General features: G+C 40.8%; 1 protein-coding gene and 1 pseudogene across 2 annotated transcripts; one reads left to right on the plus strand and one right to left on the minus strand.

Moving 5' to 3' along the window:
• The first annotated feature begins 32,650 nt into the window (after positions 1–32,650).
• On the plus strand, positions 32,651–90,799 carry DAW1 (dynein assembly factor with WD repeats 1). 2 transcript variants are annotated; one of them, XR_008624603.2, is made up of 13 exons: positions 32,651–36,548; positions 51,965–52,037; positions 56,459–56,603; positions 57,857–57,915; positions 60,391–60,513; positions 64,776–64,875; positions 69,591–69,698; positions 71,479–71,585; positions 72,786–72,888; positions 73,688–73,802; positions 78,794–79,009; positions 85,251–85,327; positions 87,861–87,904. XR_008624603.2 is itself a non-coding variant. In XM_003821837.7 (13 exons), exons 1-13 carry the CDS (start codon positions 36,509–36,511, stop codon positions 90,429–90,431), a joined length of 1,248 nt encoding a protein of 415 aa, XP_003821885.1. In that variant the 5' UTR covers positions 32,681–36,508; the 3' UTR covers positions 90,432–90,799. The 2 variants fall into 2 exon arrangements, 1 of the variants encoding a protein (XP_003821885.1); XM_003821837.7 differs by lacking the exon at positions 78,794–79,009 and adding an exon at positions 90,397–90,799 and having other exon boundaries at positions 32,681–36,548; positions 87,861–88,023.
• Positions 34,898–35,925, minus strand: LOC100993265 (protein Cripto-like; annotated as a pseudogene).
• Positions 90,800–105,774: the final 14,975 nt, after the last annotated feature.

Below are 105,774 nucleotides of genomic sequence, written 5' to 3' on the forward strand. Positions count from 1 at the left end.
TGACATTTTGACATCATGCCAATATCCTGTTCCCCATTATGATTTTGAATAGTAATATTTTTAAATCCATGGATGATCCTTGCCTGAATCAATTACTTTTTTGATGGTTTTAAAAAATCTCTTATTATTCCTTCTGCATTGATCAGCTATAATTCCTCTGTAAAAATGAGCTTTTCCTAAGTCCCTGAGGATAGAGTTAGAAAAATGTAACAATTTTTCAGAGTAAGGATTTGATGTGACAGGCAACTGTCAGTGACAGCAAATGTATGTTTCCCTTCCTCTTTCTATATGGTATGGATTTTTATTTATTCAAGGTTTTGCAATCACTTACTGTTGTGGAGCCCATGTTAACCCATGTTACCTCCCCCTTCCTTACATCTTAAAGAAAAATTAACTCAAGATGGATTAAAGACTCAGACGTAAGTTAGGGTTAGCACTAAGGTTAGAGTTAGGGTTAGGGTTAGGGTTTGTGGAGCCCATGTTAACCCAGATGTAGCTCCTGTGCCCTTTTGACATGTGCCCACTAGTCTTTGAGCATTTCTGGCTTTCTGTAACAAGATGTCTCAGGCTTGCCTTTGGCCTTCTCTACCTCAGACCTGGAATCAGCTATTTCTCCAAGAAGCCATGGTTATGTTGTGGATGGCAGGTGACAGCACATAGAAACCAAAATCTGAATTCTAAGGTACTCTTTGCAAACAGGTGTTATAGCTCCTAATATTATCCGTAAGGGAAGAACTAGGAAATATATTGTGAAAATGTGTGAGTTTATATTGATATTTCCAATAACATTTAATTTTACAGAGTTTTTACTTAATTTCTTGCATTTTTGTTTTAGATTTACTGATTTTCATACGTTGAACCAGCCTTGCATCCCAGAGATGAAGCAGACTTGACCATGGTGGATAAGATTTTTGATGTGCTGCTGGATTCGGTTTGCCAGTATTTTACTGAGGGTTTTCACACTGATGTTTGTCATGGATATTGGCTTGAAATTTTCTTTTTTTTTTTTATCTCTGCCAGGTTTTGGTATCAGGATGATGCTGGCCTCATAAAATGAGTTAGGGAGGAGTCCCTCTTTTTCTATTGTTTGGAATAGTTTCAGAAGGAATGGTACCAGCTCCTCTTGTACCTCTGATAGAATTCGGCTGTGAATCCATCTGGTCCTGGGCATTTTTTGGTTGGTATACTATTAATTACTGCCTCAATTTCAGAACTTGTTATTGGTCTAATCAGGGATTTGACTTCTTCCTGGTTTAGTCTTGGGACAGTGTATGTATCCATTTCTTCTAGATTTTCTAGTTTATTTGTGTAGAAGTGTTTATAGTATTCTCTGATGGTAGTTTGTATTTGTGTGGGATCAGTGGTGATATCCCCTTTATCGTTTTTTATTGTGTCTATTTCATTCTTCTCTCTTTTCTTCTTTATTAGTCTGGCCAGTAGTGGTCTATCTATTTTGTTAATCTTTTCAAAAAAATCAACTCCTGAATTCATCAATTTTTTCAGAGGGTTTTCTGTGTTTCTATCTCCTTCAGTCCTGCTCTGATCTTAGTTATTTCTTGTCTTCTGCTAGCTTTTGAATTTGTTTGCTCTTGCTTCTCTAGTTCTTTTAATTGTGATGTTAAGGTGTTGATTTTAGATCTTTCACGCTTTATCCTGTGGGCATTTAGTGCTACAAATTTCCCTCAAAACACTGCTTTAGCTGTGTCCCAGATATTGTGTCTTTGTTCTAATTGGTTTCAAAGAACTTATTATTTCTGCCTTAATTTTGTTATTTATCTGGTAGTTATTCAGGAGCAGGTTGTTCAGTCTCCATGTAGTTGTGTGGTTTTGAGTGAGTTTCTTAATCCTGAGTTCTAATTTGATTGCACTGTGGTATGAGAGACTGTTTGTTATGATTTCCATTATTTTGCATTTGCTGAGGAGTGTTTTACTTCCAATTATGTGGTCAATTTTAGAATAAGTGTGATGTGTTGCCAAGAAGAATGTATATTCTGTTGATTTGGGGTGTAGAGTTCTGTAGATGTCTATTAGGTCTGCTTGGTCCAGAGCTGAGTTCAAGTCCTGAATATCCTTGTTAATTTTCTGTCTCATTGATCTGTCTAATATTGACAGTGGGGTGTTAAAGTCTCCCACTATTACTGTGTGGGAGTCTAAGTCTCTTTGTAGGCCTCTAAGAACTTGCTTTATGAATCTTGGTGCTCCTGTATTGGGTGCATATATATTTAGGATAGTTAGCTCTACCTGTTGAATTGATCCCTTTACCATTATGTAATGCCCTTCTTGGTCTGTTTTGATCTATGTTGGTTTAAAGTCTGTTTTATCAGAGATTAGGATTGCAATCCCTGCTCTTTTTTTGCTTTCCATTTGCTTGGTAAATATTTCTCCATCCCTTTATTTTGAGCCTATGTATGTCTCTGCATGTGAGATGGGTCTCCTGAATACAGCACACCGATGGGTCTTGACTCTTTATCCAGTTTGCCAGTGTGTGTCTTTTAATTGGGGCATTTAGCCTGTTTACATTTAAGGTTAACATTGTTATGTGGGAATTTGATCCTGTCATTTTGGTTCTAGCTGATTATTTTGCCTGTTAGTTGATGCAGTTTCTTCATAGTCACGATGGTCTTTACAATTTGTTATGTTTTTGCAGTGGCTGGCGCAGGTTTTTCCTTTCTATGTTTAGTGCTTCCTTCAGGAGCTCTTGTAAGGCAGGCCTGGTGGTGACAAAATCTCTCAGCATTTGCTTGTCTGTAAATGATTTTATTTCTCCTTTGCTTATGAAGCTTAGTTTGGCAGGATATGAAATTCTGGGTTGGAAATTCTTTTCTTTAACAATGTTGAAAATTGGCCCCCACTCTCTTCTGGCTTGTAGGGTTTCTGCAGACAGATCCACTGTTAGTCTGATGGGCTTCCCTTTGTGGGTAACCTGACCTTTCTCTTTGGCTGCCCTTAACATTTTTTCCTTCATTTCAACCTTGGTGTATCTGACAATTATGTGTCTTGGGGTTGCTCTTCTCAAGGAGTATCTCTGTGGTGTTCTCTGTATTTCCTGAATTTGAATGTTGGCTTGTTTTGCTAGGCTGAGGAAATGCTCATGGATGATATCCTGAAGAGTGTTTTCCAACTGGGTTTCATTCTCCCCCCCACTGTCAGGTACACCAATCAAACGTAGGTTTGGTGTTTTCACATAGTCCCATATTTCTTGGAGGCTTTGTTCGTTCCTTTTCATTCTTTTTTCTCTAATCTTGTCTTTATGCTTCATTTTATTAAGTTGATCTTCAATCTCTGATATCCTTTATTTTGCTTCATTGATTCAGCTATTGATACTTGTATGTGCTTCATGAAGTTCTCATGCTGTGTTTTTCAGCTCCATCAGGTCATTTATGTTCTTCTCTAATCTGGTTATTCTAGTTAGCAATTCCTCTTACCTTTTTTCAAGGTTCTTAACTTCCTTGCATTGGGACAGAACATGCTCCTTTAGCTCGGTGGAGTTTGTTATTACCCACCTTCTGAAGCCTACTTCTGTCAATTTGTCAGTCTCATTCTCTGTCCAGTTTTGTTCCCTTGCTGGTGAGGAGTTGTGATCCTTTGGAGAAGAAGAGATGTTCTGGTTTTTGGAATTTTCAGCCTTTTTGCGCTGGTTTTTCCTCATCTTTGTGGATTTATCTACCTTTGGTCTTTGATGTTGGTGACTTTTGGATGGGGATTTTGAGTGGACGTCCTTTTTGTTGATGTTGATGCTATTCCTTTCTGTCTGTTAGTTTTCCTTCTAACAGTCAGGCCCCTCTGCTGCAGGTCTGCTGGAGTTTGCTGGAGGTCCACTCCAGACCCTGTTGGCCAAGGTATCACCAGCAGAGGCTGCAGAACAGCAAAGATTGCTGTCTGTTCCTTCCTCTGGAAACTTCTTCCCAGAATGGCACCCACCAGATGCCAGCCAGAGCTCTTCTATATGAGTTGTCTGTCGACCCCTGCTGGGAGATGTCTCCTAGTTAGGAGGCATGGGGGTCAGGGACCCACTTGAGGAGACAGTCTATCCCTTTTCAGAGCTCAAGCGCTGTGCCGGCAGATCCACTGCTCTCTTCAGAGCCAGCAGGCGGGAACATTTAAGTCTGCTGAAGCTGTGCCCACAGGTGCCCCTTCTCCCAGGTGCTCTGTCCCAGGGAGATAGGAGTTTTATCTATAAGCCCCTGACTGGGGCTGCTGCCTTTCTTTCAGAGATGCCCTTCTCAGAGAGGAGGAATCTAGAGAGGCACTCTGGCTAGATAGGCTTTGCGGAGCTGTGGTGGGCTCCACCCAGTTTGAACTTCCCAGAAGCTTTGTTTTCACTGTGAGGGGAAAACTGCCTACTCAAGCCTCAGTAATGGTGGACACCCCTCCCCCCACCAAGCTCGAGTGTGTCCCAGGTTGACTTCAGACTGCTGTGCTGGCAGCAAGAATTTCAAGCCAGTGGATCTTAGCTTGCTGGGCTCTGTGGTGCTGGGATCCACTGAGCAAGACCACTTGGGTCCCTGGCTTCAGCCCCCTCTCCAGGGGAGTAAATTGTTCTGTCTCGCTGGCATTCCAGGCACAGCTGGGGTACAAAAACAAACCCCTGCAGCTAGCTTGGTGTCTGCCCAAAGGGCCGCCCAATTTTGTGCTTGAAACCCAGGGCCCTGGTGGTGTAGGCATCCAAGGGAATCTCCTGGTCTGCAGGTTGCGAAGACTGTGGGAAAAGCATAGTATCTGGGCCGGAATGTACCATTTCTCACGGCATAGTCCTCAGGGCTTCTCTTGGCAAGGAGAGGGAGTTCCCTGACCCCTTGCACTTCCTGGGTGAGGCAATGCCCCACCCTGCTTTGGCTTGCCCTCTGTGGGCTACACCCACTGTCTAACCAGTCCCAATGAGATGAGCTGGGTACCTCAGTTGGAAATGCAGAAATCACCCACCTTCTGTGTTGATCTCACTGGGAGCTGCAGACCAGAGCTGTTGCTATTTGGCCATCTTGCTGTCCACCCTATCCCACTAAGTTATTACAAAGCGTGTTAAAAAAATGACTTTAAATAACTTTTTTTCTCTATGGTATAGTATCATCTTGACAAACAATCAGGTTCATTTCTTTCCTTTTCACTTTAATTTTTGATTTGTTTTCCTAACATTTTATTGTACATATTTATATAAAAATATTGAAACAGCTGTATAGTGAACCCACCTCCCCACTAACAAGACACTGTGATTAATATATGTAATTCCAATTTGCTTCATCTCCTAATTCTATCCACCATCAACCCAACATATTTTTTGAAAAAGTTCAAAATAAGTTGCAGACATAGTGTTCTCTACCTCTCCCTATTTCAAACTACCTATCGTTAACTATGGTTCAATATTTGTTTATCATGCTTAACGTAATCAACATAAAATGTAATGCATAAATCTTAAGCGTACCATTCCATAAATTTTGACAAATGCATGCACTTGTCAAAGTGCAAATCCAAACCCCAAAGATATATAGTGTTATCGTCACCCTAGAAAGTTCTCTCACACCTTTTTTCATCAATAATTAACATCAACCCCAAAGACGAACATTGTTATTAATTTTCCCACATAGATTAGTTCTAAAACTTGATATAAATGGAATCATACAGTGATATGGTTTAGATCTGTGTCCCCACCAAATCTCATGTCAAATTGTAATCCCCAATGTTGGAGGTGGGGCCTCGTGGGAGGTGGTTGAATTATGGGGGTGGATTTCTCATGAGTGGCTTAGCACAATCTTCTAGGTGTCGTTCTCATAATAGTGAGTGAATTCTCATGAGATCTGGTTGTTAAAACATGTGCAGCACCTCCCGCCTTGCTCTCTGGTTCCTGCTCCTGCCACGTAAGACATGCCTTTTCCCCCTTCGCCTTCTGCCATGACTGTAAGCTTCCTGAAGCCTCCTCAGAAGCTGAGCAGATGTCAGCATCATGGTTCCTATATAGCCTGTGGAAATATAAGCCAAGTAAGCCTCTTTTATTTATAAATTACCTAGTCTCAAGTATGTCTTTATAGCAATGCAAGAACCAATTGAAACATACAGTATGTGATTTCTTTCACTTGGCATGATTTTTAGATTCATCTATGTTGTAATATGTATGTAGCCCATTTTGTTTATTTCTTTTCTTAGCAATGCTACTAACTGAATAGTGTATTTCCTGTTTTATTGTTGAATAGTGGTTCATTGTATAGATATACCACAGTTTGTTCATTCATTCACCTCTTGATGGACATCCCCGCTATTTTCAGTTTTGGATTATTATGAATAAAGCTGTTGTTGACCAACAAAAAGCTGAACTTTGTAAAATATTTGAAGAAGTTTATTCTGAGCCAAATATATAGGACCATGGCTCAGAAGACAGCCTCAAGAAGTCCTGAGAACATGAGCTCAAGGTGTTGGGTTACCGCTTGGTTTTATATCTTCCAGGGAGACAGAAGTTACAGGCAAAGATGTAAATCAATACATGTAAGATATACATTGATGTGGCCCAGAAAGGTAGGATATCTTGAAGAGGGTAGCTATGGGTCATAGGCAGAGTCAATGATTTTCTGAGTGACAATTGGTTGAAAAGGTTAAGCTTTGCCTGAAGAGTTGAAGTTAGCAGAAAGAAATGCTTGAGTGAAGATAAGGGGGAAGCCAAGGTTCTTATTATGTAGATGAAGCCTCCAGGTAGCAGGGTTCAGAGAGAATAGATGATAACAGTCTCTTATTAGACCTTAAAAGATGCCAGTCTCTTAGTTAAGTCTCTCCTGAATAAGGAGAAGACCTGGAAAGGGAAGGGAATTCCCTACAAAATGCAAATTTTCCCCATAAAAGATGGCTTTGCAGGGCCATTTCAATACATGTCAAAGAAATATATTTTGGGATAAAATACTTTGATTTCCTTCAGGGCCTGCTATACTTCGTGTGATGCTATATCAGGGGTAGGTTGGGGTACAGTATCTCATTGCTACAAATAGTCTGTTTTGTCAGTCTTAGGATCTCTGTTTTAATATTAATGCTGGTCAATTTTGCTTAAACTTCAACAACATGGGGTATAATGAGGCACATTGGACCTCCCTTCCCCTCATAGCCTGAAATAGCTTTTAGGTTTTCCTTAGGATCCCCTTGGCCAATCAGGAGAGAGGGTCCGTTAAGTCAGATGGGAGGCTTAGAATTTCATTTTTGTTTTACACTGTTGTGAACACACTTGTACAAATCTTTTTGTAGACATATATTTTTATTTCTCTTTGGTACATTAGAAGCGGAATTGCTGGGTCAGGGATAAATGTATGTTTAGTTTTATAAGAAAGCAATGGACCTTTTTCCTAAATGGTTATAACATTTCAAACTCCCACCAACCATACATAGGTGTTCCAGTTACTCCACATACTTGCCAACATTTAGTGCTGTTGTTTTTAAATTTTTTAAAGCCATTTTGGTAAATGCGTAGTGGGTTTTTTGTTTAATTTCTTGAATATGTAATACATTATTGAAACCATCTTTGTAAAAATTATGACAATGAGAAAAATATGACATAGAACAATTATGACAGTGAAAGAGGTCTGACCTAACTGACCCCATCTTACCTTTAACCTCTAAGCTGCCCTTGTTCATTCCTGGGCATAGGCTGAGCTAACTATAAGAGGAATTTAACTTATAGTTTAACTTTAAAACAAAGATGATAATAGTCCTACCCCAAAACAAAGCCCTTTCTTGCTTGGAGACAAGACTGCCCTTGTAAAACTAATAAATTAGCCACAAGTTTAGAAATTATGGCCCAGGAGTCATGCAGTCAGAGGCCACCAGATTCCTAACCTTCTCAATTGCTCTTATAGATAACATTACTATTGTAAGACCTAAGACGATTGGTGTTCAAAGAATTTTTATGACTGCATTCTGATGAACCAGCTGTTGCCACCCAGAATGGTAAACTGGCTCATCTGGTCTTGTGCCCCCAACCCAGGAACTGACTTAAAGCAAGAGGATGGCTTTCTATGATTTCATCCCCGGCCCAACCAATCAGCATTCTGCATTCACTAGCCTCTGTTTGCCAAACTATCTTTAAAAAAAATCCTAGCCTCTGGTCCATGTGTGGTGGAGCATGCCTGTAGTCCTAACACTTTGGGAGGCCAAAGAGGGGTGGATCACTTGAGCTCAGGAGTTTGAGACAAGCCTGGGCAACATGGTGAAACCCCATGTCTACAAAAAATACAAAAATTAGCCAGGCATGGTGGCATGCATCTGTAGTCCCAGCTACTTGGGAGGCTGGAGTGGGAGGATTGCTTGAGCCCAGGAGGTTGAGGTTGCAGTGAGCCGTGATCATGCCACTGGACTCCAGTCTGGGAGACAGAGCAAGATCCTGTCTAAAAACAAAAAACAAAAACAAAAAAATACAAAAACAAAAACAAGAAAAACCTGGCCTCTGAATTTTCAGGGAGGCTGAACTTAGTAATAATAAAACTCTGGTCTCCTGTTTAGCCGGCTCTGTGTGTATTAAACTCTCTATTGAAATTCTCCTGTCTTGATAAATTGATTCTATCTGGGCAAGAAGAACCCATAGGGCAGTTACATTGTGATCTTTCTCTGATTAAAATAAAAGTTTTACTTTCTCATTACTTCCGGACCTTAGTATCAATCACTCAATCACATAAACTAAAGCCTGCATGTGATCTTGGATATTATCTAATTTATCTAATTTTACAAGTGAAGAAATTGATGTTCAGGGAGCTTGTTCAAGTATACACCAAGAAGGCTATAGCACGGGAAACCTCCTAGCCCCAGCTCATTGCTCTTTCTACTCAACAAAGTCCCTGTCATTTAATGATGTGTTTTCCCCCTTTGCTGATGACAACGTCTTCTTGCAAAACATCCTTTATTTCTGACTTCAAAAAAACAACATGGCTGACCAAGAGGGCAAATTATATATATATATATATATATATATATATATATATATATATATATATATTTTTTTTTTATCAGGGTCTTGCGCTGTCACCCAGGCTGGTGTGTGGTGGTGTGATCATGGCTCATTGCAGCCTTGACCACCTGGGCTCAAGCAATCCTCCTACTTCAGTCTCCTGAATAGCTGGGAACACAACCACACACCACCACACCTGGTGGCTAACTTTTCTATTTTTTGTAGATACAGTATCTCTCTATGTTGTCCAGGCTGCTCTTGAACTCCTGGCCTCAAGCAATCCTCTTCCCTCAGCCTCCCAAAATGCTAGGATTACAGGTGTGAGCCACTATGCTTAACCAAACGAGATTTTTTTTTTTTTTTTGAGATGGAGTCTTGCTCTGTCACCCAGGCTGGAGTGCAGTGGCATGATCTCAACTCACCTGGGAGGCAACCTCTGCCTCCCAGGTTCAAGCAATTCTCCTGCCTCAGCCTCTTGAGTAGCTGGGACTATAGGTGCACACCACCATGCCCATGCCCAACTAATTTTAGAGACAAGGTTTCACCATGTTGGCCAGGCTGGTTTGCAGTGGCGTGATCTCAACTGAACCTGGGAGGCAACCTCCGCCTCCCAGGTTCAAGCAATTCTCCTGCCTCAGCCTCCTGAGTAGCTGGGACTATAGGCGCACACCATGCCCATGCCCAACTAATTTTAGAGACAAGGTTTCACCATGTTGGCCAGGCTGGTTTTGAACTCCTGACCTCAAGTGATCTACCTGCCTCAGCCTCCCAAAGTGCTGAGATTACAGGTGTGAGCCACTGTGCTTGGCCCTAAAATGCAATCATTTAGAATAAAGTTTTAATCTTTTTTTGTTCTATTGATTGATGACCATAACTCTCTAACAAGGATTTATCCATCATTTAGGAAATGACTTCATGAAGTCGGTAGGGATTGATAACTGGGTGAGATGAAGCCCCGGGGGGTTTTTTCCTTTCTGTTTGTCAAACATTGTTTTTTGAAGTGTAACAACAATTTACACAAATTTTCAATGACTAATATTCTCTTTTCTTGTAAACTTGTTAAAAATTCTTTATAAAGGGAAATAATTTTCTAATAGACCTGTGTTCTATCTGAAGAATGCTTTCAAATGTACATTGTTTAAGGGAAAAAGTTTTAAAGGTTGAAGAGATTTAAAGATGAGAATTTTAAGCCACCTTATCACAGAGACCCTAACCAAATGGCATTAAAAAAAAAAAAAGTAGAGCATTACCTCATACACTCAATTAACATCTGAATTAAGGGAAACATTCACTTGTAGGTGGGGAAATTTTTATTAGCAAAACTTCACTGACATTAAAAAAAAAAATCCTGGAACATGTGTTTATAAGTTTCAGCTTTCTGTGCATGAAGCCCTTCACTTCATCTCATTCCTAGTAAATGATCTCCAGAAAAGTATGAAGACACAGTGCTAGGTGTGTCCAAATGTGTCTTCTTTGACATCTTTTAATAAAAATCCATACATAATGACTTGTAATTTTACAAAATTTACTAAGCATCTATTTATGTATTAGAGGTGAGGGTTTAAGGATATGTTCCGTAAGAAACAGCAATATAGGCCAGGCATAGTGACTGACACCTGTAATCCCAGCACTTCGGGAGGCTGAGGTGGGTGGATCACCTGAGGTCAGGAGTTCAAGACCAGCCTGGCCAATATGGTGAAATCCCGTTTCTACTAAAAATACAAAAAATTAGCTGGGCGTGGTGGCAAGTGCCTGGAATCCCAGGTACTCTGGGCGCTGAGGCAGGAGAATTGCTTGAACCCGGGAGGTAGAGGTTGCGGTGAGCTGAGATTGCGCCGTTGCACTTGAGCCTGGGCAACAGGAGTGAAACTCCATCTCAAAAAAAAAAAAAAAAAATTTCCAGAGTTGGTGTTGTTCACATGCACTTGACCATAAATCCCCCTAAGATGGATCCTTGGAAAATTTTAGACTTGGACTAAGTCTATAATGATTCATAAACATAAGGGAATTTTATAAAATAACGAATGAGAGCATCTTCTACATGCCAGTCAATCCTGTAGCTCCAGGTATATAGAGACGGAAAATACCATCTCTGCCCATTGGTTAAGCAAGGGTTTTGGCAAGGCTATGGAGCAAAAGGAATTCCCATACATTGCTGGTGAGAAAGAAAACTGTGGTAACCCCATTGAAAAACAGTTTGTCTTAAAAAATTTTTTTGAAGACAGAGTCTTGCTCTGTTCCCAGGCTGGAGTCCAGCAGTGTGATCATAGCTCACTGAAGGCTCAAACTCTTGGGCTCAAATGATCCTCCTACCTTAGACTCCCAAGCAGCTGGGACTATAGGCACATGCCACCACGCCTGATTAATTTTTTTATTTTTATTATTTTTAGAGACAGGATCTCACTATGTTGGCCAGGCTGGTCTTGAACTCCTGGGCTGAAGCAGTCCTCTCATTTCGGCCTCCCAAAGTGCTGGGATTACAGGTGTGAGCCACTGTGCCTGGCCCAGTGTGGCGTTTTCTACTAAAGCTGAACACATGTATACTCTGTGAGTCAGCAATTCTTTCTCATACGTGTCCCTGAGTAATGCATGCATACATGTGCCAGGATTCTTGTAAACAAATGTTTTCAGAAGCATTGTTTATTGTAGCTCCAAACTGGGCCATCAACTTTGGAAAGAATAAATAAATTGTGGGGTATCACACACAATGGAAATCTAGACAGAAGAGAAAATAAACTACAGCTGAATGCAGTAACATCCTAGAATCTTAAACATGGCATTGATTGAAAGGAAGACGACAAGAGAGAACACCCACAAGATGACCCTATTTCTGTAAAATTCAACACCAGGAAAAAATAAACTTTATTTTTAAGCATGCATACAAAGGTAGTGAAACTATAAAGAAAAGTGAAGAAGTGATTACCAGAAGGGAAAGGACAGTGGCTGTTTCCAGGAGCATGTGAGCAGGGTATGGCTGAAACAAGACACATGAGGTTTCAGGGAGTGCTGATTTGTATGCAGGTTCACAGATTTTCAAAAAGTAATGATTCAATCTTCTGTATATTTATTTTATGCATTCTTCCATATGTTGCTGTAACTGAAAAAATTTTTTAAAGATCAAATTTACAATCCCACCTTGAATTTAGAGTGATAATGAAGTTAAATGAGATCTGGCCAACAGGGCTAGGAAGGTGAGAATAAGTCCTCACTCCATGGATAAGTCTTAGAGGGAAAATAGGAAATTAGCAGAGAAGGAAAGAGCTGCCTAGGCAGAGGCAAGACTCACGCTAAAGTCTTCTTTGCCTATTTCACTCCTTTGGCACTGCAATTCTTCCCTCTACTCCGGCCCTCTAGGTGAGTGTGAGGGTTTAAGAAATGGGGCTCCCAAAGCAGGTCAGAGGCCAGAATATGTTCTGTTCATGTTTAGATTTACTGGAGACTTTTTGGAAGCAAGAACATTTTTGTTATGAAGTAATAAGGAATATCTAAGATATCCCTCCGGCCCGGCGTGGTGGCTCACGCCTGTAATCCCAGCACTTTGGGAGGCCGAGGCGGGCGGATCACGAGGTCAGGAGATCGAGACCATCCTGGCTAACATAGTGAAACCCCGTCTCTACTAAAAATACAAAAAATTAGCCGGGCGTGGTGGCAGGCGCCTGTAGTCCCAGCTACTCGGGAGGCTGAGGCAGGAGAATGGCATGAACCCGGGAGGCAGAGCTTGTAGTGAGCCGCGATCTCGCCACTGCACTGCAGTCTGGGCGACAGAGCCAGACTCCGTCTCAAAAAAAAAAAAAAAAAAAAAAAGATATCCCTCCTTCTCCCTTAGAACAAGGAAATACAAACTAACGGAAAAACCAAGGAAGATGTAAAGAAAAGAGAAAACTAAGGAAAACTTGAGAAAATTGAGGCACAGATACAAAGGGGAAGAGAGAGAAGGGAATGAGTCAGGAGGGAAACAGAGAAAAGAGATTAAAGACATAAAAAGATAAAAGTATAGGGAAGCATTGCAGTGTGAAAGGGAAGAAATAAGCAAAGAAGACTTTGGAAGCTGCGTTCTTAAGATCTCTCTTAGATGAAAAAGGGGAGAGATAAATGAGAGAAAAGTAAAAAAGTTTTAGCAGAAAAAGAAATGATCAGAAATATTTAATAGAAACGTGAAAATTAGAAGTTCATGGGGCAAAAATAAAATGTGGCTTATTTTTATTTCTCTTTCTTAAAAGAGCAAACATTTGCAGGAAATCAAAAGGGCTCAAATTTCAAAGATCAACAAAACCAAGTGATGGGAAAAAACCTTTATAAGAGAAACAAGAATGGCATAAGAGGAATCTTAATAGTTTGATCATTTAAACAGGCTAAGGTAAATACTCACGCGAAAGAACCAAAAACGTTGTAAGAGTTATGATGCCAGAGAAAATAAGGAAGAAGAAAAAAATAAACACTGTTAGGTTTTCTAACTTGCAAGTCTCTTTCCCTCTTACTCTGCTAAGAATAAAAGAAAAGGCGGAAGGAAGAGATGAAAAACACCACAAAGCCACCCCTTTTGGGTCATTCCAACTCATTAAAACAGGGAAAAACCAACTATTGCAGAAAGGAATGGTGAGCCTGGTAAAAGTTGGGAGGAGGATGGGAAATTGCAAGGAGAGGGTTGTTAAAGTTATGAGTTCATTTTCCCTCGCCCCCTCATGGTACCATACTCACTCGACTGGAAAGGCAAGTTTCACTCCAGCAAATGAAGCAGCAAGGAAGTGACTTCACAAAAATCTTCCTCTGCTCTAGGGTAATTTGGGCCTTTCATGATTTAACTCAGTCTACCACATCTTGACCTAGTTGAAAACTGGGTCAGACTATTTTTCTTGAACGGAAGCCTAAAAACCACCCTCCCTTAAATGAATTTATATTTTTGCAGTATTTTCTATACTCAGTTTCTCTTTTACCTTTTTGGAGATGCTAACAAAAATTACTCAAGCCAGTTAAAGACCCTGGACCCAGAATCCATCGACAGAGGAAAAGGAATCAGGGATTTCATAGGAAAGCTGGAAGATTTGCTTTCGGACCTTCTCCTGGTGGGGCCCTGGGTGTTAATTTAAGTGACAATCAGCCCATTTCAGTCATGACTTTCCTCCCTCTCTGAGCAATTACTGAGGCACAGAAGAACTCCATTTTGGCTCAAAGAGTTTGTAAACCAAAAATAAAATTACGAGGCCCTGCCAACCATCTGAATGGACCCCTCTTCTCGGACAAGGGCATTCCAAAGTTGGTTCAAGCCATAATGTGAAGGGAGGGTTGGACATGCCACATTACACCCTCCTTCCTTTTGGAATTCAGGAAAAGCCAACCAGCATTAATATCGACACAGACCTTGAAGTCTGGTAAGAAATATTTACAATCTATTCTCTTGGAAGCCTGCTACTTAGAGGCTTCATCTGATTGATAAAACTTTGGTCTTCACGACCCCTTATCGTCCTAAACCAGACACTCGTTTCTATTGATTCCCGGTCTTTAGATAATAACTCTTTCAACCAATTGTCAATCAGAAAAATTTTAAATCTACCTATAACCTGGAAGCTCCACTGCTTCGAGTTATCCTGGCTTTCCGGACTGAATCAATGTACATCTTACATGTATTTGATTAATGTCTCCTGTCTCCCTTGAATTTATAAAACTAGGCTGTGCCTCGACCACCTTGGGCACAAGTTCTTGAGATCTCCTGAGGGCTGTGTCACAGACCATTGGTCCCTCGTATTTGGCTCAGAGTAAATCTCTTCAGATATTTTAGAGTTTGACTCTTTTCCTCAGCAATTTCTATGAGGCATGGAAGAAAGGCGTCAGGAGTTGGGGAAGAGAGGAGTGAGGAATAAATGAGGCTGCCCAGTTAGGTTAGGGGCAGGGACTCCCAGGACACATTGAGGAGTTTGGGAGGATGATAAAAAGAGTGGCAATATGATTAAAGCAGATTAAAAGAAACAGGCGTGGCTGGTGGAGGGATGTGAGAGAAAACTGGCCAGAGTGGGAAGCAAATTGATTCTTGATGAGTAAATGCATCCTGGCCAGGACCATAAATACTCCCTAGAGTATGATTACTCATGATCTTTTCCCCATCTGGCTGGTTGGAATAGGTATAATCCCTAAGGAAGCTTGCCACATAAAATAAAATAGAGGATACCTCATTAACTTCAAATTTCAGATGAACAACATATTTTTTTAGTGCTATTATGTCCCAGGCAATATTTGGAGCCCACTTAAAAACAAACAAACAAAAAAACCCCATGTGCTGTCTAGCTGAAATTCAAAGCTGCTGGAGTGTCCTGTATTTGATTTGCTAAATCTGGCAACTGTATCCCCAGGGCAATCTTGGGAATCATGAGAAAGTAGAGCCCAAAGATGTTGCTGGGTCTCAGAGCTGCAAGAGAAGTGCACAGGAAGGCTACCTAGATGTTAGGACTTCTGACTTCCAAAACTATAAAAGTATAAATTTGTATTTTAAGCCACTAAAATGTGGTAATGTGTTACAGAGACAATAGGAAACGAATACATAATCTAACACATTTTTTCCTCTTTCTCTTTCTTTGTCTACCCCATAGATATAGACAGTGCTACACTTGGAAAGCAGAACCTTTTTGTTCATTTTCAGAAAAGAAAACTGAGGACATAATCACTATTTCCATTTGTAGAGTAACTCTCGGCATTCTTTCCTTGACACTATCTACACACTTTCTTATCTTTCTCTTCCTCTTCATCTAATTCTCTCCCTCTTCCCAATTCTTTCTATTCCTGTTTCCATTGCTTTTCTTTTCTCTATCAATTACCCAACCATCATCATCATCCATTCATCCATCCATCCATCCATCCATCCATCCATCCACCATCCTCTTCCCTGCTTTATTTTCATTACTCTAAAAGAGTACTTTTCAAGTTCACTCATCCCCACTTCCCCAAAATACTTGACACATTTTATCCTTCATCCTTCCTTTCATTATGTTGTGTCACTAGTTATAGATCCATTTGAGTAAAGAAACTTTCCTTTTAAAAACACAATACCAGCCAGGTGCAGTGGCTCACGCCTGTAATCCCAGCACTTTGGGAGGCCAAGGCGAGAGGAACACAAGGTCAAGAGATCAAGACCAACCTGGCCATCATGGTGAAACCTTGTCTCTACTAAAAATACAAAAATTAGCTGGGCGTGGTGGTGCGCACCTATAGTCCCAGCTACTTGGGAGGCTGAGGCAGGAGAATCACTTGAACCCAGGAGGTGGAGGTTGCAGTGATCCCAGATTGTGCCACTGCACTCCAGCCTGGCAACAGAGTAAGACTCCGTCTCAAACAAGCAAACAAACAAACAACAACGAAAATGCAATACCTCTAGTTTGGGTGTCAAATTTCAGCATGCGTCTGGGGCACTTGTTTAAAAGCCAGTATTTGGGAGATACTCATTTTGTAGGTCTGCGTGGGGTTCAGGTGTTTATACATCGGTTAAGCACTTTGAAAAGTGATATGCAGAGACCACCTGTTTGCAAGACTCTGGGATTTCACAGATTGCTTTTTAAAAAGTTGTGGGGGATGCACAGCAGATGGGGGTTGACTAACATACAGTTTCCAGTTCTTTATCAGAGCAAAGTCATTACAAACCAATGAAAAAGCAAATGTGCCATCATTTCATTAAAGAAAGGACATTTTAACACCATAAATATGGGAAGAACAATTTTGTTATAATGAAAAACTCATCTTAAGAAAGCCGAGGAGGTAAAATTATGTTGATATATAAATTTTTAAAGAGACTATATTAAGGAATTCAGATATCTTACCTTACTTGGGCTTATTTTTTGTTTCTTTATACAAGCTTGTCAATTTGCACATATATATTTGGTGCAGTGTGAAATGAAGTGACAATATCCTACTTCTTCCTGGATTTCATTTTTATCAGTTATTGTTAAAAATCTGTTCCCACATGCATATGTTGACAGAAATAGAAACAACTTTCTTAAAGCTATTTCACTCAATCTAAAATATTCTGAATAAAGATGAAGAAGGAACCCCATGGTTTCAGCCATTTCTCCTGCTTTTCCTCATTCTCAGTAAAGATGAAAGCTGATCTGGTAGGTGATTTGCCTGATTAGCAAGGAAAAGAGCCAGGGCTGGCCCCCAGGGAGCTTAGGGCTGAACATCTGAGGCTGGAGAAGAGAAGCCTGGCAGGAGAAACCTCACCCTAGATAGATACCACACCATTGACTTTTGTTAGGGAGCCACTTTTTTTAATTATGTTTGGAAAATGTGAGGAAAATTTGCCAGCCAGTGGTTCTCTGGAGCACATCAGAATTGAAGCAGGGTTTTTCTCAACCCCTTCACTGGACTTGCAAGAGGGATGACCCGTTTACTTGGCCTGCCATGCTCAACCTCTTGCAGGAGGAAGCACATGAATGAGTGAGTGTAGGATCCAGCTGGCCACTTTGGGCACTGGGAGGAGCAGACTCCATGTGGGCTCTGCAGTGGCACCCAGGTGGGTGTTCCTGCAACCCTAAAGTCCCAGAGGGCATGTTACAGTGCCCTCATCGCTCCACCAGTGAGAGCAAAGGGCCAGTGTGATGGCCTTTTTTGGGTACCTGCACTAGGTGGGTTCCAAGATCTTATCTGGCATCTAAGGAGAATGAGGTAGCATGGACACCTGAAGGATGGTGAAGGCAGAGAATTTTATTTAGCGACGGAAATGGGTCTCAGCAGAGAGGGAAGCTGGAGATGGGGCAGGACAGACAATAATCTCCCGAAGTCCAAAGTTAAGCCATTTCTCCTCTGAAGTCCAGGTGTCCCTCTGAAGTCAAGTCACCTTTCTCCAGTCAAGCCACTTCTCTCTCTCTACTGACTGAGTCTGGGGTCTTTACAGGCACAGGATCGGGGGTGGGGCAGGCTGTAGGTAGTTTTGGAAAAGGCAACGTTTGATTGGTAAAAAGACATTATTCAGAAAGAACCAATTGGGAGAGAGCAGGCAAACAGGGATAGAAGTTCTCACTTTGGGTCATGGGTTTCAGGCTTTTCAGCTCAAAGGTGGAGTTTCAGTGGGGTCCTACCCCTGTCTACCTAGAATTTATCTGCCTCCTGCCTCTAGCCAAATCGCCTGTATTGCTTTTAAAACAGTTACTTGATCCTAACTCAGACCTAAAGGGTCTGAGTTTCTGGGAGGTTTGGCATGGGTATTTTATTTTTCCTAAACCATGCAAATGACCTCACCTTTGTTAAGAATCTTGCCATGCATCAATGGTTCTCACCCCTGGCTGCCTGTTACGTTTACTGGGAGAAGTGCCAGGACCTTACTTAGGAATGCTTTGCATGGGAATATCTGGCTGGGGATGATGGGGCTGGACATCAGTGGTTTCTAAAAGCTCTCCAGATGACTCTACTTTGCACCTGGGGTAAAGAATTTCAGGGGAAATATGCTTGTATTCACATAATTGTGCACAGTTTCAGGAGCTCAGTGTAAGGAATCCTGCACGTGACAGTTTGAAGCCAGTAGTCAGCCAGTCTTTAGTGTGACTGAATAAATCACGGGGCTTCCTCAGGTGGCAGACCCAGGGCAAGCATTGTGATACTAACTAATGCTTCTTGAGGACTTTCTGGGTCCCCAGCCCCACTTGAGGGGTTTCCACTTATTGCTATGTCTCTCAGGGACTTAAGAAGGTCAGCATTTTTATTATCCTCATTTTACAGGAGAGGGAATGAAGGTCAAATCGATTGTCTGGATTCATGCCCTGAGTAATGACGTAACCTGGCTCAGCACTTATCCCCTTAACCAGAACGCTGGGCAGGAGGAAGAGCTTGGCTGGGAAAGGGTTTGGAGGGGATTGTTGAGAAGGGAAGTTAATGGAGAAGCTCCCAGCATGTTGGCAAGTAAGGGTGAGTCAGCTTTGCTAAGTGCAGAAGCTGGTGGAAAGGCACTTCGGAACATCCCTGGGTGGGAAGGAGAATTGGTGCATGAACTTTGTTTGGTCAAAGACAAACTTCCTTGTCCTATTTCAAAAATTCCCCAGAGCTTTGTACCCAAAGGAGAGGATGAAGACTGTTTTTCGGTGTGAGGCATGAGGCATGTAAGCTGTAAAGTGCTCTTCAGTGGTGAGCTCTTCTGATTACCATGTGGCCACTCAAAGAAAAGTCATTTGAATCGAAGGTATAGTATTACAGGTTCAGTCTCTGGAATGAGGGCAGTCATGGCCCTTTCCTTTGTGTTGTTCCGACCACACCAAGAGAAGAAGCCATGCTTTGAAAGGAAAAAAGAAGATCAGGAAAATGCTCTTACAGGATGGAGTCATAAAGATGAAGGCACTGGAAACTGTGGTGTGAGGAACCAGTGGGGTTTTGAGGTGATCTTAAAGGCCGTGTAAAGCTGGCTTCCGCTGGGCTGTCCTGTAGAAGAGAAGTTAGATATGCCAGGTACAGTTCCAAGGGCTAACCTGGTAGGTAGAGGCAGGAGGTTTTATCCTATTAGAAGAAAGCTATCTATCTCCAACTGTCTTGAGAAGTGGATTGTTTGTTACCAGAAAGAACCAAGATAGGGTGAACATTGGCTTCAAAGAGAGTGTACCTTTCAAGGTCTTTGTAACTAACATTCAGTAGTTCTATGATGATTCCTCAGCCTCACTCAGTTATGGAACAAGACTTTATTGGTTTATTGGCGTTGTGCTGAGCTTGAGTGATGCAGTGGTGAATTCGTTGACTTGGCAGGTAAAGGAGACAGAGAAATAAACAACCCCATTCCTATACTTACTCCAAAACCCAGGTAGTGAGTTCAGATTCTTTAGCACTGTGTTTCCTATTTATATTTTATTTTATTTTTTGAGACAGGATCTGGCTCTGTCACTCAGGCTGGAGTGCAATGGCTCCATCTTGGCTCACTGAAACCCTGCCTCCTGGGCTCAAACGATTCTCCCACCTCAGCCTCCCAAGTAGCTGGGACCACAGATGTGCACCACCGCACTGAATTAATTTTTATATTTTTTGTAGATATGTGGTTTTTCCATGTTCCCCAGGCTGGTCTCAAGCACCTGGGCTCAAGCAATCCTCCCTCCTCGGCCTCCCAAAGTGCTGGAATTATAGTCGTGAGCCACTGTGCCCAGCCTTCTATTTATATTTTAGAGTTCTCTCTCTCTCTGTTTTATTTTTATGTCCCTCTTTCTTTACATTTAGTATCTTCTTTTCCTCTTCTGAAGCCATCTGTCTCAGTTATTTTTTCTTGTATCTCCTATTCTTTCACTTATTCCATTCCTATTACCATTAATGTATGGGTGTACTCTACTTATATAGGTATATATCTAAATATCTGCTCATTGTCTCTATATTCCTGGTTACAATAGAAAAATCAAATTAGTATAGTCTGCAGATATTTAAGCATCACACATAACTTTCATCAAACCCATGACATATTTCAATAAAAGAGAAAATAATCCCTTCTCTCCTCCAAACCAGTTATCTGAAAGGAGAACTTCCCTCCTCCACCTTAGTCATGGGAAGTACTGAGAAGTTTATACCAGAAAATACATCTAACATTGTATATTTTGTTACTGGATAATGAATAGCTTTCTTGTTCTGCCTAGGGTTATCAGGTGCCAAACATTTCTAGAACAGTAGCCTCAGTAGGACAGCCAACCCTGACAATTCATTGTTTAGAAGTGGGGGTTTCCACTGTGAAAAAACGATTTGAATTTTTTTCTTTTCATGTCTATAGGTTAAAATCATGCGTGAATTTTGATAATAAGCATTTCAACATAGTTCTGCTTTAGCATGAAAGTGGAGAGCATGTAACAACATATTTTAGGAACATTAACTTGAATACAAAAAAATAAAAAATCCCTGTAGGCAATAGCACTTCCTGCTTCAAGAAAGAAATAAATCAAGGTAGTAGTGGAAGCAGGAGGCTGCATATGAACACAGTTCTGTTACCTGTAAACTATGTTCAGGTACATTTAACCATACGTTTAAACAGTGATATAGTCCAGAAGTTTTAATATGATATTGGCCCTGTATTCTAAAGGAGGTTTTACCCCGATAACTTTCTACCTGCAAAAACAAATCAGACCCCAGTTAGGATAAGATTTTCCCTGGCTTTATGCCCTGCTAGACAATAGAAATTCTTTTCTTATCATTCCTGTAATGTTGCACACTTTTTACTCATTGTATCCCTGAAAAAGATATGGCCAGTTGTCTGACTGCCACAGAGATCATCAATTGTTAAGGGATAGGGAAATGACGTTTCATGATTTGTGCCAGGTACTTTACAAGTTGGTTTACACCTATTTCTTGGGATAATTCTTCTAGGTACAGATAAACATTTTACACATGGAGTACTGAGGCTTGGCTCTGAGAAGGTCAGTAGATTGTCCACATTCTCATAGGGATTAGGTAGCAGAGTAGGAATTCGAACTCCCACCATTCTGATCCTAACACTTCTTTTTTTTTTGTTTTGTATTTTTAGTAGAGATGGGCTTTTACCATGTTGGTCAGGCTGGTCTCAAACTCCTGACCTCAGGTGATCTGCTCGCCTCGGCCTCCCAGAGTGCTGGGATTACACGCGTGAGCCACCACTCACGGCCTCCTAACACTCTTGAACTTTTCATCACAGCTAAGAACATAGCTCAGATTTGGGTTTAAACACCCTGCTCCCATTCTTTCTCACAGCTCAGAGAGGGCTTGGGTGGGAAGGTCACATAAAAAACTTGAGCTGGAAGGATGCCTCAGAAATGTAGTCTTTGGTTACTCAGCCTCCAGCTTGCAGTGGAGCCAAGTCCATGGGGGTTGGGATGGAGCTGATGGAGCCAAAGTCCAATTCTTGCCATAGACCAAAGCTTTGACCACTTGACACCCGTGCGTCCCCATCTTCCCACACTTAAACTTTCAAACCACAATAGCAACAAAAAATGCTCTCTTGATGGCAATAAAACCATCCCTCATGCAAATGAGAATACTTTTTTCCCAAAGCAGGGATTGCAAATGTCATCAGTTGCAGTGTTCATCTCTGGGGGTTAGTCCTTCTTTCTTTAGTTTAACCACAGTCCTGTATGGTTTTACTATAACCTATGGACAAAATTATGAAGTTAACACCCACCAAAAAGCCTCATGTAAAATCGTGTTGCAGGACTTTTCTTTAATTCAGCTGAAGATGGGGTTCTTTGTCCCACAGCCATGAAAACTTAGGCTCGCCGACAATTTGAATGGTAAGACAGGGTTTTATGGCCGGGCGCGGTGGCTCACGCCTGTAATCCCAGCACTTTGGGAGGCTGAGGTGGGCAGATAATCTGAGGACAGGAGTTCAAGACCAGCCTGGCCAATAGACTGTCTGTATCTCTACTAAAAATACAAAAATTAGCTGGGCATGAGGATGGGTGCCCGCAATCCCAGCTACTTGGGAGGCTGAGGCAGGATAATCACTTGAACTTGGGAGGTGGAGGTTGCAGTGAGCCAAGATTGCACCATTACACTCCAGCCTGGGTGACAGAGCGAGACTCCGTCTCAAAAAAAAAAAAAAAAAAAAAAAAACAACCCAGGGTTTTAGTGGGTAAAAAAGTTAGAAAAGATGGAAACAGGAACTCTCAGCTAGGCCAGGGTCCCCGTTAGAGGACTTCCTGCTCAGCCATTTGAATCCCAGTTTCCACACAGGAAGAGGACAGGCCAGGCTCCTCCCTGTTGCAAATACCATGAACTTGTGTGGCTCCTCCCAGTGTGCAGGCCGGTTGGAGAGGCTGGAGATTCTCTGGGGACCCTCTCCCACCTGGCTGTCTCAATAGTAGAAAAATGGGAGAGAGAAAAAAATAAGACACAGCGTGGAAAGAAGAAATAAGTTTGCTATAACGATGAACAGTGTTCATTTCCGCAACTGATCATGAGGTTTATTTGGTATTTATTGTGTCTATTCCCTCCTCCGCTGCCAATTCTGTGATCTCTTTGCCTTCAGCAGGCTAGGATGTTTATTTAGGGGGGGTCATCCAAACCTTCCTTTGTGAATGGCATGAACCCTAGGAAGGTCCTTGTCATGTTGGTTCCCATGGTCTTCCACTGACTTTTACCACCTGACATGACAAGATTTCTGGGTTTGAGGAATATTCTCCCATCAACTGTATGATTTAACAGGAACTCCATTTCCCCTTGATAATCAGTCTACTCTTCCCAGTCAATGTGGTAAATCCCTCCCCTGCTTTTTTTTTGGCTTGTTTATTCAGGGACGAAAGGAACCTGAAATGGCCAAAGGGTAGTTTTTAGTTACGGGAACACAGGTGTGTCTAATGATGGAATAATTTTGTTCTTACGATCTCAGACGTCTAAACAAGCAGAATCACAGTCGAATAGATCATGATCAGACTTTTTTGAGTAAATTACTGGGTGGAATGTGAAGAGATGCCACTCACATTCCCACCATTGGCATCCAGAACAACGTGTTCTGACCATAGGAGAGACAGCACCCAAGATGGTCGGGTGCTGGTTCACAGCAAAAAAGCCACATCAAGAACAACACACCCCAACCTAACAAATATTGCTTTTCTTTTTTTTTGAGATGGAGTCTCAGCTCTGTCACCCAGGCTGGAGTGCATTGGCGCGGCCTCAGCTCACTGCACCCTCTGCCTCCTGGGTTCATGCAATTCTCCTTCCTCAGCCTCCAGAGTAGCTGGGATGACAGATGTGCACCTCTATGCCCAGCTAATTTTTGTGTTTTTGTAGAGATGGGGTTTCGCGATGTTGATCAGGCTGGTCTCGAACTCCTGACCTTAAGTGATCCACCCGCCTCAGCCTTCCAAAGTGCTGGGATTACAGGCGTGAGCCACCGCACCCGACCAAGTGTTGCTTTTCCACTCGGCCCTGGAGCTGAGTGTTCTATAGGCCAGTTGCTCAGGCAAGGTATGTGGTAAGAGAAGAGAACCATTTGACTGCCTTGATTCTTGTGAGAAACAGTATTGTTTGGATACCAGGATGATGGACAAGGCAGATTGTGTTGCAGGAGGGAGCACAGCAGGCAGATAAGGAAAATTCTTTTATTTGAGACGGAGTCTCGCTCTGTTGCCCAGGCTGGAGTGCAGTGGCACGATCTCGGCTCACTGCAAGCTCCGCCTCCCGGGTTCACACCATTCTCCTGCCTCAGCCTCCCAAGTAGCTGGGACTACAGGCGCCCGCCACCATGCCTGGCTAATTTTTTGTATTTTTAGTAGAGACGGGGTTTCACCATGTTAGCCAGGATGGTCTCAATCTCCTGACCTCGTTATCTGCCCGCCTCGGCTTCCCAAAGTGCTGGGATTACAGGCGTGAACCACTGTGCCCGGCCAGATATGGAAAATTCTTATCTAGCGTAAGTCTTTTTCACTGTGGGCAATTTTCTGTCCCCTTTGTGATGAGCAGTTCCAACATAATCAACCTTCTGGTGGGTGGCAGGCTGGCTCTCCAGGGATGGTAAAAGAATGGGCTGCAAGGTTGATTGCTGCCACAGGCAATTTGGATGCGTAGCAGTGCAACTGGCAAGCCAGCCCAGTGGCAATAGATAGGCCAGCCTTGGTGACAAGGAATCCTCTATGGGCCATGCCTTACCTTTATTCCAGACTCTTACACCACTTTATTAATAAGCCCATTGAGCATAAACTGGGGTTGGTGGGGAGGAGGCTGACTGACAGCCAGTGTGGATTTATTTATTTATTTATTTATTTTTTTGAGACAGGGTCTCATTCTCTCATTCTGTAACTCAGGCTGGATTGCAGTGGCATGATCTCGGCTCACTGCAGCCGCCGCCTCCTGGGTTCAAGTGATTCTCCTGCTTCAGCCTTCTGAGTAGCTTGGATTACAGGCACATGCCACCACACCTGGCTAATTTTTGCATTTTTAGTAGTGACAGGGTTTCGGCCTGTTGGTCAGGCTGGTCTTGAACTCCTGACCTCAGGTGATCCACCTGCCTTGGCCTCCTAAAGTGCTGGGATTACAGAGGTGACCCACTAAGCCCAGTCTCTAATCACTTCTTTTACTAATTAATGATTGGGTAGGACTCAGTGGTAGTTTTAACTAAAGTGATCGAAACAGGAAGTACATTTTCCAAATCATTAGTGGGCGAGAACAGATTCTGAGCAGAATTTTCAGGTGGGTCTGCCAAAACAACACTGCAGAACTGTTCACTAGGCCTGTGGCCGACTCTGCTATGATCAGGGAATAGGGAACTGGGACACCAGCACACAGCTGATGGCTGTGGGCCACAATCTCGCTGGCATTCTGAATGGCCTGCACTCGGCTTGTCACCATCCATGATGCTAGAGCCCAGCTGTGGAAAGCTCTGTTAGAGCTGCTGCAGAAGGAAACAGACTACCCCCATGATGACCGGGCTGAGCTTGCCTGCGGCAGCCCCAACTCTACCTGCCAATGCTGCTTCTGCTTCCCAGATGGCACGGGCATCACCTGGGTGTTGCCTGCTTGATGAGAATCAGGCCACACGTGGAACCTGGGCCCTGAAGCTGTCTGCGGTCTCCAGCAGGCACTAGGCCCACTGGCAGGGGAATGAAACAGAACTGAATGAGCCAACCCACTAAAGCTGCCAATGTGGCCATGTCAGAGTTTTGGAAATAAAAGGACTTAACTGATAAAATATGAGGAAAAGGGGAAAGGGATTGTTCAGGAGGGCTTTGAAGAAGAAAGAGGTTGTTTAGGAAAAGGAGCTGCTACAAAGGCGGAGTTGGAGACAGAAACATGGAACTAAAACATAAGAGAGAAAGAAAGAAAGAAAGAAAAAAGACATAAAGGCAGGAAAAAGCGAAAGGAGCTTCAAGACAAAAGGGAGTGCCAACAGAGTCTGAGAAAGAAAGAGGAGGTGGAGAGGATCTGGAATTCCCCTTTGGGAGAGTAGCCAAGGTTTGCTCAGCTACACCTTCCCCCCATTACCTACTACTGTTGCTCTTTTGAGATGCTGGGCAGTCTGTGAGATTTATGTCCTGGGAACAAAGTTAACAGAGGCAGTAACAAGCATAAAACCATAGGCTTTAAAAGTTTTTATCATTTTAAGTATTTCCTGTATATATTTCCATTGAAAACAAGAAATAAGAACAAGCTGATCTTTCCCTTTCTGCTTTAAAATGTCACTTTTCAGCAAGCACATATTCAGTTCAGTTGACACACACAAAGCCAAAATCCTGGCTGAGACACATTCAAGCTATTATCATCTTGGAATTTGTTACGGTAAGTCCTGCAGGGACCGTGTGGTGTTGAGTCGGCACAGACGCACCTCAGAGAAGCAGTAGTATAAACAGTTCTGTATTTGCAAAAGGAAATAAGAAAATAATTTAAAAAGTAAGAAATTTAGACCAAGGCAAGTAAAATTGGCTAAATAAAGAACTATTTCAAAATGGCCTTAAACAGAGAGGGCATATCAAGCTGTGCTCTTCTCTCAAAGCCTCAATTTGTCATCTGTAAAATGGGAACAATGGTCCTTACTGCATAGTTTTTGTGAAGATTGAAGCAGATGATTTGGGTGATACAATTAACCCAGAGCCTGGTACAAAGTATGCATTCAATAAATGTTAATTATTATCATTGTTACCATTGCTAGCATGTTTGGTGTCATGGCAAGGAGTTCTCTCTCTCTCTCTCTCTTTCTCGGAGTCTCACTCTGTCACTCAGGCTGGAGTACAGTGGCGTGCAATCTTGGCTCACTGCTACCTCTTGCCTCCCAGGTTCAAGCGATGTTCCTGCCTCAGTCTCCCAAGTAGCTGGGATTATAGGCGCCCACCACCACACCCAGCTAATTTTTGTATTTTTAGTAGACACGGGGTTTCACCATGTTGCTCAGGCTGGTCTCAAACTCCTGACCTCAAGTGATCTGCCCGCCTCTGCCTCCCAAAATGCTGGGGTTACAGGCGTGAGCCACCGCGCCCGGCCAAGTTATTTCAAAGATAAGTTTTAGGTAGCTAAAAGGAAAGAGTTTGCTCAATACTTAGGCTCTTTTGTCTGGCCTAGGCTCTGGGCTCCCTTCCTCCTTCCCTCCCTTCCTTCCTTCATTTCTTCCTTCCTTCCTTCCTTTTCTGAATATTTTGTTGTATTTATTGTTTATTTTATTATAAAAAGTTTTATTTTTATTATTTGTAAAAATTTTTGTGGGTACATAGTAGGTATATATATTGATAGGGTACATGAGATATTTTGACACAGCATGCAATGTGAAATAAGCACATTTCAGATGTCTCTGAGGATTGGAAAAAAAAAAAAGCACATCATGGAGAATGGGTTATCCATCCCCTGAAGCATTTATCTTTTGAGTTACAAAAAACCCAATTACATTTTTTAAGTTATTTTAAAATATACAATTAAGTTATTATTGACCCACGGAAAGAATGTAAATGCTCTTATAAAACAGGTGTACACTGCTGCCCCCTACTGGCAGTGAGCTATTTAGCAGATAAATAACCTTGACCTAATTGCAACAATCCCTCGATGTGGTATTTTATTTGGAATAGATGGTTAGACATATTTTGCATATCAACACGTATTCCAGAGTTAAACAATTTAGTTATAGAGGTGGTTAATTCCGTTACGATAATGTTCAACGAAAAAAGATTTTAGGTGCCTAGAAATTGGGTATACAGCCCACTGTATATATTTACATCATTTGTTTTATACAATAGCCCCATGAGGCAGATAGTATTATTATCCCCGTTTTGATTTGAGCAAATCGAGGTTCTAAAAGGGATCTGCTAGTAAGTGGCAGAACTGGCATTCAAACGTCAAGCTCCTCTGACTCACATTTGTGTCCTTTCCAGGCCATCAGGCCTCCCTAAAGAGGACGAACTCATCAGCAACATCAAAAGTCTGACTCTTGGCAGGTCTGATGTAATTACACATTGCACCATCTTTCCCTCACTTCATTTTCATTGAAAAGCAACTTGCAACCAAGTACACTAGAGGACAGTATAAGCTCATGAGGGAGTGTGGAGAGGTGAAGGCTTTTTGTGAGCAGGGCTAGTCTAGGGGGAGCCTACAATGATCAGCTGCCCCCTGGGCACGTGTCCAGGGCTGGGTGGCCCACTGAGCAGTCTGGATAGCTCCCAAAGCCCTGCCAGTGAGTGGGGCAAAGGCTGGCCCTTGCTCAGCTTGGGTTTCCTGGCTGCGGGAATGCCCCCATTAGGCCTGGAGGTCCTGGCAGTGTGAAGGAACACCCTCTAACCCAGAGCTGATGCCTTTCCCTAATCTGCCCAAAGTCATGGCTTGTGCTAGCGGTGGCACCATATAAAGCATGGCAGGATGTCTTTACCTGTTTGCATGAAATTCACAAGCCTAGCCAGGGCCTTTTTCTCAGGCAAGGCAGAGGGCACCAGTGATCTGATTCCAGTCAATCCCCAGCGCCACTACCATCAGCATATTTAGAGAATGACTCATTTAACTGGGTAGAAGGGAGAAAGAGGGAGACAATTAGTCACAGTTGGAGGTAGGAGGGCAGGAGAGAACTTCTTTGGAATTTTGGGATCCAAGAAGAGAGATAAATGACGCCGAGCTTCTTTGAGGTGATCCTGGAAATCCAGCAAGCCTCACAAAGCAGCTTTCATGCGTTGCAGAAAGGAGTGGGCATTGAGTGGAAATGGCAGCCTGATGCAGGCTGGAGAGAGACGACTAATTTATCTGTCAAACTGGCAAGTTTAGGTATTTAGAAGTTCACTGGACCCCAGAGTGGGGCATGGAAGTCACCAAGAACTACAGGTTCTTTAAGGGACCCAGGGCCAAGAGGAGAGACTCCAGAAGTGGCACACGGCAGACTGTCCTCTGGGGGCTGAAACGGTGCAGTGACATTTCAGCAAGTTGCTGCAGTGAAGGTGGTAGGAGGCACCCTGACAAGCTGAGGAGGGCATTATAATGCAAGTGGGAGCATAGAACCAATGACAACCAAGGCTAATAATTTCAGACCTTTTCTCCATTAATCCGCAAAGGGCTATTGTATCAGATCCTTCAGGAGTTTAGAGTAAACCCTGTAAGAAGAAGAAAAATCAGACAAGTAACACCGAATAGAATGGAGTTTTCAACATGAATGAATGAACCATCACTAGGGTCCCGCGAGTTTACTTGAAAGTGGCCAGATGCAGTTGTTGGCATAGGGATTGGAGGCAGGCATTGTATGGTAGGGACATTTTGGAGTGTGTGATGTGAACTCCACATCCAGCACATACTGTTGCAGAAAATCAAATTGAGCATGAGGACAAGGTGTTCTTCGCTGGGTGAGGCTTTAGAACAGCTGACGTGGGAGGCTTACTGGGTGGCAGGAATGACAAGAATCAAAGCTAGAACAGGAATAAGTGAGTCGTGGTGCGTGAGTGCTGAATGGAATGAGCGAAAATCATTTGCAGTTGAGTAACTGAGGATTAGAAGGGCAAACGATTTGCTTAAAGGTCATCAATGAAAGGGCAGGATTGGAACTTCTGTCTTCCAACGAGCAACCCACTGTTTCATACCTTTCCACATTTATCTTTTTGTGAAAACACACAGACACACAGCGAGCACAAGATCATGGAACCATAGAAATGAAAGGAAAATTTTATCTAGTCCTGTCTCTCAGCCGACTTAGTATCATGTTTTACAATCATCTTGGCAACCGGTCAAACTGCCTCAGCTAGAACATTTCCAGTGCTGGGAAATTCTCATACTTTTGGACACAGCTTAGTCTATTCATCCATTACTGGACAAACTGGCATGGAGTTCTTTATAGGGAGCCAACATCTGCCTCCATGAATCCAACTCTCTTAGCCCTGCCCTCTAGTTCCGCACATAATCAATGACTTCCTCTTCAAAATCATAATGAAAATCACTCACTAATCAAGGACCTACGGTATGCCAGTCACAAAGGGTGGCATTATGCCCACCCCAGGGTCTCTGGTTCATGTTCCAGATATCCCTGGTCTTTCTGCACCTGTATTGTTCTTCTCTGGACTGTCTCTAGCTTGGTAAGGTATAGAATCCATTCTTCCCTTCCAGATCCTCGAGGCCATTTATTTAAGAAAGTAAATCTATTTGGGTCCACAGAGAAAGTAGTTATGTTTTTAAAAATGTAGACTAATTTTAATGTTTAAGCCAACTGTACTAACACTAATTGATATAATTAGCAACGTATACTTGTCAAGGATCACACAGAAGATTCCAAATTGCAGTTGGAGCAATTGTTGACCTAGATCATCAATTGAAATGGAAATGATATGTACATGCCCTTTCCTCAGTTTCAAACAAATTTAGCATAATAATGCTTATTATTATCATCACAGTCCCTAATTCTTACAGAATGTTTCAAGTGAATCAGGCTCATAGTGACAACTCTATGAATTGGATACGATGATCATTTCTAGCTTTTTGAGGAGGAAACTAAAGCCCAGAGAGGTGATGGACCTTGCCCAAGATCGCATGTCTAGAAAACGGTAGGCTTCAAGTCAGGCATTCTGCTCTAATGCCTCAGTGGCAAAGCTGTTTGTCAGCTGTGCCAGCTGTTTATCAGCCTGCCATGTACTGGCATTGACCCATCAGTGAATGTAAATTTGGTCACACCTAGAGATCTCTCTCCCACTGACTTACAATCATTTCTTCCTTTCTTCTTTTTTGTTTTGTTTTTTTAGATGGAGTTTCGCTCTTGTCACCCATGCTGGAGTACAATGGCATGATCTCAGCTTACTGCAACCTCCGCCACCTGGGTTCAAGCGATTCTCCTGCCTCAGCCTCCCAAGTAGCTGGGATTACAGGCAGGTGCCACCATGCCTGGCTAATTTTGTATTTTTAGTAGAGACAGGGTTCCACCATGTTGGTCAGGCTGGTCTCAAACTCCTGACCTCAGGTGGTCCACCGCCTTGGCCTCCCAAAGTGATGGGATTACAGGCGTGAGCCAACTCACCTGGCAACCTACAATCATTTCAAACTCACCCGAAGTCTGATTCTTTCTGTGAATAACTCCCTTGCAATATTTTTCAGAATTAGATCTATAACAGCAGCATGCCTGGTACTAGCAGGTCCTTTATACACATTTATTGAATGATACAATTAGTGGCCCTGGCCCTGTTAGTTTTCAAGTCCCAGGTAAGATCAGATGCTTTTGAGTCCTGCTGTGGGGATGGAGGCAGGCAGAGGAAGAGGGTAAATGGTGATGTCTGGTCCATATGCCCCCACCCTGATGCCGTTCCTCTGCTCTGGGGCCTGCTGTGATGAGGCCACCTTTAAACCCTGTGCACAGCAGACTGCTCCTGCCTGGCTCTGAGCATCTGTGCCTTCTCTTTCTAGGAGAGGATTGCATCTCTCTTTTTATCTGCTGCTCTCAGTGAGGCTCCAACACCAGTGACGCAGTCATCTCACTGAAGTTGGTTTTCTCCAGGAGAAGCTGAGCCAAATGGAATCCACCAAGCCCAGCCGCAGCCGGAAGCCCTACTCCTCCCCTACCTTGCCCAGCCTCAAAAATACAGAATCTGGATCCCCCGGGCTGACTCCTTCTTCCTTCTCCTCCTCCTCCTCTCTCTCTCTCTATAAATATAAATATATGTATGTATAGATATACTACATCCATATATATATATATATATTTTGAGACAGGTTCTGGCTCTGTCACCCAGGCTGGAGTGCAGTGGTGTGATCTCAGCTCACTGAACCACCGCCTCCTAGGCTCAAGCCATCCTCCCACCTCAGCCTCCTGAGTAGCTTGGACTACAGGTGAGTGCCACCACACTGGGCTAATTTTTGTACGTTTTGTAGAGATGGGGTTTTTCCCTGTTGCCCAGGCTGGTCTCAAACTCCTGAGCTCAGGCAGTCTTCCTGCCTTGGCCTCCCAAAGCACTGTGATTACAGGCGTGAGCCACCAGACCACCATACATATTTTGATTTTAGAGACTACCTCCCTCCCCAACTCCCATCCTCCCAGGTACCTTCTGATTCCTCCCTCAGCCTGATGTCCACTGTCCTCTCTCAGTGCATTGGAGCATCTGAAACCCAATTATGTAGAAAATTCCAGCTTCTTCCCGTGTTGTTTCTGGGTCTCATTTACATTCGAGGATGTGGTTGAACAATCAATTTACTGTTCCTGACAATCAGGGAAGACTGCCTGGAATACACAGAAAGACCTGATCATTGGAGATGAAGCCCAATTTCACTCACTTCGTTCTGTCCAAGCCAGTGTAACCTATTAAGCTAGCACAGTGGCTCTCAAGCTTCATCATTCACTAGAATCACCAGGAAAGCACATTTAAACATGGGTTGTTGGACCTCACCATCAGTGTTTCTGATTCAGTAGGTCGGGACTCGGGGGAGGCGAAAATGTACATTGCTGATGAATTCCTAAGTGATACTGACCCTGCTGGTCCGGGAACCATGCTTGGAGAACTGAAGCCTAGAGTGACTTCACTGTATTAGCCTGGATTGGTTTAGGAGATTAAAATTACTGCTACTCATTATTTAGTTTCTGGTTGTTCAAGGCAGGTCCTGGTGGGAATGTCTTAGTTCAGGCTTCCATAACAAGTACCGTTGACTGGGTGGCTCACAAACAATAGAAACTTCTTCCTCACGGTTCTGGAGGCTGGAAGTCTGAGATCAGGGCGCCAGCATGCCCTTTTATTTTGAAATAAATCAGTATACTTTTCCTAAGAACAAGGACATTCTCTTACATAACCAGTACAATGATCAAAGTCAAGAAACTTAACACTGATAAAATACTATTATCTAAACCACAATCCCTATATACAGAGTTCATCCATTGTCTCAACGATGCCCTTTGTAAGTAATTATTATTCTGGTTCAGGATCTATCATCACTCAGTACATTTAGTTGTCCTTTTTAGATTTATTTAATCTCAAGTATTTCTTTAGAGTTTTCTTTCCTTGACTGTCAACAGTTATTTTATACAATTTCCTCAGTTTGGTTTGCTCCGATGTTTCCTTATGATTTGAGTCAAGTAATTCATTTTGGGCAGGAATTCCAGAGAATTGCTGTTTTTTTTTTGTTTTTTGTTTTTTGTTTTTTGTTTTTAACAGAGTCTTGCTCTGTCGCCAGGCTGCAGTGCAGTGGCACAATCTCGGCCCACTGCAACCTCCGACTCCCTGGTACAAGCAATTCTCCTGCCTCAGCCTCCAGAGTAGCTGAGATTACAGGCACGTTCCACCAGGCCCAGCTAATTTTTGTATTTTTAGTAGAGATGTGGTTTCACCATGTTGGCCAGGATAGTCTCGATCTCCTGACCTTATGATCTGCCCACCTTGGCCTCCCAAAGTGCTGGGATTACAGGCGTGAGCCACTGCACCCGGCTTTGCTGTGTTCTCTTCAGTGCATCGTAATACCAGGTAATATATGTCAGTTTGTCCCACTATTGGTGATGTCCTCCTTGACTCAAGTGATCCTTTCACCTCAGCCTCCTGAGTAGCTGGGACAGTAGGGGCGTGTACCACACCCAGCTAATTAATTTTTTTGTAGAGACTGGATCTTGCCTTGTTGCCTAGGCTGGTCTTGAACTCCTGGGTTCAAGCAATCCTCCTAACTTGGCCTCCCAAAGTGTTGGGATTATAGGTAAGAGCCACCGTGCCCCACCCAAAGATCACGTTTTAAATGGCATGAGCACAAGCAATAACATAGGTGACCAAAGTCTACCAAAGACTTTCTCATTTCTATAGAACAAACTCTTTGCCCCTCCCTCCGTAAGTCCTTCCAGAGTGTCTTAATGGCTAGGAGAAAGTTTGAGCTGGGCGAGAGCTTGGATTTCATATGGTTCCCTGTTTTCCAAGTATGGGATGCTTACTACTGGTGAGAAAAAGATGATTTTTTTTGCACGTTTATATTGGGTTAAATTGTGTCACTTAGTAGCAAAGGCTTTGCCATCTCAACGATCTTTTCAATCTTCTGAACACATCAAGTAGGAAGGCTCAGTTGAGTGCTATTCCGTCTTGTAGCCTGTCTTAACAATCTCAAACAGTTGCTAATTTCCTTCCTTCCCTTCCTCCCTCCCTCCCTCCCTCTTTCTTTCCTTTCTTCCTTCCTTTGTTTACAAAGAAAGGGATGGTTTTGGGTTCAGAGTCTTTGGCAGTATATAGTAATTAGTATATAGTAACATAGTAATATATAGTAGTATATAGTAATTCAATGCCTTTAGGTCAATATATTTTCCATTTTTACTGTGCATACGCATATATACAATGTATTTTAAAAGTTGGCTTTACAATATGTAGTTTTATCATTTGGTTTACAACTAAATATATTGTGAACATTTTCTCTTCTACAACAGTTAAAAGAATTGCATAGCTTGGAGGAAACATAATTTATTAAGCAATCTTGTTGGGGACATTGAGGTATAATTTTTTTTTATAAGGAGACTTCATTCTTTTTACAACACCTTTGGGAAAAAAAATCAGAGTCCTAGTCTTACATAGCTTTCTATAGATGATGGAAACTTGCCCTTCCATTTAGCCTTTTAACTTTCTTCTCTACACCCACCTAATCACCATCAAGTAACCCATTTTATGTTTTCCAACCTCTCTCTCCCATTTGTTTCCTCTTTCCTACCCAGTCTCCCTGCATACATGCAGATGAACTTCCATTCCTTCAGCCCTCTGTTTCCTCTCCTTAAACAGGCTTTCTTTCCTTTTTAAGAGACTATTTTAATTGATTTTTATCAACTCTACTCAAAACTGTATCCTAAGGTCCACATTAGGATTGGTCTTTAATAATCTGAAGATAATATTCAATTGTTTAAAAGAACATTTTAAGAAGACCTTGGTAGAATTACATGTATCAAGAAACATGACTTAGGCACAATGGAGATATGGCTGACTTTCTTTTGAAAAAAGAAGTAGTTTTTGTGGGGAGGGCAGGGCAAAGAGGTAAGAAGTATTTGGTACTACAAGGAAATGTTAGAGACCATTTTGGAAATGTATTCATTATTTTAAGGCAACTAACAAATGATCATCTTTCAGTTAGGACATTATAGCAGCAGCCTTTACTGGTCATGAAATTTGAATGATATCTAAAATCATATTTCTGGAAATAGGTCAATGTCAATTAATAGTAACTTTGTATAGAAAGGCAGATGCCAGCTAGCATATAAAAGTGGTGCATGCAGACGGTGGTAGTTCTGGAGTCCTGGGAGCCATGAGGTGCTCATCCGTCACAAGGCCATCACAGCCAGGTAGAAATGCCTGAGGAAAGCAGCGGAGCTGGCCGTGCCAGCATTTACACATGGAACACTTCTTGGGCAGCCGGGTGTCATGGGGCACAGACCCACAATTCTCTTTGCGTACGTCGTGCTCACAGTTCCATCCATAGAAGGAGGGGAGGCAGGCACAGAAGGACCCCAGCATGCAGGTTCCCCCATTCAGGCAGCAGGTTCTGTTTGGCTCCTTACTGTCCTGTATCCCCATGGGGGGCACAAGCTGGGAAGACCGAGGACGAATTGCAGGCTCCTCCTGGGGCTGAATGCTGTCATCTCTGAAGGCCAGGTCTCCCTGAGATGGATGCACAAGTTCCCGATGGCCCAGCCTTTAACAAGCAATTCAACGCCTTTAAAAAATTGCCTTTACTTTTACAGTTACTGGCTGTTTACTGAAAATTTCATATAATTTTAAATTTAGAAATAAAAACTTCACAGATGGAATTAAATTTCATATAATTTTCAGTAAACAGCCAGTAACTGTAAAAGTAAAGGTAATTTTTAAAATTACATTTTACAAAGTGAAGTAAAATAAGTGAGTCAATCTAGAGACATTTTAAGAACTTAAAACTTAGGTATGGATCTCTGGAAGAGGTAAGGAGAGATATGGCTCATAGTTGCGCAGATAACACAGGAATGACTCAAGTTTGAGAAATTCCAATTGAGGCCAAATTCCTTAAAGGAAATTGACAAGCTGGCTGGCTGACTCTGTCTCTCCGCAGGCTTTCTCATGGAAACGTGGCAGGCAAACAACGATGCTGGCAAGAAATTGGACAAGCCGCATGAAGGCCTGGAGAGTTTTAAGCCCAGGTTGAGAGTACAGGTGTAGGCTTTCTGGTGTAGGTTCCGACGCACCTGCCTTCCATTCCCGCCTATCCATTTAGGCTGCGACCTCTGGTAGTTCTCCACTTTCTCTAATTCTCAGTTACTTCATCCTTAAGAAGTGGTGCATAACTCACACCTTGTTAGGATTGTATGAGTATGTGTGCATACACCGTTTAAAGCAATGTAGGGCACAGAGTCAGGAAATGCAAAATATTAAGTTGAGGTCATTTTTCTTTTGGGAGGACAAGGACAGGGCACGGGCTGGGGCCCCAGAGTAGTAATTAGCGATGGGCTTTTCCTCCCAGCCTTCCTTTTGGGAAACGCAGTGTGCTAAAAAAGTGCATGCAGCCCAGGCTGTGGCCTAGGCCGTCGGTTCCCGGCCATGCCTAGCTCCTCTGAGGTCGCCCTTAGTGAGGACACGAGGTGCCCTCACCTCTTTCACTCTAGACACCTCCAGAACACTCGCCCCCCGCGCGCCGGAGCCCCGGGTCACCACCAACCGCCCGCGGAGCCAGACCTCCCAGCTCTGCGCCCCAGGACCGCTCGGTGCAACCTGCGCATGCGCACCCGCGTCCCGCTGCTGTTTAGCCGTTTCCAAGGCTACGAAGCCCGTCGGCCGGGGATAAGACAGCAAGAAAATGAAGCTTAAGAGCCTCCTGCTCCGGTATTACCCGCCAGGTACGCACCAGCCCGGCCCCGTCATCCCCACGTGGGACCCTGGGCTCCCAGACTGGGAGGGTTTGGGGCGGAGGAGGGCGCGGCCACTGAAAGGCGGCGGGGGTCCCCAGGTGGGACAGGAAGTCGGGCACTTCCCAACCTGTGCCCCTCATTCCTTCAGATGCTGGACTCTTCCTCAAAACATTAACAATTACTCTTTTAGGAATTTAAAGAGTTTAGCTTGACTTGCATATCAGTCCGTCTGCATTTATTGAGTGCCTACTGCGTACACGCTTTGTGCTCTGTGCTATGGACCTTTAAAGAAGTTCATAGTGCTTGATTTCAATGAGTGAAGTAATTATGAAATAAATTACTTAACTATTACTTAGTAACATAAGCAATACATTAATTGCCTAATCCTTGCCTAACTCTAATTTTAGGTGAGGACATGGTCACCTTTAAAGAATAAGTGACACCCATTGATCACCCAGCTTCTTAGGGACAGAAATAGGAGTGCAATTCTTGGGTTCTAATTCAGAACTCGTCTTCTGAATTAGAAACATCTGCAAAAAAAGAAAAAAAAAAAGAAAAAAATCTGCAAAACATGCCACAAGGCAGAAGATAACCAAATACACTTGCCCAATGAAGTTTGGATAGGAAGTGTCATAAAGATTTCAAAGGAGGGTAAGATACTTTGGACCGGTTTTGTTAAGAATAGCTTTATGAGGGGTGGGACTTGAATTTAAGGTTGAATATCTCACTTTTCCCCGCAACACATCCAACTGCTTGGTCAACATCTCCGATGAGGTATTGCACAGAGATCTCATGATTTCTTTTTTTCCAGTCCCATCCCAATCCTGCTGCTTCCTCAAACTGTGCCCTGCCAGTAGAAGGCATCATCACCCAGCCTGTTTTTTGCCAGAAACCTAGGTGGTCACTTTTTGTTTCTCTCCTGTGATCATTCACTGCCTCCCCCACCCCCCCAACCCCTGGCATTCCTTTATCATTCTGCCAGCTCTAAGTCCAAAATATTCTGTGAATCCATCAGATTATCCCTCTTTCCATAGCACAGATTTCTTGGTCTAACATCCCTTCCAGCTGCCAACCTAGTCCAACCCTCCATTCCAGCCACCATTCCCTTTGGCTGAGCCACTCCAGTGGCTTTTCAACTGGATTCCTGGTTTTCACCCTCATCTCCTACAATCCGTCTGCCACTAGGAGCCAGTGGGATCTGAATTCAAGATCTCCAATAGCTTCCTATCATGCTTAGAATACGATCTGCAACCTGTGGGATTTGGCTCATCCTGTGCTGCTGACTTCTAAAACTTCACTTGTCTACCCTCACTATACTTCTGACTTCTTTAGCTTGTTCTTCTATGACTTAAGAGAGGGCCTTTCACTCATTCGTTTTTTGGACCCAGCTTTCCCTAGAGCTAGGAAAAGCTGCTTCCTTTTCTTCATTCAGTTTCAATCAATGTCAACCACCTGAAGAGACTTTCCTACCTATTCAAAGTAGCCTGCGCTGATTTTACTCTATGCCATAAAGTGCTTAAAAATTATATTTGTCATCATCCAAAACTCTACTTGTTTTGTTTCAAATGTCTGCCCCTTTCCCATTTAATGTAAACTTCGTGAGAGCTAAGATCTTAGTGTGGTTTGATCATTGTAGCACCCTCAGCTTCTAGAAGAGATTTGGTGACATAGAAGATCAGGAATGTTTGTTGAATGAATGTATGGATAAATGGATGTGTTTGATGAGAGGTCAGGTATGGAAATTACTGAAAATAAACACTGAAAATCTTAAGGGATGCTGCTTCTGCCTCCCTGGAAGACCGATCCTGGACAGCTACTTTCTCCAATGGGAAGTTGACATTTGTAGAAAAGACATGCATTTTCTCCTTCATAGAATTCCAGTTAAAATAATATGAGAAAGCTATATATATGACAGTATCTAGATAAATTTATTTTATGTAATTAATTAATTAATTTAATTTTTGAGACAGAGTCTTGCTCTGTCACCCAGGTTGGAGTGCAGTGGTGCAATCCAACTCCACCTCTTGGATTCAAATGATTCTCATCCCTTAGCCTCCCAGGTAGCTGGAATCACAGGTGTGCACTACCAAGCCCAGCTAATTTTTGTATTTTTAGCAGAGACGGAGTTTCACCATGTTGGCCAGGCCGGTCTTGAATTCCTGACCTCAAGTGATCCACCTGTCTTGGCCTCCCAAAGTGCTGGGATCACAGGTGTGAGCCACTGCATCAGGCTGAGAGTATCTACGAAATTTAAATTAGGCATAGGTATATAGTATATAGAAAATTTAAAATTAAGACTAATAGTCTGTTTCCTTTAAGTATTCCATAATTTTCTTTTGGCTCTTTTTGCCCATAGGCCTGTGCTGGTTCCCATAGATGTACCAATAAATGAAGCTCTTGCTTTCATCCCTTTGTTGTGGAGTGTAGGTTAAGAATATGAGCTCTGGGTTCAGAATAACGGCTTCTCACCATATACAATAATAAAAAAACTTGGGCAATTTGTTTTATTCTATCAAAGCATGGGTACATGGTGACAACAGCACCACCTCACAGGTCTACTAGACCCTTCCAGCTTCTTATCTTATTTGATTCTTTCTCTTCAGAGTAGAGAAAACTTTTTGGAAGAATACTCTCCCCAAGTGCTGTCCTCCCATCCTATCATGTTTTCACGCTGATTGCCCCACTGAAACTGCCCACTTTAAGATCTCCAATGACATTCACATTACTAATCCACTAGCCAAGCCACAGTCCTTGCCTGCCTTGACCTGGCAGCAGCATTCAACCACTCTGCTTTTCTTTGGCTTCCAGGACACATATTCTATTTTCCTTCCTGTCTCACGTCACTTCTTCTGTGTCTATCTTGTTGGTTCCTCTTCTTCTTTTTGATGTTGGAGTGCCCCAGAGCCCCAACCTTGGATTTCTCCTTTCTATCTACACTCATACACTACGCAATCTCATCCATTTTCAAGGCTTAAAAACTATCCTGACCTGAGGTCAGGAGTTCGAGACCAGCCTGCCCAACATGGTGAAACCCCATCTCTACTAAAAATACAAAACAATTAGCCAGGTGTGGTGGTGCGGGTCTGTAATCCCAGCTACTCAGGAGGCTGAGGCAGGAGAATCGCTTGAATCTGGGAGGTGGAGGTTGCAGTGAGCCAAGATCACGCCAATGCACTCCAGCCTGGGTGCCAGAGCGAGACTCTGTCTCAAAACAAACAAACAAACAAACAAACAAACAAACAACAAACCATCCCACATAGTCCTGAGTACCTGAGTGCCCACCCGACACATTCATTTGAATGTCCACGGTACATCTCATATGGGGGTCTCCCATGGTCTTCCCCATGTCAGCAAATTGCAGCTCCATTTCTCCACTTACTCATGCCAAACATTTTGCACTCTTCCTTGTCTCCTCTCTCTCATCTCCACATCCACTAACAAATCCTGCTAGTCCTGCCTCCAAAATATATGCAGAATCCAACAATTTCTACTACCTGACCACTACCATTCTTTTTAGCTTGAAAGCTTCCTTCCACCCTTGCCCCTCTTCAGTCTATATGGCAATGGGATGGCTCTGTTAGAACATAAATATGACCATGTCACTCTTCTGCTCCAGCCCTCCAATGACTTCTCAGCTCGTTTAAAGTAAAAGGGCCATGATCCCCAAGGCCCTGCAAAATCTCACCCCCTGTTGCTTCCCTGACCTCACCACTTTCGACTTTTCCCTCCAGCAACACTCCTCTCCTTGGTGTTCCTTGGATGGGGCAGAGGTGTCCCCACCCAGGGTCTGCAGTTGGTGTTCTTTCTGCCTCAAATAATCTACCCATGGACATTTGTATCACTAGTGCCCCATATTTTTAAAGTCTTTCCTCAAAATTGTGTAAAGTGAAGACTTAGATGTCTCCTTTCTGAGCATTTCTATCTTCTTCCCATGATATTTCACAGCCCCTTTCCCTGGTTTGTCTTTTCTCCTTGGGGCTATCTTAATCCAACTCATCATTGTTTCACTCTTTTATTTTGCTTATTCTTCCCCACGAGAATAAAAGATTGATGAACGTAGGAACTTTGTCTATTTTGTTTGCTTCTTATCTCTAGCACCCAGAGGAGAGCCTGGTGCATAAAATGGCATTAATGTTTTTGTTGAATAAGTGAGTTTAATGAGATGATGTGTGTTAAGCAGAATGCCTCAAACTCTTCCTGAAGTGTGAAAGGCCCAGATAAGTGATCTTTGATCTACTTCAGCTCTAAATGCCTAGGATTTTCTTTTTTTTTTTTGAGATGGAGTCTAGCTCTGTCACCCAGGCTGTAGTGCAGTGGCATGATCTTGGCTCACTGCAAGCTCCGCCTCCTGGGTTCATGCCATTCTCCTGCCTCAGCCTCCTGAGTAGCTGGGACTACAGGCGCCCGCCAGTACGCCAGGCTAATTTATTTTTTTGTATTTTTAGTAGAGATGGGGTTTCACCGTGTTAGCCAGGATGGTCTTGATCTCCTGACCTCGTGATCCGCCCGCCTTGGCCTCCCAAAGTGCTGGGATGACAGGCGTGAGCCACTGTGCCCAGCCAAGCCTAGGATTCTTAGGCTCACGTAATTCTCTTGACTCATGTTTGCAACTATTGCCTTAATGCTTATCTTATAATGAGGTCATATTACTTAGCATGCTTGACATTTAATTTCTGAATTCCAATCTTTGGTGAGCCAAATCATATGCAAGTTTCCAAGATACTACTGAATAGCAGGTGGGTGTTTCAATAATAGCATTATCAGATAGGAAAAAATTATTCCACTGAATCATTCCCGTGCTACCTTTATCCCTTCTGCATATAGAGCAGTTTTGTTTTGCCTCCTAATCCTCTAATTTTCGCCCTCCCACTTTCTTTTGAATAACGTATCGGTCAGGGGCATTGTCTTGCTGCTATCTACTGAATTATCCCTCTCCCTACCTACATTCCCAAAGGCTAAATGTACATGCCAGTGACATGGCTAACCAAACATGGGACATTCCTTTTCCTCTTGGTCACATTTATTAATTCATAAGCTCTTTGCTTTGGGAAGAGTGGGTGTTGACTATGTGCTTTTCAGCTAACTCAGTTATGACAATTTTTGTATTTCATTTATTGTGTGAAGTCCGTAGTTCTCAGACCAGGAGAAGGAATTAAGTCAACATTAACTAAACTAGTTAACATTCTGAGCATTTTAAAGGTTTCTGTTGATTGAATATATAATCTAAGTAAAGAATACTAATATCATTTGAAGCATGCCCTTTTAATATACTGAAAAATTTGAGGAATAGAGGCTTCTTACCTAAGTGTTTTGGGAATTATATTTATTGAATAATGCACAATCAAGGGAAAATCAAGATTATTAAGATACTGTGGGAAACAGTCACTGAAGAAAAGCATGTATTTCTGGCAGCATCTTTGTTTATTTATTTTTATTTTTGAGACATAGTTTTGCTCTGTCAGCCAGGCTGGAGTACAGTGGCACAATCTTGGCTTACTGCAACCTCTGCCTCTGTCTCCCGAGTAGCTGAGATTACAGGCATGTGCCATCACACCCAACTAATTTTAGTATTTTTAGTAGATATGTGGTTTTACCATGTTGGCCAGGCTGGTCTCAAACTTCTGAACTCAAGTGATGCACTTGCCTTGGCCTCCAAAAGTGCTGGGATTATAGGCGTGAGCCACTGCTCCCGGACTCTTTGTTTTCTGCTTTTATTCTTCATGGCACATATCACAGCCTTTTGCTCATATTGGAGCTCAGTAATCATGAGAGGGATGAACATATTGCCTAGATCAATGTTACACAACCTTTTTGGCACCAGGGACTGGTTTCATGGAAGACAATTTTTCCACAGACCAGGGGGATGGTTTTGGGATGAAACTGTTCCACCTGAGATCATCAGGCATTAGTTAGATTTGCATAAAGAGTGTGCAGCCTAGATCCCTTGTATGCACAGTTCACCATAGGGTTCCTGCTGCTATGGAAATCTAATGCTGCTGCTGCTGATCTGACAGGAGGCTGAATGAGCTCAGGCAGTAATGCTCACTCGCCCGCCGCTCACCTCCTGCTGTGTGGCCTGGGCCCTAACGGCCACAGACTGGTACTGGTCCAGGGCCCAGTGGGGTCGGGGGACCCCTGGCCTAGAGGTTTTGTCACAGCGAAGCAGTCAAATGTACATGTTTCAATTTTGTAGTGTGTTCTCCAGATCCATTTGTACAGCATCCCCACCAATTTTCAGTAGTCAGCTTGAAGACTTTGAACCTTTTTACTTTATTACAAACAAGTAGTGAATAAAGAAAGCAGACTTTTGTTAACTTATTTGCTAAAATGTTAAAAATGCATTTCCTTAGGGTATTAGATCATACTCTGTGGACTGCCAAGTGCTAATTCTTTCCAACCTTTCTCTGAGTTACAGATTATTATTTTATTGCTTATTCATTGTGTACATCATTTATTTACTCAAGCATTTATTTCCTCAATAATAAATAGCACATAGTAAATACCCTCATATATAATGCAAAAAATCTAAAATTATAGTACAGAAAGAAACACTCCCTTGATGATAGTGACACCTTGCATTGATACAGAACTTGTATGTTTAAAGTATGTATCTTTCTTGAATTTTCAAATAGCTTTTTAGGGATCTTGATCTTCAAGGGTTTATATTCTGATAATGTTGATCAACTGGGCATGGTGGTGCCTGCCTTTAATCCCAGCACTTTGAGAGGCTGAGGCAGGAGGATGGCTTGAGCCCAGGAGTTGAAGACCAGCCTGAGAAACATAGTGAAATCTTGTTTCTACAAAAAATTAAAAAATTAGCTGGGCATAGCGGCATGGGCCTATAGTCCTAGCTACTCAAGAAAATGAGGCAGAAGAATGGCATGGGTCCCTAGGAGTTCGAGACTACAGTGAGTGATGATTGTACAACTGCACTGCAGCCTGGGTAACAGAGCAAGACTCTGTCTCTAACAAAATGAAGAAGAAAATATGTCGATCCCTATCATTTTTTCTATTTTCTTGTTTTTCTCTTACTTTTTAAATTTAAATTTAATTTTTTTTTTTTTTTTTTTTTTTTTTTTTTTGCCCAGTGTGGAGTGCAATGGCACAATCTCAACTCATTGCAATGTCTGCCTCCTGGGTTCAAACGATTCTCGTGCCTCAGCTTCCCAAGTAGCTGGGATTACAGGCATGCCACCACACCTGGCTAATTTTTTCTATTTTTAGTAGAGACAGGGTTTCACCATGTTGCCAGGCTGGTCTTGAACTCCTGGCCTCAAGTGATCTGCCCGCCTCGGCCTCCCAAAGTGCTGGAATTACAGGCATGAGCCACTATGCCTGGCTTCTCTTACTTTTGTAAAATATTTATGTATAGTCGAATAATGAAAAATACATCAAAGAATAGCTAAGATGAGCCTCATCCCCCTGAAGATGCGGTCATGCCTTGAAAGGAGCCACCTGACACGTGACAGTGCCTGTGTCTTCAAGCTGCTGATGTGGAATATTATCAGTCTTTGTAATCTTTGCTAATTTGATGGGTAAAACTTACATCTATTTTGTTTTTTATTTTTTCTTAATAATGAAGTTAGGGACTTTTTGTTTCGGTTTGTTTATTGATCATTGTCTGTCTTTGTAAGTTGACCGCTCCTGACTTTTGTCCAATTTTCTTTTTAAAAATCATTTTTGGAGTTCTTTATATTAAGTTCTTAAAGTTTTGTGGTTATGGTTGAAACTTCTTTGCTGATTATTATTTGCCTTTAACTTTGTGGTATCTTTTATTGTACAGAGGCTTATAATTTATTTTAGACAAATTTGTCAATTTTTTCTTTTATAGCTATTGTATTTCATGTACTTACAAAGGTGATTACAGACACTAAGAGACAAATCCATTATATTATCTAGAATATTTTATATTTTATTTTTAATATTAAAATTTGTAATCAACCTGGAATATTTTTGTACATTGTATGTGGCAGAAATCTATTTTATTAACTTTTCAAAAAAATCCAACTGATTATTACATCATTTATTGAACAATACATTTTTTCTCTGTTAATTTGAAATAGTATTACATCATTTATTGAACAATACATTCTTTCTCTATTAACTTGAAATATTACCTTCACTTTATTTTTAAATGTTGATGCATAGATGATTTTATTATATTGATCTAATTTTGTATCAAAACCACACTTTATTGTTTTATAGTTCATTGTAATGTCTGGTAGAGTAAATTTTCACATTTCAAAAAGTAAAATCATTATAATTACATTAACTTCGTAAATATGACATCTTTACAGCATTGGGTTTTCTCATCCAGAAATGTGTCTCCTCATTTATCACAATTTTCTTTTATATTCAATAGTACATTTAGGATTTGCACATTTCTTGTTAATTCTATATTTAGATATTCAGTAATTTTCTTTGCAATTAAATGTGGTCTTGCCATTAACTGTATCTTCAATGGATACAGTATCTCTTTCTTATCTTCCTCCAGTCTTAGCTTTTTGTATTCTATTTATCTTTTGTAAGCACCTTAAATCTTTTTTATAACATGTGGCATACAGCTAGGTTTAAAAATATTTTAACAATGCTGTAATGTCCATATTTTGCTGAAAAGTTTAATGTGACACAGTCTTTTTTTTTTTTTTTAACTCTAGGGAAATAAGTACTGGTTGGCTCTCCACAGAATCTTTCTTTTTTTCTTTTTAAGTTTGCTTTTGATACTAGAGTTTGGTTTCAGGTCTTTAGTACAAAAGAACTACTTCCTGGGGGGGGAAACAACAAAACAAAATTATGCCAAACTATCCTCTAACTAACATTTGCTTGCTGTGCTGTAGTGTTCTGGGCAGTTTCTTGAGTCACTAAAAGCATTTTTAATTACTTTTCTGTTCTAAAATCTTGCAGTTCATTACGCAACAGCTGCTTGGATTACCTGTTTAGGTTTCAGCACATCCGTGCAGCAAGACAGGGTTGAGAAAAATTCCTTCTGAGAGATCATAGCTGTGCAGCTGAGTGGGTAGTGATGTCCGACACTGAGGAAGAAACTCCAGAGGAGAAGCAGTGTTGAAGGAGAAGATCCTGAACTCTTTGAGGTGATAGGGAGACATCTATGTATCTGGAACTCAGAGGAGATATAGACTGGAGATTTGCAATTAATAGTTAGCATGTTGATAGTAATTAAAAACATGGTACCGATGAATTTAATGTAAGGTGAGAAGAGAAGAATCTGTAGACCTGAAGTTTAAAGATGCTTAGTGTTTAAAGGTCAGGCAAAAGAGGACAAAGGAGAACAAAAAATAACAAAGTCATTGGAAAAAGAGAAAGAAGAGATTTTATAAAAAGCCTAAAGAGGGTATATTTGAGGAAGGAGGACATATTGTTTATAGTATTGATTATTTCTGAAAGGCCACGTGCTATAAGGACAGAGAATGTCCAATGCATTAAGCAATTTGAGGACAGTCTTCCCATCATCCACCAGTTAGTTCATGTATTCAGCAAGCACTGCTGGAGCATTTTGAAAGATCATGAAGATACTAGATAACGGCAGGCACTGCTGATAGAGAAATGGAATTCAGAGAGGGATCTGAATGTGTTGCTCGTACTTGAACCTGAACACAAATCACAGGCCTGCTGTGCTTAAATCATGACTTGCCCTGAGAAGGGTCTTTCTGGGAATATAGGGAAGCATATAACATGGATATGTTTCCTTCTTCAAAGATGTTACAATCTCACTGGAAAGAGAAGGCATAAATGCAATTTAAGTAATACAAGGTGACCATGTAGCATATGCCACAAGGTATCATTTGATTAATAGCTAGAAAATAAGCACTGTTCATTGAGACTTTATGCCGGGTTCTTCATATACATCTTATTTAATCTCAACCAGCAAACTTATAGGTTCATAGATGAGAAAATTGACATTTGCCAGATCGTGACATAAATAAGGGGTTGAGGATCTATCTGATGCCAAGTATACACTTTTTAACTCTGCCACATTCTTTTTTTTTTTGAGATAGAGTTTCACTCTGTCGCCCAGGCTGGAGTGCAGTGGTGCAATCTTGTCTCACTGGAACCTCCGCCTCCTGGGTTCAAGAGATTCTCCTTCCTCAGCCTTCCAAGTAGCTTGGATTACAGGTGCCTGCCGTCATGCCAGCTAATTTCTGTATTTTTATTAGAGACGGTGTTTCAGCATGTTGGCCAGGCTGGTCTCAAACTCCTGACCTCAAGTGATCCACCTGCCTTGGCCTCCCAAAGTGGTGGGATTACAGGCGTGAGGCACTGCACTTGGCCTCTGCCACATTCTTTCTCAATGGCTCAGTGCTTTTGAAAAGTAAATAGAGTGTTTTGGCAACATTTCCTATTTTCCCTTGATCTGAAATACTGCTAGGATTATATCTGTTATATCAAACTATGATCTATAGCAGTGATTCTCAAACTGTAGAGGACTCCTGGCAACCCTTGAACACTTTCAGCAGGGTCTCAAGGTCAAACTTATTTTTCATAATAACAATAAGATGTTACTTCCTTTTCTACACTGTGCTGACATTGTCACTAATGGTGCAGAAGCAGTGGAAGGTGAAACTGCTGGTGCCTTACTACAAATCCAGGCAGTGACACCAAACTCTAATAGTGGTCACTGTATTTATTCTTCACTGACACACACTCACAATAGGAAAACATCAAAAAAAATCCCAACAGAACAACCTAGTTTTGCTTGAGGATTTCCTTGATGAAGCAGTAAAAATTATTAATGTAGCAAAATATTAACATAGGAGTGCATGTATTTTGAGTATTCCAGGTGATGAAATAGGAAGTACTAAGAAAGCACTTCTGCTCTACAGTGAAGTCTGATAGTTGTTGATATGGTTAGGCTTTGTGTCCTCACCCAAATCTCATCTTGAATTATAATTCCCATAATCCCCACAATCCCCACATGTCTAGGGAGAGACCAGGTGGAGGTAATTGGATCAGGGGGAGGTTCCCCCATGCTGTTCTCATGATAGTGAGTGAGTTCTCACAAGATCTGATGGTTTTATAATTGTTTGGTAGTTCCTCCTGCATTCATTCTCTTCCTGCCACCTTGTGAAGAAGGTGCCTTGCTTCCTCCTTTCCTTCCACCATGATTGTAAGTTTCCTGAGGCCTCCCCAGCCATGAGGAACTGTGAGTCAATTAAACCTCTTTTTTTTTATAAATTACCCAGTCTTGGGCAGTTCTTTATAGCAATATAAAAACAAACTAATACAGTTGTCTTAAGGAAAATATAGGTGGTTGCTTGAATTACGAGATGAACCAACTTTTTTTCATGGAAAAGCATTTTTACTTGAAAGAGTGACTGAGAAACAACATGGTTTTCAGACTCAGACATTTTGGCAGACATTTTCTTGAAAATGAAGAATGTGAGCCCACAACTTTCAAGCAAAAATATCAGCATTTCTTGCTAGTGATATATTTTAGCTTTCAAGCAAAAAGTATAAGTTCAGAAAACTTTTGTTTACCACCATAATCTTGACAGCTTACCAACAGTAAGAGTTTTCTTATGATAAAAATTGGTAGTGAAAATGGTAAATGTTACTTTCTGATATTGTGTGATGAAATATGTCAACAGTTACAATATATGCATAACTTAGTAGATCAGTATTTTTCAAATGTCCAGTGCATGATTATGCACGGACCATGCATGAATAAAAGATCCATCGAAAGTGTGAAATAGACCAATGAGGTTTAATTCAAGTATATGGAAAATTCACTAATATGGTTTCAGATTCTATATTGCAACTAATTTTAAGAAGTTACCATTTGTTGAGTTTTAATATAATATCAAAAAATGTTCACAATGATATAAAAAGGCAATTATAATACTCCTTCATTTTTCAACTACGTATCAGTGTCTGACTACATTCTTTTCTTACACTTTGTCTAAAACATTTAGCAGCAGCTTGAATGCAGAAGCAGAGATGAGAATCCATTGTCTTAAGCCAGATATTTGTTAAAGTATAAAACAGTGCTACTCTTCTTACTCTTTTTAGGGGCAAGAAAATATAGTTATTTTTACAAAAACTTTATAAAAATAACATGCTATGAATTACTGTTGTTTTAAAACAACTTAATAAATATTTTAAAAATTTCTCAATTTTAGTTTTTAATATGGAAAAAAACCAAAAACTCTTTGGTGTCCTAAATAATTTTTAAGAGTGTAAGGTGATCCTGAAGCCAAATTTTTGAGATGTACTAGTTTATATCCACAGACAGAGGCAGTAGAGTAAGGTGGTTAGGAGGCTCTGTCCAGTTTTTATTAGCGCTGGGCTGTTCGGATGGAATATATTCTATGGATCCATCTTCAAGTTCACAGAGTCTATTCTCTGTCATCTCTACTTTTGAACTCGCTTAGCAAGTTTTTTATTTTCATTATCATATTTTTCAATTCTATAATCCTCATTTGGTTTAATAAATATTTTCTGGGATTTTCAATTTTTTCATTTGTTTCAAGTGAAATTGTAAATGATTATTGAAGGATTTTTATAATATCTTCTTTAAAGTCCTTGTCAGATGATTCCAACCTCTGATTCATCTTGGTATTGGTGTTCGTTGATTGTCCTTGGTATAATAGGTGATTTTTAAAAAATTGTATCCTAGACGTTTTGATTATTACGGGGATCCTTGATCCTATCTAAACCTTCTAATTTGGCGAAATCTGCTTAGATTTGGCATATGTGCTCTTGGGCTACTTTTGCGGGCGTTGGTTACAATGGTGTCTGTAGTTTCCTAGGCTCTTGCAATGTTACTGTCCTTTGTTTTTTTCGGGTATTGCTAAGGCTCCTGCTCAGTCACTGCTGGCGCCACCTGCAGGGCGCAGAAGGTACTTCCCTAGTAGGCCTGCTGTCACTGAGTGACCTTCCTGGTCACTTCCCGGCCTGATTATGCTGCTGGCTGGAAGGCAGGGAGACGCAGGGCTTTGCTGAGGCTGCTTCAGTGCCTGGTTGTGGAATGAGGTCTGAGACATCCCTGGATGTCACCGTTGCCCCTTTTGCAAGTGGATAGGACTGTCCACCAATGGCCTGGCTGTGGAGTGGGGTCTGGGAGGTCCCAGGACTTTGTTGATGGGGCTGCAGCCAGATCCAACTGCCTGCTGGGGCCCAGAATGTGCACTGGGAACTGGAACAGCCTCAAGCTTCCACTGGGGGATCAGACTGCTTGCAGGGGCCCCATTTGTGGGTCAGGGAATAGGGCCCTCTTGTCCTAGTTTTGGGGTGTGGAATGCGGTGATAAAAAGAAAATCCAGGAATCTCACCATGTAGTCGTCCCTCAAGCCCTGAAACCTATAGCCAGTCTACCTTCTTCCATCCAACTTTATTTATTTATTTATTTATTTTATTTTATTTTATTTATTTTTTTATTGATCATTCTTGGGTGTTTCTCGCAGAGGGGGATTTGGCAGGGTCATAGGACAATAGTGGAGGGAAGGTCAGCAGATAAACAAGTGAACAAAGGTCTCTGGTTTTCCTAGGCAGAGGGCCCTGCGGCCTTCCGCAGTGTTTGTGTCCCTGGGTACTTGAGATTAGGGAGTGGTGATGACTCTTAACGAGCATGCTGCCTTCAAGCATCTGTTTAACAAAGCATATCTTGCACCGCCCTTAATCCATTTAACCCTGAGTGGACACAGCACATGTTTCAGAGAGCACAGGGTTGGGGGTAAGGTCACAGATCAGCAGGATCCCAAGGCAGAAGAATTTTTCTAAGTACAGAACAAAATGAAAAGTCTCCCATGTCTACTTCTTTCTACACAGACACGGCAACCATCCGATTTCTCAATCTTTTCCCCACCTTTCCTCCCTTTCTATTTCACAAAACCGCCGTTGTCATCATGGCCCGTTCTCAATGAGCTGTTGGGTACACCTCCCAGATGGGATGGTGGCCGGGCAGAGGGGCTCCTCACTTCCCAGTAGGGGCGGCCGGGCAGAGGCGCCCCTCACCTCCCGGACGGGGCGGCTGGCCGGGCGGGGGGCTGACCCCCGCACCTCCCGGACGGGGCAGCTGGCCGGGCAGGGGGCTGGCCCCCCCACCTCCCTCCCGGACAGGGCGGCTGGCCGGGCGGGGGGCTGACCCCCCCACCTCCCTCCCAGATGGGGCGGCTGGCCTGGCGGGGGCTGATTCCCCACCTCCCTCCCGGACGGGGTGGCTGCCGGGCGGAGATGCTCCTCACTTCCCAGACAGGGTGGCTGCCGGGCGGAGGGGCTCCTCACTTCCCAGACAGGGTGGCTGCCGGGCGGAGAGGCTCCTCACTTCTCAGACGGGGCGGCTGCTGGGCGGAGGGGCTCCTCACTTCTCAGATGGGGCTGCCGGGCAGAGACGCTCCTCACCTCCCAGACGGGGTCGTGGCCGGGCAGAGACGCTCCTCACCTCCCAGACGGGGTCGCGGCTGGGCAGAGGCGCTCCTCACATCCCAGACGGGGCGGCGGGGCAGAGGCGCTCCCCACATCTCAGACGATGGGCGGCCGGGCAGAGACGCTCCTCACTTCCTAGATGGGATGGCGGCCGGGCAGAGGCGCTCCTCACTTTCCAGACTGGGCAGCCAGGCAGAGGGGCTCCTCACATCCCAGATGATGGGCGGCCAGGCAGAGACGCTCTTCACTTCCCAGACGGGGTGGCGGCCGGGCTGAGGCTGCAATCTCGGCACTTTGGGAGGCCAAGGCAGGCGGCTGGGAGGTGGAGGTTGTAGCGAGCCGAGATCACGCCACTGCACTCCAGCCTGGGCACCACCGAGCACTGAGTGAATGAGACTCCGTCTGCAATCCCGGCACATCGGGAGGCCGAGGCTGGCGGATCACTCACGGTTAGGAGCTGGAGACCAGCCCGGCCAACACAGCGAAACCCCGTCCCCACCAAAAAAATACGAAAACCAGTCAGGCATGGCGGCGCGCGCGCAGGCACTAGGCAGGCTGAGGCAGGAGAATCAGGCAGGGAGGTTGCAGTGAGCCGAGATGGCAGCAGTACAGTCCAGCTTCGGCTGGGCATCAGAGGGAGACCGTGGAAAGAGAGGGAGAGGGAGACCGTGGAAAGAGAGGGAGAGGGAGACCGTGGAAAGAGAGGGAGAGGGAGACCGTGGAAAGAGAGGGAGAGGGAGACCGTGGAGGGAGAGGGAGAGGGAGAGGGAGAGGGCCCAACTTTCTATTATTTTATCATTGTCTATTGGACAATTTGAAGGGTATTTAGTTATATTTAGAGGGAAGGACTGGGGAAAAGTTTGTCTACATGATCTTGTTTTGGAACTAGATATCACTGCTTATTTTTTGTTAAAAAATTAAAAATTTTAAAAATAAAAATGGAAAAAACTGGCAAAGTAGGTTAACTTTTGACATAGGTGGTCATCGTAAGTGTTTTATAACATGTTTGTTTATTTCTATAGGAATTATGTTGGAATATGAAAAACATGGAGAATTAAAGACTAAGTCCATAGATTTGCTTGATCTTGGTCCCAGGTAAGTAAGCTGTAGGATTCAACAAGTAAATGTTCACTGGGAAGCCTTGACACAGAGTGATGTGTGGATGAGCTGCATAAACTGCAGATAATACATTATTTTTTAAAAATTGTTCTTCTGTGGTGTGTTAGTTTCTGTTTGTTTCAGGGAGTTGTATCTGAGGGTCTTGCTGAATGAAGAGGAAGTGGGAAAAAGGTTATCACTCTTTTTTTTCTAAGGTCTTAAAAAAAATAAACCTTTTAGTTTATAATTTTAGAAAGACTGTGAAGGTAGAGTTTCCACACCCCGATTCCCCTGATGTTAACATCTCAGATTAGCGGGGCACATTTATTAGGATTAATGAACCAGTATGATACATAATTATTAGCTAAGGCCCACTTCATTCAGTTTTTCTTAGTTTTTCCCTAATTCCTTTCTTCTGTTCCAGGATTCCATCCAGAATCCTACATGACATTTAGCCATCATGTGTCCTTAAGCTTCCTTAAGCTGCGACCGTTTCTCAGACTTCCCTTATTTTTGCTGACCTTTATTTCTTTCTTTTTTTTTCCTTTTTTTTTTTTTGAGACAGAGTTTCACTCTTGTTGCCCAGTCTGGAGTGCAGTGGCCCGATCTCGGCTCATTGCATCCTCTGCCTCCTGAGTTCAAGCGATTCTCTGCGCCCAACCAGTGACCTTTACATTTTTGAGAAGTACTTGTTACTGAGTTTTAAGAATATTACTGAGCCTGTTATTTTCTTATTAAATACTTCATAGGGCTGACTGCATATGTTCCTCCTCATTAATTGTCATGGGGCAGAAAAGGGAGACCTAATCTCTATTACTGAAGCTTGGTATTAGCCCAGAGGAAACCCCTTGTGATGTAATAACACCCAGAGTTCATTCTCTTTAGTAAATCTAATGCAAATAGCTGGGCGCGGTTGCTCACACTTGTAATTTCAGCACTTTAGGAGGCCGAGGCAGCAGGGTCACTTGAGGTCAGGAGTTCGAGAGCAGCCTGGCCAATATGAGGAAACTCCGTCTCTAATAAAAATACAAAAATTAGCCAGGCATGATGGTGCATGCCTGTAGTCCCAGCTATTCAGGAGGCTAAGGGAGGAGAATTGCTTGAACCCAGGAGGCAGAGGTTGCAGTGAGCTGAGATTGCGGCGCTGTACTCCAACCTGGGTGACAAAGTGAGACTCTGTCTTTAAAAAAAAGAAAAGAAATCTCATACAAAACTCCACTTCAAGGCCAAGGCCAAGTGTGGTGGCTCACACCTGTAATCCCAGCATCTTGGGAGACCAAGGCAGGAGGATCACTTCAGGCTAGGAGTTTGAGACCAGCCCGAGCAACACAAAATAGCAAGACTCTGTCTTTGTAAACAAACAAACAAACAAACAAACATCCTACTTCGAGAGAGTCAGACTAGTGATTATCCTGTGAGAGCCTAAGTTCAGATAAGGTGAAAATAATCTCAATGGGTGAAAATCACAAAAGAAACAAAACAAAAATGTTGTGTTTTAGGTTTGTGGCCTGAGACCGTAAGCAAAAGGAGCTTTCTTATATGGGCTGCTCTCTAGTTTTATAATGAGTCCACTTGACACTGTAACTGATGAGAGAGGGGCTCTCTTAATCCTGGAGTTGCTGCCACTTGAGAGGTTTGATGTTTCTGGGAGCACGTGTCTAGGGTGGGGCCGGGGCATGGCTCAGAGGATGATGGTCTATGTAGGGTCCAAGTCTTATTTCAGGTGCTTGGCACAAAGAAGGTAGTCAATTGATATTTTTTTAAAATCAAAGAATAAACAGTGGCACAGATAGTGTCATTGAATACAACAATCTTTGTATTTTCAGAAAAGATGAGGCCTAATATCAAACCCAACCTGTGATTTTTGTAAATGGAACATGTTATTGATTTGTTTGATGATGCTAGCATGCAGGAAGTTTCTTTGTGAGACATTCGTTTATTTAGTCAGCAATTATGTATATGTACCTTCAACACATACGTAAGAATCTAATCTGGGTTAGATTCTATAAGAGGCTATAAAGATATTACTCAGAATCCCTACACTTGATAGGCTTTTTGTCTAGTTTGAGAAACAACTTGTACAACATAGAACATCACACAAGTGGTACAGATAAGCTTCTATATGAGAGAATAACCTCCAGCTAGACATTCTGCAAAACCACAGATTTTTATATCTAAGAAGTATGAATTATTAGGTGATTTCAAAAAGGACTTGTGGGCTGTGAATCCAGGCACTCAACACTTTGAAAGTCTTCATATTAACTATAGTCACTCAATCGTGCTGTGCTTTCCTGAGGAGATATAAGGCATAGCCTCTCATAAACATGACCTTTTGGTGATATGAGAAAGTAAATAAATGTCTCAAAAAAGTGTGAATTTTATTTCTAGTTTTGTGCAAGAATCTGGAAGTATTGTGCCTGTTAAAACCCTGGTACCATAGATGACATGCTGGAATTATTGCATGAAAATCCTACAGGGTTGGAGTGTGTAGATTATCTGGTTAATTTGGATCTTGCGAGGAAATCTGTTTTTATACAAGTTGTTGAAAACTTTTCAAAGGGGCATTTTTACCCTTTTAATTGTTATGAAATTAATTATCTTTTTGACAATGAAATATCTCAGGGTTTATCCAAGTTGTTATTATGGATGGTCCCTGGTTCATTTTTGTTCAAAATATTCACTCCTACTCTAATAGATTATGTTTCTTGAGAGCTGGGACCGTATCTTTTACACACCCAGTGCTAAAGCAATAGTACCAACTCAATAAATGTCAATTGAATGAGCAGGTTCCGAGCTCGGTGCCTTGCACAAAACTGGAGCTTAATGTTTGTTGATGGGGTGAAGAGGGGGATACTTATCAGGGGCCACATTCATGGGAAGTGGATACTGAGACAGAAGTGGGTGAGTCAAAGGTTTATTGGGCAGTGACGCTTGTGACAGTCCAGGGCATGAAGCAGAAGCAGGATCAGGCAGGAGGAGCCATCTGACCTCGATGAAGGAGGCAGGACAACAGAATCTCTGCCAATCTGGAAGAGCTCAGGAGCAAAACTTGCCAGCTAGAGGAGTGCCTCACAGGGAGAAACGGCCAGGCTCTTGCTCTGCCCCTGCTCAGCTGTGGACGGAGAGCCACCAGAGAAGAGGCAGCCCTGGCCTGGAATGCCAAGGTGCAGCCTGAAAGAGCTGCAGCTAGAAGCTGTCAGGCAACAAAGCTCCAACCCTGACTCTGGGCCTGATTCTTTCTTAAAGGTGGGGGAATCTGCATAGTGCATCTTCTGGACACGTGTGTGACATGATTTGTAAAATGGCTCTTTTTTGGATGCTTCATGGTGTATATACATTGATACCTTTTTTTGAATGAATATTATTCTGTGCCAGCAACATTTTTCAGAATTTCTATGAATTACTTGAATGATAGAGAAAATTTGAATCTATCTGTATATTTTTCAGACCAGTTATCTTTCAGGGAAACAATATTTTAGTCTATAATAAATATTAATATTAGTCTTATGATGCTTTAAATTTATGGTTAGGCATTTTTCTCTTTTCCTAAAAATATTTTAAATCTAATCTTTCTGAACCTCAGTTTCTTCATCTCTAAAATAATTATGATAAAAGCATTACATTAGCAGATTGTTACACGATTAAATAAGAGATCATATGTAAAGTGAAAAGTATGCTGCTGGGAACATTCAATACATGTTCATTCAAAAGAAACAGGAAAGAAAGAAAAAGAACTCATGTTCAGAACTAGTATGGACTAGGCCTTCCTAGGTGTCTTCATTCATTTTGTGCTGCCATAAAAAGAAAGACCTAAAACAGGGTTATTTGTTTCTCATAGTTCTGACTGAAAAATCCAAGATCAAGGCCCCTACAGGTTTGGCGTCTGATGAGGGCTGCACTCTGCTTCCAGGATGGCACCTTGATGCTGCGTCTTCACATGGCAGAGGGCAGAAGGGCAAAAGGGATGAACTCTCTTTGTCAAGCCTTGTTATCAGGGCTTCTAATCCCATTCAGAAGGGCTCCACCATTGTGACTTAATTACCTATTCAGGCTGCACCTCTTAATGCTGTGACATTGGTGAACATGTTTCAGCATGAATTTTAGAGCGGACGCAAACATTCAAACCACAACACTAGGTGAGAACATTAGACTCTTGGCACACCCTCCATGAAACAAGCCTTAGCTTTGGAAAAATGTGTTGTAGAAAATCCAAGCTTCTTGCTTTCCTGCCATCATCTATTTACTGATTTGTATGATCCTCCCCGCCCCACCCCCAGATATCTCTTGGGAAAGATAATGGTGTTTTTGACATTTTATAAATGTGCTTCATGAAGCAATGCAATCAATTCTTCATGTAATATAGGTATATGCAAATTTTGACATAAAATAAAAGAAACTCTTTTTTGGGTGTATTTCAGCACTGATGTCAGTGCGTTAGTAGAAGAAATCCAGAAGGCAGAACCTCTACTCACAGCTTCACGAACAGAGCAAGTCAAACTTTTGATACAGAGGTTGCAAGAGAAACTCGGCCAGAACAGCAATCACACGTTCTATCTTTTTAAGGTAATGGATTTAAAAACAATCAGATAGAAGAATTTCAGTGAAATGATTGATATTTTATTAATTTTTCTTTCCCTACAAATATTTTTTCATGAAAAAGGCATGTCAGTGATTGATTGTAGTGCCTCACATATATTTGCTAAGATTGTCCCAATAATTATTTGTTAAATGAATGAGTGAAATCCAAAACACTTATTCCTTGAGAGGTTAAATAAAGATTTCAGCTCTTCATATAATGATAAATTTAAAGGGTTATTATTATTAAGATAGTTTTAAGTTATGGAATAACTAAAGCTTTTTTCTAGTTAAAGTAACATTAAGAAGTTGTGTTTTATGACAAATCAACATTTCGTATTTTCTGCTTTCATGTGAACTAAACCATATTTCAGTAAATTATTTATTTGTATGACATATAATTTTAATGTGATGTAAATATGCTTTTTAAATAGTTTTTTTGATGATTAAATATAGCAAATATAGTCGTTTAGTACTTCAAGGAAAGCTTTTAATTTTCCTTTGTCATTACCTTAGAATTACTTCATATTACACTGCTTTTATCTTTTATGATTTAAATATAATTATGATAGTAACATATAATTATTAGTTATAGACTCACCTGATACAAAATATCCAGGCATTCGTTTCTGGAAGAGGATGTTATAGTCTTGTAACATTTCTTTGTCCAGTAGGTGGCACTGTTTAATTTCAAAGATGAGCTGTATAACTAGCGTGTCTCAATTTATTCTCCAAAGGGAACATTTTTGATGGTGAAAGTAGATGCTATTCATAGTTACATTTTGGTAACAGACATAACTTGGACTGTCCCAGCCCAGCCAATCACTCTTAATAGATTGTCCAATTTATGTATATGCGTTCAATAAATATTCATGAAACATTCACTGTATGTTAGATGTTGTAGGGGTTGAAAGATAAGGAAGACATATTCTGACACTAAAGGAGCTTCAGGATTCGTAAAGTCATAACACATTGTCAAATCTTTATTGAAACATATTTAGTGTATTTCCTACATACCCAGTTTATACATATATACAAAACCACATGCCATATGTAAAAGAAAATGTTACAAATTAGTGCTATCAATAAGATGCCACATAGCACTGTCTAAAGGTAAATCAGATATTGCCTGTTTCTGATGTATAATTAAGAAAAAATTGAATGTCTTCATTGGTTTGAAGTTATAACTAACAAATTTAATTTGGTTTGAGTCTAAAAAATGGTGTTTTCTTTCACTGAAGGTTCTCAAAGCACATATATTGCCACTGACTAATGTTGCACTTAACAAATCGGGCTCATGGTAAGATTCTCTTTTTATGTCTAATTTTTAGCAGTGAAACAAATTTCTGTGTTTATTTATCAAAGATTCCAGTTAGATAAGTACATAATATATTCATTTTTCTGATTTCAGTACCCTCTTGGATACTGAGGAGAAATATAAACCCTTTCTCCCACTCTTCTAATCTGAGTTTTCTGTCGTATTCGTGCTGCAGTGAATGGGAGGCATATCGGGTTCTCAGCAAATGTAGCTACTGAAGAACTCAACTCAGGAATGAGTCTGGCAGGGTGGCCTCATATCTAACTTGGTTGGTTGTGATCAGTCTATTCAGAGCAGGCACTTTCCATCTAGGTCAGTGATTTGGGGTATGGCAAACAGCAGCTTCAAGTCTCTGTTGAGAGCATGGCTGTGATCAGCTTGGGAGCTGACGTGCTAGGTAGGAGAGATGAGGGAGAAGTCTCGTCTTGACCTACAGACATAAAATAAACACAAACTAGACATAAAATAAGCAGTTTGCTAAGGCTTCCATAATAAGGTAGCACAAACTGAGTGGCTTACACAACCAAAATGTATTTTGTCACAGTTGTGGAGGTTAGAGGTCAGAGGTCAAGGTGTCATCAGGGTCAGTTCCTTCTGAGGCCTTGGGAAAGAAGCTGTTCCACAGCTCCTGTAGCTTCTGGTGGTTTGCTGGCAACCTTTGGTGTGGAGAAGCATCACCCTGAGCTCTGCCCTCATCTTCACATGGTTTTCCCTGTGCATGTCTGTGTCTATATGGCCTGTTCTTATAAGGATGTATTGAACTGGGGCCCACCCTACTGCAGCATGATCTCATCCTAACTTAACAATTTTTTTTTTTTTTTGAGATGGAGTTTCACTCTTGTTGCTCAGGCTGGAGTGCAATGGCACGATCTTGGCTCACTGCAACCTCCAACTCCAGGGTTCAAGCAATTCTCCTGCCTCAGCCTCCCGAGTAGCTGGGATTACAGGTGCCTGCCACCACGCCCAGCTAATTTTTTGTATTTTTAGCAGAGGCGGGGTTTCTCCATGTTGGTCAGGCTGGTCTCGAACACCTGACCTCAGGTGATCTGCCCAACTTGGCCTCCCAAAGTGCTGAGATTACAGGCGTGAGCCACCACGCCCAGCCGTAACTTAACTATTAATAATTATATCCGCAAGATCTTATTTCCAAATACATTCACATTCTAAGGTTCTGGGGGATTATGACTTCAACATATAAATTTTGAGGGCATATATTTCAACCCATAAAGTATCTATAGTATATATGTGTATAGTTGCAAATGCGAGTTTGCATCTATCCAAAGGTAGAGGAAGTCTGTGGGAGAAGATGGTAGAAGGAAAATACCTAGGAGAGAATCAAAGATACCTTGTCTTGTCAACCTGCCTGTTTAGTTGAGTTTTGCTATTAGACTTTTCTTCACCTTTTCTTGTTACCACTTGACATTCAGACTGGCTTTTCAATTTTATGGATTGTTTTCTGTGCTGGGGAAATATATTTTTGTTATACTTTTGAAGCAATATTTTGATTTCAGAGATATTTTAGAAAGAAAGTCTCTTTCTTAATTGAATATTGAAGGAATGATTAAGATGCTGCTATTTTACATTACACTCTATTCACTATTCGTGTAGGAGAATAGCTATGTTAAAGGAACCATTCATTTGTTTATTAAACAGAATATAGGCCAGGTGTGGTGGCGCACGCCTGTAATCCCAGCACTTTGGGAGGCCGAGTGTGCAGATCACGAGGTCAGGAGTTGGAGACCAGCCTGGCTAACACGGTGAAACCCCGTCTCTACTAAAAATAAAAAAAAAAATTAGACAGGCGTGGTGGCGCGCCTCTAATCCCAGCTACTCGGGAGGCTGAGGCAGGATAATCGCTTGAACCCCGGAGGCAGAGGTGGCAGTGAGCTGAGATCGCACCACTGCACTCCAGCCTGGGCGACAGAGCAAGACTCTGTCTTGGGGGTGGGGTGGGGGTTGGGGGAGGGAACAATGGAATATATCACAATTTAGACATTGTTCTCAATTTAACTTTTTGTTCTGCACACATGATTTCCATCGTAAAAAGCATAATAGGCCAGGCGTGGTGTGTCACACCTGTAACCCCAGCACTTTGGGAGGCTGAGGCAGGCGGGTCACTTAAGGTCAGTAGTTCAAGACCAGTCTGGCCAACATGGTGAAACCCCATCTCTGCTAAAAACACACACAAAAAATATAGCCAGGCGTGGTGGTAGGTGCCTGTAATCCCAGCTACTCAGGAGGCTGAGGTGGGAGAATTGCTTGAACCTGTGAGGCAGAGGTTGCAGTGAGCCGAGATCACGCCATTGCACTCCAGCCTGAGTGACAGAGCGAGACTCCCTCTTAAGCAAACAAACAAACAGCATAATAAATAGAGTTATTATCCTACAGGTAAAACATGAAGTCTTTATTAACACACTGCCATTCTTCCCTGCAACGTGTTTATATTCCTTGTGTTAGCTTTATCACAGGAAGCTATGATCGGACATGCAAGCTCTGGGACACTGCGTCTGGAGAGGAGCTGAACACCCTGGAGGGCCACAGGAATGTGGTTTATGCCATAGCATTCAACAATCCTTACGGGTGTGTTCATCCTTTCACTTATTTGTTTATTAATTCATTTACTCATCCCTCCATCTGCTTGGGGAGAAAGGGAAGAAGACAAGAGGTCTGAATTTATTGAGTGCTTGGTATGTGCTTTGGAAGCCTTTTAAATACCTCCTTCAAAGCTTAAAAGGGTCTTTGGGTTAGCTATCACTATCCGCATATAGAATACAAGGTTTCAGGCTGGGCGTGGTGGCTCACGCCTGTAATCCCAGCACTCTGGGAGGCCGAGGCAGTGGATCACTTGAGCTCAGGAGTTTGAGACCAGCCTGGCCAACGTGGTGAAACCCCATCTCTACTAAAAATACAAAAATTAGCTGGGCTAATGTGTGTAATGTATGGTGGCGCATGCCTGTAGTCCCAGCTACTCGGGAGGCTGAGGCAGGGGAATCACTTGAACCCAGGAGGCAGAGGTTGCAGTGAGCCCAGATCGCACCATTGCACTCCAGTCTGGGCAACAGAGTGAGACTCTGTCTTAAAAAAAAAAGAATACAAGGTTCAAATGTGCTTCCAAGGATCGCATGGCAGTAAAGAGGAGAGCTGGAGTTCATGCTCAGGCAAGACTTGACTCTCAATCCTTGGGAGTTCCGACAGGCACTGCCTATTGATGTTCACAGCCCTGGGCTCATGCCTCTGGGGGAATGTGACATACACACACAGCATGGTTTACTTCATTTAGAAGTTAATTTACAGTCTTGCCAGGCAGGAAAAAAATGTGTGTGGCAACATGCTAAATAACAATACCAAGTACAACAGAAGTATTTTTAAACCAACCTCTAGATAATGAACAGGAGATTACACAGTGTCTTCTATTCTTCCTCATGACACACTGCTGATTCCCATGGCACCCTGAACATCTATAGCAGTGAACATACCCACTGGAATGGGCATCCTCCTCCCACTGGTTAGGTTCTAAGCTGATCAAGAGTTAGTTGTATTTGTCAACCAATGTGCTTATGTTGGTTGTACTTTCAATTGTAATTGTGTAACATAACATGTAATTTAACTAAATATTACATAAACCAATAAAATGTGAGTGTGAAAAGAAAGCTGGTCTTTTCTAGGGAAGCATAAATAAGGCAAATCTTTGAAAAATTGTTTCACAACTAAATGAAGTTGTGGAGGAGATCAGTGTTCAATTGGAAAGCACACTGTCAAAATCTAGAAAAATTCTGCACTCAGATTGTTCTGAACGTATGTTTAAATTCTTTAAGTTCTCATTCCACTTGCAAGAAAAGAAAACTAGATATTGTAGAGGTTTGATGCGATTTCTGAAAGACAGATGGTGAACTCCACTTAGCTGACACACAGTCAAAGAAAGACAGTGGCCTCTTGTGAAAAGATTGGCAAATAAATATATATTTATATCTAATGGAATGTACCTTTTTTAGACAAGCAAGTATTTTTTCATGATTGCACATGCTAAATGAATTTTTCCATAAAGGAAGCTGGTTCTATAAATATGGTTCATTTACTATAGCGTTATGATGACTAGAACAAAACAGTAAATGATTTAACAATTAAGACAAGAAAGTGATCACTGTGATTTCTCCTGGTAAGAGTCTTTGGAGATGGTGTGAGCCGAAAGCAGATGCCAGAAGGATGGAGGGTGGTGAGCAGTGGAGAGGACACACGGGGCAAGGAGACCTCAGCAGCTCAGTGTCTCCAGGAGGGGATTCATTGGGCACACTCAGTGGCCAGTCTCTGTAGTGACTCAGTGGCCAGTCTCTGCAGTGAGCATTTCATGTTGAGAAAGAGAAGTATGTGAGGTCAGAGCATTCAGTGGAGTTTAAACTCTGTCCTGTGGGACCGAGTTGCCATCAAGGATTTGGGAACAAAAAGGGGAAAAATGAAAGTGATGTTTTAAATAGAAGGATAGCTCTGGCAGACAGAAGAGGTCAGAGGGTTTGGATGTGAGAAGAAACAAGACACAAGGAGGTCATTTAGGATGCAGATATGACAATACACTCATGATATCATAATACACTCATTGCCTGGGAAGGGGCAGGAAGAAAAGAGGAATTTCATAAAAATTTGATACACTTAGAATAGACATTTTATACTACAGTTAAAAAACTTGATATCTAGGTTGCCAATATAATATCTTTTAGAAATGTAGTACCCTTTCAAAACATGTTAATTGTGATGGCACCAACTTAAATTGGTACATTAAAATGATTAGGCGTTCCAAGTAAGTTTTAGAAAATTTAACTTTGATCTATGCATTTTTATATTCCAGAGAATGACAGTTTTTATAATACCTTATTATACCAGCTTATGAAAAGATAAAGATTTTATTGAAATTATAAATGACACTATTTTACATCTGGTATAATTCCTACTTTCACTGCAATGCTATTTAAAGGATATTCTCTATAACAAATGCCATATCCTTTAATAGTCTACTTAGCAAACATGATGTGTTTGGGTGTCTATCTGAGAATGAAGTTTTCTCTTGTTGGGGAGGTGAGGGATACTTTTTGACTCTTCAACTGAATTCTACCAAGAGCCCCTGATGAAAAACCCACGTGTCCAATCAGTTATCTTTGCCTGATGATTTATGTATGCGTGAATGCAGTGTTTCTCCTTGCACTTTGGGGTCATTGGGGTTTCAGTAGCATAAATTCAACACAATCACCAAAGAATAAGAGGGAGTGTGTGTGTGTGTGTGTGTGTGTGTGTGTGTGTGTATGTGTATGAGAGAGAGAGAGAGAAAGGAAAAACTTCAACCAATTTACTGTTTATCTGCTTTATACCTTAGGGCAGGAGTAAGCTTTGACTCAATAAAGTAATTCTCAACACATTGACATGAGAGATATCTTCTATAATGTGGTGTCATGTGGATATAGAGAACAGTTTGTGATAGAATAGATATCAGTCAAGAAACAACAGCAACTCCACACTCATGTTTGAGGGTCAGGAAGGATGGAAAAATGAATTGAGGGAACTGATAAAGAATGTACATAGTGAGACCTCATCTCTACAAAAAATAAAAAAAAATTTAGCCAAGCATGGTGACATGTGCCTGTAGTCCCAGCTACTTGGGAGGCTGTGGTAGGAGGACTGCTTGAGCTCCGGAGGTTGAGGTTGCAGTGAGCTGAGATCGCACCACTGAATTCCAGCCTGGGTGACAGAATAAAATTCTGTCTCAAAAAAAGAAAAAAAAAAAAAAAAAAGCACAGGGCTTTGAGCTTATCTTGAGCACGTATTGGAAGACATCAGCAGCTGAAGTAAAATGCCCTGGGCTGGAAACCAGAGGAGAAAGCTAGGTCAGACACTCTGTTAGGAAGCTTTGGGTGGGTGAGTGTTTGCCAGTACGAGCTGCCCTTGGAGCATTGACAAAGAGGGTGGCACTTTGCTTTAGTCTGAGAGACCACCTAGACACTATAGAAATATGGGTGTCCTGGGACAAGGGGGAGAATCAAGGCATCAATGTTAGTCTGGATAAATATACATTTCTAGTCTGCTTTAGGATATATGTGTTGGGTCGTGAGATCTCTTACACTTTGGGAAATTGAGCTTGTACTGTAAATGATAATCCAATTGGGTGAACATCTTGAAGAGCTGGTGTAAAAGACAGTTGTAAGCCAGGGTTAAAAGAAAGGTTTTAGTTCCAAGATCAAAGGCCAAACAGGGTAATCTACTCTTGCTTGTTGGTTGTTGATGTTAGCTCTGCCCCGCAGTCAATATGAGAAGCCTCTTAGTTGAAAGTGACTGAAGTCTTTGTATTTCCTTTCTAAACCCTCTTACAACTGGAATAATATAGGCATTATTTCCTTAAGAGGACAAGCACTGTCTAAATTCTCAAAACCTTATTAACCATATTTTTAATGGGATTTATCTTTTTTATTTCTCTTTTATATTCAATGTTATTCTTTTCCATATACTTATTAACATAATTTTTCTGTTTACACAGTTCATACTATACATTATTTATTTTAATTTGTAAGTAATTTTCTAAACTAAACCTTTTGCTACATTCATTAAACTCATTTTAAAAATTATTATAATCCCAAACAAATATACCTATAACTTTAATATAAAACCTTTAAAATTAAATGTGTAAATCGATACCACTCAAAAATTAGACTTATTTTATTATCCACTGAAACAAATTTAAGATTGCTTATAGCTTTAGAAGTGAAGTAAATTTTTTACTCATGTATTAATATGTCATCTTAGTTCAGTTTATTATATAATGTGTCTTTTTTTTAATAATCTACATTTCTTTTAAATCTTAGTGACAAAATCGCCACTGGGTCCTTTGATAAAACTTGTAAACTCTGGAGTGTGGAAACAGGAAAATGTTACCATACCTTCAGGGGTCATACAGCAGAAATAGTGAGTATATTTAACAATTTATTATTATTTTATGTATATATATATTATTTTCTTTGAGATGGAGTCTCACTCTGTCACCCAGGCTGGAGTGCAGTGGCACAATCTTGGCTCACTGCAAGCTCCGCCTCCTGGGTTCATGCCATTCTCCTGCCTCAGCCTCCCGAGTAGCTGGGACTACAGGCGCCCGCCACCATGCCCCGCTAATTTTTTGTATTTTTAGTAGAGATGGGGTTTCACCGTATTAGCCAGGATGGTCTCAGTCTCTTGACCTCGTGATCCACCCGCCTCGGCTTCCCAAAGTGCTGAGATTACAGGCGGGACCCACTGCACCTGGCCTTATTATTATATTTTATGTTGCTGTTTCTTTTTAGGATTCTATTATAAAAGTAGTGGGGCTACTTTTATAATTAATTTTCAAATTCTACCCCATGTTTTTAGTCTGCCTATATTTATATGGTGGTACCAATACAATTTAAAAATTACTCTAGTTAATATCTTGCAGATTCTGTAAAGAACTGTATCCTACATTGACTAAGTAGACACGTAATATGATAAATTTATAAATATAATAACCAATCTTACTTTTTAATTGGCTTTTCTTTAAAGTACTGACTCAATGAGGGTCAATTAAGTTATGAAAACAGTTTTTAAAATAATTTTTAAACTACTATGTGAAATATTTAAATATTTAGGCTGATTGTTCTCTGTATATCATTAGAGCTCAAATTTGCCTAAATAGTCTGATACTCGAAACAGCTTTCACTATTGGGAAGCCCTTGTCCTTGACCAATTCTGAGACATATCTGATAACAATTAGTGCAATAATTGGCATTCCATAAGAACAGATGATAGCTTTTAAAAATAAACAGGCTGCTGCTCCTAATGATTAGTAATACCTTAAATGGTTTTAATCAAAGATTTAAATAAGGAAAAATTGATCTGATTTTAACAAATCCCCAAGTTATGTTTTGGTCTGTTAATGGGGATCACACCTTTCCCTCCATTTCTGGCCTTCATTAGGTAGAATGATTCTTTAGATATTTAACTCACTAACTTTGTTGTACTTTGAAGTTACTCTTAAGTGGATAATACCAAAAGAGAATCTACAAATAGAAGGTACTCACTTTACCAATGCAGTAGTAGTATAAAAATAATAGAGACTTTTGAGGGTCAAAGAGAGAAAAGGCTAAAGCAGGAAACAAAATATAACCACCTCTCCCGTAACTGTCAGTAGGGAAATATAGCTCAGTACTTTTTGAATTGAACAGAGACATAAAAATAATGTGCTAATAACTATTAGTAGATGAAGAGAGGAAATTGATAACAAAGAGTGACAGGTCCTTTAACCTCAATATTCACTGGAAAAAAAGATACCTGCTGTGAACCAGAAAGAGCAAACAAGAACATACAGGGGTGGAGGGAGGAAAAGCAAGCCACAGTGGCGACAGCTTTTGTGAATAGTTGTTGACAGCCGATCTGCCATCAGTGTTCAAGTGCTAGTACCCACACCCACCCCTGGAACTTAGGAACAAGATACCTAGAACAGACTGTGAAATGCTTGGAAATATGTCTTGAGGATAAGAAAAGTACCTGGAGATGGGAAAGGGTCCTGTATTCTGCTTATTTATGTACACCTTAAAACAGGAACAAAAACAAGCTGCTTATTTTAGAAGTAAAATTTATTTACACTCATCCTAAAAATTCATGGTATATTCATCCATAAAGAACTCATGCTATGTTGAAGTTACTTTGCTAGTGACTGGAAATCCTGCAGTGAAACATAACTGACCCTTTGACAGCACTTGCTGTTTGAGAGGCACTGTCCTAAGCCCCTTTACATAGACAGGTATTAGCTTAGTTGTGCCTCATAGCAACCCTAAGAGGAAGGTATTTTCCCATTTTACAGAGTAGGGTACTGAGGCATTGAAAGCTTAAATAACTTGCCCAAAGTCAAAGAAAAACATAATGTGTGTCCTTAGAGTGTGACCATTTTTCCACACTCCTTTAGATTTTGGGGAATATTTTCTTTAGATATAATTCCTAGGGAGACATTCATCTTTTTCACAGTCAACAACATCCATCTAATAAATATTTATTAAATATTGACTATGTGTGGAGCCCTGGCCTACATGCTTAGGGTATCTGAGAGAATCAGACACAATTCTTACAATTCAATAGAAGGAGTAAAAGTGTCAATGGATAAGTTCAAAGAAGTGTTGTGTCAGAAGTGGATGGGGATTTCAGTGTGGACACAGAGGGAGCAGTGTGGCCTCCTGAGCCAAGGAAAGTTGTTCAGGAAAGACTTCCCAGAGGGGTGGCATGTGCATTCCAGGCAGACCGAGCAGCCCTGGAAAATGCTGAGAAGAGGCATGCAACAGTGATGTGTGCCTGAAACTCAGGTGGCTCTGTGTGATCAGAGCAGAACTTCCTGACCCTCCATGTGATGGCATGTGCAGAATATGTGAATGTGGATTTGCAGCACACTGAAGGGAGCTGCCTGCTGTGCATGGCCAGAGGTGATAGGCAAGGATTCCTGCTGCTGCCCAGCTGCCTGAGTTAAAAGTGTCCATGCCTTGGCACACCTATAGCCCATTCAAATTCAGGTCACAGGGTGTGAGCAATTAAAGTAGGAGAGGCAAGCAAGGGCCATAGTATGCAGGAGGTTATATACTATGCTAAGGAATTGGATTTTATTTTGTAGGTAATGCCACACTGTTGAGACTTTTTGGCTAGGAGATGGTATGATCAGCTGTGCTCTTTGGAACGATTATTTCTGTGGCACTGTGAAAAAGAAATGGGAGGGTGGTAAAATCCGAGTTATCGGCCAGTTGGGGATCTTGCTGAAATCCAGGTGAAAAAATGATGAAGACCTGTTGTAAAGATAGATGAAGAGAATGTGAGTAGAACTTGGTTACTAAGTAGTTATGAGGCATAAAAGAAAAGGGGAACCCAGGATGGATTCCCTGATTTTGTGTTTGCATGATGGGCAGTGCCATTCACCAATTCTGTGCATAAAAGAGGAGCAGGTTTGCATCTATATGACTTTCGTGTCTTAGATTGATATAAGCTGCCTGTGTGATAGCCAAACAGAGGCATCCATTTAACAGTTGGCTCTTTGGGACTGGAACTGAGCAGTGAGGTCTGGGAAAGAGACTTGGATGCATGAGTCACTGGCATCTGGGTGGCAGTAGAAACCAGTGAGCAATTGAAATTGCCCAGAGGAAAATATAGAGTATGGAGAGGGACTGACAGAATCTTGGGAGGATGGAGAAGAGAGAACTTCAAATGATACAAAAAGAAAAAAGCAAAACAAGAAGAAAGGGAGGGAAACTAGAGAACAAAGGATTCAGTGCTGCAGATGTCAGGGAGGTTAAGCGGGATGACTGACCAAACCTGGATTGGGCATTTAGCCAGAGTGGTTTCAGAAGAGTTGAAGAGTGAGCAGAAGATGGACAAAAATGATGGTAGACTGTTTCCCAAGAAATTTGGTTGTAAAGGAGGAAGAAGAGTTGCTAAGAGGGGTACATAAGATCAAGGGAGGATTTACTCAAACATATTTACAGGCCACTAAAAAGGATCTAGTCTACAGGGAAGGAAAAGTTAGTGGGTGCATCTCCCCTAGGTGTACAGGGAAGGGGTTCTTAGAATGGGTGGAAGGATCCCTCTGCATCCGAGACTGAACGGAAGGAAAGTAAGATCAGGAAGTTCCTACCTGACAGGAGAGTTTTCTCAGGGAAGTGGTAGGAGGCCAGGTTGTCTGTTGAGGAGGGGTGAGGATGGAAGTAGAGGCAGGAGTGGGGAATGGGAGAATGTATAGAGCCAGAGGCATCTTAAACAAAGTAGGGAACAGTGCTGAGGACTCTACTGAGGACAGAGGCATGAAAGAGCAATACTAGTAACTTTCTGTGCTGTTCTCTTAAGCTACCTTGGCTGGGTGATGAGGCAGAGAGGCAGGTGGTTGGATAAAATCCTTGCCTGATAAAAGTTAATGTTAGGAGTTGGTACGGAAGGTGCATCAGATAGATAGGGACTAACAGTGTCGAGGATACTGGGAGGAGTGATGCTTCTGGGGTGTCAGTTGAATGGGGAGGATGGACCAGGAGAAAAGGCAGATGTCTCAATGAGATGAAAGATCTTCTGGGGGAGGGGAGTGGGAAGGGAAATTTTGACCCTGGATTGGTGAATTGGTGGTGAATCTTCTAGAGAAGATAATACTAAGGTCCATGGTGTGGCCATGGGAGAGACTACTGAAGAGTTGTCCGGGGCATGAGTCTGGGGGAACTGGATGGATTGCCCACGTGAAGGCCACCTAAGACTTGGCATTGAGACTACAAGTCAGTAGTCTCTTGATGAGTGAGGGGCTGTGATTGGAAGGACTGTGGTGACAGCAGCAAGGAGAAGGAGAGCCATATAGCACGGATCTTAAAGGAGGTGGGCTTCACTTTTGTTCTCGTTCTTCTGTGGTCTGGAAGTGGCAAAGGGAACTAGTGCCCCTCCAAGCCTTAGCTGGGTGCTGTGGGAGAACAAGCAGCCTCTTTTCAAGAGGAGGACTCTGAAGGACTCAACCTGGGGGTAGCAGGTCACACATACGTGGGGTTTTGTACAAAGAATTAGACGGAATCTGGTAAGGTAATTGCATCTGGAAGATTTTCTGTGTATAATTAACACTTTGAAACTCTGTCTTCCTAAAATTTCTCCCATTTTATGTAATTTAGGTGTGTTTATCATTTAACCCTCAAAGCACATTGGTGGCGACTGGAAGTATGGACACAACAGCCAAATTGTGGGACATTCAGAATGGCGAGGAAGTTTACACCTTAAGAGTATGTCAATAATGTTAATAAGCCTGTTATTTGTGTTCATTCTTATTTGTGTTTTTGTTACAAAATGAGCTCTAAGTTGGAGGTTGTTGAGTTGCTGGTTTTCAAATTTTAGTGGTGAAAGAGTGTCCCTACTGGTTTCCTGGCTATTCCAAAAGACTTGGGTGGAGGTGCTGGGGAAGTCCAAGGAGCTTTTTATTTTGACTAACTTTAGTCTGCAAAACACATAAACTATATCTTAGAACCCATCACCATCTCTCTGGCTAAAAGGAAAGCAGGTGGAGGCTGGCACTTTTGGAAGAGGCAGAACTGGAGAACCATGACAAGAGAATCCTTAGAGCAATGACTGTGAGCACACTCTCCTCTGCCCGCTGGTCTTTCAGCCATCCTGTATCAGAAAGTCTGAAATGACAGAGGGGCAAGTGACCAGAGGGGAAAAGGCCAAAGGGCTCTGCCTACAGAGTGAGTGCTGTGGGGCATGCTCTTGTGTGTCACCACCATGTGCCCAGCACCTCCCCGCCATCTGTCACTCTCCCCTTCCTCCCACCCTCCCCTTCCTCCCACCCCAGCCCAAGTCACCGCAACAAAACTAGAGTGACCCTATGTTGTAATCAGCAGGAACAACCGGATGGGAAATTCAGTTTCCTTGTCCTTTCAAAATTATAAATACATTTTAAAAAACATGATTTGTTTCCTCAGAAAGCTTTTTCTAAGCAAGTTAAAACATGGACTGCAGAAGAAAAAAAATCACCATTTTAAAATAACAGTAATGGCTTTTCTTTCTTAAATCTGAGTATCTAGCATTATTAGTGTAAGTATACTCTTTCTGTTCTCAGTTTTTGTTTTTGTTTTTAAATCATTACTATCTCTTCTTTCAGGCAAATGTGCAGGGAAAGGCCCCCATTAATGCCGCACTTTCAACTAAAATGACTCCTTTTACAGACGTGCCTAAGAGCACTCAATGGGAGGGGTCCTGCTTGGCACACCTATCTGCGCCAGAGAGTGAATTTGTTTTGCGTACTTAGAATTCGAATATTCAACTACATTTCATTTTGTCCTTTGAAATCAATCAGAAAAATCAAGTTATAATTCAACTTTTCTAATTCTTTGTATTATTTAAAAATATACTTATGTTAATTTACTAAAATAATGAAGGAATCAAGGGATATATGTACTCCAACCAGGATCCCCTTATCAGAGTTCCAGAATCTGCTGTGGAGAGTGGTTTCTTCCCATTATCTTACAGTTTGATTCACTAACACTAGACAGTAACCAGCTGAAAGTCAGGCCAAAGGCAGGAATTTATCAATCGATTTCATGTCAAGTTATCCTAATAATTTCCTTTTTAAAAGTAATTAGTTTTATTTCATACACTGTTCACTTTTGCACACCATGTGTTATTTGCCCATGGCATCCCCTGCTCTGTAGTGTTTCCAAGGCAGTGTAAAGGATGTCCTCTAGTTTCCCCAAATACAACCTCTTTCTTTTGTTTTTAATCAATATTATTAAGTTAAATGAACTAGCTGTGTGTAAGTCACTAATTTTTAGTAAACTCACAGAATTGTGCAGCCATTACCAAAACCTAGTTTTCAAACCTTTCCATCACCCCAAAAAGAACCCTGTGCCCACGTGCAGACACTCCCCATCCTCACCCCAGCCAACCCCTGACCTCCGTTCCTAGAGCTCGGCCTTCTCCAGCATTTCCTTTTAGACTATGATATTGTACGCTTGCAGAAATTGTTTTATCTGCAGGTATACTTGACAGTATCTGCTCTTTTTCTAGGGACATTCTGCCGAAATAATCTCCTTGTCATTTAACACCTCAGGAGACAGAATCATCACGGGGTCTTTTGATCATACAGTTGTAGTGTGGGACGCTGATACTGGAAGGTAATTCTTAGTTCTTAAGAATTGTTTTAACCTGGATCAGGGGGTTCAGAAAACCCTCTGTTATTTTTTAGTTTAAGCTACTATCTATTAACTCTGCTTTGGATTCCATAAAAATAGGACGTATTGAAAATGTAAATTAATTCATTCTTTAATGATATTTCTGATTCACAAAATATGTGCATTCTTTGAATTCTGAGCAAATAATGACAAACAGCAACATAAAAGGAGAATGTTAGCAATAGTCTGGTTATATAGCTATTATTTATTCCATGGATAATCAGATTTCAATGGCTTGTCATTATGTTAGGCATGAATATCATGTATAAATAAAAACTCTTAGTTAATTTCCCAAATTAATTTAGTGCAAGAACTTCAATTTCCTTCCTAATGATTTTTGGTCCTAGTTGCTAGGAAGTTAACTAAATTAGCATATTTGTGTTGGAAAACTCTACTCTTGGATTTGTCTGTGATTTAATAGAGGGGCTAATTATCAGGGGTGCCAACCAAGATGTATGCAACAAGAAATGATAGAGGAAGAAGGACCTTTCAGTTACTTGATGTGTAGTTTCTGAACAACCAGGGGTGCACTCATCCGGTGTAAGACTACTTCTTACGGCCTTTACTATTTGTTACCCATGTCTTTTTGAAATGTTGCCTTAAGTAGCATTATTTTGATAGTTTAAAATCTAAGTACATTTTTGTTGAAATGAAATTATTTATTTAGTTAGTTAGTTTTTGAGACGGAGTCTCGCTCTGTTGCCCAGGCTGGAGTGCAGTGGTGTGATCTCGGCTCACTGCAAGCTCCGCCTCCCGGGTTCACACCATTCTCCTGTGTCAGCCTCCCAAGTAGCAGGGACTACAGGCGCCCGCCACCATGCCCGGCTAATTTTTTGTATTTTTAGTAGAGACGGGGCTTCACTGTGTTAGCCAGGATGGTCTCTATCTCTTGATCTCGTGGATCCACCCGCCTCGGCCTCACAGAGTGCTGGGGTTACAAGCGTGAGCCACCATGCCCGGCTGAAATGAAATTATTGGTAGCTTCTTTTTGAGCAATAGTAGAGCCATATTTGTCATCAAATATATTATTTTGTAAAAACCAAATTTTAGATTAGCTTACACAGATGGGCTTGGCCTCATTATTCATGTGCATATACTGAAGTAAGATATCTTTCACTAGTTTTAATTATTTTTGTGTTGTAGGAAGGTAAATATCTTAATTGGTCATTGTGCTGAGATTAGCAGTGCCTCATTCAATTGGGATTGCTCTCTAATATTAACTGGCTCTATGGACAAAACCTGCATGGTGAGCAAAATAAATAAATATCTTTGCTTTATATTGTGTCTATACTCTTTACTGTGTCAGATATCCATTGTAACATTAACAGATTTCAAAGATGATATAAAATTAAGATATTAATTTACAAAAAATAGTTGGTAATTTTTAAAATTTCTAGTTTTGGATTTTCCAAATTTGAAGGAATTGTGATGTAGTAAAGCAATTTGAATTTCTTCAAGTATATTAAATATCTTATTTGAGAAGGCATTTTATTTTTATTTAATATCCCACTGTTCATTTATAGAACTTCAATTAGTAGAGTGACCCTCAAGGAGCCTCAAACACAGTGTTTCCTTGTCCCTAAGTTTCTATACTTAAAAAATGGTTACTAAGAGATTATACTATGGAATTATCATTTGTTTATGTAACAAATATAATCTTATAATGTATTTTCCATTTTCTGACATTGTAGTTTTATATCAAGCTCCTAATCATTTGATGTCCTTCCTATAAAAAGAGCACAACTCTTCACCAACCAGTAAAGCATACACGTTGAGATATTTTTTCTTTCTTTAATGTAGTGGCAGATTCTAAATGTCTGACTTTGGTTTTCTCTGTGACTAGAGTGTGCCTTGCTTGATGGTTGGCTGTGGTCTCTGGTCATGAATCAAAGTAAATCTAACTGAACATGCATGAATTACACAAGTGATTTTTGCACAGTTATTTAACCAGCCATAAGCATGTCGTGAAGACCACTGGCCATCTTCACACTTCAGACAGAAAGTCATAGTCTTTTTTTTTTTGTTTTTTGTTCTTTTAATTGTAGCTGTGGGATGCTACAAATGGAAAATGTGTGGCAACCTTAACAGGCCATGATGATGAAATACTAGACAGCTGCTTTAATTACACTGGAAAGCTTATTGCAACTGCTTCAGCCGATGGTAGGTGATCTGTTCATTCTTTTAATTTTTGGAGAGATTTATGCTTTGCTTGATAACCATGCATAATTCTACACTGTGGGTCATTTCTTTGATGACCAGCTATGATAAAAAACCATGTCTCATCTCTATCGTGACCATGTATGGCACAATAGTGTGTCTATATCATATACCTGATAACCACATGTAATGTTATGCAATGTCTGTGTCACCTCCTACATAATGAGGTATATGAGGTCTTTGTCATCATCTTAGTATCTGTATATGATGCTATATTCTGGGTCATCTCCCTGATTTTTATTATTATTATTATTTTGAGACGGAGTCTCACTCTGTTGCCCAGGCTGCAGTGCAGTGGTGCGATCTCGGCTCAACGCAACCTCCGCCTCCCAGGCTCAAGTAATTTTCCTGCCTCAGCCTCCTGAGTAGCTGGGAATACAGGCATGAACCACCACGACTGGCTAATTTTTGTATTTTTAGTAGAGACGGGGTTTCTCCATGTTGGCCAGGCTGGTCTCGAACTCCTGACCTCAGATGATCCACCTGCCTTGGCCTCCCAAAATGCTGGGATTACAGGCGTGAGCCACCGTGCCCAGCTTCCCTGATGATTACGTATGATGTTACCCTATGTTGGCCTTGTCAACTTAATTACCATCAATGGTGCTATAATCTCCTTTACTATAACCACATGTGCTGTTCCGCTATGTCTACTGCATCTTTGTGATAAGCATACATGATGCTATGCTATACACTGTCTCTTTGATTACCACTGTGATTCTACACTATGTGTCATCTTATTGATAACCATATATGGTGCTATCCTAGGTGTGCTTCAATCCTGTGACAGTCACATGTGACACTACACTATATCTGTCATCTCTCTGTTGCTCACATGTGACATGATATTGTGTCTGTCTTATCGCCTAAGGATCATGTTTATTTCTACACTATGTCTGCATCATCTTGTTGAAAGTTGCATATTATGCTATACTGTGTTTTCATCTACTCCTTTAAAACCACATTTGATGCTGGGCCATATCTGCATCATATCCTTGATAATCATATATGATGCAAAACCATGATCATCTTGCTGACAAATATGTATGATACTAACACTCTGTCCACGTCATCTCGTTGAAGCCACATGCAATGCTATATGATGTTTTTATTATCTCAGTGACGACCATCTGTATTGGTGTACTATGCATGCATCATGTCCTGGATAACATTTTATGATGCTGAACAACAAGTCATTCCCATGACAACCATATATGATGTTATATTATGTGTCATCTCTTTGACAAACATATGTGATGATTCATTGTGTCTGCACTATTTCCCTGGCAAGTATTTATGATGCTACTCTATGTCTGCAGCATATTCCTGAAAAACATGTGTTAACACTATACAATTTCTACATTATCTCCCTGACAATTTCCTATTTTACACTAAACTATGTCTACACCATATCCTTGATAACCACATGGTACTATACTTTGTCTCCATCATCCTGTGTCTCCTTGGCAAGCATATGTGATGCTATACTAAGTCTATGTCATATCATGACATCACATACCATGCGTGATGCTATTCTGTGAGGCATAGAATTTGAAGTATGAACTATGTGTCATCTTCCTGAAGATACAGATGATGCTAAACTACATCGATACCATCTACCTGATGACCATGTGTGAAGCTACACCAAGTCTATGTTATCTATCTGATGACCACATATGATGCTATATTGTATCTATGTCATGTGTCTGACTATGTTTAATTTACACTGTTTTTATCCTCTTTATAATAATGTATGATACTATACTGTATCTTTATCCAATTATTTATAACCATATATGATACTATTCCATATCTTAGTATTTCTTAGAAATCCATGTATGATGCTATAGTATTTATACCTCATTGCCCTGACCAACATGTCTGCAGGGTCCACTATATCACATCACCACTTTTAGAAAGGTGGTGATATTATCTATCTATCTATCTATCTATCTATCTATCTATCTATCTATCTGTCTGTCTCCTATTGGTTCTGTTTTATACTATATATAATTTTATGTATTTTTTATATTATATATTTGTACATTTTCATATATTATATATTTATATGTATTACACTATATATACTATATATATAATTCTGTTTATACTATATATAGTATATAACCAATAGTATATAAATACACACACACATATATATATAGTATATAACCAATATTATATAAGTATACACACACACATATTTATATATGAAGGCTGAGAAGTCTTGCCATATGCCATCTGCAAGCTGGAGAATCAGGAAAGTCAGTGGTATAATTCAGTGTAAGTCTGAAAACCTAAAAACTTGGGGGGACCAATGGTGTAACTTTTAGTCTGGGGCCAAAAACTTGAGAGAACTGAGGAGGGCACTGGTGTCAGTCTTGGAGTCTGGGGATCTGAGAACCAGAAGCTCGATGACCGAGGGCCAGAAAAGATGGATGTCCCAGCTCCAGAAGAGAGAATTTCATCCTTCCTCCACCTTTTGTTGTATCTGGGTCCTCAATGGATTGGATGATGCCTGCCCACATTGGTGAGGGTGGCTCTTATTTACTCAGTCTAACATCCTCACAGACACACCCAGAAACAATGTTTTACCAGCCACGTGGGTATCCCTTAACACAGTCAAGTTGACACATAAAATTAACCATCACAATGCCACACTGTGTGTGTATATCCTGTTACCCACATATGACATTATACTATATCTGCATCATCTCCCTGACAACCAAATACAACATCGTGATGTTTCTGAGGTATCCTAAAACATGTGTTATGCCTACCTTATTCTTTGATAGTCATATATGATGTTGTACTATGACAATTTCCTTGATGATCATGTATGATGCTATATAATATATGCATCATGGCCAGGTGTGGTGGCTCATGCCTGTTATTTCAACACTTCGGGAGGCCAAGGTTGGAGGATCACTTGAGGCCAGGAGTTTGAGACGAGCCTGGGCAACATAGTGAGACCCCATCTCTACAAAATTAAACAAAAATTAGCTAACTAAAACAAAAATTAGCCAGGTGTGGTGGCATGCACCTGTAGACCTAACTACTCAGTAAGCTGAGGAAAATAACTTGAGCCCAGGAGTTCAAGGTTACAGCGAACTATGATTATGCCACTATTCTCCAGTCTGAGTGACAGAGTGAGACCCCATCTTCTTGATGAATATATTCGTTGATGAACACACACACACACACACACACACACACCCCTCATATTCTAGACAGCCATATGTGGTGTTACATTATTTGAAATGTATTGGACAATGATGTATGATGTTATATTATTACTATATCACCCCTTTAACAACCCCATAAGATGCTATATGTTACTTTATACTATTTCGGCATCATATTCATAATAACCATTTATTACACTAGGCTACAATTAATCTCCAGGACCTACAAATATGATACTACACTATGTCCATGCCATTTGGAAAACAGGGTATGATCATACAATATTTTTGCGTCATTTCCCTGACTACTATTTATGATGCTGCAATATGTCTGCTTCATTTTCATGATAAGCACCTGTGACATTACAATATATCTGTGTCAAATCCATGGTATCTTCATATGACACAAAATTATGTGTCATCACCCAGATACTTTTTTTCTGCATCCAATCATCCATGAGACCCTGATGTCTTGTATGACACTATGCTATGTGTCATCTCCCTGATAACGTATAACACCGCCCTATATCTGCATTATCTCTCTGACAACCTAAGTAAGCTTATACTATTTTTTGAGCCATATCCTTGACAATTGTATATGAAGCTATACTATGTCTCATCATGTTTTTGGCAATGGATGAAACTATACTATGCTTGCATATATTTAAGAATCATGTATAGTTATATATATATGTATACACATACATATATGTGTATATATACTACATATGTGTATATATGCATATATACACGTGTATATATGCATATATACACGTGTATATATACACATATATGTGTATATACATATATACACATATATATAAACACATGTGTATATATACACATGTATACATATATAATTATACATGATTATATATTATATATATATTACATTCTGAGATATTGTGAATTAGGACTTCAACATATGAATTTTAAAAGGACACAATTCAGCATATAATAGCACATATGACATACTGTGTGTTTGCTGCTTCTGCCTAACGACTGCATATTATTTTATGTTTTTATCATCTTCTTGAAACCACTTATATTACACTGTAACTTCATCATGCCCTGTACAAAGGGCTGTGCTATACCTTATGGGTGACATGGCCTAGTTATTTAAGGACGATGCTACAATATATTTACTTTGTCTCCCCGATGATCATTTTATTTGTAAGAACATGTTTTCATCCTCTCCTTGGCAACAACTTATAATTTCTCCACTATGTCTGTGTCATTGCCTTGATAACCACATGTACTCTTTCTGTATCATCTTTCTGACTACCACATATGATGCTGTATAACGTATGTGTTATATCCCTGATATCCACATGTGATGCTATCTTATCTCTTACCTCTCTTTAGGACCTTTATGAGATTACACTATGTCTACGTCATCTCCCTGATGGCCACAAATGGCAGCCACATTACATATGTGCCATCTCTCTGACACGTATGCCCCTATACTATCTGATTCATCTTTCTCATGACCATATATCCTGCTTCACTATGTGTAGATCCTTTCATGACAACAATATTTGGCTCTGTGCTGTGTCTGTGTGTCTATACTGTGCTACGCTATGCTCTACTCTTCTATGCCATACCATACCATGCTATACTGACTTATGTGTGTACATTGACTCTTTTGGAACCAAGTATAATGTTACATTCTGCCTCATCTCCATGGTCAACATATATGATGTTATGCTATATCTATGTCACCTTCTTTCTCTTTTTGTTTTTTTCTTTGAGATGGAGTCTCGCTCTGTCGCCCAGGCCGGAGTGCAGTGGCACGATCTTGGCTCACTGCAACCTGCGCCTCCCAGGTTCAAGCGATTCTCCTGCCTCAGCCGCCCGAGTTATGTCACGTTCTTGGTAATCATGTTTGATGTTATCCGGTGTGTTCATCTCTTTGATCACTGGATATGATGCTAAACTATGCCTGTGTCATCTGCTGTCAACAATATGGTATGCTACATGCTGTGTTCCTTATCTTCTTGATGATCATATATAATGCTGCACTGTCTAGTATGTCTGTTTCATATCACTGGAGGTCTGGACATTGCTACACTTTGTGTTTGTCATCTCAGTGATGACCGCCTATTGTGCTTCATTTGTATTCTTCATTTCCTTGAAAACAAAAATGTTCCCCTATGTCTGTGTCACCTTGTTGAAAACCATACATAAGCTATACTGCTGTCATCCCCTACCTGTTAATCATGTAGGATGGTATATTCTGGGTTATCTCCTTGATGATCATATAAAAAGCTGCCATGTGTCTGCAATGATAAACATGATAATTGTGGATTGTGCTCTCATACGTTTGCATCTGTATGTCTTAGACAACTATGTATGCTATACTATCACTCCAAATCTCCTTGGCAACCATATATGATGCCACATTTTGGGTCCTATCACTGATGATCATGTTTGATGCCCCATCCTTGACAGCTATATGTTGTACAATATTATCACTGCTTATAGCATCATAAATGCTACAAAGGAGCTTGAACATTTGTCAAGCATGTATATTGCTAAACTATTTCTCTCTCATCTCCTTTACAATCGCAATCATGTATGAGTCTGTACTATATCTGAATCATCTCCTAGATAACAAAGTGACATGCAGTTTTAGGATTCATCTTTCAGAACCACGCATGAGAAGATCATCTTCTTGATGATGATTTGTGACACTATCCTTTGTTTGGGTCTTGATATCACCACATATTGTGTTAAAACATGACCACATAATATCCTTCATATCCACATGTGATGTTATATTATGTGTACTTCATTTCCTTAATAACTATAGATGATACACTAAGTTACCGCCTTTATAACCATGTGTTATATCTCCCTATTTCTGAGTCATCACCTTGATAACCACATGTGACATTATACTGTGTGTTTCATCATGTTGAAAATCACGGATAATGCTTTTCTCCTTGATAACCACATATGATGCCTGATATTTATATGGACCAGCTCCTTTGTGACATTTATGATGCCATAATATAGGTTATTTCCATGAGGAAAACCCACAGTGCTGCATTCATGCATGTCATCTCCTTGATATTCACGTATAATGCTATCCTATGTGCCATTTTAAAATTCCCATATGTGATGGTACTCTACATGCACATCATCCCACTGATAATCATGTGATACTATACATGTGTTATCCCCTTGGCACTGTGTATGGTTCTAAAATCAATCTTTGTAGAATCCTTGTACACCACATATATCCCTGTACTATGCATATGTCATGCTCTTTATGGGCACTAAGATGCTACAGTGTCTCTGTCATCTCCCTGATCATCATGTATGACATTACAACATGTCTACACCTTCTGCCAGAAGACAGTCATCCTATCTATCTATCTATCTATCTATCTATCTATCTATCTATCTATCTATCATCATCATCATCTATCTAATCTATTGAGAGAGAGTCATATATCTGTATCTCTCTCTCTCTCTTTCTTTACATTAGGTCTATTCATGTTCCTAAAGGCCTTTATAATGCAATAATATTTCTGTGGCATTTCTTTGATAAACACATAGGAACTCACATCACATCTGTGTCTACCTCATTTGTTTGATAACCGTGAGTGATGCTGTACTATGTCTGCACCACCTCCTTGATAAACAAATATGGTACTATACTGTGTCTTCATCATCTATGATCCTGTACTGAGGATTATCTTATATTTTGGGTCATTTCTCTGACCATAATGTATGATGCTACAATATGTCTGCATCTTAAACTTGATAACCGTGGCTGGTGCTATCATACTATATGCACCATCTCCTTGATAACCACCTATGATGCTATACTATGTATACCAAATCTCCTTTACAACCATTGATGATCTATGTTATTTGTCATAAGTAGTGATCTATGTTACTTGTCATAAGTAGTGATTACTACTTATGATTCTATGCTGAGCCATCATATTGATATCCATATTTGATGCCACTCTGTGTCATCTCTTTGGAAACCATGTATGATGCTACACTCTGTGCACCTTATATCCAAGAAGATTACATATGACGTTACACTAGATTATGTCATCTCCCTTATGCCCGCATTTGGCATTGTATTGTCTGCCTCATCTCATTGATGATCACTTATGAGGATACATGATGTCTACTTCACTGTCTGCATTAACATGTATTGTGCTAACTCTTATCAGGGTCATCACCTTGAAAACCACCTATGATGCTACATGTTTTCATCACCATCTTGAAATTTATGTTGGAATCAATATGATATCTGTTTTAGATAATGTTGTAGTAATATATGTCATCCTTTTAATCACATGATATGTTTGCATCATTGATAATCATATATAATTCTAGGCTATAGGCCACCATGACAACTACATATCATGCTGTACTATGCCTGTATCATCTTTTAACATACTACATATATTGGTACATTATGACTTTTTCACCTCCTTGAGAGCCATGTATGATACTGCTGTACTGTGGCTAAACTCCCTGATGACAGTGATGCTACATAATGTCTGCATCATACCCTTGACAAAAACATATGGTGCCACACTCTGTCTGCATCATAATTTTATTAAGTATGTGTTATGGTATAGTATTACTGCAGCACACTTTGATAAATATATGATGCTCTGCTTTTATTCATGTTGTGTAGTGATGTAAACTATATCTTCATCCTTTACTTGATGATGATATATGATGCTATACTATGATTTTATTATTTCCACAATATTCTCAAATGACAATCTATTATGGGTCATCTTTTTGATGGTAATGTATGGTGTTACTCTATGTATGTGTTATCACTTATGTGTCATCAACTTAAGTACTATGTATATGCTATTCTATATTTGCCTCTTTTTCTTGATATCCATAAAGTATGCTATTTTATGTGTCAGTTTCCTAATGACCATGTTTGATGCTGGAAGATGTCTGCATTATCTCTTTGAACACCAAGTGGGATTAATACTATAACTATGTCTTTTCTGCAATGACCCTGTGTGATGCTAAACTATTTCTGTGACACCTCCTTGACAATAACCTCTGATAATCATCTCCTTGAGAATGATGTGTGATGCTGTAACATACCCTGTCTGTAGTAAATCCTATGGTACTAGACTCTGTTTTGGTCTTCTTAATAACACTGAATATATGTACTATGTTTCATCTCACTACTCCCATTTATTGTGCTAAAATATAATTGTCTCTGTCAGCCATATGTGATGCTATCTTATGTGTCATATCCTTAATAGCCATATATAATGCTACACTGTATCTACTTCCTCTTCTTGATAACCACATCAATGTTATACTATTGTCTATATCATATCCTTGAAAATTCCTTATGATATTATGCCGTAGTTCATCTCATTTAGGACAATTTATAATGCTACAATGTTTGTGCCATCACCTTGAAAGTTACATATGATTATACATTATTTCTGCATATTTTCATGATAGATATTTTATCAGTCACATATTTCTAATAAACATCTGTGGCATTTAAATCTTTGTGATTTCCCTGACAACCATGTATGATGCAACATTATGTCTTCATTGTCTTACTGAGACCCTGTATGACTATTACCCTGAAAATAATGTACTGCTACACTATATCTAATATGTAATCATCTCCTTGACAACCACTTATGGTTATATGCTATGCCTGCATTGTTTTTAACAGCAGTACATTAATTTATACTATGTTTACATCAATTTAAAAATACTTATGCATGATATTATGAGTAATCTCACTGATGACAGTATTTGATGCTGCAAGATATCTGTGTTATCACCTTGACAACTATATATGGTGCCAAACTATATGTGCAAAATCTGCTTGAGAAGTACATATGATGCTGTTATGACTGCGTTGTCTCTTTGGTAACTATGTATGATGTTTAAACCAAGGTCATTCTCTTTGATAGTCAAGTATTATGAATGTCAATGTGCATGTCATCTACTTGAAAACCAAGTATGATGCTATACTATTTCTCTGTCATCTTCTTGATAACCTTGTAGAGTGCTATACTATTTTGCATCATCTTCTAGACAATTACACATGATAACCATGGATATATGTCATATCCATGATGGCCATGTATACTATATTATTTGGGTATCATCTTCTGTAGTCCACATATGACCCGCGAAGTCTCCATTATTTTCTTGATGATCATATATGATGCTACACTATATCTTTTTCATCTACCTGAACTTGACAGTGATCACACATCAGGCTATACTATGTCTGCATTATCTCCTTTAAATCCTCATATGATGTACAGCATGTCTATGTTAACATTCTGACTCCTGTGTAGATACTACTATACATCTGGATCATCTTATTGATGATCATGTATGATGCTACACTGTGTATGTGTCAGCTCCATAATTCTGACCTATGTCTGTATAATCTCCTTGTCAGCAATGTATGACACTACACTGTATCTGCATCATCTCCTTGATAACCACATTTGACCCTACACTATGTTTATGTTATCTCTCTGACAACATGTGACACTAAGCTATGTCTGTGTCGTCTCCCTCATGACCATGCATGACAGTATCTATCTATCTATCTATCTATCTATCTATCTATCTATCTATCATCTATCTATCTATCCATCTATCGATCGATCTATCTATCTATCTACTTTTTCTTCTTTATTGGAATTATTCTGAAGGCTGATTTTTTTGTTTCTTTTTTTTTTTTTTTTGAGATGGAGTCTCGCTCTTTCACCCAGGTGGGACTGCAGTGGCACTATCTCGGCTCACTGCAAGCTCCGCCTCCTGGGTTCACGCCATTCTCCTGCCTCAGCCTCCCGAGTAGCTGGGGCTACAGGTGCTCACCACCGCGCCCGGCTAATTTGTTGTATTTTTAGTAGAGACGGGGTTTCACCGTGTTAGCCAGGATGGTCTCGATCTCCTGACCGCGTGATCCGCCCGCCTCGGCCTCCCAAAGTGCTGGGATTACAGGCATGAGCCACTGCGCCCAGCTGATTTTTTTGTTTCTTTAGTTGTATCCCTATCTGTAAAAAAAATTACAGTGTTGCAGGCCATATTATTTCTGAGTTTTCTGAAGTTTAGACATATAGTTTTATAAAACTTAGAGTGTAGATCTGTGCAGGACATTCTCTTTCATGTTATTGACTCTGAAACCAAATTGGTCACTTCCCTTTAAGGCTTTTGAAATGTCCAACCGAATTTCAAGTTATATATTTTTTTAATCACATTAATTCTAAAATGGCAGGTTTTGTCATTTTTTGTACCTCCTCATGAAGTTGACATTGTCAGAAAGGCAAGTAAAAAATTTATTATGAAATTTTACTTTTCTCTGGGTGCAAATCAAGTACCTACAATTTTGTATCCTTGCTATATTTTACTACTATGTAATGCTATAATCAGAGATTTAAAAAAGCAGTCTTCATCTGGCAAGGCAAATTGTAACTTTTCTTCTAACAAAAATTTTACTACTCATGTTTTTCACTTTCAATACTTATTTATTTAACGTATTCATCCTTTACTTATGAGGAAATGTCCATAGTACTTATTCCATCTATTTCTCCATCCATCCATCCATCCATCCATCCATCATCCATCCATCCATCCATCCATCCATCCATCCATCCATCCATACTACAGCTATTTATTGAATGGCTAATATATGCTTGACGCTTTTGGCGCTGGAGGCAGAGCAGGAAAAAAGCATTCTATTAGCTTTTTCTGTAGAAAAGGGTTTTTGAAGCCTGTTTTTTGCCTGTTGAGTGGTGGCTGATGCTCCTTCTTTGGATGTTCCTTGTGTACCTTGCAGAAACTCAGACTCACACCTAGTGTATCATGCTGGTCTTGCTGCTTATTTCATCACCTGCCTCTTGAAACTTGCTCAAATTCCTCTTTTTCTCTTAAAGTTTTTTCTTTCTGGATTCCTGTTTCTTGGTCTCTTTTCTACCTTGGAATACATTATTTCTTCTAATAAGCTCAGGGCTAAAGAGGAGCTCCCTCTCACCCTCTCCTGCAGTGGGACCAGCAGGCATTTAGAGTATTAAGTATCTGGCTGTCACCACAGGCAAGAAGATGAACTTAGCACAGAGCTCGTGTGTCAGGGGGATATATATTTATACAATGCAAAGTCTTTTATCCAAAGTTCTGTATTTAAGATGAATTTATATATATCCCCACCCCTCTCAAAAAGGAACAGCAAGAATTTTCAGTGCTGCCACAAGAAAATGCATTGCCAAACTGGAAGGTCATGAAGGTGAAATTTCAAAGGTGAGTCGCTTTCTCATTTGGAGGAGTTTATTTACTTTCAAAAAGTAAAGAGCAGGGCCCGGGTGCAGTGCCTCACACCTATAATCCCAGCACTTTGAGAGGAAAAGGTGAGAAGATTGCTTGAGGCCAGGAGTTCAAGACCAGCCTGGGCAACATAGGGATACCTCATCTCTACAAAAAACAAAAAAAGTCAGCTGCACATGGTGTTACCCACCTGTAGTCCCATCTACTCTGGAGGCTGAGGAAGGAGGATTGCTTGAGCCCAGGAGGTCAAGGCTGCAGTGAGATGTGATTGCACCACTGCATTCCAGCCTGGGTGACAGAGCAAGACCCTATCTAAAAAAAAAAAACAAAAAACAAAACAAAACAAAAAAAACCCAAACATGCTCAGTATAAATAGGTCTATTGGAATCGAAGTACTAAGATTAAGATTTGTTCTATTGTCTCATGTTTTTTTCTAGAAATCACTTACCTAAAGACTTTATTTTTAACTGTGCCCTCAAACTTAGCATAATAAATGATTTCTAAAACCTCTTAAAAAGTATGGAACAACATTCGCCTCCACTGTCAGCAAAAGATTTAGTTAGCTGAAGATACTTAATACAGCAATTTAAGGAGCGTGTAAACTGCCTTTCCTGGTTCCGGTAAACACATAAGTTTATGTTGTGCGAAAAATATGCTGTGCAGCAAGTATCAAGTGTTCTGTAAGTTAGATGCAATTGAGGAAGTAGTTCCTGGAAATATGTAAAATTATAATTAAATTATAAAATTATCCATTTTGAAACTACAAAGCTGTGTTTTAGGATTTTGTATAAACTTCCCCCAAAGGATCATTCACGGAGCAGGCCCACCCAGTCAGTGATCTGAAGTTTAGATGTGTCATCAGAACCTCGTAGAGTAGGCTAGGACTTGGTGGCTCTCACCTCCCAGCTCAGCCCAATCCCTTGGTTCCCTGTCTGAGATCAGATTTGTTCCTGCTTTGCAAAATATCAGCTTGATGATTTTAGGTTTCTAAAGGCCCCTTCTAGGCCCTGGAACTCTGCCCCAGGCTGTACTCTCGGCCTTTCTGCCTCTGCACCTACAGCTGGTGATCATTGCCCTCTGGCTGGTCAGTGGTGGTCTCCAGGGCATGCAGACTATGGCCTCTTCATAAGCTGGGAGGCTTATGGATGGCAGGAGGGGATGGAAAAGTGGGGTGTGGGAGGCAGGATGAGGAGGAAGCCTGGCCCATGTTTCTGAGTGTCTGGCTAGATAGCTATTGAGACATCTGTGTGTCTCCTCCACAAGTAAACATCTATTTTCATGAATGAGTGAATACAAATAATTCTCTAGTGCTATTTTATTACATTTTATGCTTTTTAAATGAACATATTACTTGTTGAATTGGCATCTGGTAAGGGCATTTCTATGGGGTGCAAAGCTAAAGTATTCACTCATTCAACAAACACTTTTAGAGAGTGTCCACTGTGCTGGGCATTGCACAGCCACTGGTAACAGAGTGATAAAAACAGATACGGCCCTGCCCTCCTCAAACCTTCAGTCATTGAGGAGATGGCCCGAATCGCTGTCTTCTGGTGATTAGAGGGGGATGTAAGTGTGACACCCAAAGGGATGCAGGACTAACACGTTCCTTTGATGGTCACTCAGATGCCAATTGGCAACACCTGGCACATGGGAGGCACAGAAGCGTATTTATGGAAAATGCTATACTTGGGGTGGCAGTAGATGAGAACATCCTTTCTTGTAGGTTCTACATTCACTTATTCTATGGCACAGATTAGAGAAGGATCTGTGTGCTTTTTTAAAAATTGTTATTTATTTATTTTTATTCTTTATTATTTTTTTTGAGATGGAGTCTTGCTCTGTTACCCAGGCTGGAGAGCAGTGGCATGATCTCAGCTCACTGCAACCTCCACCTCCCAGGTTCAAGCGATTCTCCTGCCTCAGCCTCCCCAGTAGCTGGAATTACAGGTGTGTGCCACCATCCATGCCGAGCTAAATTTGTATTTTTAGTAGAGATGGGGTTTCGCCATGTTGGCCAGGCGGTCTTGAACTCCTGACTTCAGGTGATCCACCTGCCTTGGCCTCCCAAAGTGCTGGGATTATGGGCCTGAGCCACCGCCCCTGGCCCGGATCTGTGTGCTTTTGACCACAAAGATGACACCAGGGTTTGGCTACGAAGGATCCTGACTCGTGTGTTCATCCACACCAGGGCCCTGCGTCTTTGCACAGAGAAAGGCATCGTGCATCTTTGGAAAGAAGCTGGGTGGGGAATACTCAAATTATAAGGATGCTTTGGTCTTTATTCTTAGAAATGTGAGGAGTAGGCAATTAAATTTTCTCTCTGGATTTTAGTTTCCATGTACTAGTCCCTGCAATATTTTTTTCCATCATGAAGAAATTGTTCTATGCAAGAATAAATACCAGACTAGGAAGGTGACATGTGCTGTAATGTCCTTTTTTTTTTTGCTGATAAGAAATGTTTTGGGAACCATTACACAAAGCTGTGATCATTTTTCTTTCTCTTTTGCAGATTTCTTTCAACCCTCAAGGGAACCGTCTTCTAACTGGCAGCTCTGACAAAACGGCTAGAATCTGGGATGCTCAGACTGGCCAGTGCCTCCAGGTTCTTGAGGGGCACACTGATGAAATCTTTTCATGTGCTTTCAACTATAAAGGCAACATAGTCATTACAGGTATGGAAGACATCAACACCATAGACTCATTTTTTCTTGATTGGCTGTTAGAGTTCCCAAGCTGAATACTAACAGGAGTTCATCCCCATTCCCTACCTCTTTTCTGGAGTCACTAGCTCATCTTGGCCTGCCCTCATATTTTCATTATTTAATTTTAGTTTTATGAGGACCCACAGGAGTGAGCGCTGCCATTGACTGTAGTAAGGCTTTGTGAACTTTGAATTTTATTTGCTCTAGATAAGGTAACAATTTGATAGCCTGCCTTACATGTTACTAACTTTCCCCAGGTGTTTTCTATCAATTGAATGGTTAATATTTAGTCAGCCAGGCGCATTGGCTCATGCCAACAATCTCAGTGCTTTGAGAGGCTGAGGCAGAAAAAATGCTTGAGGCCAGCCTGGGCAACATAGTGAGACCCCGTCTCTACAAAAAATAGAGCATTAGCTGGGCATAATGGCATGCACCTGTAGTCCCAGCTACTCAGGAGGCTGAGGCTGGAGGAGCACTTGAGCCAAGGAGTTGGAGGCTTCAGTGAGCTATGATCAGGCCACTGCACTCCAGTCTGGGTGACAGAGTAAGACCCTGTCTCAAGAAAAAAGTTCAGTTTATGTCAGTAAGTATTAGTAACCAAAACAAGTCAGGATCAAAATTCTCCCCAGTTGGCTTTACAGCCCATTAGAGATTTATTCTTTGAGCAGAGTTGTTTTCTCCCCTGCTAAAGCACTAATGTCTGGGTGGAAAGGAACATGTATTAACCATTTTTCAACCGTTAACAGTTTATGGTGAATTAATAATATTAGCAACATTTCATAAGAAAAGGGTAGTTTAGATTGTGGAAAGGGGATAAAAATGACAAGATGATGGTATCATGTTAGTGGAGTGCCTCGAGGGGAGGCCTTGGCAGGGAATGGGTGCCACAGTAGTGTGGAGTAGGGCACCCTAAGTGAGCACAGAAGACCAGATCTGCCTAAGTACCAGTGATTCTCATCATGTTGAGCAAATTTAAAAATTACTAGTCTAATAAGTTAAATGCCACAGGCCCAAGGCTGGCTTTACATATTGGCCAATTAGGTGGTTTCCTTGTCAGATAACTTCAGGAGTGCTGAGAATTATCTCCCCTTACCACCTAAAATGCCTCCCCAGTCTACTTAATGATGGACAGTTTCCAAAATCACAGGGCTTACGATCTTCAAAATCTTTGGGCTTATGATTTTCAAGTGTTAACTAAGATGTAGGTACTTTGAAAGCACTGGGAAAACAAGCCATAGATTTTTGTTGTGAACACAATATCAAATCCTTCTCCTTGATGAGAAAAGAGGTGAGGGGCTATGATGGAGGGCACAGGGCGCTCCTGCAAGGAGTGAGAAAGAAGGAAGACCAGCCTTTCCTAGTCCACATGGCCTCATGTGAGGCTGGCTCTGCAGTACTTCTTCCCTCAACCGGTTTTCACAGAAGACCCTGGAGAGTTTAGCAAAAGAATTTTTGTTGTTGTGTCTTGCTTTGGTGCCAGCACATACTTTCCTGAGCTCTTCGAAGATACCACTGATTAATTTAGTGTATCCCAAAGCACCAAAGTGCTTAACATTGGCTCACTAGACAACAGAGCTTATTAGATTGGGGTGACACTTTTCTTTTGCCATCGATAGAGCAATCACTTTATTTGAAAGAATCTATTCTATTTTCTGAGTGGACCCTGGTGTGATAAACTGCAGGCATTTTGTAGTGGGCTGCCTGAGGCTGGGTTTAGAATCACAAAGTAAATGGCAGAAAAATAGCTGGCATGACCGTTACATTTGTTAAAACATGAAGTGTCATTTTGTGGGATATGGTTTTTATAGGCTTTCCTAATTCCTAAGGCACTCACACTTCTTATACTGATGTTATGTGCCTGGTCCCTGAAGGTGAGAAAACCAGTAGTGCCCACTGATGATGAGAAAAACCCCCTAAAATTTTGAAATGTTCCAAAGTGGTATGTCCTGCCTCTTCCTAAGCTTATCACCCAAACCTGGAGATATTCAAAGTTGCTGTATTTCCACTGGGTGGTGATGTTTGAGGGGACGGCAGAGGGGATGGCTGAGGTGGCTGCATTCTCAAGTTCTCTCCCATTCTAAGAAGCCATGAATCTTGCTAGTGTAAGTAAGCAGGATGCGTACCTGCTTAATTTACAACTAGCTGGTATCGTGGAAAAAAAAAAAAAATCACTACTTCAAAAATGCCTGAGCTGCTCAGAGACTCTGCAGCTAGGCGCGGAGAACCTAGCCCATTTAGCAAGTTGTTAATTACCAATGGCCCAGAAAATGTCAACTTGTAGAAAGAGAGAATGAGGTGAATGAAATGAAGAAAAAAATAACTGCATGAAATCTGTTTTATTAGGCAGCAAGGATAATACCTGTAGGATATGGCGTTGACTGAAGGAAGCTGGTCAGTGAGCAACCTTGCTAGCAACGGTAATCAAGAACTGGAACTTCACAGACAGCAGCTCTCTTAATATTTCTTATACTTTCTCTTTTTCTGCAAGTCAACTATTTCTACAACTGTCCTTCATTTCACGGATATGACCATTAAACATGACAAAGTTATGCCACTCCAATATTATTATTTGATGGCAATGGCAGGACACAGCAAAATGTTTGGCTAATGCCACCAGTTATTTCAGTTGTGTTTGTTTTTTAAAAGCATTATGATACTGGAAAAGGAGACCAGAACAACTTGTCTCCTGGATTTTACTTTGAAGCCTATTGTTATAATTTCTGTTGAATAAAGTGTTTGGAGGAAATTCCTTGTACATGTGTATTTATGATGTATGTTTTTAGGGTGAAGTAAGGGAAATAATGCGGATCTCATTTAATGGCAAATATCTTCTGTATTGATACATTGAGAAAAATGTTGGCAGGTTTATTTCTAAGGAAAAGTTAAACAGAATATTCAGACTATTGCATTTAAAAATCTGGGTGGGGCCGGGTGCCGTGGCTCACACCTGTAATCCCAGTGCCTTGGGAGACCGAGGCAGGTGGATCACTTGAGGTCAGGAGTTTGAGACCAGCCTGGCCAATAGGGTGAAACCCCATCTCTACCAAAAATACAGAAAAAAAAAATCAGGCGGGCGTGGTGGTGGGGGCCTGCAGTCCCAGCCACTCAGGAGGCTGGGGCAGGAGAATCGCATGAACCCAGGAGGTGGAGGTTGCAGTAAGCCAAGATCACGCCACTACACTCCAGGCTGGGTGACAGAGGGAGACTCCATCTCACACATACACTAAAACATAAATAAATAAATAAATAAATAAATAAATAAATAAATAAATAAAATCTGGGTGGAAAACGATTGAAGTATGAGAGAAAATGATCAAATACCAACCTGAATACTGCTGAAGTATTTTTAAATGTTTTTTAAAGCTTGGTTTGTGTAAAAGTACCCAAATGCATATTAAAATTAGTGTTAAAAGAAAAGTACAAGCACTAATAAGGCCTGAATCTGAAGCAAGAGAATGCCTGAAAATCTTATGAAATCATTTTTTAAAAAGAGCTTCATTGATATGTAATCAATATATAAAATATTGCATATATTTAATGTATACATTTTCATGAGTTTGGACATAGATGATGCCATCATCAAAATCAAGGTACTAAATATACTCATCATCTTCAACCATTTCCTTGTGTTGTTTTGTGGTTTTTGTTGTTTCCTGGTACAAGCTCTTTACATGAGCTCTATCCTTTGAGCATATTTCAAGGTGTATAATACTTTATTGTCAGCTATAGGTACTGTGGTGTACAGCAGATCCCCAGAACGTGTTCTAGAACTCATTTTCTTAATAATGCAAATAATACCAATATGGCTAAGTGCTTACCATGTGCCAGTAATGCCCAACCACTTTACGTAGAACATCTCATTTAATCTTTCTAACAACTGTTACAAAGTAGATACAAGCCCTGATTTAAAAATGAGGAAAGTGAGTCCCTGAGAAGTTAAGTAATTTGCCAAGGGCATCTGGATATTAGGTGGTGATGTTGGTTTTAGAAACCAGGGATGCTGGCTCCATTACACTGTGTTCTTAAGTAGAAAAGATTTAATATGGGAGAGGAGAATCAGATGTATAGGTAGGATGAATTGAAGTGAGAATTACTTCTTGGGTTGTCTATAGATGTTAACCCTCAAGAAGAAAAAAATAAAACAAACACAGGCCGGGTGTGCTGGCTCACACCTGTAATCCCAGCACTTTGCAAGGCCGAAGTCAGAAGATTCCTTGAGCCCAGGAGTTCAAGACCAGCCTGGGAAGCATAGTGAGACCCCATCTCTACAAAAAATTTAAACATTAGCCAGGTTTGATTGTGCAGGCCTGTAGTCCCAGCTACTTGGGAGGCTGAGGTAGGAGGATTGCTTGAGCCTGGGAGGTTGAGGCTACAGTGAGTTGTGATTACACCACTGCACTCTGGCCTGGGCAACAGAGTGACACCCTGCCTCAAAAAAAATTAATAAAGGAAAAAAAAATTAAGTAAAAAAACACAAAAGAAAATAAACCAAACCTTTGTTGGGACTGTTGGGAAGAGGAGGTTCCAATATGATGAAGCCAAGAACTTAGATTGGAGAAAACTTTGCCAAAATTTGGCTGCTTCTTTTTTTTTTAAAAGCAAACCTCTTAAGCTTTATTAGATTTTCAGCTTTATTGAGGTATAACTGACACATAAAAATTGTATTATTCAAGGTATACCATGTGATATTTTGATATCACAAAATGAAATAATTACCACAGTCAAACTGCTAATTAACAAATCCATCACCTCACACAGTTACCTTTTCCCCCCTGTGGAGAGAATACTTAAGATCTATTCTAGCAAATTTCAAATATGCTTTATTTTTAACTATAGTCATCAAGCTGTACATTAGATCTCTGAAACTAATTCATCTTGAAACTGCAAGTTTGTACCCTTTGACAAACCTCTCCCCATTTTCCCCACTCCTTGACCCCTGGTAACCACTCTTCTAGTCCGTTTCTACTGAGTTTTACTTTTAAAAATTCCATATGTGAGATAATACGGTATTTGTCTTTCTTTGTTGGGCTTATTTCACTTTGTCCTCTAGGTCATCCATGTTTTTGCAAATGAAAGAATTTTCTTCTTTGTCCAGGCTAAATGATATTACATATATCTTTATACAGGCATACCTCGTTTAATTGCAATTCACTTTATTGCACTTCTCAGATATTACATGTTTTAAACAAATTTAAGGTTTGTGATAACCCTGCCTGGGGCAAGTCTGTCAGTGCCATTTTTTCCGATAGCCTGTGCTCACTTTGTGTCCCTGTGTCACTTTTTGGTAATTCTCACAATGTTTCAAACTGTTGTATCTGTTATGGTGATCTATGATCAGTATTCTTTGATGTTACTATTATAATTGCTTTGGGGCACCATGAATCATGCCCATATAAAACAGCAAACTTAATAAATGTTATGTGTGTTCTGACTCCCCCACCAACCAGCCATTTCCCATCTCTTTCCCTTTCCTTGGGCCTCTCTGTTTCCTGAGATGCAACAATATTGAAATTAGGCCAATTAATAACCTTACAATGGCATCTAAGTGTTCACGTGAAAAGAAGAGTCACGTGTTTCTCACTTTAAATCAAAAGCTATAAATGACGAAACTTAATGAGGAAGTCATAGTGAAAGCCGAAATAGGCTGAAAGCTAGGCCTCTTATGCCAAATAGCCAACTTGTGAATGAAAGGGAAAAGTTCTTGAAGGAAATTAAAAGTACTGCTCCAATGAACACATGAATGATAACAAAGCAAAACAGCCTTATTGCTGATATGGAGAAAGTTTTAGTGGTCTGGACAAAAGAGCAAACAAGCCACAATATTTCCTTTAGCCAAAGCCTAATCTAGAGCAAGGTACTAACCATCTTCAATTTTATGAGTGTTGAGAGAGGTGAGGAAGGTACAGAAGCAAAGTTTCAAGCTAGCAGAGGTTGGTACATTAAGTTTAAGGAAAGAAACTGCTTCCATACTTAAAAGTGCAAGGTGAGCAGCAAATGCTGCAGAAAGTTATCCAGAAGGTCTAGCTAAAATCATTAAGGAAGGTGGCTACATTAAATAAAAGAGTTTCAATGTAAATGAATATCCTTTCATTAGAACAAAATGCCATTTAGGACTTTCATAGCTAGAGAGGTCAGTGCCTCACTTCAAAGCTTCAAAGGATAGCTGACTCTATTGCTAGGGGATAAGATAGTTGGAGACTTTAGTTGAGGCCAATGCTCATTTACCATTCCTGAAATCCTAGGTCCCTTAAGAATTAGGTGAAATCAACTCTGTCTGTGCTCTGTAAATGGAATAACAAAGCCTGGATGACAGCACTTCTGTTTATAGCATAGTTCACTGAATATTTTAAGTCTACTGTTGAGACCTACTGCTCAGCAATAAAAAAGATTTTTTTTTCAAAAGTATTACTTCTCATTGGAAATTCACCTGGTCATCCAAGAGCCCTGATGGAGATGAGCAAGGGGATTAGTTTTGTTTTCATGCTTGCTAACACAACATTCATTCTGTAGCCTATAGATCAAGGAGTAATTTTGACCCTCAAGTCTAGTTATTTAAGAAGTACATTTTGTAAGGCTATACCTGCCATAAATTGTGATTACTCTGATGGATCTTGGCAGGGTAGATTGAAAACTTTCTAAAAGGGTTTTACCATTCTAGTTGCCATTAAGAACATTCATGATTCAACTTGAATGATGAATCATTTTGGGGAGGTCAAAACATCAACATTAACAAGGGTTTGGAATAAGTTGATTTCAATACTCATGGATGACTGAGGGGTTCAAGATATGTGGTTCAAAATAGCAAAAGAACTAGAACTAGAATTAGAAGGTGTGACTGAAATGCTACAATGCCACAATAAAACTTGAATGGACGAGGAGTTGCTTCTTATGGATATACAGAGTGGTTTCTTGAGATGGAATCTACTCCTGGTGAAGATGCTGTGAACATTGTTGAAATGGCAACAAAGGATTCAGAATATTATATAAACTAGAAGGATTTGTTTATATAAAGCAGCAGAAGGGTTTGAGAGAATTGACTTCAATTTTAGAAGAAGTTTACTGTGGGTAAGATGCTATCAAACAGCATCACATGCAACAGAGAAATCTTTCATGAAAGGAAGAGTCAATTGATGCAGCAACCTTTATTGCAGTCTTATTTTAAGAAACTGCCACAGGCATCTGAACTGAACCTGCAATATCTCCAAGGTCTGCCTGCAACTATGTTATACATCTGCACACCTGTGTTCATTGCAGCATTATTCACAATTGTCAGGATATGGAAACAACCTCCTGAGTGTTCATTGATGAACATATGAATAAATAAAATGTGATATATATGATAAAGATATATATGTATATGTGTATTAGATTTTCTTACATTACATTGTCAGATAAAGAGACATATATACATATATATTACATTTCTTTATTGATATAGACATATATGTATCACTATATCCGTATGGATATATAGATATCACATATTCTTTATCCATCATCCATCCATGCACGCTTAGGTGGTTTCCATGTCTTGGTTATTGTGAATAATGCTGCGGTGAACATGGGAGTTCACACACCTCTTTGAGATACTGATTTTATTTCCCTTGGATATATATATCTAGAGGCGGGATTGCTGGATCATATGGTAGTTCTATTTTCAATTCTTTGAGGTTCTTTCATACTATTTTCCATAATGGCTGTACCATAACTCCTTATCTTACATATGGTTTGCAAATATTTTCTCCCATTCTATGGTTGCCTTTTTTTCTGTTGATTATTTTCTTATTTGTGGAGAATATTTTTAGTTTGATGTAATCTTATTTGCTTTTTTTTGCTTTTACTGCCCGTGCTTTTGCTGTCATGACCAAAAAAAAAAAAAAAAAAAAAATCTTTGCCACAACCAACTCTGTGGAGCTCTCCCCCTATGTTTCCTTCTGGGATTTTTTTTTACAGTTTCAGGTCTTATATTTAAATCTCTAATCCATTTTGAGTTGATTCTTGAGTATGATGTAAGATAAGGATCCAATTTCATTTGTTCTATGTGGATATCCAGTTTTTTCAGCATCATTTATTAAGGAGACTATCCTTTTCCCATTGTGGTTACTTCTTTTAAAACTCAAAAAAAAAAAAAATAGAAGCAGATGCTGACTCTTGCCTATCTAACTCTTTGATTGCTTTAGGGAAGGGTGATATGCTTTTGTAACATCATTCAAAAGAGTCAGCCAATGTATGGCAGTGGAGATCCAATATCCCATAGACCAATTTAGGTGGAGGAAGGCCTTGGCCAGAAAATGGCTTATTTCTCTAGTTTTTATATGTTGAAGAAGTCTTTCTTAATATTTATTATGATTTTCAGATATTCCAACCTACTTAAAATAAGTGTTTGAATACTTAGAATCATAAGAAAAGTGATAATATGCCCACTTTATTTTTGTTTGCAGGAAAAGGCATTGAAGAGTTGTAGTGTGGTATGTGTGGGGTCTGGAAGTCAGATTGCCTGCATGTGGATTCTCATTCCAACTCTTAATCATTAGGCAAGTTACCTGACTACTCCTCTGTGTCTCAATTTCCTTACTTAAAAAGTGATCATAATAGTTCTCTTCTTTAGGATTAGGAATACCTGGCACGGGCTGGGTGTGGTGGCTCACACCTGTAATCCCAGCATTTTGGGAGGCTGAGGCAGGAGGATCACTTGAGCCCAGGAGTTTAAGACCAACCTGGGCAACAAAGTGAGACCCTGTCTCAAAAAAAAAATGGAATATCTGGCACATAATAAACATAGTAATCAACATTTACTATTATTATTATTTGAGACAGGGCCTTACTCTCTTGCCCAGGCTGGAGTGCAGGGGTGTGATCTGTAACCTCTGCCTCCAGGGCTTAAGCAATCCTCCCACCTCAGCCTCCCAACTAGCTGGGACTATAGACACATGCCATCAGGCCCAGCTAATTTTTTGTTATTTTTTGTAGAGATGAGGGCTGGCCATGTTGCCCAGGATGGTCTTGAACTCCTGGGCTCAAGCAATCTGCCCGCCTCAGCCTCCCAAATTGCTGGGATTACAGGTGTGAGCCCCTGTACTGGCCAACATTTACTATTATTTTTATGAATAAAAACTTAGTCATCTTATTTAAACACATTTCTCCAGAAAAAATTCGGTATTATTTCCTCAGAAATCATACTTGAGATATAACTGACTTTAATGTGTTATAGGTATTGTAAGGAGAATTATCTAGATCAATTTTTTATCAATTAAAAATGAAGGTTAAAGTTCTTAGAGTATTATCCTTTTAAAGGTTCTGTACTGAACAGAGGACCTGAGAAGTAAAGAAATCATCAATATAGACTATTATGATCTAATCCATCTTCTTCATATGTTTAGTTTTCTTATGTGAGTCTATGAAAGAGGATTATTCTTATAAAAAGAAATAGTTTCCAACAGCTCATATATAAAAATATATTAGCTCATGATTTAGCATAATTCCCATTTTAAAATTAAAATAAATGCACTTTTGAACTAAACAATGCTTTTTATACACGTATGTCTCACATTGCCATGTAAAAACACATCATCTTTAAATTATAAGTAAATTTATCTTCTGTGTTTTCGCTGCTACTGTTACTCTAAAACAATTTATCTTTTTAAGTTTCCAAAGGAGCAAAATTTGAAGTTAAAAAAAAAACCTGTTATCTTACCAAGATTACTTTATATTTTGCTGAATTCAAATTCGCTGCTGTCTTGGTTAGAAATGCTTTTGTTGCAAGCAACAGAATACTTGCCATGATTAAATACCACGATTAATGTCATGATTAAAACAATGTCAGTCCCAAAGGTGGCTATGCAATGGCATGAGGACTCAAGGACCCAGAGTTTGGTGACTTTCCACTTTTCCATCCTTAGCATGTTGGCTTCTGTCCTCCTGAGTAACCTTCCTGCTTGCAAGATTGAGGACAGAGCTTTATTAGCTTAAGCATCTTGCCATCTATTTTAATCTCATCAAGGCTAAAAGAGAACTGCTTACTCTCCTCCCTATTCCTTCCATTTTCTGTATCATCTCAGCAACGCTATTTCTGCTAACAATAGAATTATCATTCCCTTTTTCCTTTATTTTCTCTATCTATCCCCCAAATCATAAAGATTTCCCTCAATTAAAAAATCCTAGTTATCCAGTCTTATTCCATTTTAATCTAGAATCTAGAATCTCATTATCACCCTGGCACTAGAAACTGAAACAATCCTCTAGCTAATTGCCCGAGCTTCCTCCTGCCCTACCAGGTTACTTCTTTCTAATATAATCAGAAAAAATTCCAAATATCTGTATATTTTACAATTTACGAGACTTTTGGATAACTAGTTCATTTAATAATAGGAACAAAGTAGGAATTCTTAGAGCCTTAATTTAAGCTGACAACACATGTTTAGGAGGTGGTATAACTTTGAGTCTTTTATCCCTTTTTACTACCCGCCCCCACCTTCTTCTCCTTGCCTTTCCTCTGGAACACCCTGGTCTATATAAGAAATTCGTAGGATGAATATCAATTCAGCATATGAAGGGGAAGTGATACAGTTGTGAATGCTGCACATCAGAGCAAAACCACCAGTTTCTCTCTGGTCCGAAATTTTCTGTCGTGCTTTGCAGTTTCAGGTTGTGTTACTTAGAAGCTTAAAAATGAGTATATGGGTACTTGTGGCCATGCAAACAATGGGGATTCCAGAAAGGCTCTATGGGAGCTGTAAATACCATGAAGGTGAAGATTGCTCTTTGTCATACCTTTTGGGAAATGTTGGATGGACTGCTTTGAAAAAAGTTGCCTTTGCTATTATTTTCTTGGGACTATGGGATCTTAAGTAATCACCACAACAGGCCAGATGTTCATGTATTTCACTTAACAACGAAGTGGATACTTTTTACTGCTCTCACTAATGAAAACTAGAAAATGTCACAGTTTTAAAAGTGCATAACTTTGCACATTTTTGTTAGTTCTCTTACTCAGCAGGTGGCAGTGTTCATCTTTCAGCAGGTAAGTAAGCGCTTGCTTCTTTTCTTGCAGCTACACATTAAGAATAAAGAGTAACCTTTGTATTGTGTCCCTTACAGATCAGGTTTATGAGTGGATACATAACAATGCTCAGATTGTGGTATAGTTAAACTTAGGACCACACTGGCAGATTGGGGCAAATGACATGTCTTCTTAGTCCTGATGCACTGTAGAGACATCTTCTACTCTATTCGTGAGGACATAGACCAATAAGGTGAGTAAGTGATAGTTCCATTTCTTTCCATAGGCCCCTCTGTTGAAAGCCATATTATGATCATTTATTTTACAGGACTGCTGTTCAAATTAAAACATGAGAACACCCTGGGAAATACTTTTACCCTTAATATTTTTTTAAAGTATTTGATGAATTCGCTCTAATTTTTCTTATAAAAATACTTTATCATCTCAAGTACTGGGAGGAAGATTTCAAGATTTGTCAGTTGCTCTTAATTAATGATATTTACATCTTCCTTCTCATGAACAATGATTTCCATTGCTGTGCAGAATGGAGGAGGCTTCTTAACCTACTTAGAGGTTTAGAGATTTGCAAAGGGGAAAAGTTACTATAAAGCTGGATTGATTCAGAGTCATGACTACCACGTGTGGTCAGGGAATTCAACACTCAATTATGTCTTTTAATATTAATATCTGATCAGAGTATGACATGGATTATTTTTGTTTTAATAAAGTTTATTGTGTTTTCAGTAGATTCAGTGTGTAATAATTGTAAGTACTTTGAATTTGATTACTTTTACATGACTATAAACCTAAAGGGTCAAACTGATTTGTGTTTGGTTGTCAAAGACAAAAGTAAGTCTGAGACCAGACAGGGAAACCGTCTGCTGTCACTTGCATTTCAACAGGCAATCAGATGTTCAGAGGAGAATCTGTTTTATTGAGTAAAAAGAGGAAATGTGAGGCAGCCTCTCATTAACAAGCATTCTATGAAGACAGGAGCTTTGGAAGTGGGGTGATTTTCTAATTGGTCTTCAGGTACATTTGGCAGTTTCTTTAAGGATTGCTCAATGCTATGGGTGGAAGGTTTTCTGTGGTGGCCATTTCCTGGAATAAGTGGAGGTCAATGGTGCTTTGTTGACATCAAACTGTCATAATGGTTTTTATTTGAGAGGAGGGGTGGCTGCCATGACAGCCCATTTCTCATGAGTGACAGTATTTTGGTGATTGAAAATACCGACTCTGGAATCAGAATGCCTGTTTTAATATCCTGCTCCACGAGGTTTTGGTTCTGAGACCTTGAGAATTCAGTTTGTGACTCAGTTTTCTCACCTACAAAATGACCTTCCCTTTCTCCATTGAGAATGTGCCATTTCTAGGCTGGAATCAGTTCTGTCTGTGTGACAGGAGGGAAGATCTTGCATGCACTGCCCTTCCTGCAAAGTGCAAGGGCAGCTCCTCTGCCTTTCTGAAGACCATTCATTGCTGCTGCAGCAGAGCCTTTGTCTCTCCAATGTGCTTCTGAGTCACTCAGGTTTTACTGACTCCCTTGGGGAAAGCAGGTGGTCTATATTTAGAATAGCGTTAGCTGCTTTCCCAAGAATTTGAGCTAATACTTAATGAGTATTAATCCAAACCTTTTTGTAGCATTGGCTATATGTACATTTCAGATAATCTCTTGCTATCTATAAGATCTTCCTCTTAGGGTTGGTTTGAAAGAAGAGGATAAAAATAGGAGAATGTGGATATATATATATATCTATATATATCTGAAAGTGAGTTTCTTTAGAGGGAAATGTTGATTGCTGCAAAATACACATTATAACATTCAAAGATAATTTATTTGTAAATGAATCATGTTAGCATATTTAACCTTCAATTTTGAAGGTTAAATGAGTGAAGTATGTCATCTCAGGTGTTCATATAGCTCACTATCTAAAGAAGTTCAAGTTTCCCATTCTTATATTCCCAGGTATCTGTGAGCTGATCCTAATCTGCATTTCTGGCCCCATCTTTCCTGCTCCTGTATATCCCAGATGTTATAGGTTGAGTTGTGTCCCTCCTAAAATTCATCTGTTGAAGTCCTAACCCCCAGTACCTCACAATGTAATTATTAGAAGATAGCGTCTTTAAAGAGGTAATTAAGTTAAAATGAGACCACGGGGGATTGGGGGGGGGGGGTTCCTAATGCAATATGACTGGTACTCTTTTTTTTTTAATCCATCCCCTCAAGTATTTATTTATTTATTTATTTATTTATTTTACTTTAAGTTCTGGGATACATGTGCTGAACATGCAGGTTTGTTACATAGGTACCATGTGCCATGGTAGTTTGCTGCAACTATCAATCCGTCATCTACGTTTTAAGCCCTGCATGTATCAGGTATTTGTTCTAATGCTCTCCCTCCCCTTTCCCCCCACCCCCCCGCAACAGGCCCCAGTGTGTGATGCTCTCCTCCCTGTGTCCATGTGTTCTCATTGTTCAACTCCCACTTTTGAGCAAGAACATGCGGTGTTCGGTTTTCTGTTCCTGTGTTTGTTTGCTGAGGATGATGGCTTCAAGCTTCATCCATGTCCCTGCAAAGGACCTGAACTCATTCTTTTTTATGGCTGCATAGTATTCCATGGTGTATATGTGCCATCTTTTCTTTATCCAATGACTGGTGTTCTTATAAGAAAAGAAGGAAACACGAGGCAGGCAAATGCATAGAGGAAAGAGCATGTGAGGACACAGTGGGAAGGTGCCATCTGCCAGCCAGGGAGCAAGACCTCAGAAGGAACGGGAGCACCTTGATCTTGGACTTCTAGCCTCTAAAACTGTGAGTAAACAAGTTGTTTGAGCCACACAGTCTGGTATTTTGTTATGGCGGCCCTAGTAAACTAATACAGCAGATAGCTACTCACTAGGTCTAAAAATGTGCCATGCTTTCCTTTCTCTGTGATTTTACTTTTACCTAACTACTCTAAAATTCCTTTTCTATCCCTACAACTGGACAATTTTACCCCCTCATACTTTAGAATTTACTGCAGATATCATTATTTTCTTGTACTCTTTTTTGAGTTTCTCCCACCGACTCTTGCCCTCCACACTGGAAAAGATAGGCTTCCAAAATTCCATTGATGCATGCCTATGAATTATCCTCCTCTTGCAAATGTCGACTAGGGTTTTCAGAACTTGGGCTGGAGATGGAAAAGGTGAAGGAACCATGGATCATTGGAGGTAATTGTGGTTTGTTTTTAGAATGAAAGAGGCTGACATCTGACTGAGAAGATGGTCCTAGGGGAAAGAGAAAGGAAGAATCAGAAGAAAATTGGTATTTGCTGAAGCCAGTTGCTTAAGGAGGAAGAGGAGGGATGAAAGAGCAGACAGAGGGGGAGGTTGACGTTATAAGGAGAAACAGCTCTTGTTCTGAGACTGGAGGAGAGGATGTGAGGAAGACAATGGTCTTGCTAAATTTTCTTTGTTTTTATTTCTAAAATCATTAAGAGCATGAGCTCTGGAGTGTGAGACAAACTCACCCGTCCAAACCCAAAGGATGAACTCAGAGACCTGGAGAACAGCGTGAGACTTTTAATGAGGACCTTGCAAGATCAGGTGTCTGATAGGTAGGCACACCCAGCACAGTTTCCACAAGCAATTTAACCCCTAGAGCACAGGTCCCTCCCCTGGTTCCTCGTAGGCTGAGTACTATGGGGGTCACAGTCTTCCCAGATGTCACCTATTGTTGCACAGGGGCTCCAGGTGTTTTTTTTTAGGGTTGTCTTGCTGCATTTTGTTGCAGCCCACAATGCATTGCAATCCTAGTTAGCTCAAGGGCTCTTCAAGTATTTGACTTATGACTCAAGTAGCTGAGCAGGCTGATAACAGACAAAACGAGCTATTTTGCAGGCTAGTAAACTTTCATCTTAGACTAAACTTCTTTGGTTTGGGTAAAGGCAACTAAGTTGCCGCGGGGGGAGGGGGAGGCTGACAAGCAAGCATCGGCTATCCAAGCAGGGGCCTAGTATACTCTGTTTCTTCTGTAGTTTGCTGACCTAAGCCGGTTCAAGGCACTTTGTCTTGGAAATGGACCACTGTATACATTATTTCATTCAGGAGCCAGACTCCTGAATCCCTCTACCCTTTATGCTGGATCTGTGACTTGGATGGCTTTTTTTTTTTTTTTTTTTTTTTTTGAGACGGAGGCTCGCTCTTTTGCCCGGCGGGACTGCAGTGGCACTATCTCGGCTCACTGCAAGCTCCGCCTCCCGGGTTCACGCCATTCTCCTGCCTCAGCCTCCTGAGTAGCTGGGACTACAGGCGCCCGCCACCGCGCCCAGCTAATTTTTTGTATTTTTAGTAGAGACGGGGTTTCACCGTGTTAGCCAAGATGGTCTCAATCTCCTGACCTCGTGATCCGCCCACCTCGGCCTCCCAAAGTGCTGGGATTACAGGCGTGAGCCACCACGCATGGCCTGGATGGCTTTTTATTTGATTCAGTGTTAGTGTTTCCATGTCTACAATGGGTACAAATCCTCACTATCATCAAAGGATTAAATGGATAACACATGTAAATTACTTAGTACAGAACCCAACAAAAGCAATCTTTTTTTTTTTTTTTTATCATTCTTGTCAATATCCCCCAGCTGAAGACCACCAGGAACATGACTATAGTTGAACGAATTTGGTTGATGATGCCTTGGAAAGAAAACGCACTCCCTGGGAAAGCATGGAGTGTCTCAGAGAATTTTAGAGAGAATTTATTATAGGATGTGAGCTTGTGTTAGGTTAGGTTTAGGGACTTTGCTCTATATTAGACGCTATCAGGAAGTGAGGATAATTCTGCATCATGGGGTACTTCATAAATTATCCATAGGGATAGCAGACTAGAGCAAGCCTAACATGACTGGCAAAGGAGCAGCTGTCACTCATATCAGCCAAGAGATGGGGTTGTTTCGTCATTTTTATGGCTTGGACAGTGCTCACGTTCTGTCTGTTCAGACATGATTCTAGCGTGCTCTTGTTGTTGGTCTTGATCTCCATCATGATCACAGAGTAGCCTTGTTTATGTTGATGTTCTGTGAAGTTGTGTTCAACTGGAAAACACCAAGGCCTGGCTCTGAGTATCAGGCCAGTAGCAACACCAAGACCTGAGTAATTAATGCCTGATGACTTTGCTTTCTGGTGATGTCTGCTGAGAATGAGGTGTTTTTTGAGGAGAGAATAGTCACTGAAGAGAATCGTATAGGGCTGATGGGCAGCATCAGCAGTGCAGCCAAAGTTGGAGTTGATGGAGTTACTGGAGCAATTGGCATTCTGATTGTGTGATTCTCTCCCATGGGGCTAGGCTGTGCAGCACTGGTGTGGAGAAGGCACATCCTAACACTGGCCCTGGGCTGGGGGTTTACAAAGAGATCAGGACAAAGGACAGGAGTTCAGAGTTGAAAGTGCCAGGGAGCACAGATCTGTTGGTTCCCTGTGAGGAATGGGCTATTCCATGAATAAAGACAGAATATGAAAAGACTAACCACCAAGAAAAGAGGAGACTAGATATCTTTTAGAGAATGTTCTGAGCTGAAGCCCTGCTGGGTGATGGGAAGATCATTGGCTGGAAAGAACCTAGGCCATTTGGAAATAAGGAGGTTGGGGAAAAATGGAAAGTCTTGCAAGAAGGTCCAGGCAAATAGACTTTGAATTCTCCTTGAGACTACATGGATTTGTCAAACATCCTGCTTTTTCCAAGACAGGATGCAGGTGAAGTGACAAGTGCTTCTATCTCTGTCCACTGGGATCATCACCTTTTCCTGTTTGGATAGATAACATTTTCTCATATTCCATTTTAAAAATCTATTCCACCTCAAGTGCCTTTTGGCACTGCTTTAGCAGTTTGCTGTGTGGGCTGTAAAGCAGCTTTGCTGCTGCGCCAATGTTTCACAGAGATGTTTATGATGGAGTACTTTGTTTTTAACTTATCTCCCCAGGGCTGTGGCACAAGTTCACGGGGGAGAGATGAGGTCAGGAAAAATGTGGCTAGTACACATCCACAGTGTTGACAATAGTCGGCCTCCTCTGTCAGGGACTCATTGTCTTTGGAATAAGCCTCATAGGACCTGGAGGCTGCTGCTGGACCTCAGTAATGTCCAGAAAGACCTGCAACCTCAGGAGTGTTATTGTCCCTTTTCAATCTGGTCCCACCACCAGGAAACAAAGCTTCTCTTCTTACTCGGAGCTTCTTCAAAATGTGGCATGTTAGAGTGCTCTAAATAGTGAATTAATTGATTGATTGATGGAGTAAATACATGAATGAATTAATACTAACATGGCTCATGACTTTAGCATTGATTTTCAAACTCAGCTTTATGGAGCCTCAGCTATTTTTCAAAGCTCAGTGAGTGAGGAGCTGAGTACACAGAATCCTGTCTTCCACATTGCACTTTAGCCAGAGGAGTGCCATTAAAAACACTTTTTTTGTCTTTGATTTTAGCCTCCAAGTAAAAAGCATTTGAAGAAAAATTTTTTGAATCTTGAGATAGAGAGATAGAGAGTTAGATAGATAGATAGCAAGAAACCACTGGCTGCAAGAATGAAGTTCTGCATTTAATTGTGCAAAATCTGGTCATGATCTGTTCTTCCACACTTGTTTTCCCTCACTCGATCACATGAATTCTTTGTTTAGTTTATCTTGTCTGATGTGTCCAGATATGCCCTTTCTAATCTCTACACTTTTGTTCCCCCACGCTCTATCCTT

Source organism: Pan paniscus, chromosome 13, assembly GCF_029289425.2.
Source record: "Pan paniscus chromosome 13, NHGRI_mPanPan1-v2.0_pri, whole genome shotgun sequence".
Lineage (NCBI taxonomy): Eukaryota > Metazoa > Chordata > Mammalia > Primates > Hominidae > Pan > Pan paniscus.

Excerpts from the sequence above, each read along its gene's own strand:
- DAW1 (XM_003821837.7), top strand. The coding sequence starts at position 36,509 with ATGAAGCTTAAGAGCCTCCTGCTCCGGTATTACCCGCCAG. Across the intron at positions 73,803-85,250 it reads TGCAACTGCTTCAGCCGATG|GAACAGCAAGAATTTTCAGT; the intron begins GTAGGTGATCTG and ends CCTCTCAAAAAG. Across the intron at positions 85,328-87,860 it reads ATGAAGGTGAAATTTCAAAG|ATTTCTTTCAACCCTCAAGG; the intron begins GTGAGTCGCTTT and ends TCTCTTTTGCAG.